Source organism: Ruditapes philippinarum, unplaced genomic scaffold, assembly GCF_026571515.1.
Source record: "Ruditapes philippinarum isolate M1 unplaced genomic scaffold, ASM2657151v2 ctg2922_1_1_1_1, whole genome shotgun sequence".
NCBI lineage: Eukaryota > Metazoa > Mollusca > Bivalvia > Venerida > Veneridae > Ruditapes > Ruditapes philippinarum.
The window spans coordinates 8,690-117,112 of record NW_026865831.1 but is presented as its reverse complement, the minus strand read 5'-3'; the positions used below and the strand labels follow the sequence as shown (position 1 = coordinate 117,112).

The 108,423-nt window shown below is 33.2% G+C and overlaps 4 protein-coding genes across 5 annotated transcripts; 2 read left to right on the top strand and 2 right to left on the bottom strand.

Moving 5' to 3' along the window:
* Nucleotides 1-10,153: 10,153 nt before the first annotated feature.
* On the top strand, nucleotides 10,154-12,585 carry LOC132730467 (uncharacterized). Its single transcript, XM_060716392.1, has 2 exons — nucleotides 10,154-10,672; nucleotides 11,773-12,585. The coding sequence occupies exons 1-2, from the start codon at nucleotides 10,612-10,614 to the stop codon at nucleotides 12,186-12,188; spliced, it is 477 nt and encodes a 158-aa protein (XP_060572375.1). The 5' UTR covers nucleotides 10,154-10,611; the 3' UTR covers nucleotides 12,189-12,585.
* Nucleotides 12,586-22,627: 10,042 nt separating this feature from the next.
* On the bottom strand, nucleotides 22,628-25,383 carry LOC132730466 (heparan-alpha-glucosaminide N-acetyltransferase-like). The gene has a single exon (XM_060716391.1). It carries the CDS (start codon nucleotides 25,330-25,332, stop codon nucleotides 23,506-23,508), a length of 1,827 nt encoding a protein of 608 aa, XP_060572374.1. The 5' UTR covers nucleotides 25,333-25,383; the 3' UTR covers nucleotides 22,628-23,505.
* A 16,992-nt stretch (nucleotides 25,384-42,375) lies between these two features.
* On the top strand, nucleotides 42,376-73,379 carry LOC132730465 (protein zer-1 homolog). The gene is made up of 17 exons (XM_060716390.1): nucleotides 42,376-42,477; nucleotides 44,999-46,127; nucleotides 46,454-46,624; nucleotides 47,655-47,766; nucleotides 48,199-48,348; nucleotides 49,448-49,539; nucleotides 49,887-49,952; nucleotides 53,979-54,066; nucleotides 56,166-56,219; nucleotides 56,574-56,738; nucleotides 60,799-60,892; nucleotides 61,769-61,839; nucleotides 62,054-62,101; nucleotides 63,879-63,946; nucleotides 66,370-66,567; nucleotides 67,169-67,266; nucleotides 67,711-73,379. Exons 2-17 carry the CDS (start codon nucleotides 45,061-45,063, stop codon nucleotides 67,872-67,874), a joined length of 2,706 nt encoding a protein of 901 aa, XP_060572373.1. The 5' UTR covers nucleotides 42,376-42,477; nucleotides 44,999-45,060; the 3' UTR covers nucleotides 67,875-73,379.
* A 4,227-nt stretch (nucleotides 73,380-77,606) lies between these two features.
* LOC132730464 (protein zer-1 homolog) lies at nucleotides 77,607-106,600 on the bottom strand. 2 transcript variants are annotated; one of them, XM_060716389.1, is made up of 17 exons: nucleotides 106,505-106,600; nucleotides 100,419-101,480; nucleotides 99,483-99,659; nucleotides 98,479-98,590; nucleotides 96,116-96,265; nucleotides 95,141-95,232; nucleotides 94,642-94,707; nucleotides 93,618-93,684; nucleotides 93,220-93,273; nucleotides 89,255-89,419; nucleotides 88,551-88,644; nucleotides 86,765-86,835; nucleotides 84,295-84,342; nucleotides 82,336-82,403; nucleotides 80,666-80,854; nucleotides 79,990-80,090; nucleotides 77,607-78,313 (listed from the first exon to the last, which is right to left on the bottom strand). In XM_060716389.1, the coding sequence occupies exons 2-17, from the start codon at nucleotides 101,399-101,401 to the stop codon at nucleotides 78,171-78,173; spliced, it is 2,580 nt and encodes an 859-aa protein (XP_060572372.1). In that variant the 5' UTR covers nucleotides 101,402-101,480; nucleotides 106,505-106,600; the 3' UTR covers nucleotides 77,607-78,170. The 2 variants fall into 2 exon arrangements, with proteins under 2 accessions (XP_060572372.1, XP_060572371.1); XM_060716388.1 differs by having other exon boundaries at nucleotides 106,473-106,546.
* Between the last annotated feature and the right edge of the window lie 1,823 nt (nucleotides 106,601-108,423).

Sequence of the window (108,423 nt, the reverse complement as noted above, 5' to 3'; positions counted from 1 at the left end):
TTGCCGTTATTTAAAAAGTGGGGACCATACTGTAATGAGATCGTCCGTACATATGTACGTCCAAATTAAGCTCTGTAAAAGGGAAGGGTAATGAACATGGCCAGTCGATGACCCCTATTGATTTTAAATTGATTGTGTTAAAAGGTCAAGGTTATAAGTGACATTAAATTAAAATATGTGTCCAATCAATAACTTGAGAAGAAATAGGCTGTCGTTTATGCTACTTGGTTAGGACATTGCCCACGACCAGAGGATGACCCATATTGATTTTTGAGATCATAAAGGTCAAGGCCATTGTTACACTTGATGTAAAACTTGGCCTTTAGTATGTTAAATGTAAAACTTGGGCTTCTAATACAGCACTCTGAAGGGCAAATAAAGTAGGGCATCAAGATCCTATAGACACATTTATATACTAGATACATGTAGTGTAAATGTATAGTTATTGTGTTGTGTAAATATATAGTTATTGTGTTGTGTAAATATATAGTTATTGTGTTGTGCAAATGAATTGTGTTGTGTAAATGTATAGTAATTGTGTTGTGTAAATATTGTGTTATACGTTTCAGACTGCTGACTCAGTTCTCATTTAACATGTCCCTCAACAGGGAGCTACCCAAGAAGACGCCACACCCTAAGGGCAAGGACCTACTTAAAGAAGGTGTTCAGGACATGCTTATAAAACACCATCTCTTCAGCTGGGATTTATAATCACTAACAAACTTTGAAAATTACTTGATACAAGTCGTTATTTAAAAAAAAGAAACAAGTTTACTGATTTAGATTTTTGAAAAATATGCTAAAATGAAAATCTGTTTGTCAAGGCTTGAATTACAATGTTTTATTATCACGTTTTTACACAGACATGACGTCATTTACATTATTAGTTATAAAGATTTTTGACAGATTATATGGCCCTTTATAAATGGTTGTTTGGAAATATAACCCGAGCTGATAGGCGAGGGTTATATTGAAATAACCGTTTATATACGGTCATATAACCTGTCATGAATATTTATAACGAATTTATACTACAGCAAGCCTAATTATTTAGAGAAAAAAAAGTAAGATTTTTTTATAAATCGACAGCAGCGTGTATACATGTATAAAACTATACAAACTTCACGATGATCCAGTGAAAAGCGACGTTACAAACACTGTATCGAGTTCTTTGTTTAATAAGAAAATGTCTGTAATAGTCTACAAGTTAAATATCACTTTGATCCGCTACTCAACCCTAATAAGTACATGTATATTTTAATCTTGTAAACAAGAGAATGTAAACCATAACTAGTAGTTTATTTCAGTCTATAGAGGATTTTATAATACGTCGCTTTCCATTGGATAAACAGGATAATGAAGAAATCTTAATTATTTTTTTCTCTAAAAATGAAGTTTTCTGTATTATAAATTTTCTGACAGGTTATATGGCCGTATATAAACGGTTGTTTGGAATATAACCATTTATATATGGCAATAGAACCTGTCAATTTCTTTATAACATGTATATTTTTTACTCATAACATCCTTGTTAAACTATTATATTAAACTTACACAAAATACACACCTCTAACTTCTACATCTTGTTGCAAATGGAGCTATATTATGATACAAAATGTATTACATTTGTATATATACATATTTATAGATAAAATTATGAACGAATTAATAGTATTCAGTAACTATTCTACATTTGTATTATGTCTCACGTTGTATTATTGGCATATGTTTTCAAATTGTCGTCGGAAGCCCATATATGCATTTTGTTATATACATTAATTTTCCATCAGTATTGCTTCACTTAGTAATCACATGTAAGATTCTGATATTTTATTGATATATACATTACAGTCATACATGTTAAAGATTAACCCCATTTGGTTAATAAATATTTCATATTACCAGAGATATGTCTATGTTTCGACTACTTAGCAGCAAGTAATTGTCTTTAAAACCGGTTTTAACATAATTCCGTACTAACGAAGATCAATTCTCCGTGGTTAACCATTAACACATTTGTTGATGTTATTTATGATACTTTTTGCATTTATTTGATATCATAAGCGATGTGCGGAAATTGTCCTCTGTAATTATTGTAACATACCTCATGTCAGCAGATACTTAGTTGAAGATTTGCAGATATATTTGTCGATTCTTTCAAGTGTACGGATTTTATAGATACGTCTAACTGTGAAGAAATATTTCAGGAATTATATCTGTTACCGTTATTTAAGAACGTAGTTAGACGTGATTTCCTTCTTTTATAAAACGGTGAAGGTCCTGGTAAATTAGCTAGCTCCTATAACATTAAGTTCATTTATGCTTAGTGTGGTAATTCATATTGACTTGGCCTTCACTTGAACTTGAACTTGGTATGATATTTCTTATCTTGTATGGTCATTCAAAATTAACGAGTGGCGTTTAAAAAGGACATCGGATGACCATAAGGGCGATTTAACGCTTTCGTAACACAAGGACATTAAGTACGTCGGTAAACCAAGGACACAAAACAACCATTATTTTTAATGTTTATTTAGGTCTGTAAATATATAAATATATCTCTGTTTCTGAGGTAATACTTAAATATGCCACAATCTATAAAATTTGTATTACAGGTTTACAAAATCTTCAGTAGTAGTAAGTTTCATACTTCATGGCAATGGTATGGCACAAACACATTTACTCTAACGTGCAGTTAAATAAAATGCGAAAAGCCGGTGAGATAATCGCAAATAATTATGAATGTGAAAATATATAAGGTGTATAATTAATCACAGTTTTAAGGTTGTATTTTCCTCTATTAAACGTTATAACAAACACTCCTGTCAGCATTTCAGCTAGTTAAATTTTGCATGAATGTTTATAATCATTGCTTTTAGACTGGTGACTGGTTTGCTTTCAGGTTGATTTCCCAATTTGCCTACAATCTTTCAATAGACTGGGAGCTGCCCAAGAAGACAGAACCCACAGCCCGTCCCCTAAAGGAAGGGGTGAAGGACATGCTTGTGAAACATCATCTTTTCAGTTGGGATTTATAGCGATTATATTGGTGATTGTGGTAGCTTGTATTATTTCACAGAAAATGTGTTCATTTATTCGATCAAATCAGTTATTTATCTGCAAAGACATTACTGCTTAAACATGTTCGTATGTAACCAACCAAGGTAAAATTAAAAGTTCAACGTTAAAATTTAAAATCAAATCAATGAATGGACACAGCAGCGGTACAATATATGCATATTATTTTTTAACTTATAGCGCTTTTTGGTCTGAAGTCTATTGTGGCATATTTCTGCCACCAGATAACCTGATAACTTACTAGTTAATTAAGAGGTTAACTAGTTATGTAACTAGTTAACCTGATACCTAACTAGTTAATTAAGAGATTAACTAGTTACGTAACTAGTTAACCTGATAACTAGCTAGTTAACTAAGAGGTTAATTAGTTACGTAACTAGTTAACCTGATACCTAACTAGTTAATTAAGAGGTTAACTAGTTACGTAACTAGTTAACCTGAAAACTAACTAGTTAATTGAGAGGTTAACTAGTTACGTAACTAGTTAACCTCTTAACTAACTAGTTAGTTATATGGTTATCTGGTGGCAGAAATATGCCACCATAGAAGTCAAATATATGAAAGGTACGGATATAACCAGATTTACGGCGGCGGTATCCACTCCAGTGTTTTATTTAACTACTCCTATGAAGATAAGTGTATCTAAATGATCAGTTTATCGTTCAATTGCCTCTAAATTTATCAAGTTCACGCCAGGGGAAGGGATGCCGGTAATATTTATTACATTAAAGGAGTTGCGATTGTCTTGACTTCAGTAGTTGTCAAGTATTTCCTTTCATTTTTTTTTCATTTTCATTTATTTAGTGGAAAAAGTAAAGTACCAAACAGATCGATCTGAAACATTTTCAGCATACTGTAAATTGTAAAATTCCATCGTAAAAAAATGACACTGCTTGGTGTGAAGTGTTAATATTTCAATTATATTTTATCATGGCTCTAAACTTAGTTTAATGTGACACATATATTATGCATGTCTTTGTCTAACAAAAATTCTGAAATATCATTGAGGGAATATTTTTTAATTCAGCCGATCACAAAATGTTCATTAAACAGATTTTGAGCACGCGAATGTTAGGTCAATGAGAACATATTTCATCAAAAATAAGTTACATGTATTTTATTGTTTATATTTGACTTCAGAAGCTATTGGGCTGATTGAAGTAGTAATAAAACCAGTATTAGATTTGAAACAAATATCTTTAATGATATAACATTTTATAAACAGATGTAGCGGCAGTTCACTTAGCACAAAACCACGTGCAAATAAATAAATATTCTATAGGCGCGGCAAATATATTCAAACATAGGCCTACGGACCCATTCATTCTCTGCTTTCCACAGTGAAGAGAAAGTTAAAACAATAGAGCAATATAGGACAAAAATCTGTAATCAAGAGACAGGCATTTTAATAAACATTTATTGTCATGTCCATTTGTTGATAACTATATTGCTATATAGGAGTATAGAGGAGAAGTCAATTATGGTATGCTTGTAATATGTGATAAATATATATAAATGACTGGAACTTATGCATTACATAATTTATATATGTTGTATATATGTGAGTTAAGAAAGTGCAAGATTTTCATGTGATAACTGTTCTAAAATGAATATTTTGCTGTTATAACTAGAATGTTGTTATGTATTGAATACAAGTTTGACAGAGTAAAAGTTTGGAGTGGAATCGTGTTTATAGTATTTCTTTTACAAACTGTAGATTAGTTCGCGTTTTTTACAATGATCAGCTCCTCATATTAAAGTGGTAGCCATTTTGAAGCTCATTATTCAGTATATTTATAATGACAGAATATGAAAAAAGTAAAGTTAATAGATGATTTCGTAATAATTAGTTTGACCTAACCTTTGAAACTTAAAACAAAAACCTAACCCTAGAATGCCCCCTCATTGGATGTACTAAGACAAAAAGTACACTGTTGATGGTGTAATAAATGACATTTTGAGCTGATACAATGTAGGATAGTTGGGAAAGTGAAACAAAATGAAAGCAATACAATACAATACAATACAATATCTTTATTGCTTCATAGGCCACCAGCCCAAAACAAAACATAGTTTACAAGTTTTTGTTTACATATGTACAAAACAGTGTTAAAGTATTATGGTAATAGTCAAATACAGTAATACATGTATATCATCAAAATTCACTGCTATTTTAATAGAAAAAAAATCTTTCTATAAAGTTTTGTCTGAAATAGAAATTGTAATTGAGAATTAAATTTATACATTTTCAACAGTTTAACCTTATCCGAAACAAAATGTAAGGCAAAACATGTTAAAACGTAGTTTATCGCAAACTCAAATGTATACATTGAAAATTTGAATCAACAATAATAGACTTAATGTAGAATTTAATCATATTGGCATTAATGATTTGCACACGTTTGCTAACAATGTATAAATAAAGCATAAATGTTCCTTCAAATGAAGAAACCGACACTTTAATTGTATCTATTTTAGTATGTGTTATGTGAGTTTAACTTCATTTACATTTAAAGTAAAATGTCATATAAATATTGGTTAGAAATTAATTTAACCAATATGTTCAGATCTATATTGTAGACCATAAAATATGAATTTAGCTAAAATTTAACAACAGCGATTTCTGAGTCAGTATTCATGAGTATGTTAAACTTGTTTAATTGATGGTGAAACCCAATATTTTCTAGGAATATATAGCTTCCTTAGAGAGCTATATGAATTGCAAACAAGAACAAAGTGATATTCTGTTTCAATACATTGGTCTTCTTGACAAAGTTCGCACACTCTTTCTTCTCTATTATGTTTTCTATATCTTCCTTTTTCTATATTTAAGGCATGATTTGAAATCTTTACTTTGGCTAATGCACTTCTAAATTTTCTTATTTTTTACAATTTCCAAATATTTTTCGTGTCCAAAGTTTGTTTTAAAGTTAGCATAACACTGTAGTTTTTGAACTAATGTGTATTTTTTGACGACCATTCTTGGAGAAATTGGTCTTTTAATCTTTGTGTGAACGTATGTATAAAAAAAATTTCATTTGAAACACACTGATTTTGCCATATGTATCCAAAGCCGTTTCTTAAAAGTAAGTTTTTAATTTCGGTGGCCCAGTTGTTTTGACCTTTTTCATCCAAATTCATAAGCATAAGATAACACTTTTTAACTAGCCGATTATCTTTCATTTTAACAATCTTTAACTAGCTTTGCTAGATATTAGTGGTTGTTGTATATACCAGTAGCTGGCAGGTCAATTGTCATGACGCATATTCTTTCCTTTCTGGTCTGCAACAAAATATCATATGGTTAAGTTAATGTGCAGTTTCCAATTACTGCGTGACATTATTGACGGAAATATTCGATACTTTAAGTGTTTTTCACCAAAGAAGAGATCTCAGCTGTCAAGTTGCACGTGCCCGGAAGCGGAAGCAAGGATCACGTGAAAACTAGCTACAATCATACCAGTCTGTAGACGCGCGAAGCTAGTCTGATAATGTGAGAAAAGATGTATTTCAAAACCTGTCGACATGGTAAATTTATAGGTTAAAGTTCATTATAAGGACTCTGGCTTTTTCGATTATGTCTTTTTATGAAGATGGTACATTATAACGCAAAATTCGTTATTGAAGATACCGTATCTAAACAGTCTTACTTTATCAATTTCTATATCTATTGAATGTATTTAAGCTAGATACTCGGACACAAAGACCTGATAGAGATGATGTTATACAAGCCTTTTATTAGGAGTGTTACTAAAATGTTGTCCATCCTCTTACAAGGATTGTCATCAAATGTGACCATGTATCAGTGTGTAACGATGTCTGTGATATGAATAAAATTTCAAAATTTTATGTAACAGACCATATGAAATGTTTATTTCATACAACATACCTCAAACAGAGTTTATTTCATACAACAGTCCTCAAGGAATGTTTATTTTATACAACAGACCTCATAAAATGTTTATTTTATACAACAGATCTCATCAAATGTTTATTTTATACAACAGACCTCATAAAATGTTTATTTCATACAACAGTCCTCAAGGAATGTTTATTTTATACAACAGACCTCATAAAATGTTTATTTTATACAACAGACCTCATAAAATGTTTATTTTATACAACAGACCTCATAAAATGTTTATTTTATACAACAGACCTCATCAAATGTTTATTTTATACAACAGACCTCATAAAATGTTTATTTTATACAACAGACCTCATGAAATGTTTATTTTATACAACAGACCTCATGAAATGTTTATTTCATACAACAGACCTCAAGGAATGTTTATTTTATACAACAGACCTCATAAAATGTTTATTTTATACAACAGATCTCATCAAATGTTTATTTTATACAACATACCTCATCAAATGTTTATTTTATACAACAGACCTCATAAAATGTTTATTTTATACAATAAAACTCATGAAATGTTTATTTTATACAATAAGTCTCATGAAATATTTATTTAATATAACTGACCTCATGAAATGTTTATTTTATACAACAAACTTCATGAAATGTGTATTTCATATAACAGATTTCATGAAATGTTTATTTCAAGAAACAGACACAATCGAATGGTAATTTTATATAACAGACACAACAAAAAATTATTGAATGAGTGCAGATACAAACGCTTCCCGCCTTTGTATGATTGTTTTGAAGAACGCTATTGTACGCAAATCAGCACAGCATTCAGCACAATTTAATGTTTCGATAAGATGAGAATCTGGCTCGACATTCAGCACCGAGTGCCAAGCTTACATGTCATTCAGTACAATAGTTAGCTTACAATTCAACATGTACAACATGGATTTCATCTCAACACTCTACATATAGTGAATATCCAACTGAGATGTAATACTGGCTCGACATTCAACACTAAAATTAAATGGCACAACATTACACAACTTAATGTCGAGCTGAGATGTGATGTCTCGATATATCAAGCTGGCAGGACGTTTATCACAATACTAAAATCCATCAATTATCTAGCTGGTTTGGCATATGTTGCAAATATTCAAGATGTACCGAATGTAAAGATACCAAGTCATTCAGCACAGCATTCATTTTAACTAAAAATCCCAAATGAGTAGCAGCTAGCATGTAGCGCAACCTCCAAAATTTTAAAAATGTCGAGGCGACAAGATGTTCTGCATAACATTCAAATTTTACTCAATGTCGAGCTGATGGACATACAATACACCATTCACATTTTACTAAATGTCGAGCTGACGGACATTCAGTACACAATTCAAATTTTACTAAATGTCGAGCTGACGGACATTCAGTACACATTCACATTTTACTAAATGTCGAGCTGACGGATATTCAGTACACATTCAAATTTTCTCAATGTCGAGCTGACGGACATACAGTACATCATTCACATTTAACTAAATGTCGAGCTGACGGACATTCGGTGCACCATTCACATTTAACTAAATGTCGAGCTGACGATCATTCAGTACACCATTCACATTTTACTCAATATCGAGCTGACGGACATTCAGTACACCATTCAAATTTTACCAAATATCGAGCTGACGGGCATACAGTACACCATTCAAATTTTACTCAATTTCGGGCTGACGGATATTCAGTGCACATTCACATTTTACTAAATGTCGAGCTGACGGACATACAGTACACCATTTAAATTCGTCTCAATGTCGAGCTAACGGACATTCAGTACACATTCACATTTTACTTAATGTCGAGCTTTCGGACATACAGTACACTTTTCACATTTTACTAAATGTCGAGCTGACGGACATACAGTGCACCATCTAAATTTTACTAAATGTCGAGCTGACGGACATACAGTGCACCATTCAAATTTTATTAGATATCGAGCTGACGGACATTCAGTACACCATTCAAATTTTACTAAATGTCGAGCTGACGGGCATACAGTACACCATTCAAATTTTACTAAATGTCGAGCTGACGGATATTCAGTACACATTCATATTTTACTAAATTTCGAGCTTACGGACATACAGTACACCATTTAAATTTTACTCAATGTCTCGCTGGCATTTTAAGCTCTTAGTTGGTATCAAAAGCATCTTAGTGACATCGCAAAGGCTTTTTCTGGTGAGAAGAAAAAAAAACACACGCTCCGGTGAAATTTAATTCAAGAGTGGCTTTTCGGTCATACTTGATATCTAATGGCCGTATTGTTATTCAAAGCTTTAATACTGAGGTACTGATATCTTAAGCTCTACATCATGAATGTAATTAAAATTAAAGCTTCGTAGTATTACATTTTAAAGCTCTGTAGCATTACATATTTAAAGCTCTGTAGCATTACATATTTAAAGGCTTAAGCTATGTAATGTTACATATTTTAAGCTATGTACGTGGCGATTATTATTATTATAAGATAGTGATATATTGTAAGCGATAATTAAAGCTTGTTAATTATTTGAAACTCTACGGTAAAAAATACATTGTATATAGAAGTTATCTTAAAAATATTTGCTAAAAAATACCTCAAAAAAGTTACGCTGGTTTACAATAGAACAAAAATGTCCGGCGAGGTGACAGTGATTATTAAAAGTAAGTTAATACCATACTTGGCAAATAGTAGAAGGTCACGTTGCTTGTTTAGAATAATGAAAACAAATATAAATATTTTGTAAAAGTAACGGAAGACATTTTTGTGGTTCGACCACACCTGCTAACTCTTAATGCGATCATGAGATTTTGAAATAGCATACAATGTTTTGCTTCCCTAAATTTAGCCGGATAGCAAATCAACAAAGGTATACAAAAGCGAGGGTGCAGCACATAATATTTATGCTACAGTAAGCTCTGCAAGCCAATCAAAATGAAGAGTTAACTCGCGTGGTAACTCGCCTGATTTTAATTTAATCATGCATGAATAGACCGCGCGTAGAGTCATTAAAAACATAAATATTTACAAAATTTAAAACAGTTAACTTTTCTTTTTTTTTTACTTGTATTGAAGACTTGATATCAGAGAAAGAATGTCAGTCAATAGATAGATAATATACCAATAGATAGATAATATATAATTAGTAATGTGGGTTACCAACTAACTTGACATTAAAACCTACTTAAAAGTTTGTTTACACCACAAAACAACCCGAGCTATCTAAATTGGTAGATTATATTCAGATTAAATATTGTATTATAGCTATCCGAGGCCTATATAAAGGGTAATTTAATGGAAAGGTGATAACAAACGTAGCTTAATTGAAAGGCCTATGATCGTACGATTTAGTCGGCTGACTAATGTAGTGTCATCTCGCGTATTTAAGGCAGGTTATTTAAACGGGTCCACAATTAGTATTGAAGTAATAAGCTGTAAATTCAGTTTCTGTTGGGATTGCTTAAATAAACTTACTATATAAAATAAGTTGACGGGAGAACCCCAATTCTCACTTGGAGGGATTATTTATAGATTTTTATTGTAACAAAACTTTTCAAGGCTACGAACATTTGAAGTAAAATAATTTTGGAATAAATAATTTATATCTATCAGGAAGAAGGATATGGACGTGAGAGCATGTATTTGGATAGCCTGTGTGGCAAGCATATTTTTTATTAATGCAGGTAAGTAACACGAAAGTTTTCGTAATTTTCTTTTATCATCTTTATACCAAGATTTTAATAATTAATATTAGTAAATCTTTAGTATAATACAATAATGCATAGATTACACTGACACAAGTAAAAGACACGTAAATTTTAATATCAAATATTTAGAGTGAAAATGCTAAATGTAAATGATGTAATTCTTTTTCTAAAAGACAAATAGATTTTTTTCGAACCCAGAATTAAGAAAATGAATTAAAATTAAAGATGTTCCCTGTTTGACTATATATTTGATAACTTGGCCTGCACTAGGGGTACGCTGCATATCTTTCATTAATTACGTTATCAAGAAATTTGCATGGATATATTCAGTAAAGAAATTGTATTGCAATGTAGTGAACCAAAATAGTGAGAATACCTTTTACTTTAAAAACGAATTTCTACCGCTTGACTTTAGTATTGTTGAAATGTCTCGTTAAAATGCCTTCAAAATTCAGATGAACGCTGCTGGGAAAAATTTACAAAAATATTCAGATAAATCTCTCATCTATAACATGTAATAAATTTTCTGGAAAATGTTCAGGAATGTCTGAAAAATATTCAAGATCACATAGAACGCAGAACTTCACGAGCTGAACACGTGCAATCAAAACAGCTGATATCTGACCTATATTACATCCCCATTATTTTGTTCTGGTTTAGATCAAATCTTTAAGGCGTAGAATAATTTTGCGCAGTTATTTAACAAAAGAATCAAATGCAGGTATAAATTCATAAAAAGCAATAATAATAATAATAATAATAATAATAATAATAATAATAATAATAATAATAATAATAATAATAATAATAATAATAATGATGATGATGATGATAATATTTTGCAAAAAAAATGTTTTGCTGTGTGCACAGTAACTTCGTGCAGTACTTTTTAAGCATTAAATATAATGAGTAAAATATTGAAACGCTATGATGTAAAAGATTGACTTACGCAAAAACGCGCTCGCGCAAATTTACCTGAAAATGCGCGCGTATAGGTAAACTGCATGTACTTGTAAACGTATACTTGTAGTTGCATGTTTTCATTAACTTAATGTCCTGTTATTTCTATTTTCCAGTTTATGCTGTAGATCCACATTATCTGGAAAAAGCGAAGATTCTAAACAAGCAAGAGGCTGATTTGGCATCAGAAAGCAATGAAAAGTTTGAAGCCTCTGCAAGATCGTGTAAAAGAGTTGGCGAAAGAGCTGCGAAAAAGCGCGTGTCATGCATTGCAGATACGGACTTCTTTGAGTCCTTATCAAACCGTGTACATATGTCTAGAATTGTTCCTAATGTAAATGATAAAGAATTATGGGACCTGGCATTCAAAATAAGTAAGTGCTCGATCATGTACTCTAAGTACTTTGAGAAGGCCTGCACACTAAGAACTGTATATTTGAACGACAGACGCCGGTGTAATCGATTAAGATCACGACAGTTGCGCGCTGAATGTAAAGGAGAAATCCAGAGAAAATACCACAGGAGAGGTTAGATGAAACATTCGTGTTCAAAGATACCAATATGTGCCTTCAATTTGTGTCTTCAATATGTGATATTAACACGAGAAATATGTTTTATCAAAAGAAATTGCAGCTAAATATTTATCATTTTGTAAGTTTGTGCCTCGGACGAACGGCCGCATATTCCCATTATAACCGATCAGTCACTGGACAGCGGTCAAGAAAAGGACAATACCCGCTTGTACGTAAACCATATGACACGGGAAACGTTGTCGCGATTTAATCCATTAATTAGTACTTACAATGTCATTTGTAAATAAATCGTATTTATTGTTTCTTTTCATTATTTTGTGTTCATCATTCTTTTTAAGTCATTATTTTCACTATGTATACGCATAACATTTATGCAATAAAACTGTTTTAACAATCTATTTATATTCCAGTTATTTTGCGCCACAAACTAAAATCGTTTGTATTTCTGTAAATACTATGACGTTTATCTTATAATATAATTAACATATTATCTTCTAGAATGTGTTACAAGATAACCGCATTTATGATACACAAATATGAAGGCAACATCTAACCAGTTTTAAGTACACGAGTCCTGGGTTTTGATATCCTGATAACAATAGAAACCAAGACCATTATTGGTAACAACAAAACCCAGGACCATAATGATATGGAAAAAAATCAGACTATTAAAGAACAGAACATATACTTTATTTCTGACTTGGGCTCAACACCCATCATCCATGTATAATTATTACAATGCATGCATCAAGAAATTATGTTGTAATAAATTCAATCAGTTTTATTCAAATATTTAAACATGACATAGTTAAACAAGGTGATTGAGAATGCCAAATTAAATTAGTAATGAATACAGTACGAGTTTTTCTTCGAAAGTGTCTTCTTACAGATTGCTAGGATAAACAACACATTGTCCGAGGCGAAGCCGAGGATAAATTGTTGTTGTCCTAGCGAACTGTCTTCTTTACGTCTGTAAGAAGACAAATTCGAAGAAAATACAAGTAACTGTATCCGACTTATTTGACGTTTAAGTGTAAAGAACAGATAAATTAATAAACCCATTTAATTATTGAAACTAAATGTATGTTCACGTTGAAAATATAAAACTATAGAAAATATTTGCATAGCCTTTAACAAAATTTTCAGCTGGATATGGCTGATGATTTTTTGTGAGTAAATGTCATGGTAATGTTGTTGCTTTTTATAACCAAAAAAAATATATGAAAGAGTTTTAACATCATTCAACGAACTATTGTTAGTTTCGTCAATGGTAGCCCTGTTACGATTTAAGATTGACTAAATCTCTTGTTTACGCTCGACTATTCGAAAAGTAGAAGAGCCATTGTAAATATGAATTTTGACAGAACTATGGCCCTTTGAACTTAAAAAAATTATACATTATTCAGGCTCTTGTTTTACTATCAAGCACTGAGAACAGTCGAGCGCATTGACTCTTGTTAATAGATAAGTAGCGAGATTTAACATTCTCTTTCTATAGACACTGGTACTGTAAATAGGTTTAAGTTCAGGCAAAAAACATGCGAAAATTAAGGTTAATTATCGCCAAGATTTTAACATTTTGATTCGCACGAGGATTTAAGTATGAGAAAATATAAGCATGAGACAATTTCAACGTTCAATGGCGCGAAAAGTTTCTTGCGAGAATGTAAAATCTTGCTACTTTTTCTATAGATGTACAGAGAGGCGGGGCAAGGCTATAGGAAAGAAATATAACATATCAAGAAGAGTCTTTAACTGGCCCAAGCAGGACACCATACAGTATTAAACCTACTAGGAAAGTAACGGTTGTTCAAAAGTGTCTTCTTACAGACGTAAGAAGACACTTTTTGAATAGCTCTGCTGGGGGTATAGTCGTATAACTACATTAATAATATCACATTGATATGCTAATCTACCAAATTGTCTCGTCTTTCAAATGCTTTAATACAAAATATTGCAAATTTTCTAATTGTATGAATTTGTAAATACTAGGATTTACAGTAAAGTATCTTGAAATATACATACTTCTAAAATCGCTATAAATTGGACATATTAATATAAAATGAAATTCATCCTCTATATCCCTGGACGTACATGATTTATAGACCTTTCAAATTTACCTTTAACTTTGGGATACAATTGCAAGGAAGAGCATAACGCCATGTCTACTCGCCATTGGGTTACATATATGTCCATGAGACGTGATCTGAATACTGTTATAAAACTTTTAATATTAACCGACATGCTTTAGCAAATCCAGCGTTTTGTAACATGTCTCGAACTTTTGACGACCAAATGATAACATTTGAGTTATTTGATACTAGTAGATCATTTCTTTGAGAACTTAAAATAGTTGATAAAATGCAGTTTTGACTTTTATCGCCGTGTAACTTTAACCAATACTTTGCTATCCTAACATATCTTTCAATATACAGAGGAAATCTACCTAGTTGTTCAGAAAACAAACAAAAGACAGGTTCGTTATGATCCAAACAAAAGTCAGGACCTTTATTTATACAAACAAAATGAAATCAAGAAAATCCACGACCGTTATGACATCAACAAAATTAATTTAGCTCTTGGAGACGACATTCTAATATCAAAGCATACTACGTAACATGATAGTTATTTTCGTACAGTCCATACTGTAAGACAAGTAATTGTTTGTTTGTTTGTTTCATTTTACGCCTTTTCACAGCAGTATTTCAGTCATATATTATTATTATTATTATTATTATTATTATTATTATTATTATTATTATATAACCACTATTTCTCGAAGATTAATTATTGCTAAAATTTCTACAAGGTTCGATCATGTTTGGAGAAATACAGTAACTGTTATTTCTTTCATAATGACACATTGTTATTTATAACTATGCATAAATTAGACAAAAAAAAGCAACAACTATATCTCGTTCCTATCGACAGTAGTGTTGTTTTATGAAAGCAAAGATTCCCCTCAAAATAAGTAAGTTTAGTTGACAAGTGTACATTACTCGAGGTCCTATAAATGGTAAGTTAACGCTTGTTAACTCCCTTATATAGAATGAATTTAGTGTTATTATTTTTCCTGTACAAGACATTAATCCTGTACGGTGATAATACTTAAGAGAATGGCTCACATACAAAAAAAAAAAAAAAAAAAATAACGGATAGGGGAAGGGAAAGGAGGGCCGTACACGACGACTTCATCAGATTCTAAATAAAAGTTCAAGCGGTCCGATTCGAGAATAGTGTACGCATATTACCTTCTTTTCAAAATGTGAATTTCTACTTCAATTAATAGCTCACATTAAATCCGCGTCTTGAGGTTTGATGAAAACTTATACACTTAAGATGGTAAATTCTACATATATCAACCTATTCTGTCATATAACTATATCATAAGATATGGTTTGTGCCAGCAGTGTCTTCATTCAATATTGTATTCAAAACTTAGGTATACATGTATATTATATCTCCCTTCCCCATCCCCAATCCCCTTTTCTTTTGTTACGTGAGCCATTCTCTTTAGTATTATCACCCGTTCCTGGACAGTGAGCACATTCTGCTAACTTTTTTTTATTAGTAGTGCTAATCTTGTATATGTTGTTGGGGTTGTGTCGTGTTTAGGTCTCGTGTACCTTTACTATTGTGATGTCATAAACTATTTCGTTTTTTTTTACATTATAGTATAGTACTTAAAGAGTAATTTGTAATTGTCCTGTTTTAACTTTTCCTGGTAAGTGCTTAAATTTAAATGTACATGATGTTCTTAAATGTTTTTCATACAGTAACACTATCACATACTTTATCCGTTGCCTAGTACACTTAGCTCATATAAGTCAGATTGAATTGTGAATTTATAGTGAATAAAGTTATCATTCCCGGGCAAACGGGCAAAACACTCAAGAGCTTCTGATATCCATATATAATATTTCATATACATATATGTCCTGCGGTGGTTACATTTTCTATGGTAATAAAGATGTTTCGAAATACCAGAAAAGCAACTCTTCATTAGAAGTTGTCGAGTCTTTATACCTTAAGTATAGTATCTTTTGAATGTTTTGATTTACTGTTTTATTGTCACAATCTCTGGTCGATGAATATTCCTGTTGTTGGCATTTTACTTTTCTAGAATGAAATCAACAATGATAAGAATAAGATCCAAACTGTTCAAATAGTATACTGTCATTTAGACATTTTAATATGGAACGCCATAGCTGCCTCATAATGTTACATTTCGTTTTATTTTCCCCTAAAAGCGTCTTATTGTGTATAATAGAAGTGTTGGCTTGCCAACGTTTTATGAGAACCTGTCTTAACGAAGTCTTATTAAGTCAAATATTCATTTTATCTTGTCAAAACGTAGTGCTGACTTGTCTAAACACTGTCTTATTATTTCAAAACGTCATACAATCATGTAAACATGCCGAATGGAAGTCTTAATATGTCTAACATGCACGCCATCTTTTCGAATTAAGATTTCAATATGTCTGAACACAGACTTGTTTAAATGTGGTGTTGAATTGTCTTAAAAATGTCTAATCATGTGAAACAGTAGTGTTATCTTGTCGGAAGTTGGTGTCATTTTGTCCAAATGTGATCCTGGTATGTTATGACACTGTTGTATTACGTTGAACTGTCGTTTTGTCTTGTCCAACTGTGGTGGTAATTTGTCTAGAAATTGGCTTATAATGTGAAACAGTACTAGTGTTATCTTATCGGAACTTGGTGCCAACTTGTCAAACTCATGTCTTATTATGTCGGCTAGTAGTGATATCTTGTTCAACCGTTATATTGACCTGGCTGAGTGCTGTCCTATTTTGTCAAACTGTTATGTTGCTTTGAATGAGGTGGTGTTATTCTGTCTTATTGTGCCAAAACACCATGCTTTCTTGTCTAAAACTGTTGTTATCCTGTCTACAAATATACTTATTATGTGAAATACTAATGTTGACTTGCCAATAAATTTTGTTTGTTTATGTAAACGTTATTTTATTATGTCAAACTGTATTGTTGACTTGTTGAAAGATTGTATTGACATGTCTAAACACTGCCTTATTTTCTCAGATCGCCATGCTGTTTTATCCGAACTTAATGTTAACAGGCCTAAACACCGTCTTATTATGTGAAATGATGGTGGTATCTTTACAAATTATGGTTATGAACTGTTAAACGCTATTTTGACTTGTGTGAAAAGATAGAGCAAAAATAACCGGACAGTTTAACAAAATCAGACAGCGCTTTCTCAAGACAGAACTAAATTTGAACAAATTTACACAATTATTAGACATAATAAGATTTTTTATTTTTACAAGAAAACATCGATTTTGGATAATATAACACTTCTGTTTTACATTATAAGAAAGAGTTTAGACAAGTCATTACCACATTTCGACAAGATACCGCAATTTTTTGACTTTATAAGACTGAGTTTTAACCAGTCAAAACCGCTTTTCACAGTTTATCATTATAAGGCATGATTTAGCCCAGTCAACATCCCATTTAGGCAAGATAATTCGAATATTTGTTATTCAGTAGTGTACGTTGGCAAATTAATACAGTTGTTTGACAATTAGACACTGTTAAGGCATTTAAACACCGTATTTTTACAAATAACATGGCAGTTTGATAAAATAAATAAGTCAACACCAAATTTTGACAGGAGAACACTACTGTGTCAAATAATCAGACAATCTTTTGACAAAACAGCTCCACAATTTGACCAAATAGTGCGACTAGTTGACATAATATGACACATTTCTGAGAAGCCAAAACGACATTTTGACATAACACTACTGTTGTCGGCGCCGCCCCTTTCAAAACAAAAAGATACATCAGGGGTGCCAGGGGGGGGGGATGTTCCCCCTTCTGCTAAGTTCTTGAAAAATGTTCCCCTTCGACTCTATCTCAATCCATTGAGAAGTTGCAGCACTTTGAAATCAACGCAAAATAGTGATTTTTGGCAATTTTGCCATGGCATAAGGAAAATTAATATTGAGCATGCCGTTATAAAGGCTGATTTGAATTGAATTTCTTTAGACCGGGCGGTCAATGGTAGCCTACGAAAGTGCAAAGCACTTATTTCCAGTAGGGTCCTTTCCACAGCTGACTCCAGACAGTTATGAGATACAAGCAGTCCCTGGCTCTTATCGAATAGACCCTTGGTTCTTTTGCATGTTCAGTGTATAGCACTGATACATGCAAGGATTACTTGGGTTTCATACCAGTATACCTCTAGGTAGGTGGGAAACAAAGTGTCTCTGAAAAATCTCAAGGGTGTTACCCATGATCGCACCCGGGACCTCAGGAGTGACAGTCAGTGGTCTAACCTACTGATCTATCGCGCCACCTAGGCTATAGTCCAGTCAACATTTGTGCAAAGTTTAATGAATATTGAAGCATCTTTTATAGTTTCATAGCAATTTGAACTTGTAACAGAATGCTTTTCAATGAAAACAACCATTTTTCACAAAATGCTCATGCAGCAATGGGTTAAACAATTTTCTAGCTGTCGGCCAGGAAATACACGGTCATGATTTATGTCATTATTGTAAAGGACCACAAAGCTATGCTACATGCTATAAATCAAAGTCCTGGGCATTATATTTTTACAAAAGAAACTTGTATCTATTTCCATATACAAGTGTAAATAAAGTGATCCTAGGGACACAGTAAAAATTTTGACCACCAAGGAAAATCTAGAAGAGTCTTAATATTTCGACTGCAAGACCGATCGAAGGGCGCCCATCGTCTATATTATAAAAAAGCCCTAAAGCGCACAATTTGTTGGGCTAGAAAAGGGGCGGCCCCTTGAGGTAGTGAGACTGCAAGTTAATGATAAAAGACAAATTTTAAACCTAGGTCACTTCAGTTTCAAGAATACTTTTAAATTATTCCTGTGAAGTTTGGTTTACGGGAATGGGATGTTTAAATTTGTGGGAAAATACACTGCCATCACAAATGCTGACCCTCGAAGGTAAACAAAACTGGTTCAGAAACCTACCAGCCATTTAGTCTATTTTTCTTATCAAAGTTACACTCCGGACAAACAAAATGCAAAAGACGGTTAATTGATTTGTAGGGGGTTTCATTGAAACATTTCTTGTTATTTTTAAGGCAGTGTGCTTCCCTTGTAATCAAAACTCACAACATCTACAAGTTGAACAACGGTTAAGGTCAAACTTGTTTTACAGTTGTTTCAAGTAAATTCAAAATACATATACTGCTTAATACAGTACCGATGTACTACTCTGGTTTAGGTTTAATGCTATCATTATTTTTATCTTTTTACTGATCTTTTATTATTTTAACTAACTAGTAACACCTTGATCTGTACAAGGGACTATTACTGTCTACAGGTTATAACACTGATGTTCAGATGGGGTCAAACAATTTTCACAAACACATGTCTGCTTTTTACATTTTTTTTATTTGTTAAAGACTTTTTTTACATTTACTTCAATTCTTTTACTGCAAGACCTGTAAAATATAAAAATAAATCTAAGTTAGGCTAAGGTAAGCACAGCATATAGTTACAATGTAGATATTTAAATATAGAACAGGAAATATACCACAAAATTCCTACACAAAAATGTATCATATAAACTTTTTAAACTTAAACACTTTTTAATGTTATTACTAATTTGGATTTAGGAAAAGCTGTGAATAAATAAACAGCCCCTCCCCCACAAAATATTTAAGGCCCCTATTCCTTTTACATAGGAAATTTACTAAACATTCTGATGATTCTGTACATCACATCATAAACATGTACTGAATATAGTATTATTCCCAACTTAATACAATAAAGAATTTTTTGTATATATAAATAAAGTCCTGTTGAGAAAAATGTCTAATTCATTAATGAAAATTACTGATTATTATAGTAGTAAAGAGATCTAGTTAAACTACACAATGTTTTTTTTTATACTTGTCACTTTATGTTTTGTGTTATTCTTAGAGTAAAAAGCAATGCAAAACTTTTCAATTTTGGGTCATTTACATTAATTATTCTTGAAAATTGGAGAGAGCAAATCTGAGATGTAAAAAAGCCTCAGTTGAGTCCCTTTAATGTAATATGCAAAATGTTCAACTTAAAACAAAGTTGCTAGAATAACAAACTTTGTCACAAATGATATGAAATAACTTTTAAAATAATCCCTTCAGCAATGAAGCAGAGTGAGTGAAAAATATTTTACTGAAACAGAAAATCTGCACGCAGAGGCAGGGGCGAGTAGGACAGCTCCCCATATACTGTAGAGCTCAAAAACTCTTTTTATTCCAAACTTAAAAGAACTTTGATGTAAAGTTTAAGTATCTGTACGATATATATACGTCAATACCATAATATCAGCATTATCCAGAATATCGAAAAATATCTGTGAAAGTGTTAAGCTATTGTCATTTTTAAATCTGCACTTTAATGCTTAAAAGCATGCTTATTTTTAGTTGTTGTTCATATAAAACTTTTTTGTTGTTATTTTAAAACAGTAGAAAACTATACCTGGAGGAAGAGATTGTCTAAGTTTTTCGGCCTTTTCTCTGTCCTGGATGACCAGTGTGTATAGGAATCGGCTGCATCGAACCTTGAACTTAACATTGTCCTTGTTCTTCTTTATCTTTACAGCTGTAACATGTTAACATTATTTTATGCTAAAAGTTCTAATGACAGTTCCTTAAAATTGAAACAATGTTTTTGTCAGAATGAAATATGATTTTCCTAGGAATTAAATTAATATTTTATTAACTCTGCATACTTGAGAGACTTTTTCAAAAATTTCATAGTCAAATTTCCTATAAAATTGCATAATACAATCTCTATTTCCCTATAACCAAATATGCCTAGACAAGAAATTTACTGAATTCACAACAGTTTCAAATGAAGTTATTTTACTAAGAGGTGTTTTGTTGTTATAAAGTAATAACTAAGTTTCAACTTACATTTAGCATCCTTCCTCCTAGCAGTGAGCAAGAAGTCTTTAATTTCTTGGATCTGTCTTGGCTAAAAAGGAATAAACTGATATTAAAATCAATGTCAGGATGAATCAAGGATAATGTGTTTTCTTGTATAAAACATGCATTACTAGTTAAATTTCTCTCCAGACATGACCATAGTATGGAAACAACATATATTAAATTTTCCTAGTTCTTTATATATTATATTTTACCAGTCATAGTTTTACATCCTTTAAACTTGCATGTTTTATGAGAATACTCATCAGTACTTGTCTGTTTCCTCAACAAATACTCTTTGTTACTGATTTCCCTAAAAAATTACTAATTGTACTAGGATTATTTAAATATTGCTGCTGAATTGTTTAAAGCAAAGTAAGTTTTTCAAATTTTCATGACATCCACTTTCATCAATAACAAACAAATATAACTTTTGTTTTGAAAGAATTAAATCAAAAAGCACTTACCATCCTGTTTGATGGTTAGTCACAAGACAGTCTCTGAAATAAACAAACAGTCTGTTTAGCATTTAAACAAACATTGTCATTGATTTTGTTAGCCGAGAACATGTATATATCTAGTACAAGCAACAGAAAAAAACTTTTCTTTATCTAAATAATTTAGTTGATGACTAGACCCAGTATGTCTTACAATTACCAAAAATTCATGCACTGGTTTATTATTCATGAACAGTTATAGTAAAAATAGCATAACATTTTGTACCTGCTTTGCAGATTGATATATTGTATCATTTTATTAACCTATCAATTGCATACTGATTATACGGTCAATGCACACAGTAAAATGTGGTTTACTTCAATTTGTTTCTATGAACTAGTTTTACTGATCGTTACAGCAAAATAAACTACAAGTTTATAATTTCTAATTGTCCTATGTGTTGTAAGAGCAAGACCGTGTATGTCCATATTTTCTTCTTATTCATAACTATTTTCAACATCACGATTATTTTTTTGTTGTTCTTTTGTTTTCAATATGTTCTGCACTTATTTTTGGAAAGTCTATACTTTTTTTTAAACAATATGGTTTAAGAATTAATATTTTAAATTCATGCGGATATCAATATATGTCATTTCATTTAAAAACAAATCAGTGTTTCTAAGTTGTTTTATATATCCGTGTAGACAATTTTGCAAGTATATGGTCATTTTCATTAAAATATACTTCAAATAAAAACAATGGCAAAAGTAGGGATCAAACCATAGACCTCTGTTTGGTCATCACCAAGTCTTGATTGACTGTGCGATTACCAAAGCAACGAGAGCCAATACATTAAGCTAAGTACCACTTTTCCAAACATAAGTTATATGCTCCATATAACTTCTCGTAAACTATACGGACAGAACTGAAGTAGGAGAGAATATTTGAATGAGTGCTATAATGTATTCATAATTGATGGGTCAATAAAATCAGGCTACACTAGATATTTTCCACTAAAAAGTTATTTTCAGTAAAGGAGGCATCTCCAAATGCTGAACACCAAGGAAGGAGACAATATCCTTAATTGATTCCTTTTATTTTTAAACATATATTGTACATTATACATGTATTTATCTACTTTTCTGAAGAAAAAAAAAACAAAACAAAAAACAAGAGACAAAAGAAAGCTTTCTGAAAACTGCATCTCTCGGTAATGTTTAGGAAGAAAGAAGCCAAAGGACAGTTCTTTCCCATATGTAAATTCTTATTTTTCTAAAATTCTGTAAAAAACTACTGATGTCACATTCATATATTTTTATTCCAGTTTTGATGGTATCCAAAAATGATAAAATCAAGTCTATAAAGTGATACATATATGATCAACATGCCAATATAATTGAGAATAAATGTTAATTCACATAAAAAAATGCAACAAACCTTATTTGAAGAAAAATACAGAGTTTAGTACAACATAATTAAGCAAACAGTAATGTTCCCATATAAAATTTACATAATCTAACAATTTTTTTCTAATCAAGACCTTATCAAAATTTAACCAATTCTCTCTTTATGCCAAGAAAAGAAATTGCAACCATGACTTAATACAGTCTCAAGTTAAAACACTTCAAAATATATCAGTTTGATTCAAAGTTGCCTGCAATGTTGGTGAACTGCTACAGGTGGGGAGGCCAGTTTCTCAACATAGCTTACTTAATAAACATGTCTGAAGCCCTGTGCACTTTTTATATTGATTTTGCATTTATTCATATACTGCCACAATACATTTTGCAAGTTTAATTAAAGATACAGGATTAATTTAACCAAGTATATGAATGTTAAATGTCTACACTAATATTCTATGTACACATCAAATCATGTGTCTGTATCAGTTTTTATCAATTTAATGATCCAGATAAATTCAATTTGATAAAATATCTAAACAGATATGAATATTTTCTTGTTATATAAATAAAACGATAATGACACCCAAAAGCTGACATCAACGACATTAATAAGCATAAAAATTGCATGTGAACTAGGGTGTAAATCCCAAAATGACTGAAATGGTGTGCTGAATACTTCATGACACACATACACCACAATAGAATTCATCCCAGGATAATAGAAAGGAGCACCATTCCATATCTGGTATACATCCACTGTTAGGTAGCAAAATGTAAGTAACACAAATGCCATAGATGCCATTGCCAAAACATATGAAATTGACCACAAGTTTTTGTTCACTGGAATCCAACCATCATTTTGACTTGCTTTACAAAGTATGGCAGAAATTACACCTGTCACTACAGCCCAGATTAAAAATCTCAGGACTCGTTCTTGAACACCCTTAAATGTAACAAGAATTTTTCCAGCTTGCAGACCCAGAAAGCACAGAAAACATGATGTCAGGACACCAAGAAGGCCCTCGGGATCATATGGTACAGTTGTCTCGTAGATTTCAGCACAAGTTGGACTTCCATAGACTTGTTTTTCTCCAAGAATATACCTATCCACATATCCTGCGGCCCCTCCAGTACATAGTTTAACATCAGCACCATTACCATCATTAGCAAGTCCCCCAGGTCCTAGATAACCAGTTGGACAACCTGGCACTTTAAGGAGAAATGTGACACAGGTATGTATCAATATAAACAATAACTGAACAATCCATTCCTTCCAATAATTCACAATGTCCCGAAATTCCTTCCATTTTTTGTTTGCACCAACATTAGACTCCTTCATTACAAACATGTGAACAGTAGCAGTTATAAAGTAGGTCAAAGAAAATCGCTGAAGAACACCCATTATACGCCATTTCTTAAAGTTTCTTATACCACCTGAGCTGACAAGAAACCCAAGTGCAAATAGGGTTATGGATCTTCTAAGAATTTTCAGAAAAATCTTTCCAGTTGATTCTTTTTTCTTGGCTAGAGAGAGATATGAATAAGCCATAGCTGTTCCCATTATCCATATAAACCAAGGAAACACAAGATCAGCAACAGTAAGTCCATTCCATTTAGAATGACTGAAGAACCAATAGCCTGCCCCTCCATAATTAACAAACATCATTATAACAAGTGATAAGCCTCGTAATGTGTCAAGAGATTTCAGTCTTTCTTTTTTCTCGATTCCATGATCCTTGGTGGAATTAGTCGGTATTCCAAGATCTTGCTCTGAGCATGTAACAGTGTCAACAGCACTTGGGTGAATTTCAAATAAAACTCTCATAAACCTACGCTTGCATTTACTAAATCCAATCCAAGCTAATGCTAGTCCTGTAAAAATTCCAAAACAAGCATAAATAGTAATGTTACTATCAGCTGGATCGCTACCAACACGTAGTGGAGGCTGACATGTGATGACATTGTTCTTTTTTGTAACATATATCACATAGTTTCCATTTTCCTCAAATCTAGCACCAAGGTCTAAGCAATTTGGGTTAATTTTGTCAGAAGAGTCATCACTGATAACCGCCATCCGTACTGGCCATCTTGTATCAACTATCACAGAGCAATTCTGTTTCGCTGCAGGTATTACCGAGACGTTCTGCAAAGCACATGTGTAACATTCTGATGAAATCAACTGTAAAACTATCGTGCTGTTCACCCCTTGTGTGTTCACATACAGTTCTGCTATGTTTATTCCACTTTTAACTGTCCGAGTTGATGGACACATCATGACAGGTGGTGCGTCACAGACACAAACAGTTACAAAAATACTAAGGATTATAACAAAAACCGAAATTTCAGAGAGATTTGCCATCTTTACAGATCAAACACATGAACTGCAGATGAAATGTTGGAAAGTGAGTATATAAACCTATTATCAGTCACATGCTTATTATCAGCAGATATCAGTCAACTACAGTATCAATGATAACAATGATAAGTACATGTAATTATGTATCTTTGTAAAGAGGCCCAAGTCCATTTCAGGAGTAGGTAAATAATAATTAAACCAAACTCCTCACCACTTTTGTAAATGTATCATGATGTCAAAGTTAACTAACTTGAATGGTTTCAACATTGTATTAGGAAGTGAGAAGTCTTTATAGTAACAGTGGTGTGTCACAATTAAACATAAAACAGACTGTCTTCTCATTTCTAAATTTTCCTCTCTATGATGCAAAAATTTCCAATCTCCATGGGCATTTAACTTAAGTAACCACCATTCTCCTAGAAGTGAAGAAAAGCACTAAGCTTCATTTGTTGATCAGATGCAAAAACTCAAAATTCACGAGACAGGTTAACATTTTAGTTTGTATGGGTGCTATTTCTGTATTGAATTAAACAATACACTGACTTGCTGAAATATACCTAGTCTGCAGTGATTTTAACAGTAAACTGGTGATGACCATAAGTGATTTGCCTTTACAAATATCAAATGACCAAACAGATTGCAGCTAAAAAGACAGAGGCCCATTGAAAACATACTAGCAACTGATTGAAATGAGTAACTGAATGAGACATGGCAAAGCCCATAAAGTTGATAAACACCCACGGACTTCCCAGGGCATGAATATTTACATTTTTTTCCATTTGCAAATATTCAGTGTTTTTTTCTTTATATAACTATTACCCCAAAAAGGCACTGTTCCAAATAAACATAGACATTTAATTCCCAATTTCAAATATTTAAATTCCCAAAATGACTGTTCAAAATTTTCACAAATCACGAGATTTCTCCGACATCATTTAAAATCCAACATGTTCATATAAATAACCACTCAATAGTTCTACCTGGACTGTGGAAGCTGTTAGCTGTCTTTATTCATGATAACTAATCTTATTTGTAGCCGAAAAAATGCATAATAAAAATTCCCAATAAGAGTAAAATATAACGCATTTTCCCAATCAGTCTGGTACCGTCACCATTCCCAAAGTGGAGAAAAAAACGCTTATATAAGTGCATTTTTTCTATATGATTATAGCATGCTTAGTCATACATGTACATACTACATTGCCTTTGAAAATATGTCATTTTCATTAAAATTTCATTTAATTTTCCAAACTTAAACTAATAATAAATATATCAATTTATCTTCATAACTGTCTGCTACTGGATGAGGACCATCAACCGAACACATTTTTGAACATTTTTCTATACAGATTTCATAATTTCAAACTCAGAGAATTAAATATTTGACACAGTACCGCTAGGTTCTTCCCCTAACTAACAAACTAGTTTGTTTATTTCTGATTGTATTGACCCTTACACCTGAGGTTCGTCAAATCAAAATTACTTAAACTGTCTACACTACAGTACCATGTGTTCGGACAGATATGAACACAACTTGATTTAATTCTGATAAAAGCTTGGGTGTTTCATTTTTTTAATTTTTAACATGATATACAATATTTCAGCAACAAATGCTGAAGTTTTGGATAGCCAATTTTTTACTCTGCAAATGATTATAGCTGGTATAATGGTCAGGCAGGCAATCTCCTGGATAAGACCCCTATGTATTTTTCAGAAGTAAAACTTGTATATAATACAGTAAAGAAAACGGAATGAACCTAATATATACTCCTGGTTTAGACCCCGGGGTCTAATCCAGGATATAGCCGTCAGGCAGTGCTTTCTTGACTCCCAAATTTCAACTTCAACATCCTTGAAATAGACATTTAAATATAACCATTTACGAGGTTGAAATAAATTTATTTAATTGGTGGTTGTCCGGTTTTGGTGGTCCCTTAGCAGTACCGTAGCAAAAGTTTGCGAGTACTAGCATTTGACTATCATTTTGCAAGTGCTCAATAATTCAGAGACGTTTAAATGAAAATGTCAGAAAAAGAAAAAATTGAAGTTGATTTTTCAGAACAAAACAATTGTTTTCGTCTTCGAGTACATTTAAGAGGTTGAATTTCAAAACTGCAAACATTAATTATCAGGTTTAATGGTGATATAAACTATATATAGTTTATTTAAGAAACATATTTTAATTCGTGCAGGAACTTAGTGGAAGTTGGGGTGGCTTTATCCCACAGACGCTTGGGGGTCAGATCCTGCCCCCCCCCCACGGGATATGCCTCTGTAAACACTCTATCAAAACTATTGTAATATTTAAACATGAATGGTCCATCTATTACAACAATCAAAAATGGTTTTCAAACAATTTTTACATATATGAAAAAAATACCGTATACCATCAAGTCTCAATAAAGTAAAGATTGCAGACTCCAAAATGTAAACACGATTACCCTTGTATAATAAAATCTTTATAAATCATTATTAAATAAACCTTACCGTTACTTTTCCGAAGTAAATCAATAGAAAATAGAATTATCTCCTTGATGCAATCAGAATAAACATTTATACATCTTTTTGTAATATTAAAGGAATAGGAATGGATGGATTGATGTCTGTCTAATATAAATATTCATCATTTAAAAAGAGGAACCATGACAGTTTTACTGTTGACATCAATCCTATAAGTGAGAAATTCGTGTTTTAAGACACTATTTTTTACTTGAGAAATAAGTTCATGGGCGCCGCCATTTTGGCGTTCTGTCATTCTCGCGAGACAGACGAGACCGAGATTGTGACGTGTTACACCCACTTCCGGTATAGGTGTACACGCTGGTACAACTGAAATATATCTTGATGAAGAACTTATTAACCTTATTGCGTACATTATATATTATTTATGAAAACATCATATGGAACTGAATTGCTTTAATTAATTAATTGAAGACGCCGCGACATTAATTATCATTTGTCCGATTTTCAAGCTTGCTGATGATCCCACCACATGATTTAAGCAATGACTGCTTAATTTTCAAAGATCAACCATCAATTTAATTTGGGTACTATGAGAAACTTCTTCAAATTGACGATTTATCCTTTTATTTGGTAGACAAGCTGTCCGAATAGGGTACATCGCCGGTCATGTATCTTTTTTTTCAGCGTAAAATATCAACTAAATCCAATATGCAGAGATTTGCTGAGGACGCGATTTTCAACCATTGACGCTAAAAATGAGAATGGCGCAGGAAAATCGGCAGCCAGACTAATATCGTATGAAAACAAAACTGTCTGTTAGGTTATTTAGGCACCCATTCAAAAGTGGTACCAACAGCAACAGGTTGCCCATTCCCCTGTAAAAACGCATATTCTCGGGTTTATCCAGTTCCCTATAGCTTTTTTCCACGTTATCTACTTACCCAATTCCTTTCCCACACAGATACGCATTTCTACTACCGTAAATTTAATCCAATAAAACAAAAAATCATAAATCTAATTAATATTTAAAATGATTATAAAATGATAAAAATGTGTTGCTATTTTATGACATGCTGTAATTTACAGTATAATTTGACTTAATTACCCTAAGGTCATTCAGTTCACTGATGAAGCGTAAAAAAATATATGTCTATTTCGTCATTAGAATATTTGACAAGGGTGATTAACCAATCAGGGCAACATTGTGCATGATCAAAAGGTCTGTCGGCACAGAGGCATACAAGGAGCAATAACAATCGTCAGTACACAGTGTGACATGAAAATTTGGTGCAAATTAGGAACAATTAAAATGGACAATGCACAGTATTAGACATAAGTAGTAAGAACCAGCAATTGTGTGAATAAATTATGCAAATTAGATTTTTGAGCAGCCAATAAAACTTTGTTAAATAATAACATGTGTATTTATTGAATCTCTGAAATATTGTTTAATTACATTAAGATGAGACTTTAATGAACATAGGGCATCACTGGCCTGAAGTGGTGCGATCGGTAGACGTTGATTTTTTTTTTGTTTCTTTATTTTTTATTATTTTTTGGATATTGTTACGTATTTTGAACCATAAAAAAATCTCCTCTACACCTCATGTGAAAATTAAATTGTCTGGTCAATACTTTTATTATATTAATATTTCCCTACGATTCAACTAGATTTATCATAAATCTAAAGATGTGTGGGGAAATGACATCACGCGCACCTGTTTTTATACGGCCAATACACAAACATGGCCGCGCTTACCGATTTGTAGAAATCGGTGATTTAGCGATTTAAATTTTGTTATCATTCGTTTAATATTATTATTTGGCGGCAGAAAATTTGCAGATTTATTATTCATATTCATTTTCTGAAATCAAGTTTTTATTCTAACCTTGTCTTTCCCTTTAAAATCAACATTTAATTAAAACGGAAAATAAATTTTGCGCTCTGTCCAACCAATACGCGAAGAGTTCCTGGCTCTGCGTGGAGCGCTTGTCAAGCCGGTACCCAAGCGGTGTACATGCTTTCCACTAGATATCTACTTAAGCATTTTATCCTCATGTCCTGCGTGTTAGCTGTCTGCAAGCACTCGTTTAAATGACATTTAGGCCAACATTTTTTTATTAAATGTTTTACGGGACATTTTTAAAAAAAATTGGGTCGGGGGGGATAAATAAAAATAAAAAAAAAATCAATTTTTTTATCAGTCGACCACAAAATAAAAATAAAATGAAAAAAGAGGTTAAAATTTTTTATTTTCAAACATTTTTTTAAGACTCCAAAAACAGATTTTTTGTTCATAAAATCAATGATTTTATAGTTTTGAAGTATTTTTGACATAATTTTAAACAAAATAATTGAAAAAAATGCTTTAAATCACTTTTGCTTTTGTTTTTAGTAGCTATTTAATGCTGATCTAGTTTCTATTAGTTTTGTCTTTTCATATTTAGGGCAAACATGCCACACAACTCCAAATTCATTGTTTAGTCCCTTCATTTAAAGAGTATCCAAACAAGGTCGTATTGCCACTCTCAAGCTTTACTGACACAAGCTTGCAACCAGGTAGAACCACCAACCTATTATAAGCTTACTGATAGTTTCCTCACGGGAATCCAAATTAACTTCCTGACAGGATTCTAATCCACAACACCACACAGGGAGAGTGATTCATTCACAGAGGTACAAACATAATAATGTACAATGTCAGTTTCACAAGGTAAATTGAATCAACAACTTCAAATTATCTTTAAGAGAGTAAGTTCTGTATGTGCAAAAAAATTTGCAATTTCTGAAAATTATTCGTATTTCAAATGATTAGTAAAATGAAAGCAATTGACAGTAAATAGAAAATCAAATGGCATACATTGTTACAAAATCAGAGTTTTCTGCTGAGAATTTATTATAGGCAGTTTTTACAGAAATGTCAAAGAGGACTTATGCTCATAATCTTACATTGAAAAAAGACCAATTTTCTCAATATTGATCTAATAAAAAAACTTCTATAAATACACATTACTACCTGTCATGATATAATATTAACTTAATAAATGTTATAGATGACTGTGTTCAATTGTAAAGAAACCTTGTATTTCAAAAAGACAACAACAAAAATATGTCCACCAAACAACTTTCATGAATTTATTTTCGTATAATAAATTAATCTATTGTTTTCAAAGATTCATAATAAAAAGTTTTCACTATCAATTTGCTTACAATAAATCTACAATGTAAGTAGAACTCATTTGTTACTCGTTTTTCTCAATCTGTCTAAGTAAATTTAACTTATATTTCTTTATAAAACCTATTTTATTGTGTGGAAGTAATCTCATGGTCCGTGGTAAATCGAGTTATATTTCATTTTGACACCAAAGTCGATCAACGGCTTTGATCCCGTGCCCATTTAATTGTTTACAACTGTTCGGACAGTGAAGGTAATTCAAATCAACTTATGCAATGGATGTTAATTACCAGTCGTGCTTTCTAACAGCTTTACAGGCTATCATGTTTGATTAAATGCTCTAATATTTATTACTCAAATTGCCTTAGTTGTACTTCCGTGACCCGGTGTCGCGTGATATTCACACGTGTAAATTTATTACAAGCTTGTAAAGTTATTGCCCTTCCCTTTTGTTACGCCTTTTGTAACATTCTTGTAAACATCAAAGGGCCTAACTTTTGTCAGTTGTTTTAAGCAAGTTCCGAGGTTCTACCGTTAAGTATCGTTAACAACTAAAGTGAAAAATGTGTTCCATACCAAGTAACTTTTATTTTGACAGAAGTGGGTAAGATAGGTCCGCGGGCATAATGAAAATAAAAGTTCTTAAATTAACTTTTATTTTTATTTGATTTTCTCTTAAAATACGGTCGGCGGTCCCGTAAAACATTTTATAAAAAAATGTTGGCCTTATTTGTAATAAAACTATTACCAAGATGCACAGTGTGTTGTTTCCCATGTTCATTTTTATTCTTATAATATACAATTTAAATATTTGAATTTGGACATGAGGATAGAATGCTCAAGTAGATATGATTGAGACTTGGTGGTATGCCTTGTCCTCATATTTTCGGGGGTTCTCATATTTTCGTGGCGTCATTTCCGGTCGTGAATGACAGCTCGCGCGATGGATTGGACTCTCCAAAAAGCATCAAGATTTCGCCAACACTTATTTCTGTTAATTACTACCGTTATTAAGATATTACACACATAAATATAAATCTGTCAATGTCATTTCAATTATAACTATTTCTTTTCTCATTTTTATACATTATTTTCAACTACACAGCAACAAAAAAGAACAAAAAACGTATCTTTGCCTAAAAATTCATCACCGGGACTTATGCCAAACTTAAACCAATGTCCCGAAATATATTGAGTGCAGTATAGAATTTGAACGTGTGCAACGTAACTACCAAAATGAGGCCATCCAATCACAAGGAACATCGCAATGCGATGCAACCAGGTTTTCAGCAAAATATTTCACAGAAGCTTTGTCATGAAGGGGCATTTGTTTTTAATTGAACTTTTAGGAGGAATTATGGCTTTTTTAATATTCCTCAAACAAAAATGATTGAGAAATTTTATGTTGTCTTATTCGCCTTTTTTTCCCAAATGTTTTAGAAAGGTAAACAGTACTTTATTTTTGCTTAATTTTTGCATTTTTGCGTCTCTTGTCATTTTCTTTTGTCAACAATATTGGCGTGTGGTGTTTTGTGCGATATCAAGAAAAGTATGTTCACAATTTTAAAAAAATACTTGAATGATGTCTTGGAAGAAACATGGGAATTTAGTGAGCGCCAGGGCACTTTGATGACAAAGCTTCTGTGAAAGTTTGGTCAAAATCCATTGAGAAATGTAGGAGAAGTTGCGCACTGTAGAAATTGTTCACTATATATTCTGTATAAGGAAAAAATATACAAAGGGCCATAATTCGGTCAAATATTATCCAATCACAAAACCCCGACAATATGTGCCAGGCACTTGAAAACAAAGCTTCTAAGAAAGTTTGGTCAAAATCCGTTGAGAAATGTAGGAGGAGTTGAGCACAGAAGAAATTGTTCTCTATATATTCTGTATAAGGAAAAAATATACAAAGGGCCATAATTCGGTCAAATATTATCCAATCACAAAACCCCGACAATATGTGCCAGGCACTTGATAACAAAGCTTCTAAGAAAGTTTGGTCAAAATCCGTTGAGAAATGTAGGAGGAGTTGCGCACAGAAGAAATTGTTCACTATATATTCTATATAAGGAAAAAAAAACAAAGGGCCATAATTAGGTCAAATATATACCAATTGCAAAACCCTGGCAATATGTGTCAGGGCACTTGATGACAAAGCTTCTGAGAAAGTTTGGTCAAAATCCGTTGAGAAATGTAGGAGGAGTTGCGCACAGAATAAATTGTTCACTATATATTTTATATAAGGAAAAAAAAAACAAAGGGCCATAATTAGGTAAAATATTATCTAATCGCAAAACCCCGACAATATGCGCCAGGGCACTTGATGACAAAGCTTCTGTGAAAGTTTGGTCAAAATCTGTTGAGAAATGTAGGAGGAGTTGCGCACAGAAGAAATTGTTTACGCCCGCCCGCCGCCCGCCCGACGCCGACATACCTCAATCTAATAACCAGTTTTTTCTATATAAGGAAAAAAAAAACAAAGGGCCATAATTAGGTCAAATATATACCAATTGCAAAACCCTGGCAATATGTTGTCAGGGCACTTGATGACAAAGCTTCTGAGAAAGTTTGGTCAAAATCCGTTGAGAATGTAGGAGGAGTTGCGCACAGAATAAATTGTTCACTATATATTTTATATAAGGAAAAAAAAACAAAAGGGCCATAATTAGGTAAAATATATCTAATCGGCAAAACCCCGACAATATGCCGCCAGGGCACTTGATGACAAAGCTTCTGTGAAAGTTTGGTCAAAATCTGTTGAGAAATGTAGGAGGAGTTGCGCACAGAAGAAATTGTTTACGCCCCCGCCCGCGCCCGCCCGACCGCGCCCGCCCGCCGACATACCTCAATCTAATAACCAGTTTTTTCCTTCGGAAAACTGGTTAAAAATCCCCGAAAAATGAGACAGCTTCCGAGCATCACAGACTACCAAATAGGAAAGTAGAAATATTAGGATTTTTACTGAAATCGTTATTTTCGTATTTTTAAATACGCTTCATTTTTGTTTGTCATAGTTTTTTTTCACTGTTGAATTGTTTTTTTTTGCCTTCCATTTACTATTCTAAACGGCGTGGCTTAAGTTTTTAAAACGTTAAAACCCCGAAAATACGGGTCAACGGCATATATACGTTTCTTTTTCATATATGTAAAAAAATTGTTTGAAAACCATTTTTATCGTTGTTATAGATGTCCCATTCGTGTTTAAATAATATAAAAAAAGGCAAAGCCTCAAAGCGAGCTCGGTATGAAAATAATCGCTTTTTTGCAGTAACGAGTGCGTGTGCGTCCCACGTACTGATTAAATATGGCTCCGCCCGTGTCGTGAAATGAATAACGAGTTTTTTTGAAAAACGGTTGATAAACTTTTTTTTTTTATTTACTCTATATTTTTTTCAAGCGAAATAAAAGATTATTTAAAGGGAAAGACAAGGTTAGAATTAAAACTTGATTTCAGAAAAAGAATACTATAAATAATAAATCTGCAAATTTTCTCTGCCGCCAAAATAATAATATTAAACGAATGATAAAAAAATTTAAATCGCTAAATCACCGATTTCTACAAATCAGTAGGCGCGGCCATTGTTTTGTTAGTGGCCGTATAAAAACAGGTGCGCGTGATGTCATTTCCCCACATCTGTAGATTTATGATAAATCTTGTTAATCGTAGCGAAATATTAATATAATAAAATATTGACCAGACAATTAAATTTTCACAGGAGGTGTAGATGAGATTTTTTATGGTTCAAAATACGAAACAATATCCAAAAAAAATAAATAAATAAAATAAAGAAACATATAAAAAATCAACGTCTACCGGTCGCACCACTTTCAGGCCAGACTGTGATGCCCGTTACTCCAAACAATGCTATGTTCATTAAAGTCTCATCCTTAATGTAAATTAAACAATATTTTCACAGATTTAATGCATACACATGTTTTATTTAACAAAGTTTTTCACAATCAAATAATGCAATTAAATAAACAAACGCACCAAACGGAATAATTTTGACCCGTTAATTTTATTGAACGGCGATAATTATCATTATTATAAAAATCCTACTAAACGTGTTTTAATATATTACATGTAATTAAATTTTTGCATGTTTGATTTTGACTTTCAATTAAAATGTTGTGAAACATATGTTATAATAATTGATGTAAACATTTTTCAAAAATATAAGCAACTCTTTTGAAAAAGTAAATTGTTAAACATATCTGTCAACGTATTGATGATGCTGCGTGGTATTTATTTACATCGTAATCGTAGCCTATATAATATTAACTGAGGGCAAAAACATTTTATATGGCTGCCCAAAAAATCTTAATTTGCATAATTTATTCACACAATTGCTGGTTCTTATTACTTATGTCTAATACTGTGCATTATCATTTTAATTGTTCCTAATTTTGCACCAAATGTTTCCTGTCACACTGTGTACTGACGATTTTTATTGCTCCTTGTATGCCTCTGTGCCGACAGACCTTTTGATCATGCACAATGTTGCCCTGATTGGTTTAATTACCCTTGTCAAATATATTCTAATGACGAAAAAGACATCTATTTTTTTACGCTTCATCAGTGAACTGAATAACCTTAGGGGAAATTAAGTTCCGCACCTGTTAAATTATACTGTAAATTACAGCATTTCATAAAATAGCAACACATTTTTTTTTTCAGTTACCAATAATCATTTTAAATATTAAGTAGATTTATGATTTTTTTTGTTTTATGGATTAAATTTACGGTAGTAGAAATATGTATATGTTAGGGAAAGGGATTGGGTAAGTAGATAACGTGGGAAAAAAGCTATAAGGGAACTGGATAAACCCAGGTACGTATATTAACCTGATAAACCCGAGAATATGCGTAATTACAGGGGGAATGGACAACCTGTTGCTGTTTTTTGGTACCAGTTTTGACTTGGTGCCTAAATAACCTAACAGTGTGTTGTTTTCATAACGATATTTAGTCCGACTGCCGATTTTTCCTGCGCCATTCTCATTTTTAGCGTCAAAGGGGAATATCGCGTCCCTCAGCAGATCTCTGCATGATATTGGATTTAGTTGATATTTTACGCTGAAACCCGGCGATGTACCCTATTTCGGACAGCTTATCTAGCGAAAATTGAGTTACAAAATAAAAAGGATATATCGTCAATTTGAAGAAGTTTCTCATAGTACCCAAATTAAATTGATGGTTTATCTTTGAAAATTAAGCAGTCCCATTGCTTAATCATGTGGGATATCATCAGCAAGCTTGAAATCGGACAAAATGATAATTAATGTCGCGGCGTCTTCAATATAATTTTAATTACAAGCAAATTCAGTTTTCCCATATGATGTTTTCATCAAATAAATATATAATGTACGCAATAAGATTAATAAGATCTTCATCAAGATATATTTCAGTTGTACCAGCATGACACCTATACCGGAAGTGGGTGGTAACACGTCACATTCTCGGTCTCGTCTGTTCTCGGAAAATGACAGAAACGCCAAAATGGCGGCGCCCATGAACTTATTTTCTCAAGTAAAAAAATAGTGTATTAAAACCACGAAATTTCCTCACTTATTAGGGTTGATGTCAAAAAAAAAACTGTCAATGGTACCTCTTTTAAATGATGAATATTTTATATTAGACGGAAAACAACCCCGCCATTTTCCCATTCCTTTTTAAATGAAATAAAAGTAAAAAATTAAAAAAGTTTGCGGGCTTAAAATAGGTCTTTTATTTTCTTTTTTTGCACGTTCTGTTTTTTTGGGGCTACATTGTGGGCGGGGCACGTAAACAATACTTTTAAACCGGGCTGTACGCCTTAAAGACTGAAAAAAAAGATATTTTGGGGGTTCGGATTTTATTTTTCCTTTGTTAAAACCCTTTTCTTTCTTTTAGAAAAGTTTTTTTAAAAACAAAAATTACAAAAAAAATTTTTTTTTATTTATCAAAATTTCAACAAAAATGGCGTTCGATTTTTTAAATTTTTTATCCACGCTTCCTTATTCTGGTTCCTGTTTTCCCAAATTTTGGTTTTTCCCTAACGTGCGGGGGTGACCATCTACACTTGTTTTCAATAAATTCCCAGTTTTTTTCGTTATTTCCCTTTAAAATTGAAAGGTTGCGAAAGTGTCCAATTCGGTACTTTGGACGAATGTTTTCAAAACCATCACTTAGCAGGTACTCGCGTAGTCCAATATATTAGACGTTACAGGCTTGTTATAGTTTGTGTCGGTCAAGCCTGACGTCTAATAGTTATTGCTCAAAAACGCATAGCATCTTAAAAAATTCAAAAAATGTCTATTGTCTTGCCTTTCAAGCTTTATTCAAAAGCTTATCTTCTTTTCTTTCAATTTCCAGGGCTCTAGCTAGACCAAAATTTTAGGGAGAAGTGACTTCTCCCTCAGCTCCTATCAGGGAGAAGTTTGACGACATAAGGAGAAGTGAAAAAAGGGCTTGCCCACATTGATTTGATCTATAAAAAGGAGTTTTACATATTTTCATTGATAGTGATATTTGAAGTATAAAATTCTAAAACCCCTCCTATCATCAGACCATTATAATGTTTTCTTTCTGATTAACTCCACACACCCCCTCCCTTAAGAAAATTTTCATTGTACAACACATACTGGCAAAATTCTCAATCAAAATTAATGTAAACAATATCTTAAGGAATTTTCATTAATAAAACTACATTTTAAGTGCTATTGGACACATTTTAACTAAACAATTTTCCTTTTTGGTAACTTTATTTTTTCATCGTAAAATCGGCAATCGCGTAAAATATGTGACAATGAATATTTGTCTGTTTCTCAAGCAGAAACACTTATAAATTCTAGTTGTTGTCGATTTTTTGATTATATTAAATTAAATATTGCAATCTGATGATTTTTAGACTTGGTTATTCATCCTCTATTGCAACAGGCTTGTAAAACAAAATTTTCTAATTTGTAGTACTACCGCCATAATTTACCGACCTAACTTTTTTGAAGACAAAGTTTTACTGCTGTTTTCGACTTGTCCAACAATGTGGGTCTGAATGTGGGGTTCAATAAGTTTTCTTATAACAATTTCATTTTTACCTAAATAAGCAATTCCGGGTGTAAATCTTTTTTACACTCGGTGATAAAAAAGTGACAGGTGTCGTAAAAATTATGCCTCTTAAAAATGGTGATGTTTCATCGGCGGATTTAAATGGCAAATAATGTCCGATGCATCTGCATAATCATGTCACTTAAATGTGTTAATTTTGATGTCAATTATCGGCAGTAAGGTCTGTGCGTCACCAATTCAGTTTGATTTATGCCTGGAGGCGAGGATTAACTTTATTAACATGCGCTGTATGATAGCTATATGTACATGTGCCGATGTGGTCAGTAAAAAAGCGCGGTGAAGTCGTTTTCGCTTTGATGTTCAAAACTCGGCGAAGTTCTGAAAACTTTAGGCGACTAAGTCGCCCAAATCGCCCAGTTTGCTAGAGCCCTGATTTCATGCTCAATCATACACAAAAACTCTCAAAACAGTGTACTTATCAATTTAAAATAAAAATATAAACATCAATCTATTTTTGTCTATCAGCCATACTGGTTTAGCAAGGTGCTTTACAGATTGATTCCAAATTTTTGAACGGAAAATATATTTCGAACACACTGACATTGCATGGGCAATTATTTCGTAAAAAAAATATTCCGTTAGATTGTTCTGATTCAGTTAAACGCTTGCATTTGAATTAGCCAATCAGATTTCGCGCACTTTATGGCCGCCATTTGTTTATCGGCTGTAAAAAGAATTGAAATACATGAGAGGATATAATCATGATTTTTCGGATGTGACAGTTTAATTATTTTGACAAAAGGTATTTATTTTTTAGTTTTGTTCATAAATAGGTCAAAACTAATGTAAATACACGCTGTCTTCATTGTTTTTCGTTCCGCCCGATTTTCTGGCGGAACATGCTATGGGTTTTTGAGCAATTTCGATATGACGTTGCTTTGCCCAGAAGCAAAAATATCTCAAAGCGACGTCATATTTATAGGACTAGTACTCGCGTTACCGTAAAGCTCGCTTTGCGTGCAGGCCCTTTGGGCTAGTCCAACTAATTAGACTTGTCAAAGAGACACCGAGATAATTTTGGACGGGCGCTGTCTTTTTCCAAGTCCAACCACGAACTGCATTTTTATGCACGGACGCTTCCCAATTAGAAAGTTGTTGGGAGCGAAAACTAGAAAAGTTTCGAAAAAAACGGTCTACATTACCTGAAAGAGAATCGTTTTTTATGCAAGGTTCAAATTATCATACTTCAAAGTCGAACAGAAGTCTAAATATTCCACTTTAATTTTTTTAATCGTTGAAAATTATTGAAAGCGGCCATATTGGAAAACGGTGTCATGGTTAAATTGTAAACACTGGTAAAAATCCATGGTGTAACACAGGTATCGGCGGCAATCGATTGTATTTGCCAAGCTTTATTATACAATTTGTTTTATGTTATTTATATGAATTATTGCAGGAATAACTCTTTTATTCACACACAAATATTTCAGCATTAAAAAGAGAGGGTGTGTAAAGGAAATTATGATAACCTTACTTAGAAATTAAATAGTTTATGATGTCCGATGTCAGATCATACTGCATTTAAGTCCGTTTAAATTGTCAAATTAGATATTATTAAGTTGGAATTTTTAACATCTGTGATCATTAGGTGAAATTTCTGAACTACCTTTTTATTTTATAACCCTGCCATGATTTCCCACATACGAAAATACAATGTAATTGTAGGTACATCTTAATTAATGAATTATAATTATACTATACATGATGAAGCAAAGACAGTCCTCAGTAAAATATAATTGTCGCACAGATTTGACGGGGTTTATGATAAAAACACAGCAAGCGGAAATTTAGTGACCGTTATTTAGATGTTGAATAGCTTAACAATGTAAGACAGATGGGAGAAATGTTGGAACGACTGTCGCAAAAGGCACCAAAACCTCTGATACCCATTAAAAATTCCATGTTATCTAGTTCCCGTTGAACGGCACCTCGAATGTGTCACATTGAAAGTTCCATGATTACCGCCGTATTATGTACACATCTGTGGATGTTGATTAAAAATTTCAACATTATTATGTTTAAGTGATCAATTCTGTTTAAACCGGCGAAAGGGAGCACTTGAACCTACCAGAGCCGTCTTTGGCACTCCTGTGTATTTATGTTTCGATTTTGCAGTTTCAGGCGTTTTTGGTGGTTTTTTTTTTGAGGGTGGATACATGAATGTGGATAAGTTTTTTTCTGTTTCTTTACATTTCTTTGCTCGTTTGCCGAACCTTGTATTGATAATCATTATCTGTTTGTTACGGTTCGGTATACATGTATACAATATGATAAACAAGATGAACAAGGAAAGGCGGCGTTCAATGAAACGCAAACCCCACATGACCCAGGAACATGAACCATTTGGCAAGGAGCCCAGGAGGATCCTAAATTAAAACGGGAAAGGGCGCAAGGGAGAGCACGGTCAGGCTTATCACTAAAATGTAACTGAGAAGGAAATCAAAGAAAATAAATAAATGAATGATTAATAGGACCACAAAGTTAACGAGCACAGGGGAAGGGATAGGAAATTCGGGGAGGGGCGAAATAAACAAATAAAACTAGGGGCAAAGGGTAGATACTTACCAAAGACGAAAAAACAACAAGGGACACAAACAAAAGTGTCACCAAAACAGTATGAAACAGGACCACTAAGTTAACGGGCACAGGAGAAGGGGATAGGAAATTCGGGGAGGGGGCGAAATTAAAGAAATAAAACTAGGGGCAAAGGGAAGAAACTTACCATAGACGAGAAAACAACAAGGACACAAACAAAAGTGTCACCAAAACAGTATGAAACAACAAGACATACACCTTATACATTTATAAGTCTCTTAATCTGTTCATTTGAAAATTCTGATCTTCTCAATGACTTTTTTTTAATATCCTCCACTTAAAATTTATTTCAATTAAAATATGTGACCCTTCCTTTATAGTTACACAGCATATGGCTGGATCACAATAAAGTTCCATTTTAGTAAATTAATAAAGTATGTCAAGAAGACATTTAACTTTATCAATAGTTTAATATGGTATTATATATCGGCAATCGGTGAAAAAAGAGCTCTTGAAATATTATTTGTACAAATACTGAATAATTTGAAGTGTATTTCAAATAGTTTCCTTCAATATTTCTTTTTACGTTCTTAATTGTCATATAAAATATGCATGTATAAATGAAGTCAGTATTTTATCCGAGTGACATTTGGCAGTCATTAGCAGTAAACAAGAAGGCAAACCACCAAATTGATAGATGTTGAGTATATGTATTAAAATATTTAAAAAAATATTAAACAACAGTACTTGTACAGAGCCTATTTGCGACCATTGCATTTTAGGTTAAATACAATGATACTTTTCAATAGTATTTAATAATGCACACATTTTTAAAAAATAATGAATAGATTTATTTCCCCGATATTTCGTTTAAGTTAATCTTCATGCGTAACCCACACTTACCTGCTAGACACACTGGTAGCTACTACCAGCTTTCACGGAATCGATTTTTTACGATGACGTCATAACATGTCCGCCGAAGATAGAGTAGACAGTACAAATTTGAAATAAATCGCATGTATGCGTTAAGACAGGTACAATCTAATATTTTTTCTAGGAGAAGTTAGTACTAAAATTTATATTCTATTGATCTTTAGAGGTGATTGAAGTTACTTTCAGGTTTAAGCAGTAAAAATCAGTCCAAACTATCGATAGTGTTGCCGGTAGATTTTCCGTGCGTAAAAATGACAGTTAAAATTAGGCGTAACGGTTTGACAGTAAGAAAAAAAAAGTCTGTAAAATGGGTCAAACCGTTCACGCCAAATTAATTAGGCTACCTTTGGGCCAGCTCGTCGAGCTCGCTATTAAAATAGAGTGTTTACAGAGGCGTATCATGTTGGGGGGTCAGGATCTGACCTCAAGCATCTGTGGCATTATCCTAGTCGGACCCTAGGGTCTGCAGCATTTGGCTCATTCTGTGTTTGTTGTATATTTAGGATGAATATAAGGAGACACTTAGTTCTGCAATCAGACAGTTGCCTGTTAACGATTTCATTCAAAAAGTGCTGAATTATAGTAACAATTGAACGGGCCTTACTGTCTCATCACTACTGCCATCTCAAATTTTAGGAATCTGAAACGCTCCAAAAACAAATGAAATCAATATTTCTATATCTAACATTTTAAAGGAAATAAAAAACAAATTTAAAGCTATTTCAATGATTTGTTTAAACGATGACAGTCGATTAAAGTATACATAATATTTCTCTCACTTACATCAACAACAAATTACCGGAAAAGGAAGTTCATGCAACCGGTGCCGTAGTAAATAATAACGGTGTAAATAGGTCCCAAACTCCAATTTATTTGTTTATGTATTCATCTGATTATGATCGAAAGGAAGTTTGTCTGATGTTATTACAGGTTATATTATTTTAATTTAAACTGTTAAAGAGGTCCTTTTAATCTGTCTTTTATTTTGACTCTATAAAACTGCTGTCATTCTTTCTATGAAGAAAAATAATCACTATAAATAGAAATGGAAGATAAACAATGATAAACTGATACAGTAAAGGTAACATTCTATCCCCATCTGATGATGTTGTACTGGCGTTGAGGTTGTAAAACTTTTATCTGAGTTCTGTCTGGAATCTCAGGAGTTTCATTGGTTACTTATTTTGATTTTGATTAGGGCCCCTTTGTTTCCTTCTATATATCAACAAGCTACCATCTTCTGTCCCAAGTCAGATTATTTGCAGACGACACTGCTGTATACTTAACCATCAACTCCTCCTCAGACCCCCCAACTCTCCAACATGATCTAGACAATATGGTTCTGTGGGAGAAGCAGTGGGACATGGAGTTTAATCCTTCAAAATGCCAAGTCATCCATATCACCAAAAATAAAACCATAATTAAACACAAATATGTGCTCCATGGCCAAGTCCTAGAGCCTGTTACAAATGCTAAATATCTCGGACTAGATCTATCTGCTGACCTTAAATTTAATACACATATATCTCGAATAACTTCCAATGCAAACAGATCCCTTGGCTTTTTTAAAAGAAATGTCATTACTAAAAATGAGAAAGTGAAAGAACTAGCATACAAGTCCCTGGTCCGCCCACAGGTTGAATATGCCTCAACTATTTGGTCTCCTTACACTAAAACCAATATTGACAAAGTTGAGATGATCCAGAGACGCGCAATAAGATGGGTTAAAAGGGATTACTCCCCTCACTCTAGTGTCATAGCCATGCAGGAAGAACTGGGCTGGCGATCCCTTGAACATCGCAGATTGGATTGTAGACTGATAATGTTTTATAAGATATACCATAACCTAGTTGCAATAAATCTCCCAACTTATGTTCAAACCCCACATAGATTAACCAGACATATGCATCCCTTATCCCTACGCCAAATACAGGTATCCTCTGACTACCATAAGTACTCTTTCTTCCCTCATAGCATTATACTATGGAATGAACTTCCTAGTAACATTGCCACCCTGCCCAACCTGAGTCAGTTCAAACAGGCAGTGGTGGGTTTGCAGTACTAGTCTTACTCCCAGTGTTTTTTTTAACTATTTTATCTCTTATCATCTTGTTTCACTATTAACATTTTAACCATGACTAGAATACATTTTCAGTCTCACCTTTCAAGCATGTCAATGTTTGGACTTTTCTTTTTTAGCTTTTCTTTTCACCTTTTACTAACAATCCGACGTGCACTAAATTCCTGCCTTTAACACTCGTAAGAGGGGTTGGCAGTATCCAGAGATAGATAGATAGATCAAGTGGGAGATTTTTCTTCAAAAAGAGGGAGATTTTAGAATTTGCAATATTAAAACAGAGAAGGAAGTTTGACATCAAAAGTCTATATAGGGAGATTTCTTTAATACCCCTTATTTTAAGAAAAATCTTTGAAAATATGGCTGCAGAAAATGGGAGTCTCCCGCTAAAAGTGGGAGAGTTCACATGTATGCAGTTGGGGTGTCACAGTTACTAAAAATGTTTTTTGAATGGCATCTTAATAAACGTGAAAAACATTTAACCAACCATACTATTAGAATGCTTCGACTTTGAACATTAACTAAATGTCTTGTATTGATAATATACATAAAATAGCACATTTTGTGTGACTATTTTGTTGTAAGTCTACTTAAAAAAAAACAATTACAAAAGTTTTCAAAACATTATATTCTATTATGGAGTTACTGTTTTCCTTAAAAAGACCGTATGGTACAAGATAAGATAGGATGCAATCGGAAAAAATGAAATTAAAAACAAAATTTCAAATCTTGACATAAAAAAAAACAAATGTTATGTTTAAAATCAAAAATACAAATTTAAATTGTAAGCTTTATTCAATTTCTCTCTTTTCATGCCAATTGCCATACAACAACAGACAGTTTGTTGAAAACCACTGTCATGTTAGAATTTCATGCCCTGAGGTATCAATCATTTTCTGGCACCCCAGGCCATGATATTTCCAAATGACAGTCTTGTCAATATGCTATAACAACAACTTATAAAATGGAAAAAAGACAGTCATAGACAAACTTTAATGATATATTTTCTCATATGTGTTGTTAATAATGTCTTAATGTGTAAGATTCAGTATCTCAAGTTTAAACTAAGTGAAAGGATACCAGTATGTGTTTTAATGTAAGGAATAAACATTGACTTAGCTATCCTACCTGTAACCTATTTGTGAACCCAAAGTGTGACACTAGTTATCTTGCCTGACAGCATTTTCATTCACAGAATTAGTACATTAAAAATTAAAACAACATTTTGTAAGTAAGATTATTGGTTTTTGCCAGTGTCTGTGTTTTGCTTATGAATAGTTTGACATATCTTTTAATAAACTAAAAAAAAAAAAAAATAAAGTCAAGTGTATGACTATTCTGAATTTGAATAAACTTACAGATTTTATCTTCCAGCTGAAGGGCTTTATAAGTCATATTTGTGCAGAGGGTCTTTGAGGATTACATTTACCAAAGTAATGGCTTCATTAGGCAACAGTATGCAGGATGGAGGTAGACCAGTTCAAGACACCCCTGATAAGCTTCAAGATCTTTGTATATTTTATTGCATGAACAATCTAGACATTCTTGTTGCATCATTGAATAATGTTAGTGAATCAAATGATGATATTTCATCCACATTCTCTTTGTTGCTTGGCAACAGATTGATGGAGTATTTCCTAAGTAACAGTTTACCAAGTGAAGATAAACAGCAATTTGTTGATCAATTGACACAGAACAATCAATTATGCAATGAAGTGATATTGACAAGGAGAGATGTAGTAAGCTCTGAAAATATTCAAGAGTTGGCTAATAATTCAATCCGAAGATTGCATCTCTCCATATTTGATGATAGTACAAGTGAAGTTACTGTTTCATACGAGGAATTATTAGAAAACAATCTTCCTTATTTAACAAAAGTATCTCTTTCTCAGAAATGTGAAGAAAGCCAGATGACAGGTTTTCTTAATTTGCTATGTGGACAGGAGGTTGATGCGGATATTGAAACTGTCGGAGGAAATGCGGATGATTTAGATAACTCTATAAATGCTAGTGGTGATCAGAACAGAGGAAAATATGATAATCCAAGCTTTTATGAGATGGTTGTTTCTAATACCAAGTTCCATGGATTCCAGATCAGAAATCTGGATGGACAAAATGAGGGAAGTGGGGAAACTGTTCAAGGAGCAGAGAAAAATACAGAAGACCAGTCTGATATTGCTCCAAACTTAAAATCTTTCAGCTATGAGTGTGTCTATATGGGAATGCGCCCACCCATTTCTGCACATCACTGCTATGGATGGTTTTATCATTTACTGACTGAGATATTGTTGAGGAACAAACAAATACAGTCTTTCTGTCTTGTAACAGTAATTTCAAACCCAGTAAAATGGTTCTTATCGCAACCAAAGATTCATTCAATGAAAAATATCCAGTCACTATGTTTGTCTTTCAATTGTCCTGAACAGGTAGCTGAGCTTGAGGAACGGGGCATTCCATATACAAAAGAATTCTTCTCCAACTTACCTCTTCTTGAAAACTTGAGGTAACAATACAGTTCAGTTTAACATTACATACATGTAGTTGTATTGCCTACTCCTGCATTTAAGCCTCTTATTAATGAACAGAGATTTCTAAAAAAAATGTGATGATAAAAGTAATTGAAAAAATATTTTTTTGATTTTAAAGATTGTTCATCATATTCTGTATGGATTTCTAAAGTGGCATGCAAAGTGCAAGTACATTTGAAATTAGTTGAGATCTACTTTAAACATAGTATGTTATAAATACCATGGTTTTCTTTTTTTTCTTTGTTCAAATGAAGAACATGAACCAGAATAATTAATAAATATATGCTTTATTTTTATGCAGACATTTAGATGTTTCCTGCAACTACGAAGGGGGAAACAGCGGAGGCATTTACTGTTATAGTGATAGAATGGTAGCGCTATTCACGCAGTCAGTCAAGAAAATGACACAACTCAAATCCATAGATATCTCAGGAACTAATCTTGCTTCAATCATTTCTCACAGTAATTCTAGGTAAATGTCTGATAATATAAAATCATGTAATTTTCTTATGATTGCACTTGATTCCCATTTGAAACTTATATTTCTTAAAACATCCTTAGATGGACCGTGACCTTAAAAAGTCTCCATTGCAGTGGGCTTTTTTTACATGACCCCCGAATCGCAAAAAGTAGAAAAAAGTGCCACAATGATGCATGCCAGCATGATTTTATCCGATAATGCATGTTTTCTTCTCTTTAAATGTATAACTGTGTGCAGTTTTATGCAAGAATTAGAAAAATAGATTGTGAAATTGGATACAAAAGCAGCTTGAGGACCTCTCGATGGAACTGTGCTGTAATCATTATTTTGTCTACAATACTTGTAATTCCATCTTATAAATCAGTAGAAAAAGCGATAAAGAATTGATTTATTTGTAAAAATTATAATAATATATCCATTTTGAATTTTAGATCAGCAAACATTATTGAAAAGATTTTCTGAAATTAAAATCAAATCAAGTCTACAGAATATAGCAGGTTAAATGTCATGTGAATGCCAGACGAAGTTACTTTTATATGCACATGGGTTTTTAATTCTCCAAATATCATACACGCTATGATGTCCTTGAGTTTTTGTCAACAGTTTTTGTGGCTATCTTTTCTATTATTCTTTTTGTCTAACTCTACAGACATCACCTCCTATTATAATTATTTTTTTCTCTTCATTTTCCAAAATAAATTTATCTAACTGTTCAAAAATTGAGATATCATCATTATTTGGTCCATAAATATTTGTAACTATATATGTGTTCATTTAACTATCTACCACAAACTATTTCTGTATATATGTTATGTTTTTGCAATAAAATTTGCTGTTAATTAAGAAGCATAGGCCACACTATTGTAAGTATTTCCACTGAAAAAGGCTGGTCCATCATAATAGCTTCTTGTAAAAGACATAAATTATCATACTTTTGTAAATTAAGTCAATTGAACACTTGCTTTCTTTTTAAATTAAATTAAATTTTGAAATTTATTATGTTATATTTGGCCATTTACAGTGATACAAAATGTACAGGTCATTGTATGCCTGGGTTTGAGGGTAGACAGTTTGATTTTCTTGGATTGTATGGCAATGAAGAATGTAGGCACAGTTTTATTCCAGCTCGAAGGGTTTGTATCAAATACTTGCTTTCATATTGTAGTCATATTCTTTTTTTGATAAAATTAGAGTAATTTTCATTTTAGGATTTATTATAAACTATATTTAGGGCCTCAAAAGTCTTCCCCGATCAATAGAGCAAGAAGGTCTGACTTTAAAACTGTATCAAGAAAAAAGTCATTTTCAGTGACATTTGGATCAGTGGACAGAGCTGAAGATCATTTAGCGGATTTTGTGATTAAATTTTTCTTAATCACTGTGTGATAAATAAGTTTTTCTTGTAATTAAAGCTGTTAAAATGATCTGATTATGAAAATATCTGTGAAAAGTTGTAGAACTGTAAAAATATACCTGAAGTTAGGTAGCTTTAAGTTGGTTGTTTAGAATACTTAAGTACAGTTGATGTAGGAAAAAAATGATATATGATATATAACATTGTACAGGTTAGTGGTGATGCTAACTTGGATCAGTTATTGGTGGCACTGTGGTCACTACAACACAACAAGGCTATCATGTTATCTGTACTGAACGAGCTACAGTTGTGGGTACAAGCACACTTTGTCACAGCAAAACAAGGACTACCAATGATAGATGTGAGAGTGTTTTCTTCTTCGTTTTTGCATATTTGAGCCGTGCCATGACAAAACCAACATAATGGGTTTGCGACCAGCATGGATCCAGACCAGCCTGCGCATCCGGGCAGTCTGATAAGGATCCATGCTGTTCGCTATTAGTTTCTCTACTTGTAATAGGGTTTGTAAGCGAACAGAATGGATCCTGATCAGACTGCGCGGATGCGCAGGCTGGTCTGGAGCCATGCTGGTCGCAAACCTATTATGTTGGTTTTGTCATGGCACTGCTCATTTCATATTTTAAATGACTTCTTTCTTGTATTAACTAAATTTTAGGGATGTTGTAATGTATACATGTAGTTCTCATTAATTATGGTTCTTATTAATTAAATAATGTTTATAGACAACACCTAAATTGATAAATGTTAATTTGTGTATTGTCTATAACATTTATTAATGAGAACCATTTAAATGACCAGGATTTAAACTTATCACTCTCTCTTTTAAACTTTTCATATTGTATTCCCAAAATTGATAATGAACAGTGTATTTAAGAAAGTTAGCAGTTTATGCTTAATTTAGCCTTAAAGTTTGATTTATGTGGAAATTTTAGGATTTAAGAGAAGCTCTATATTGATATATGAAAATTTGTTACAGTAACTGCCTGTTGATATATGAAAGTTGCTGTCAAAAACTTTCTTCCAAACGCAAACTTTAGCTACAGTTTTAGTATTTTCTCTATATTTGAGAGAGATACATAAAGTAGTAGAAAATATTTTTAAGTTTTACACAACAAATAAGCTGGTTTTTAGATTTTTATGCCATTTTTTATGTGTTTAATTTAAATCATATTGATTTGAGATTAAATTGTTTAACTCAAATTAAAACAGAGCAAATTCTGTAGTCTTAAAATTTGGAGAAAACTTAGTACTGAAAACTTAGTATTGAAAGTTAAGAAGTTGCAGACTTATTGTGATTACAATACTCATATTAAACTTTGTACACATTATAATTTACATATATAAATATATATATATATATATATATATATATATATATATATATATATATATATATATATATATATATATATATATATATATATATATACATTATATAGGGATTAGTAGAGTACATGGCTAAGATTGGAGATTGGGATAGCAGCTATGTGGAAAGAGTATATTATGAGGAAAAAAGTGTATGTGTTACACTGTAAGTAGCCTTAGGTTGTATGTGTATCTATATCGCTATATTAGCTTGTTTTTTATTCATTCTTAATATGGTTTAACATATTCAGTTGTTGTATTAGCTTGAAAGTTAATCTTAAATATAACCGTATCATAGATGTCTAGTAAATGAAAAAAACAAACATATTTTGTCCCATGCTAAAAGGCAATGTATTTGAGATACATTTGCACTTCTGATTATAGCTTACATTTTGATCACCTTTTTCTATCTTTGATACAATAATGTACTAAGTTGCAAAGTATGCTTGTTATATATGATGCATAAAATATGTTTATAAAATAGAAAGAATAAAGAATATTTTTATATTTTAGACATTGCTTGTACTTCTTGTTGAGGAGTAATGAGGTGAAAAATCACATCACCATTATACAAAAAAGGTAAGCCATTGTAATACAGACAAACCTTCCATCTAGTTTAGAACCTTTCTACAACCAAGCAAGTGCCCTCCAATTCTGTGAAATTAATTTCACAAACATTTATCATGTTAATAAGTTCTTATAAATATTCAGCCATCAAAAGTAATAAGGTTGGGTGTAGACTTTTTTAAAATTGCTCAAAATACGAGAATGATGAGAATTAAGAATATTTGAGCCGCGCCATGACAAAACCAACATAATGGGTGTGCGATCAGCATAGATCCAGACCAGCCTGCGCATCCTCGCAGTCTGATCAGGATCCATGCTGTTCGCTATCGGTTTCTCTACTTGTTATAGGGTTTGTAAGCGAACAGCATGGATCCTGATCAGACTGCTCGGATGCGCAGGCTGGTCTGGATCCATGCTGGTCGCAAACCCATTATGTTAGTTTTGTCATGACATGGCTCATTTGAATACGACTATTATTTTTATATGCCCGAAAGAATTTCGGGCATATTATGTTATACCCCCTGGCGTCCGTCCGTACGTCCGTCCGTCCGTTAGCAATTTGGTTTCCGGAGCATAACTTAAGTTCCATTTGGCCCACAGTGTTCAAACTTCATAGAATGATTGTCCATATTGGTTAGAAGACCCCTATTGATTTTGGGGTCACTAGGTCAAAGGTCAAGGTCACTATGACCTTAAAACTGAAAACAGTTTCCGGAGCATAACTATAGTTCCATTTGTCCCACAGTGTTCAAACTTCACAGGATGATTGTCCATATTGGGTAGAAGACCCCTATTGATTTTGGGGTCACAAGGTCAAAGGTCAAGGTCACTATTACCTTAAAACTGAAAACAGTTTCCGGAGCATAACTTAAGTTCCATTTGGCCCACAGTGTTCAAACTTCATAGGATGATTGTCCATATTGGGTAGAAGACCCCTATTGATTTTGGGGTCACAAGGTCAAAGGTTAAGGTCACTATGACCTTAAAACTGAAAAACAGTTTCCGGAGCATAACTTAAGTTCCATTTGGCCCACAGTGTTCAAACTTCACAGGATGATTGTCCATATTGGGTAGAAGACCCCTATTGATTTTGGGTCACAAGGTCAAAGGTCAAGGTCACTATGACCTTAAAACTGAAAACAGTTTTTTTAGCATAACTTAAGTTCCATTTGGCCCACAGTGTTCAAACGTCATAGGATGATTGTCCATATTGGGTAGAAGACCCCTATAGTTTTGGGGTCACAAGGTCAAAAGTCAAGGTCACTATGACCTTAAAACAGTTTTCGGAGCATAACTAAGGTCCCATTTGGCCCACAGTGTTCAAATTTCAAAGGGTGAGTGTCCATATTGGGTAGAAGACCCCTATTGATTTTAGGGTCACAAGGTCAAAGGTCAAAGCCAGTATTACTTTAAAACTGAAAACAGTTTCCGGGGCATAACTTAAGTTCCATTTGGCCCACAGTGGACAAACTTTATAGGATGATTGTCCATATTGGGTTGAAGACCCCTATTGATTTTGGGGTCACAAGGTCGAAGGTCAAGGTCACTATTACTTAGAAATTGAAAACAGTTTTTTTAGCATAACTTAAGTTCAATTTGGCCCACAGTTTTCAAACTTCATAGGATGATTGTCCATATTGGGTAGAAGACCCCTATTGATTTTGGGGTCACAAGGTGAAAAGTCAAGGTCACTATGACCTTGAAACTGAAAACAGTTGTTGGAACATAACTTAAGTTTGATTTGGCCAACTGTGTTTAAACTTCACAGGATGATTGTCCATATTGGGTAGAAGACCCGTATTGATTTTGGGGTCACAAGGTCAAAGGTCAAGGTCACTATTACCTTAGAAATGAAAACAGTTTCCGGGGCATAACTTAAGTTAGATTTGGACCACAATATTGAAACTTCAAAGGATGATTGTTTTGTGAAGGAGTTAATACTTTATTTAATTTCCATGTCTTACAAATTCTTCATCTTTACTAAAAAAAAAAAAAAATCACTTTCGGGCATATAATGCTCCGCCTAGCGGTGCTCTTGTTCTACATTCAAGTACAAATTAAGAGCAAGATACAATAAACATGTTCACAATCTATAATAAGTCACTATAACTGCACATACACTAACTAGAAAATAGTCATATTTGTCTCCATTCTTGTTCTAAATATGAAGGAAAAAATCTATACCAGCTTTAAAAATATCTTTGTTTTCACTCTCACACTCTCACAACCCATACTAGTTTTGTTAGGTAGGTTGGTAATTATTTTTATTGAACATTATTTATATGTGAATTATATGTATTTAAAAAAGAGAAATAAGCCGCGTCATGACAAAACCAACGTAATGCGTTTGCGACCAGCATGGATCCAGACCAGCCTGCGCATCCCCGCAGTCTGATCAGGATCCATGCTGTTCGCTAGCAGTTTCTTTACATGTTATAGGGTCTGTAAGGGAACAGCATGGATCCTGATCAGACTGCGCAGATGCGCAGGCTGGTCTGGATCCATGCTGGTCGCAAACCCATTATGTTGGTTTTGTCATTACGCGGCTCAAATTGTGAATGCTAAGCGACTGTTCAAAGATAAGAACCAAAGTTTCAAAGTTTTATTGATTCAATTAAAATACCAGTTTGTATATTTAAGATTCAGAAACATCAGAGAAATATAAACATGATATTTTCATGTGACTGAGACTTTGCTCCTATGTTTTATCCAAATTAATTAGGAAATAAATTTTATGGGTAGGTAACTTGAGAAGAAACACCACATATATGTTACATTATACATTACATATACATTACATTTTACCTTACCTAAACGTTACATTTTACCTCTGCTGAATAGAAAAGAGAATATGTTATATAAATTGAACTATGTAAGTATGTGTTTAGATTAAATTAAAGTTAATAATAAGTCTTGATATTTGTGTATAATAAAGCTTACTATAATGTATATTATATTTCACTTTAACCACACAAGAGTGTTTTGAATTAAGAGTGTTTTGAATTAGTTATTTGACAGTTAATCTACTACTTGTTTCCAACTTTGTACAGCTACTCAAGTCATGTTCGTTTACCTTGTCTTTCTGTTTCATTGCAATTTTCATGTATTTTGTTGTGAGCAATGCTTCCGAAAGACAACCCTTTTTTCAGATTTTTACATACCTTTCTGTTATATTCTGCTTAATTCCTAAACAAAATTTAATTGTAAATTTAAAAGCTTATGGGCTAAGATAAATTGTTTGTAGGGTAAACTTAACATAGAAACAGGGGGATAAATTAAGGAATGTTTTGCATAATTTGCGACAATTGCGTCCTAAAAGATGTACCGATAATTATACAGGCTATAAAAACAACTGATGAAGCATTTGTCATTTCGAAACAAAAGCTAAATATTTGATCATAAATTAAACCAAGGTTCTTATTAACTCTTTACAAATACAGATATATTTCCTTTCAATGTATATGTAAATATTAGAAATGTGAAACTTACTATTTTGTTTTAGTGTGACTTTCTAGTTTTACTTACTATACATCTGCAAAGAACTTTTTTACTCGATAGATCTTTCAGCAAGATTTAATATGGACTTCTACGATAAAAGATGTCAATATTATGCTTGTTTTTGTGTTTTTAGTGAAGGAAGAAAGCTTATTTTCATTCATTTTGGTACAAAATTTTACTGTCTTGTGTGACTCACTAAAGCTGCATTTGCAATTTTCACACAATTCAAACAAATTTCTGAGGCCCACATGGAAGATCGGGAAACCGAATGTGTAAGCCTCATTAAATAAAGTTGTTACTTACTTACTTACTTACAATGTTTTCAGAAACCATAAAATGTAGGACAATGCACTTAGTATTTATATTTAAAGAAAGTTGCAGTGCATATGATACATATGATACATATGATAAAAATAAGAATTTTACCAAGGCTCAGAAGTCGTTATTACTCGTTTGCATCACTATAGAAAGTCACATGATTCACCCCCATGACTATTTTTAGACAGTTGCACTTGAAATTGGTAAATTTATATTTTGTAGACAATTGATGGAGCGGCTGTTTGTTATATGTCACAATCTCAGTTTGAAACTTGACTGGAAGAGTTCAAATCAAGAAGTTAGAAACAAGGTATCTTATGTTAACTTTTACCCTAGGCTGTAGACTGAATTTTTGTTAGGGACATTGCCCTATTTTGTATTTAAAATTGTCCATTGATAATTGGAAAAATATTAACACAGTAGAGAATCTGGTCAAATTACTAACTGACCTTACTGTTTGTGGTTAATAGAGTAGACTGACCTGGCTGTTTATGGTCAAAGCACTTATGCATGTCACTTAATTTTGTGGGCTTGAAATTTTGTGGTTTTGTCACAAAGAACATTTTCATGGATTATTAAATTCATAGAATGTTTATTTTTTACAAAAGGCAAATTGTAAATGAGGTGATGCAAAATAATATTACAGCAAATGAAATGAAATTTCGTCAGATTTGAATTTTGTGGATTGACCTATCCATGAAAACCACGAAAATAAGTTCCCTATGAATAATAATGTTTTTGCCGTCAGAGATCAGGCTGACCTTACTGTATATGGTTAGACAACTTAACAGTTGTCAGGCTGTCCTGATTTATACCAGTCATCACCACTGGCATTCATTTAGTGATTAGTGTAAGATAGATCTTTTAATTTTTTAATATTTCAATTACAAGATGTGAATAAAAGTTTAGTATAAGAAAATATATATATATATTTGTAATTAAAAACTGTTTGAACCACATGAAAATGCAGTTTTGTAGAATTGCAATATTTTAAGATATACTATGCTCATCCTTGAGCACAGAAATTTATTGAAATCTGTTAGATTCTTACTATATATGTCTAATTTTAATAATAGAATGAATATACTATGTATGGGAAGCTGCATTCCCTATTGCAAGTCATGTAAAGTTGGTCTTATCTTAAAGAAAAACTTGCCAATTTTTTGTGTCGCCTCTACGGAGTAGTGGCGACATATAGGGATCACTTCTCCGTCGTCTGTCTGTACGTCTGTCCGTCCGTCCGTCACAAAACTTGTCCGGACTACTCCTCATAAACTACTGGTGCAATTTCATCCAAACTTTACAGGAATGATCAGTACCAAGTCTAGTTGTGCATATTGTCAGCATTTTCCGGTTCAATGATTTTTGTCAGAGTTATGGCCCTTTAATAATTTTTATTTTTAAAGTTTGTCCGGACTACTTCTCTTATACCACTAATGAAATTTCAATGAAACTTTACAGGATTGATCTGTAGCTCAAGTCCTTGCGCATATTGCACGGGTTGTCTGGTTGAATGATTTTTAGCCGAGTTATGGCCCTTTGATAAAAAGGTGTTTTCTTCTGTGTGTTGCCAGATACACAAAAGCTTGTCCGGACTACTCCTCATAAACTACTGGTGCAATTTTATCCAAACTTTATAGGAATGATCAGTACCAAGTCCAGTTGTGCACTGTCCGTCTGTCACAAAATTTGTCCAAACATGAAATTGGCCATCATGAGGCGACACATGTTATCACTGATCGCTCTTGTTTTAATTACACTATAATATTCACCACCTATAGTGTGCAGAATTTTAAACATAACATATTTACTTTGTGTGAAGACAAAACATGTTTATTTTATATTTACAAAGAGACTGTGTAGCAATTATCAATATTTTCTAATATCAAATCTGAGCATAGTATATCTTTAACAACTTTGTATTATTTGTCTTGAACACATTTATATTTAGCAACATCAATTTTTTTCTCTTGTAAAAGTAAGTCTTTTTTTATGTAACAACTGATTATGTATATAATTGCTAGATAAAAGGCAGTCCACACCTTCCCTATATAATTGCTAGATAAAAGGCAGTCCACACCTTCCCTCAAAAAGAGCAAAACAAACAAAAAATGCAAAGGGTGGGGGGGACAATAAAATCATAAGTACAAAACTCATCATTGTTAACAATACATAGTGATCATATTTATGAATCGTTGCGGACTTGATCTGAAATACTTTTTTTGTGTTCCTCAGGAAGTTATTACAAGACAAGTAACAAATATTTGAAATATGAATTATGTTCATTCTATATCATTTTAGGCTTAAACAATTTGTAAATGTTTTTTTTTTCTTTTATATAATGAAATTGTAATGTTTTTGAGAATAAATAAGGCTTTAATATTAGATAATGTTCTTTATTATTGCTAGATTCTGAGGGTTGCAATGTTGCTAGTCCTGATTTTAGATCTGGAAGTTACAGTTGTAAGTATGATTATCACGATATCAACACTGTACTCCACCCTGTACATATAAAACATTGATGGTCATATGGTATTTTTAATTTATCATCCATTATTGTGTTCTAAGTGAGCCATATTTTGCTAAAATGTAGGAAAAAATCATCAACTTTGTTCCTTCAATTACCATCTTTTGACTAGACATATACATGTATGTGTGAATATTTGGCAGTTTTTAAGCCTATTATTATTTTAACTGTATAAAGTATATAGGTTGCTGACTAGCAAAGTGCTTTTTTTCCTCCCCTTGGACCTGTCTTTTGAATAATATAATGAATTAAAAACATTTATTGCATTATTGTTTATATATTATATACAGGTTTATAGCTACAGATTTGAGCAATATATACAACTTCTGTTGGAGATTTTTCATGGTCCAGCCAAACCAGCACAGAAATTATTGTCCCTACGTCTATTACATTCTGCATGCAGGATCAGCCAAGAGTATAAAGCTGTTGCTGGTGGCAAAGTGCAACTTGTAAAGGTAAATTTAAAATTCTATATTATTAAAAACAATATTATTATTATGCCCCCGCCATGTAATGGCCGGGGCATATAGTGTTACCCTGTTCCGTCATTCCGTCCTTCCGTCCTTCCGTCCTTCCGTCATTCTGTCATTCCGTCATCATCAGTTTCCGTTCATTATCTTAAGAACGGTTGCACACATTCAACTCAAATTTGACATATGAATATGTCATGACAAAATACAGGTCAAGTTCGAATTTGGTCATGGTTCGATGATTTTTGACAGAGTTATGCCCCTTTTACTTTGAAAATAATATGAAATTTCAGTTTCCGTTCATTATCTCCCCAACGGTACAACACATTCAACTCAAACTTGACATATGGATATGCCATGACAAAATACAGGTCAAGTTCGAATTTGGTCATGGTTCGATGATTTTTGGCAGAGTTATGCCCCTTTTACTTTGAAAATAATATGAAATTTTCAGTTTCCGTTCATTATCTCCCCAACGGTACAACACATTCAACTCAAACTTGACATATAGATATGTCATTAGAAAATACAGGCCAAGTTGGAATTTGGTCATGGTTCGATGATTTTTGGCAGAGTTATGCCCCTTTTACTTTGAAAATAATGTGAAATTTTCAGTTTCCGTTCATTATCTTCCCAACGGTACAACACATTCAACTCAAACTTGACATATGGATGCGTCAAAAGAATGCGCAGGTCATGTTCAAATTTGGTCATGGTTCAATGATTTTTGGCAGAGTTATGCCCCCTTTACTTTGAAAATAATGTGAAATTTTCAGTTTCCGTTCATTATCTCCCCAACGGTACAACACATTCAACTCAAACTTGACATATGGATATGTCATGAGAAAATACAGGTAAAGTTCGAATTTGGTCATGGTTCGATGATTTTTGGCAGAGTTATGCCCCTTTTACTTTGAAAATAATATGAAATTTTCAGTTTCCGTTCATTATCTCCCCAACGGTACAACACATTCAACTCAAACTTGACATATGGATATGTCATTAGAAAATACAGGCCAAGAACGAATTTGGTCATGGTTCGATGATTTTTGGCAGAGTTATGCCCCTTTTACTTTGAAAATAATGTGAATTTTCAGTTTCCGTTCATTATCTCCCCAACGGTACAACACATTCAACTCAAACTTGACATATGGATATGTCATGACAAAATACAGGTCAAGTTCGAATTTGGTCATGGTTCGATGATTTTTGGCAGAGTTATGCCCCTTTTACTTTGAAAATAATATGAAATTTTCAGTTTCCGTTTATTATCTTCCCAACGGTACAACACATTCAACTCAAACTTGACATATGGATATGTTATTAGAAAATACAGGCCAAGTTCGAATTTGGTCATGGTTCGTTGATTTTTGGCAGAGTTATGCCCCTTTTACTTTGAAAATAATGTGAAATTTTCAGTTTCCGTTCATTATCTTCACAACGGTACAACACATTCAACTCAAACTTGACATATGGATGCGTCAAAAGAATGCGCAGGTCATGTTCAAATTTGGTCATGGTTCAATGATTTTTGGCTGAGTTATGCCCCTTTCACTTTGAAAGTAATATGAAATTTTCAGTTTCCGTTTATTATCTCCCCAACAGTACAACACATTCAACTCAAATTTGACATATGGATGCGTCAAAAGAATGCGCAGGTCATGTTCAAATTTGGTCATGGTTCAATGATTTTTGGCTGAGTTATGCCCCTTTCACTTTGAAAGTAATATGAAATTTTCAGTTTCCGTTTATTATCTCCCCAATGGTACAACACATTCAACTCAAATTTGACATATGGATATGTTTTTGGAATGCCCAGGCCAAGTTGGAATTTGGTCATGGTTCAATGATTTTTGGCAGAGTTATGCCCCTTTCACTTTGAAAATAATATGAAATTTACAGTTTCTGTTCATTATCTACCCAACAGTGTTACATATTCAACTTAAATTTGACATATGGATATGTCAAAGGAATGGGCAGGTCAAGTTGAAATTTGGTCAGGGTTTGATGATTTTTTTTGCAGAGTTATGTCCCTTTCACTTTGAAAATAATATAGATACATCTTAGGAATAAGCAGTTTAAGTATGAATTTGGTTGTGGTTCAATGATTTTAGACAAACTTATCTTTCCTGAATGTTGGAAAAATTTTGTACTTTCAGTTTCAGCACTCATACTTTTAGCCATTATTTTGGCTACAAATATGAAATATGTTATTTTTAAAAGGTTAAGACTGAATAATTTCAGTGTCTTGAACATTGTATGAAAATGGTTTGTGTTAACATTTTAAAGTTTTAAGGGCTTTGAACTTAAAATGAAAAAAATAATTAATGCACCATCTGAAATTTTGGCTGCATGCGGGGGCATCCGTGGCATGATGACACATTTCTAGTTCTATTTGTTTTGAGATAGACTTTAAACAAGTTTTTGTAGTACATGTGTTTTTTTTTCAGTATTTAAGTTCATTAATGAATATTAGGAGTGTCACGGTTAGAAAAAATGCTAACTGTTTAAACGGCGATCTAATAACTTTGTTAAATATTTAACCAGCTGTACTAATAAAATCCTCAGATATTTCAACATTAGATTTGTTTTCTGAATGATAAATGCGTCAAATACTAACCTTGGTTACTGGATGTTGGATTTTCCGACCGTACCCATTTAAACAGATAAACGTGAAACCCCTAATGAATATTATGCATACTGCAGACTCATTAGAACATGTTTGTTGAATTTTATACCAGAGATGAGAGGGAAATGATTGTTTGAAAACAATAAACCAGGATATTGCTTGTCACATACACAATAATTCATGTTGAAAAATGGAAAATTGTTGCTTAATGATTTTGTAAAAGAGCACTCTCTTAAAAGATAAGGTACATATGAAATTTGATTCGAGTGATGGAGCTATGCATGTATAGTGATACCTATGTAAAATATTGACCTAAGAAAGATAGAATGCTTTTTATATTAAATACATGTGTCCAATGTTGATAAAATTGATTGCCAATCTTTCATTAAGCAGTGAAGTAGTAGTTATTTACAATTTCAAACTATTAAATTTATCAAACAGTAGTTTATAATCTGGCCAGGATAGATATGCTGGGTAACGTTACTCAGTACTGTACAAATATGATAGGTAACCTTGTTCAGTATTGCACAAATGTGCTGGGTAACCTTGTTCAGTATTGCACAAATGTGCTGGGTAACCTGGCTCAGTATTGCCAAATATGTTGGGTATCCTGGCTCTATCGCACATATATGCTGGGTAACCTTGTTCAGTATTGCACAAATGTGCTGGGTAACCTGGCTCTATTGCACAAATATGCTGGGTAACCAGGTTCAGTATTGCACAAATATGCTGTGTAACCTGGCTCAGTGTTGCACAAATATGATAGGTAATCTGGTTCAGTATTGCACAAATGTGCTTGGTAACCTGGCTCAGTATTGCCAAATATGTTGGGTGACCTGGCTCTATTGCACAGATATGCTGGGTAACCTTGCTCAGTATTGCACAAATATGCTGGGTAACCTTGCTCAGTATTGCACAAATATGCTGGGTAACCTGGCTCAGTATTGCACAAATGTGCTGGATAACCTCGCTCAGTATTGCACAGATATGTTAGGTAACCTGGTTCAGTATTATACAAATGTGCTGGATAACCTCGCTCAGTATTATACAAATGTGATAGGTAAACTAGTTCAGTATTGCACAGATATGTTGGGTAACTAGGCTTAGTACTGCACAAATATGCTGGGTAGCCTTACTCAGTACTGCACAGATATGCTGGGTACCAGACTTAAGACTGCACAGATATGCTGAGTAACCAGGCTTAATGTTAAGTCATTATTGAATCAAGTGTAAAAATCTCCAAATGAAGAAGTCACTAATTGAAGAAGTCAGTTGAAAAATGACATGTTGGTTAACAGATAAGATGAATCACAATAATTGCAGCACTGTACTATTTACAAGATGATATGATATAAATCAAAGATGAAATAATATGTGATATACTGTATGGTTATATATTTTATATTTTATTGTCAGAGATTGTTGATGATTGTGATGGAAAGAGTGACAAGAGTTGAGCAGGTAGATGAAATCATGGAAAAAGTATGGAGTATACTTTGGTCTCTTACAGGTAGTCTTTTATTTTCCTGTAATTTTAAAGAGATAAGGAGACATTTAGCAATATAAAGAATCTTAAGCAGATTGATTGTTTTTATGCCAGTATAAAAACACATTTTGGTCATCTCTTGATAGTTGGTCTACCTAACAGGTTTTCCTAGTTAACTAACCAGTATTTACTAATTTCTCCCCACGTGGCCCACTGTTAATCCCTTGTGATTTCTTAATCAGGGGTGAGACACAAATGCCCATTAGATTCAATGTAAGAGAATAATTGTCATGGATCCAAGGATCAACCCAGGATAACAAACCTGATGCTGTACCTATTCAGTATTGAGCTAAGCAGGCAAAATTTTCAGTAGATATAATGGAAAAATATTTATTAATCATTGACCAACTAAATCAATACTATAATATCATTAGGTAATGGTCATATAGGGTTTGGTTCTTCATGTATTTTGAATCCACAAATATATCACACATCCACATCCATGTCTGTCCAAGCATTGCTTCTTGTTTATTATCAGTTATACATTCTTTTCAATGTATTTTAGAAAATAAAAAGGTGCTAAGTACCTTTATTTATGAATTATTTCAAGATTACACATTAATTGAAAATACCGTTTTTGCATAATTATAAGAGGTGTATAGGAACTCAATTAACTTAACATTACTTGCCATTTGAACTCATTTTGTTTGTGGAAAAGCTCAAGTTTGCAATAAGCTTTAACAGGAAACTTGCTAGAATAAGCTCAAAATTGGTTTGAAATTTCTAGTTAAACATTTTGACAGCTTGGTGTCAATGGGTTGTAACTCCTTTTTTATTAAATACAACCAATTAGCACCAAACCCTCAATTTATGCCCTATATATGATATTATCTTATACAGATGAGGTACCATCCAACTGTGAATTATTTGTCAACCATGCTGGGTGTCAGATGGCCAAAACTTGTATAGAGGTAATCATTTTTGAGTTGTTTATTGAAAATCAAACTGGTTTTACAGTATCTAAATTTCCTGCGAGTACAAAAATATAATTTACAATGTAACTGGCAAATATTACAGAATTGATCTAAGCATTTTGCTTGCTGATTATTTAATACAATAAATAATAGTATTTTGATAGCATTTTGTAGGTGTTAGACTTAATTTAGCTAATGATTTATGTTGTAGAAATACAAAGATGCAAAGCCATTGCACAGAAAGATCACTGGTGCCGTGGTAAGTTTTTTGTAAGACTTCTTTTTAGTGTTTTTATTTAACAAATAATATATCCCAAACAGTGATTTTATCGCCCAATAACATCACTGTTTGGAGTTCGGATGCGAGGAATTATATCACGAGAGCGTAGCCCGAGTGATATAATGATGCGTATCCGAAAGACAAACAGTGATGTTATCAAGCGATAAAATCACCGATTTGGATATATTATTTCGATTCTAACACGACATCAACAAATAAATGCTGCCGAAACTGATATTAAGCAAAATTGTTCCTGATTTGTTTCCTTACTTATTTTCAGCCCGTCGCATTTTTTTAGTGGTTATGTCACATGTTTAATGATTACGTCACATATCTAAATATAGAACGTCAACAGTGACTTTGTTGCATAATAACACACACTTTCGGTTTCTATGTTCAATGGGGGAAAAGTGCGGGTCATGTTAGAATTGTCCTTTAAACATGACATAATATGGTGACCCAAGCAAACAGGTATACAGGTAGGCAGACAGAAAAGCTGACGGGTGGTTAGGGTTAGGTATTGGGCTAGCACTCTTAGGCAAGCAGGCATTTGGGTGGATGGGCAGTCACAGTTTTGTCCAGTGCATATTTTTACATGCATGAAAAGATTTAAGTAATGCTTAATACAAATGTTTACCATTATTAAGCATTTTTTTGCAGTGAAACTGCTACATACACTTGCACAAAATTAACGTTTGTGTTGTGTCACACACAAAATTAAGGTCTCTCCTATCAAGGTCACACATGTCAGATAAAGATATGAAAATTTTGTATGGACAATTAATTCTGATAGTCTTGAATGAAGGGATTATATCACAATTATACTCAGCAAGGGATATGCTCATGGTTAGCAAGGTCAAGGTCACCAAAGCTTATTTAATGTAGAGATTTTGTCAGGTCCATGTTCTGTAAATGTATGAAGGGGTCTTAGTACACAAATGTTAATCTCTATGTTGCACACATTAAACAGGTGTCTAGGTCAAAGTATAGTCACACTTAGAGACACGATGAAAACAATTTGTCCATTGATGTACATCGTCAGATTGTTACATAACTTGGAATTGTGCACAAAATTCATCATTTATTTGAAAGTTCACACTAACGAGAATAAGCATTTGTGATAGGAGAACTTTTTGACAGTAATGGTCTTTTAACTGAAATTATATCATTGAGGGTTGCATAGATGATAGTGGTTGAAGTAATGTTGTTATATATTTTTACTACATTTGTTGATATCTATTACACTAAAACTATATTAAGCTTTTATGCATATTAAAATCAAGTATTTATATTATCAGGTTCTATCATTTAGTTTATTATTCCAGAAATATATGAACATTTTGTCTTAAATTACATGAATATCAATTCTATACTGTCTTATAAAGAAGTCTTTCATAATCAAATAACATAACCTTGTCATTTTAAATTCAAGCAGTTTAAAAGTCAAGAATCTTACCATATGCAAGTGCTGGACTTAATATATGACCACATATACTGAGGAGAATATGCTTACTACTTTATGTAAATGGAAATAAGATATAAAGATATAATACAGTTGAACTTGTTTCATGTTGAATTTTGAACTATTCATATTAGATTCAAGGGTATTAAAGTTATAACACTGAAACAGGGCACCATACTATAAAAGGTTTGACCATTCTTCATGAAAAACATTTTGGTCACACTCTGGCAGCAAATGCAGGTTATTCCTTCCTTTACTTTCATATAACAGATTTCTTATGTGGTATATTTTCAGAGCAATGTATCAGAAAACTCGAATTTATTGTCGTCACTCATGACAACAGATTTAGTGATCTTGTTCAAGTAAGTACATCTTATATATACCAATACATGAAAAGCAAACTTTTAAACAATTCTTCATGTTGATTTGATTTCTTATGATTTACTTTTATTACACTGAATAAAGATACAATGGGATCGATGGATTACAGGTTGCATTGTATCTGCCTTTCAAGCCGTAGATCATGGGTTTCTGTCCTAATTGTGGCATTAATTTATTTCCTTATATAACACAATTACTAGTACTAGGAAATAAACATGAAAATGATTTTTTTAACTTTTCTCAAATAGATGACTTTTATCATTAATTTCACCTAAACATTGAAGAAATGGTCTGAATCATAAGCTCCTTTTCTGTGACACTATATCAAAAGAGCAGATAATCTTTAATAATATTTTGCAAAGTTGAAATTCTTTTTGACTTGCAGTCTTTTTGCACTGATTTATCTTTCTGTTGAGGTTCATTTCTCAGAAACTTAAAATGATATTCACTTTAAACTTGTTCACTATCAAGTTGGAATGCATTTACATTTCTAAGAAGCAGATATCCCCGGATGTCTTTTTTGCTTAATTATCTCCCTTTTGTAAAATTCTGTTCTCCTATTTTCTTTCAAAAACAACTATAGATATTCATTTCAAACTTGAAACACCTGTTCACTGGCAAGTGCAGGCAATTCTGCATGCATTTTTTTAGAATTATGCCCCTTTTCTACTTTACTTTTTTCATGAGAAAAGATGAAGGTGCAACTCTTTTTATAGTATATTGTTAAAGTAATCTTGTGATATCGAAAAATGCTCAGGAAAACATGTTTTCTAAACCTTAACTTGGAATAATCTAACATTAATGTACTATCATTCATGTGTAAGCTATGATACTTTAGTGCACTAGTAAAAGTACCCATGTTTGAAATAATGAATGGAGAAGCACTTTTGATCTTCCTTCAAAAGTAAAATGTGACGTTTCCATCAAACTCCTTTTTTTAACCAGGTTTTCCGAAGGAAAAAACTGGTTATTAGATTGAGGTATGTCGGCGGGCGGGCGGGCGGACGGGCGGGCGGGCGGGCGTAAACAATTTCTTCTGTGCGCAACTCCTCCTACATTTCTCAACGGATTTTGACCAAACTTTCACAGAAGCTTTGTCATCAAGTGCCCTGGCGCATATTGTCGGGGTTTTGCGATTAGATAATATTTGACCTAATTATGGCCCTTTGTTTTTTTCCTTATATAAAATATATAGTGAACAATTTCTTCTGTGCTCAACTCCTCCTACATTTCTCAACAGATTTTGACCAAACTTTCTCAGAAGCTTTGTCATCAAGTGCCCTGACACATATTGCCAGGGTTTTGCAATTGGTATATATTTGACCTAATTATGGCCCTTTGTTTTTTTTCCTTATATAGAATATATAGTGAACAATTTCTTCTGTGCGCAACTCCTCCTACATTTCTCAACGGATTTTGACCAAACTTTCTTAGAAGCTTTGTTATCAAGTGCCTGGCACATATTGTCAGGGTTTTGTGATTGGATAATATTTGACCGAATTATGGCCCTTTGTATATTTTTTCCTTATACAGAATATATAGAGAACAATTTCTTCTGTGCTCAACTCCTCCTACATTTCTCAACGGATTTTGACCAAACTTTCTTAGAAGCTTTGTTTTCAAGTGCCTGGCACATATTGTCGGGGTTTTGTGATTGGATAATATTTGACCGAATTATGGCCCTTTGTATATTTTTTCCTTATACAGAATATATAGTGAACAATTTCTACAGTGCGCAACTTCTACATTTCTCAATGGATTTTGACCAAACTTTCACAGAAGCTTTGTCATCAAGTGCCCTGGCGCTCACTAAATTCCCATGTTTCTTCCAAGACATCATTCAAGTATTTTTTTAAAATTGTGAACATACTTTTCTTGATATCGCACAAAACACCACACGCCAATATTGTTGACAAAAGAAAATGACAAGAGACGCAAAAATGCAAAAATTAAGCAAAAATAAAGTACTGTTTACCTTTCTAAAACATTTGGGAAAAAAAGGTGAATAGACAACATAAAATTTCTCAATCATTTTTGTTTGAGGAATATTAAAAAAGCCATAATTCCTCCTAAAAGTTCAATTAAAAACAAATGCCCCTTCATGACAAAGCTTCTGTGAAATATTTTGCTGAAAACCTGGTTGCATCGCATTGCGATGTTCCTTGTTATTCAATTACATGCATTTGTCTATTCCAGAATACACTTTTGGCAACAAATCAATCAGATTAATAAACATAAACATCTTTTCCATATACATTGTTTTTGTAAGGGGAAATTTATTTATAGTTTGTCTTTCTTTATGGAAATATACCAGTATTTCAATTGTTTCATGTACCTTTTACGTACTAATAATTTAGACTAATGAGATAGAGCTATCGGTATATGCTGTGTTATTAACATTTAGGAATTTACTGGCATATGAAGATGAGGAAGATTTTGATGTAAGTTCTCATGCAGCTGGTTTCCTAATCATGCTGGCATCACATGGACCTGATGCATGGACAATAGTAGAACCTACATGTACCAGAGAAATTGTTCTAGAGGAAGTAGACAAAGTTATGATAAGATGGGATATCAATAAACCAAAAGGGGTGAAATTCAGGTATTTATAAACAGTTGGTATCACAATGCATACAATGGTTACAAACCAACAGGTTGAAACAAAAGGAGATAAATATTAATTTTGAGTTTGTGTAGAATAAACCGCATTAAGTAGTATGAATATTGAAAAGTTATTAAACATTGAACTTTTTAAAGAGAATTCACTTGCAAGTAAGGTGAATTCAGTTTTCACAAAACATGCATTTTTTTCATGTTCTTTTATGCAGAGCAGCCATATTTCATGGTGAATTATATACATGATTATAGATATGCAGTACAATAACTTGCCCCTGAAAGGATTGGGATCAGAGTCTGCTAGAGATCTTGAGTTTTTTCACATGAGGAAATTTGTCCATTAGCTAACTGAAAATTTTAGCTTGAAACTGGTGCATGTTACTGTTAGTGTGAGATATAATTATTTGAAGTTCACCTGAAGTTATCTTTCTTCAATGAACCAAATATTTTATCAATAGATAGGAAAGAAAAACAGTAAATATGATAAAGGTTTTAGCTTATCTAGAGCAGATAACTTTAGTAACAGTACAAGATTATAAGTGTATAACATGTTTGAACATAATTATAACAAGCCCTTTTTTCTGCAGGTCTCTTACCCCAATGTTGACACAGCTAGACAATTACAGTACCCCAGTAGCTCAGGTATGGGGAGCTTGGTTAATATGTAACCTAGTGATTGTTAAAGGTATGTAGGCAAGATGTTATTGTTATCCTAGTACAAGAATAAGACAAAAAGTTAATTGTATAAGTGTGCCAGGTACTCTGTTGTGTAAGTTATTTCATGCATGAATGTATGGATCATCATGAAACTTGGTATTTGATCTTAGTTTAAAATGTTCAAATATATTTTCCTTTAGTCCCCTCGTTTTTATATCAACGAAACAGAAAATAGAAAAATTTGAATGCCATTGTACTATGTAACAATGTATTATTTATTCTGATGAATGCTGCAAAGATTTGCTTGTTATTATATTTCTCACGATATATTTACATAATTGATTCATTCCAGTAAAAAAAAAGCTATTTACCAGCCCACTTTATTATACATTTTTGTATTGACAAATCCATCATTTAAGTTGTCTCAAATAAATGAACATTAAAAGCAAATTGTTACCTGATTTGATTACAGCACGGACCTACTGTGATATGTTAGAATCTGAGGATGGTTTAACAAGGATTGACAGTGTGTTAGAACATGAAGGATTGAGAGAGGATCTTGTGACATTACTACACAAGATCAAATCAGTAACAGCAGAATACAAGTCACGTGGGGAGGAGAACTATCATCTGTGATATTGTCATACTTGATGTGTTATTTATATGATGTTAGGAATGTTCTCATTATTTTGATAATAACCAATTATTACTTGTCACATTTAAACATGGAAATGGAAGCTTTACAATTTAATTTTAGCTTGTCCATTCAAAGAAAAATGGGGCTGTCATATTTGCTTGTACTAACAGGGCAACACACTTGGTACTTCATGTGTAACTTCATGTCCAATTAACCATTGAAAGAATTTGCTTAAAACTTAAGATGCATTGTGGATACCGGTAATTATTTGAGTTCACTGTGCAAGGTGCATAACTTGAGCATGGATTATGAGTGAATGATGAACTGTTTTATGGAATCTTCATTTTTGTGAATTCATTCTTTAATTAGGTTCTTGTTATACTGTTAACAACTAACAATAGTGGAGCACACTGTCCTACTGGCACCTCTTGTTATCTTAATAAATAAATGTTGAACAATATTGTTATGGTTTATATGTATTTAACCTATACCTTTCCAGTGTTTTCTATGTAAAATAGTTCCAAATATAATTATCAATAACCATAAATTATACCATTCTCAAAGTATGCAGAATATTATACCATAGGAAAATTAACAATGTAACCTTCACAATAAACAAGGTTAAGAAATTTAATTTTGGTCTTAATACAGACAAGTAAGTGTCAATAAGACAAAAAAGAAACATTTTTACTCATATATATTGAAGAAAACACTTGGTTTAAACATATTTATGTAAGCTCGATTGCGAAACAAGTTTTTGCAACTTATAGTAATCACTTTCGAGTCTGCTTCCTTTAACCAACCAGTACAGGAGTCATTAAAGAAACATGGTTGTGACCCGATTAGGGCTCAAACCCATGATCTCTGGGTTGAGAGGCAGACACCTTGTTTCTAACACATTGCACAGTATTTAGATATATAGAGGATATTTAATGAATGTAGGGTCAATAATGAATTTATTCTGGCGAGCATAATATTTTGTTCAACTCATTTAATAAATTTTGTAATGAAGCTACACATACATAATACTCTATTTATCATTTGCATAAAATAAGAACTGTTCAGGCGCTTTAGTGAAAATGCAAACTTAAAGCACATCTTTACGCTTTGTTTATATTATGTAAATGATGTCACATCAAATTAACATGCATGGGGGTGCAAACCATTTTTAAGGTTTTGCAAAAGTGACATAGGTATGTGATATAATGTTTTATGAGATTTTGTTGTTTATTTATTTACATATTTATTTATTTAACTACCAAGCTAGTGTTACATTAACAGTTTATTGATTATGTTAATTGTATATGTCTTCTTAAATATTTGCTCTCAAATTAATTTGTTTGATAAGAACAGTTACAAAAAATGCTGTGTAAAGTTATATCCAAATGATATCAGTTAGTCATCATTTTGTAGTAAAATTAGTTTTTGTAATAATCTAAAACTTGTCCCCTTCACTTGTTTATACAGGTTTTAAATTAAGCTGATATCATTTTACTTAATATCTATTCTAGGATTCGAAAAACAGGGGGGATTTTTATCGAAAAGAGAGAATTTATTACTTTTGTTGATCTTTTTCCTTCTTTATCTATGTAAAATTTCCCATAGCCTCTGAAAAAAAGGGGAATTTTCAAAAATATGAGTGAATCCCCCCTCCTAGAATAGACACTGATTTTACTCTCAAAATGTCTCAAATATATTCTTTCTGTGTACACTCATTGTTTTCATACATGCTACTTCATCAATCATGTATTTCTATTTAAATGATTTTGAGTATCTTTAATTTTATTCCCAAACATTTTTTTAAAGATTTTATTTGAAATATTCTGATTTCGGCTCTCACATTATTTATGCTGTGTCACTGTCTTCTATTTACATTGCAAGCATTTTTTCCAACATTTAAGGAATGCCATTATTACCGTAGGATTTGAGGGGAAAAAAGGGGATCATAAAAAGTCAAAATTGGAATTTTAGTGTAACATAATGAATTACAGAATAGCTTCTACTGATAGCCTTTATATTCACATGTCTTTGTACATTAGTAAATTGAAAAGATTCCTGTTTTATTTAAAATACTTTTTCAATGACAATGAACAACACCCTTAATGCAGACAGATGGTTGGGAATTTTATGCTTCTTAGTTTGGAATAAACGTTTATTTTGTCACTGGAAATACTTCAGCTTAACAGCAGTAGTTAAAAGGAAAAGAATCTGTGCTTACATTGATTATTCTCTTCCACTGTTCTCTGTTTATATTGATTATTCTCTTCCACTGTTCTCTGTTTACATTGATTATTCTCTTCCACTGTTCTCTGTTTATATTGATTATTCTCTTCCACTGTGTTCTCTGTTTACATTATTCTCTTCCACTGTTCCACTGTTCTCTGTTTTCATTGATTTTTCTCTTCCACTGTTCTCTGTTTACATTGATTATTCTCTTCCACTATGCTCTGTTTACATTGATTATTCTCTTCCACTTTTCCCTGTTTACATTGATTATTCTCTTCCACTGTTCTCTGTTTACATTATTCTCTTCCACTTTTCTCTGTTTACATTGATTATTCTCTTCTGCTGTTCTCTGTTTTCATTCATTTATTCTCATCAACTATTCTCGGTTTTCATTGATTTATGCTCATCAACTATTCTCTGTTTACATTGCTTACAGTATTGTATGTATAACAGACCCAAAACAGGATGTTTTTTTATATAGCTTTATTGCCTCACAATCACAGACAGACTCAACAGTAATTGAAATATAAACTTACATGCAGAGGCTGGCTTATCAGTACACAAAGGCAGGGTTTTTAGATACTAGGCTCTGATTGGCCACTACATGCGCTTCCACTGTTCTCTGTTTACATTGATTATTCTCTTCCACTGTGCTCTGTTTACTAGTATATTGTTTATTCTCTTCCACTGTTCTCTGTTTATATTGATTATTCTCTTCCACTGTGCTCTGTTTACTAGTATATTGTTTATTCTCTTCCACTGTTCTCTGTTTACATTGATTATCCTCTTCCACTGTGCTCTATTTACATTGATTATTCTCTTCCACTGTTCTCTGTTTACATTGATTATTCTCTTCCACTGTTTATATTGATTATTCTCTTCCACTGTGCTCTGTTTATATTGATTATACTCTTCCACTGTTTCTATTGATTATTCTCTTCCACTGTTCTCTGTTTACATTATTCTCTTCCATTGTGCTCTGTTTATATTGATTATTCTCTTCCACTGTTCTCTGTTTATATTGATTCTTCTCTTCTACTGTGCTCTGTTTACATTATTCTCTTCCATTGTGCTCTGTTTATATTGATTATTCTCTTCCACTGTTCTCTGTTTATATTGATTTTTCTCTTCCACTCTGCTCTGTTTACATTGATTATTCTCTTCCGCTGTGCTCTATTTGCATTGATTATTCTCTTCCACTGCTCTCTGCTTACATTGATTATTCTCTTCCATTGTGCTCTGTTTACAATGATTATTCTTTTCTACTGCTCTCTTTTACATTGATTTTTGCTGTTCCCAAATCTCCTAATCAGCAACAGAAATGTGTGAAAATGAACTTGATTATTTACATTTTCAATATTTATTTACATTTTCAATACATACTTTCTTCATCTTTACAAAATTAATTTTTACGTTTTATGAGGCATTCTATAAAATAACAGGAAATAAAAAAAGGTTTAACTATTTAAAGAATTGCAATTCTGTAGTCCTGTGATATTCGTGTTAGTATTTGACCATTAGCAGTTTCTTTGAACTTGCAAATGTCTTAAATATGCATTATAACATTCTCTATTGTTTATTATCCCCCGCCTATGGAATCAGGAGGGGGATATAGTATTGGCGTTGTCCGTCTGTCCTTCCTTCCGTCCGTCCGAATTTCGTTTCCAGACTAGTTCTCTGCAACTACTGGCTGGAATTCAACGAAACTTTTTGGGAAATATCAAGAGGAGATGCGCATATCGTCGGCTTGTTCCGGTCCGACACTTTAACTCAGAGTTATGGCCCTTGATTAGTTATGCAGTATGCATATAGAGTAAAAATCGTTTCCGCGCTACTTCTCTGCAACTACTGGCTGGAATTCAACGAAACTTTATGGGAATCTTCAATACCAAGAGGAGATGCGCATATCGTGGGCTTGTTCTGGTCCAGCACTTTAACTCAGAGTTATGGCCCTTGATTAGTTATGCAGTATGCATATAGAGTAAAAATCGTTTCCGCGCTACTTCTCTGCAATTATTGGCTGGAATTCAACGAAACTTTATGGGAACCTTCAATATCAATAGGGGATGGGCATATTGTCGGCTTGTTCCGGTCCGACACTTTAACTCAGAGTTATGGCCCTTGATGCAGTATGCATATAGAGTAAAAATTGTTTCTGTGCTACTTCTCTCCAACTACTGGCTGGAATTCAACAAAACTTTATGGGAACCTTCAATACCAAGAGAAGATGCGCATATCATTTGCCTTGTTGGGGTCAGACATTTTAACTCAGAGTTATGGCCCTTGATTAGTTATGCAGTATGCATATAGAAAAATATTCGTTTCTGCGCTACTTCTCTGCAACTACTGGCTGGAATTCAATGAAACTTTATTGGAACCTTCAATACCAAGAGGAGATGGGCATATCGTCGCCTTGTTCGGGTCAGACATTTTAACTTAGAGTTATGGCCCTTGATAACTTATGCAGTATACAACCAGAGCAATAATCGTTTCTGTGCTACTTCTCTGTAACTACTGGCTGGAATTCAATGAAACTTTATGGGATACGAAGAGGAGATGAGCATATAGTCACCTTGTTCCGGTCAGACACTTATAACTCAGATTTATGGCCCTTGATTAGTTATGCAGTGTGCATACATCTCATTGGCATTTCATGATATTACTATTTAACACAGAGCTATGGCTCTGTTATTGCCATGAATATTTATCAAGTTCAAAGAATATTACTGTTTATGCCATGATAAATATATAAATAAAGCCTTATGTCTTCAGTTAGTAATAACCAGTACTCGGCGGGGGATATAAATTCAACGAATTTGCTTGTTGGGTATTTCTTCAATTATATACTATTACATATTATATAAGTGTGTAGACACCAGAAAGCCATAGCTGAATACATGGTTTTTATTGATAACAAAAAATCAAAAAAAAATCAACTTTTCCACAGATTAAATAAATAACTTGTTCCAATATATTTGCAAGGTTTTGAAAGAATTCAGTAAAAATCTGTTGTCATTTCCAAGGCTAAAGTTGATGTATGCTTGATGTATCAGACATATATTATAATGATTTCCCTGTAACAATGAATAGAGAGAGATCATAAAACAATAATTATGATAAGCTGAGAGGGTAAGGCATTTGCACAATTGTTCTTTATTTTCTTATATCTTTTATTTTTGTTGTGTTTTTGTTGAGTCTAAAAACCAAGAAAAGTTTTTTTTGTTTTCAGGTCTGTTCATTGCTTTGATAAAATTGTTGAATAAATCAAACTAATTGAGCTTTTTCTTGTTTATATTTTTAGCTCACCTGGGCACAAATTGCTCAAGGGTGAGCTTTTGTGATCACTCTGCTTCCGTCATGCATCCTTCAAAAAAACGGTGTTAAACTCTTAAAACAACAACTCTTACTATAGGCCAATATTGTTGAAACTAAGCAGGAATGTTCTTTGCATGAGGCCCTTTAAAAATTGTTCAAAGAATTCCATTCCATGCTAAATTCTGGTTGCCATGGTAACCAAAAGAAAAAACTTAAAAAATCTTCTTGTGACAAAGCTTAGATATTTGGCATGAAACATCTTTTAGTGGATGTCTACCAAGTTTGTTCAAATAAAGGCCCTAGGGTCAAAATTGGCCCTGTCCCAGGGGGTCATTGATTTTCCTTTTATGTACATGTAGTAAAAACTTAAAAATATACTTGTGAAAATCCAAAAGTGCAAAAGCTTAGCTATTTGACTTAAAACATCATCTAGTGGATGTATAGCAAGTTTGTACAAATAAAAGCCTGGAGTCCCGCCCCAGGGGGTCAGTGATTTTCCTTACACGTTTATAGTAAAACTCCAAAAAGCGCTAGGGCTTAGATATATGGCATGAAACATCTTCTAGTGGATGTCTACTAAGTTTGTTCAAATAAAAGCCCTAGGGTCAAAATTTGCCCTGCCCTAGGGGGTCATTGATTCCTAGGGTCATTGATTTTCCTTATATGTATATATATTTAAAAGAAATATAATGTAATGCCTTTATGTGTAACTGTTTAAAACTTTACATATACTTTACAATAAAAATAAATGTTTGCTAGTTTATCAATATAATACATATACAGTAATATATAATGTAATGACTATTCTAGTGTGTGTATAATAATTGTCTTGTAGTTTGGGGGCCTTTCTGATGAAAAAGTGTCAAGAGTTAAATAGTATACATATACATGCACAGTGTGTTAACTGGAGTGCAGGTATTTCAGTTACCCACACTCCAGGGCATCAGATCATCAGTAATTACATGTCCTCTGGGGTTAGATCATTTATATCTGTACATAAATATTGGGTGATGTTATTTTTAGTGGTTAACAGGAGAAAAGAATGCAGCAAATTTGGATTTTTACATGAGAGGAAGTGACAGAGATAGCTTACAAAAGGGCAGTGGAATTTGCACGGTGATTGGTTTTGTGCAACAATACTACATATTGGTGGTTCTCTGTCAGTGGTAAAGCTGAATATAAGCTGTATAATTTTTCAGTGTAAATTAAAAAACAACAACATAGAAATTGAATCCAACAAACAAAGCTATTGTTTCAAACACTTTATTTCAAATATATTTAGTGTTGTTACCAATTAATTAATACAATTATGGTATATATGTTGATAGCAGCAATGGTTATAATAGTAAATGAAAATAATAATTATATTATTTTATACATTAAAAAAACTCCTTTTCACATAAAGTTAGCACTAAGATACAGACCCTTTGTTCAAACTTTAGAAGGACCACTCTCATTGTTTCCCCATTACCAACTCCATCATACCAACTTGCCCATGGGAAAAAAGGCAAAAAAAGGCAAGTAAAAGGAGTAAGAAAAATATCACCAGTACAGTTTCAGTTAAACAATAAAGCAAGTTTATTATATACTAATAAATGAAATATTGAGAAATATTGATAAAATAAAATGCGTATTTTCATTTTCCGTATTTTCACTGTAAAAATTTATTTTTCACTGCAGTGAAACATATTTTCCGTATTTTCACTGGTGTCTTGCCGGACTACATTCTTTTAAATTCTGTCTGTACACAAAATTGAAGGGGAAAGTCTTTCAAATTTTAATGTCAAAAAAGTGAAAAATGTATATAATAAACAGAAAATTCAAGTTTTTTCTATAAATACATGATTTATTTTGAATTTCATCTTGTGGCATGAAAATTACCATATTTCACTCGTGGCTACCGTCACTCATGAAATATTTATTTTCATACCACTCGATGAAAATAAATCATGTATTTATAGAAAAAACTTGAATATCCTCTATACATTGTATCAAAATTGTATGGACTTATTGTGATGTATATATTAAGTATAAAAAAATCTGATATTTACCATTAACTACTGAAAGTATTAAAATCTGAAAGAGTTTAACTGTTGAACACAAAAAGGGGTAAGGGTACTTAAAATTTTGACAAAATGCTCTAACATTTAGTATATTTACAACTAAAAAGCAAGGAAACATTGATCTTGGTCACACTTAATATAGTGATATTGATAACACTTTTATGTACATGAGTAAAAATCAGCATAGAAAGTGAAGCAAAATGTTTGACATTGACAGGTTATATGATATGCAATGTGGGTTTTCTTCAAAGTTAAGGTAATATAAAGAATTTACATTCTGTGACTGACTCAATAGCTATTGAGAATTGTGTCCTCCCTTACCAATATAGCACTCACCAAGGTAGCTTAATTTTAGAAACCACTGTAAAAATAGGAATTTACAGAAAACCAAATAGCACATCAGTAGAGTAAACTGATGGCACATTTGTTGGCAATACTAGCATAACAGTTGTTTAACAAGAGCACCGCTAGGCGGAGCATTATATGCCCGAAAGTGTTTTTTTTTTAGTAAGGATGAAGCATTTGTAAGACATGGGAATTCGCTGTTCATCCTATAAAATTTTACAGCTGTAGGTTGATTAATACTTAAGTTATTAATAATGACCTTAACCTTTGACTTTGTGACCCCAAAATCAATAGGGGTCTTCTACCTTATATGGACAATCATCCCAAGAAGTTTGAATATTGTGGGCCAATTGGAACTTTAATTATGCTCTAGAAACTGTTTTCAGTATTAAGGTAAAAGTGACTTTGACCTTGTGACCCTTAAATCAATAGGGGTCTTCTACCCAATATGGACAATCATCCTATGAAGTTTGAATATTGTGGGCAAAATGGAACTTATGTTATGCTCCGGAAACTGTTTTTGGTTTTAAGGTAATTGTGACCTTGACCTTTGACCTAGTGACCCCAAAATCAATAGGGGTCTTTTGCCCAATATGGACAATCATCCTATGAAGTTTGAATATTGTGGGCCAAATGGAACTTAAGTTATGCTCCAGAAACTGTTTTCAGTTTTAAGGATATAGTGACCTTGACCCCTGACCTTTTGACCCCAAATCAATAGGGGTCTGCTACCCAATATGGACAATCATCCTATGAAGTTTGAAAACTGTGGGCCGAATGGAACTTAAGTTATGCTCCGGAAACTGTTTCCAGTATCAAGGTAATAGTGACCTTGACCTTTGACCTTTTGACCCCAAAATCAATAGGGGTCTTCTACCCAATATGGACAATCATCCTATGAAATTTGAACATTGTGGGTCAATTGGAACTTAAGTTATGCTCCAGAAACTGTTTTCAGTATCCAGGTAATAGTGACTTTGACCTTGTGACCCCAAAATCAATAGGGGTATTTTACCCAATATGGACAATCATCCTATGAAGTTTGAACATTGTGGGTCGAATGGAACTTAAGTTATGCTCCGGAAACTGTTTTCAGTTTTAAGGTCATAGTGACCTTGACCTTTGACCTTGTGACCCCAAAATCAATAGGGGTCTTCTACCTAATATGGACAATCATCCTATGAAGTTTGAACATTGTGGGTCAATTGGAACTTAAGTTATGCTCCGGAAACTGTTTTCAGTTTTAAGGTCATAGTGACCTTGACCTTTGACCTTGTAACCCCAAAATCAATAGGGGTCTTCTACCTAATATGGACAATCATCCTATGAAGTTTGAACATTGTGGGTCACTTGGAACTTAAGTTATGCTCCGGAAACTGTTTTCAGTTTTAAGGTCATAGTGACCTTGACCTTTGACCTTTTGACCCCAAAATCAATAGGGGTCTTCTACCCAATATGGGCAATCATCCTATGAAGTTTGAACATTGTTGGCCAAATGGAACTTAAGTTATGCTCCGGAAACCAAATTGCTAACGGACGGACGGACGTACGGACGGACGGACGGACGGACAGACAGACAGACGGACGCCAGGGGGTATAACATAATATGCCCTTTCGGGCATATAAAAACATAGGCACAACCGTATACAAAACAGTAGGGAAAAATAGTACAACAAAAACTACAAATAATTATCTGTACTAAAAGCAAATCCTACACCAACAGCTAGATCCTTATAGCACTAGCTAAGGCTTTGTTTGAATAGGTATTCTCTCATCTATATGTACTGTAGTGAAAGTCACACACTTTTTTAATTTTATAACTTTCCAAAAACTTTGCTCTATATGTTTATTCTTTATAGTTTTAAAGATACACATCAACAAAATGGTGCAGGTGAGCATTCACATTTCTTTTTATTTGCTAATATAAGTTCATAATCCTACCATTGTAAACAATTCCAAAGCTTAAAGAGTTAGAAGAGATCCCCAGAAAATGTGTTGATGAGTCATCATTTGCTTTACAATAACATACATGTATCTATCTATCAAAGACGGAAGTTAGTTTTAGTGACCCTAAATAAAGTGTAACCATAATTATGAACCTAACTGCAAAACAACTGACAATTACAAAATATGAACACATAATTGCTAGCTAGTATGAACACATATTTCTTCCAAAGATCTCTGGAAAGAGCCTATTTATGAACCTATAAAAACTATTTGCTAAAATTTGAGAAGGTTCACAAATATATGATTTATGCATCACTGATGTATAACCATGCTAAAATGTAGGTACAAGAAGGTTCACAAATATATGATTTATACATCACTGATATATAACCAATCTGCTCATTGATGTCTATATTCACAGGTTAGTGTTTTGATCTTCTGCAGTAGACTAACAATGTCGTCTTTAACTCCTCCATGTTGCAACACAATCTCAATCCTTGACAACCCATCTTCAGCCTCCAGTTTATCCCAGAACGTTTCCGCTGTTAGTTAAAAACAAACAAAAACAGTAAATTTCATTCAATTTCAATGTAAAAATATTAAATTTGTTTGTTTATAATTTAATTCTTTGTGTTTGCACTTACAAATTATACATTTATCGTTTATAAGCCATTTATCACCAAACACTTATCATGCAATTTTGAAACATCATTAAAACAAGAGCACTGTATGCATTTTTTACGCTCATCAGTAATAATAACCACTTTTGACAAAATTTCTGAGTTACAAAAGGGGCATAACTAAAACAAATACTGCCTTCTGAATTATGCCCCTTGTCTAACACCTTCACCTTCCTAAGATCAGCAAGTATTAAAAGTTTCATACATGTATTGATTACTTTTAAAATGTTTGAATAATGGGCTTCATTAAAGTTTTTGCACAACAACGCAGCAAACACAATAGCTCAACTATTTCTTCAAAACAGACAAGCTAAAAATGCAAGAGAGCAGGGAAGACAATAAAACTCTGTTTTTCTGTGAATGACACTATAAAACATAAGTCAATAATGAGTGCACTAATCAACTGCGCAGTAAGATAACTGTTACCTCTTCATATTTATAATCATCTGTAAAGGTTTTCAAAGAAGCAATGTGAATTACAAAGTTCTTTATCATACAAAAAACAATCCAACAATTCAATTGACTAAGAAATTCTAACTGCAGCATTATAAGGTTTTATTTTCAGTTACATGAGTCATAACTGTATAGGTGGGTGTTTCGATAGGTTGGTAGGTAGATTAGATAGATAGGTAAAATCTTAGTTATACATGTCAATTCTAGACCTTATTATACAATTGTCTCCCTTTCTCCCCATCCATACCTTTTTTCAGGCCAAAAACATAATAGTGAACCCATTATTCTCCCAATCAAATTTGCTCTAAACAATTTGCTAATTAATTAGGTCTTAAATAAAGGGTTCAAAGTAGCTCAACTAAGGATCTGTAATCTATTGAGGCCTGTTTACATCCAAAGTTAACTACATTCTCCTGTGAAAAGATTCACAATGATTGGCCATGTGTCACATATGCAACAGCAAAGAATTTTTTAAGTATCCCCTAAATAAATCTGTGTATTGATGAGTGAGCAAGGGCCATAACTTGATCAATGTTGGTAGAGGTTCACTAGACGATGTTGCATTACAAATATCTAAGCTATAGCCCTTATAGTTTCTGTGACTATGATATTTGAAGTTTCGACTATTTACACATATTAAGGCAAAACCTGTGATGCTCAGGACCATGATTTAAAATATCTCTGTAGAGGTCCACTAAGCACTGTTACATGACAAATATTTAAGCTCTAGCTTTTGGTGTTTCAAAAGTAACATTTATAAGCATTTTTAAACAATAATTTTAACAAAACAAACACAATTTTTGGAATATTTCACTTGATACAATCTGGAAAACTCATGACCAATCCTAGGGGCATCATTTGAACAAAGTTGGTAGTAGAAACTCTAGTTTCAGACAATTTTCATTCTCATACCCACGGTCTTGGTTCTATGACCTACTGATGCATTCCAAGGGAGGCATTTGCACAATTTTGATGGGGAACCATTTAAGGATCATTCCACTGAAGTTTAGTCAAAATACAGTCAAGAGTTTCACTATTGAACCAACACAACAAAATGAAATAAACATATTTAACAAATGACTTACGTGTTGCAGAAATGAGGTTAGCAAGGAGCCAAGCTGCCCAATGTTGTTGGACAGGTAGGCTGTAGTTCTCTATCTGTGACAACACTATACTCAATGACTTGCTGTAAAACATACAAAATACATGACATTGGAAAGCTTACAGAATGTCCAAACTTTTAACATTGTTAATCAAAATCAGTTAGATTGAGTCTGTTAATTGACAGAGTTAGGTAGCACTAGCTACTGTCCACACACCATAGCAGCCACTTAAGCAGAGATCAACCATTAAACATGAAAATGATCAAATTTATAATTTAGAAATATCTGCAGATATGTTCATATGGCAGAGATCATGAAACATCAAATGTGACATTTTCATGACAGCAGACTATTGTCCCCAAGAAAAAGACTGATTTCACCCTTTATGAGAAAACTATCATTATTGGCATCACTCATTATTCAAATCTGATTAAGTATTAAACTTAATACTTATATACACATTATCAAGTCTGTTCCTGGAACTAACCAGTAAAAAGCAATAAGTTCCATGCTCAAGGCAACGATGACTTTCCCCAGAAAAGTTGCAACATAAAATTTATCTTACAAAAGGTTTTTTAGTCATTTATTTTTAAATATTATTATAGTATCTAAAACATGCCTGAAAACATACTGTAGTTTAACATAAAAATAGCAATACCTGAACTTATTGTCAGTGATAAGTTCATTGACATCCAATGTTTCAATTGTCTTGTCTATCTCCATAATTATACTATCTCTAGTAGGTTCAGACAACGTCCATATCTCCGCACCATATGATACAAGTCTGAGCAGAAGTCCAGCTGCGAGAAATCTTACATTTGTATCTTTCCCATCTAACAATAGTTGTCTGTAGAAATTTAGAAACATCACTATAAACAATAAAAGCAATTTATTCCAACTTTTTATTCATCATGGTAGAAATGAAATATATGACATCATTAAGACATTGTTTATGTACATTACCAGGTAAAAAGAAAAGCAAATGAATGATTAGATTCTATCCCCACATCCAAGGTCATACAACTAATAATTATAACTTATTCTTATTCAAGTTTAGCCTTAAACTGTTAACATAATTGTAACAACGTAATAAAATTACATGCAAAAAAAAAATCAAAGAAAGCTGTCATCAAACAGTGTCACTAATATCAAAAGTTAAACCCTTACTCTGCTGAAACAGGCCATGATTAACTTTCGAAACCAATAGTGATTAACTTTTGCTATCAGTAGTGATTAACCTATGCCACCAGTAGTGATTCACCTTTGCCACCAGAAGTGATTAATCTTTGCCACAAGTAGTGATTAACCTATGCCACCAGTAGTGATTAATCTTTGCCATCAGTAGTGATTAATCTTTGCCACAAGTAGTGATTAACCTATGCCACCAGTAGTGATTCACCTTTGCCACCAGTAGTGATTAATCTTTGCCACAAGTAGTGATTCACCTTTGCCACCAGAAGTGATTAATCTTTGCCACAAGTAGTGATTCACCTATGCCACCAGTAGTGATTAATCTTTGCCATCAGTAGTGATTAATCTTTGCCACAAGTAGTGATTAACCTATGCCAACAGTAGTGATTAACCTTTGCCACCAGTAGTTATTAACCTATGCCACCAGTAGTGATTCACCTTTGCCACCAGTAGTGATTCATCTTTGCCACAAGTAGTGATTAACCTATGTCACCAGTAGTGATTAACCTTTGTCACAAGTATTGATAAACCTTTGCCACCAGTAGTGATTAACCTTTGCCACTAATAGTGAATAACCTTTGCCACCAGTAGTGATAAACATTTGCCACCAGTAGTGATTAACATTTGCCACCAGTAGTGATAAATCTTTGCCACCAGTAGTGATTAACCATTGCCACCAGTAGAGAGCAAGGACAACATGCATATCAATTTAGTCTTACCATGGCACACTACACTGTTGGCAGACTTATTTTAAATTTTCATCTTTACACTCTTACATTAACAAGAGCTGTTAGTAGGACAGTGTACTTGACTATTACTCAGTGCTCGACAGTAAAATCAGAGGCTGAATAATGTAGAATTTTCAAAGTTTAAAAAGGGCCGTAAGAGTTGGGACAGTCACCTCTTTTTATGCTCTCAAATAAGTGTGTGGTGTTAAAACCTATTCCTTACAATAGTTTTGGAGATATCAACACTTGCATGCAAAAACTTAACAACAATGTGATGCTGACACCAACTTCGGTGCCTGAGTGAGTACAATAGCTCTTCCTATTCTTCTAATAGACAAGCTTAACATGGACATCTGAGGCATGCGCTTCTAAGAAATTCAGCGAATTAATGTGTAACAGGAATATTTACCTGAATACTGTCATCATGTCAGACACCATCAACCATGAAGACATGCTGGAGTTTTCTGACACATCAACCTGGAATAATCCAAATTTCTAAAAAATTTAAAAAATGCCAATAATTGATTTGTGTCACACTCCCTACAATTAAATTGAAAAAACTTGAGCACAGTTGGCAATATATGCCCCAATGTTAATTTGTTTGAGTAAATGAATTTTTTATACATTAAAGTCTATTGAAAGCTACTGACCCCTGGGTTTAAAAGTATTTACTGTCAGACATAAAAAGACAAATAAAAAATTAGTATACACAAATGAAATTATAACAACATATATTTGTAAAACATGTATGCCGCCTATCGACATCAAATTAGTCATGTGGCCAGATTACAATGTATTGTGACTGACTTATGACCTAGTGACCAAAACATCAATAAAGGTTATCTTGAAATGTGTATCACCAACACATTTTTAGTTATCAAGAATATTAACCATGGCAACTTGAGTTGTTGAGTTATTGGTCAGAAACCTTTTTGATGTACAAGGTCAATGTTACTTTGACCTTCGACCTTTAATCAATATGGGTTATCTACTGGCCAAGACAAATGCACCTGTGAAGTTTGAAAGTAAAGGGCCCATGAGTTGTCTAGATATTGATCAGAAACTGTTTTACCTATTAGGTCAATGTGATCTTGACCTTTAACCTCTTGACCCAAAAATCCATGACCAAAAGCACTGTATTTGTGAAGTTTGAAGGTCAAGAGTCCATGAATTGTCGAGTTATTGAAAGGAAACTGTTTTGACATAAAAGGCCAATGTGACCTTAACCTTTGACCCCCTGATCCTAAAATGAATAGATGTCATCTACTGGCCAAGACCAATACACCTATGCAGTTTGAGGGCCAAGGGCCTAGGGTTGACAAGTTATTGATTGAAAACCCTTTTTACCTACAAGGTAAATATGACCTTGACCCCTTAACCCCAAAATCAATAGGGGTAATCTTCTTGACAAATCTAATGCACCTACCATGTTTGACGGCTAACAGCCTTAGGAATGTCAAATAATTGATTGGAAGCCGTTTTTTTACCTACAACACAAGTTATTGAAGGGAAACTGTTTTGACATAAAAGGCCAATGTGACCTTAACCTTTGACCCCCTGATCCTAAAATCAATAGTGGTCATCTACTTGCCAAGACCAATGCACCTACAAAGTTTGAGGGTCAACAGCCCATCGGTTTCAAGTTATTGATCAGAAACCCTTTTTACCTACAAGGTCAATGTAACCTTGACCCCTTAATCAAAAGGGGTCATCTTCTAGTCATGAACAATCCCCATACCAAGTTTGTAGTTCCTGGGCCTCAGTATTCTTTAGTTATTGATCGGAAACCATTTGGTCTACGGACCCACCAACCAACAGACAAATGCAAAGCAATATACCCCCCCCCACTTCTTTAAGGGGGGCATAATTACTGAGAAAAATTGCATGTTTTCTTTGATAAAAAAAAGTATTTTCCTAAAACATCCACAAAGACTTTACAACAATGTCAAACTAATCAAAATATTGTTCACTGAATATTATCCATAGATATTTTTTAATTATAAAACAGTTTCTAATATCACTCACTCATGTATTTTTTTATTTATGTTTTGACCTGATGAACTTTATCATAATAATGAATTCGTAGTAAGATAAAGTTGTTATTACTTGTTGTTTTTATAAACATAATAACAATATGAAGTTTACGCAGAACTGATGAAATGAAATAGTGTTAACATTAAAAGTCCATCTTTATTGCATGTAGAATATATAGAAGGTCTATCCTTGAGGATTAATGTGTCCAATTCATTTATAATAACTAAGCAATAGCCAATATGGGATATTTTTCAAGTTAGATAATTGAGCAACAGAAAACATCCTGGGCACTGCAGTGTATAAAATACTTGATGAATCTTAGGAAGAAACCTACCAGTATTCCAAGGATCATTTTGTGTAGACCTTTATCATGTGGATATTTCTGAAAAATAAATGCAACATACTACCTTCATAAAACTGAACCAAATTAATTTACTTCCATATTGTAAAAATGATGCACAAGTTGCTTGATAAAAATTGACATTCCTTAAAGAGTATAGCACCTTAACTTACTCACCCAGCCAAAATACACTTTTCACATAATTCTAAGCTTAATGACGCATAATCCAAAAGGTAGTTTTCCCTTTTAAGTATGGATCCTGACCATGTCACTGTCATGCTCTTCCAAGCAGTAAGTGGTGATAATTAACCTCCGCACAATTTTGACAGAAAAGTAGCTAAAAAGTTTCATTTTGGGCCTGGAAGTTGGGTCACTGCACTGGAATCAAAGAGACCTACATACAACATACAGTAACATGTGACAACAATGGAAAGGTAGACAGCCCTAATAGCAGCTGTTATGCCAGTTAAGAGTCTGCTTTACAAGCTGTCTATGGTCTCACAAACTCCAGCACCCTTCCTTGTCATCCTACCAACATATGTTAGTGCCATCTATGCATTCTACTGGGTCATGCACCCTACTACCTGTCTTTATTTTGCATGCCACTTTGTATACATGTTATCTTTAGTAACAGTCTGTTTGTTTTGTTTAATTACATTTATGGCACACCAACACAGTTTAGGTCATGTGACGTCGAAACAGAAGATGAGTTTGCCTAACCCAGAGTGTTACAATTTTCAAAGCAACACCAGGGGTCAAAACCACCCCACCTACTGGAGCTCAAAGATGCATAGACTCAAGTTATTCAAACCCATTTAGTCCCCTCTTTTAATTACACAGGAATAAACTGTGGATGCAATTCTGATGCCTCAGCCACAAGGGATAGCAGTCTATACCACTGGAAACCTCTTATATACTGATTACCAATTTACACCACTAACCATAGAGACCCTTTATCTATTAACTAGCAATATTATGTATATTTATCTATCATACTTAGAACAACATCACTTGTTAACTGGTAGTCTATTTACATCATGGAGGTCACCCATTTGTTAACTAGCGATCAAAATGAACTAGTCATCTATTTACATCAGCCACAAAGCAACATCATTTATTATGCCCCCGCTATGTAATAGCCGGGGCATATAGTGTTACCCTGTTCCGTCCTTCCGTCATCCGTCCTTCCGTCATCATCAGTTTCCGTTCATTATCTTAGTAACGGTTGCACACATTCAACTCAAATTTGACATATGGATATGTCATGAGAAAATACAGATCAAGTTCGAATTTGGTCATGGTTCGATGATTTTTGGCAGAGTAATGCCCCTTTTTCTTTGAAAATAATATGAAATTTTCAGTTTCCGTTCATTATCTCCCCAACGGTACAACACATTCAACTCAAATTTGACATATGGATATGTCATGATAAAATACAGGTCAAGTTCGAATTTGGTCATGGTTCGATGATTTTTGGCAGAGTTATGCCCCTTTTACTTTAAAATAATATGAAATTTTCAGTTTCCGTTCATTATCTCCCCAACGGTACAACACATTCAACTCAAACTTGACATATGGATATGTCATGATAAAGTACAGGTCAAGTTCGAATTTGGTCATGGTTTGATGATTTTTGGCAGAGTTATGCCCCTTTCACTTTGAAAATAATATGAAATTTTCAGTTTCTGTTCATTATCTCCCCTACGGTACAACACATTCAACTCAAATTTGACATATGGATACGTCATGATAAAATACAAGTCAAGTTCGAATTTGGTCATGGTTCGATGATTTTTGGCAGAGTTATGCCCCTTTCACTTTGAAAATAATATGAAATTTTCAGTTTCTGTTCATTATCTCCCCTACGGTACAACACATTCAACTCAAATTTGACATATGGATACGTCATAATAAAATACAGGTCAAGTTCAAATTTGGTCATGGTTCAATGATTTTTTGGCAGAGTTATGTCCCTTTCACTTTGAAAATAATATAGATACATCTGAGGAATAAGCAGTTTAAGTTTGAATTTGGTCATGGTTCAATGATTTTGGACAAACTTATCTTTCTTGAATGTTGGAAAAATTTTTTCAGTTTCAGCACTCATACTTTTGTGGAAATGTATGTAGCCATTATTTTGGCTACAAATATGAAATATGCTATTTTCAAAAGGTTAAGACTGAATAATTTCAGTGCCTTGAACATTGTATGGAAATGGTTTGTGTTAACATTGAAAAGTTTTAAGGGCTTTGAACTTAAAATGAAAAAAATAATTTGTGCAAACAAATTTGGAACTAAATATTATAACATCTGAAATTTTGACTGCATGCGGGGGCATCCGTGGCATGATGACACATTTCTAGTTAAATATGCATCTTTTTACATAGATAAGTAACATATATCACATCATCTTAAATATAACAACAACTAACATTTCCTAGAGATACTAAAAACAAATTCTTACATCAATACACAGCTTTGAAAACTGGCAGCCTTTGTTCTGGACAAACAATTCACAATTACATGGAATTTCATCTGCAAACAAATAAATTTTAGCTGATCTTAAACATTGAGTAAAAAAATGGTTACATACTAATTATAGAAATTGTATGTTAGTTAAGATGAAATTCAAACAAGAAGTGCCGCAATGCGACGATTACCAGGTTTTCAACGACCAAGTTTTGATGTGACAGCAATCAATAGGTCAAAGTGCACTGAAGTAATTGAGTAGAAGCTGAAAATTCTATTGTAAGCAAATGACCTTGAACTTGCTCCCAGATATCTAAGTGGCAATCCAAAGCTGCCACTCAGCAAGTTTGGTGTCAAAAGGTCAAAGCAAACTCAAGTTATAACATGAAAACTTTATACATTAACCTTGATCACAGACACCTGGGTAGCAATCCCAAGCTGCCTCTTGATATAAGCTACCCATTCATCAAGTTTGATGTCAATAGGCCAAAGCAAACTCAAGTTATTGAGCAGAAACTGAATTTCTATTTTTAGTAACAGTGACCTTGACCTTGATAACAGACACCTGGGTAGCAATCCCAAGCTGCCTCTTGATATCAGCTATCCATACACCAAGTTTGGTGTCAATAGGCCAAAGCAAACTCAAGTTATTGAGCAGAAACTGAATTTCTATTTTTAGTTACAGTGACCTTGACCTTGATAACAGACACCTGGGTAGCAATCCCAAGCTGCCTCTTGATATAAGCTATCCATACACCAAGTTTGGTGTCAATAGGCCAAAGCAAACTCAAGTTATTGAGCAGAAACTGAATTTCTATTTTTAGTAACAGTGACATTGACCTTGATCACAGACATCTGGGTAGCAATCCCAAGCAGCCTCTTGATATAGGCTATCCATACACCAAGTTTGGTGTCAATAGGCCAAAGCATACTATAGTTATTGAGCAGAAACCAAAAGTTGACACCCGCCTGCCCGCCGCAGACTTCGGCATTACAATAACCTGGTTTTCGTTGAAAACCTGGTTAATAAGTTACTGATGTAGGCTTACATGTATTTTATTCTGCTGAAGACATACTGACTTGTTTCTGTATATTGTATAATTTATTTTGTAATTGACTTTTATCCTGACGGAACCAACAGTGATTTGCCTTAGCCATCATTTTACTGCAAGTTAAGGTGGTACAAGCACAAATTTTGTAGCAGTCCACTAGAAAATGTTTCGAACTAAATATCTAAGCTCTAGCCTTTATGGGGTCAGAGGTTTTATTTTACAAGATATGTATCAGAAAAAAAATCATGACCCAAATTTGACCCCAAGAGCTATAATCAGAACAAACTTGGTGCACGTCTACTAGACAATATTTCACACCAAATCTCTAAGCTCTAGCCATTTTTTGGTATGGTATGGATAACCTATTTCCCTACAAGGCCAGGCCAATTTTAACCCAATTATTATTTGTACAAACTGGGTTGAGAAAATGAATCATAAGTAGTTGATATACACCAAATATTAAGCCCCAGGCCCTTGGCATGATTTCTAAAGGCTGCAATTAAAATTCTACTCTTTATTTTCTGTGATCAATATATCGGACCCATTGGAACAAACCTGATAGAGCTTCATGCAAGGAATATTTCTGCAAGGTTTCATGAACTTTGGCAGTGTGGTATAAGAAATGTCATTTAAATGAATTGCAGATAAAAACATCCATATATTCTTAAGGCTCATGCGATAAATGTATGACAAACGAGCTAAAAATCTAAGAATATGTCAATATAATACCTGTAAGTGTTCCTAAAACTTTCCATACTCTAAGTAAGTTTAAACTCTCATTTGTTTCCTCAATCAACAGCCCTTCTACAGTTTTTAACAAATTCTGAAATAAGAACAATAAATAATGGTCTTGAAAAAAAAAATAAAGAAAAACTCCACAACATGATAAATTAGAACTATCACTGAAAGTGAAAAATACCTCGTGTAAAAAGCTTCTATTACTGAAACAAGAGTCACAACAAGAAGGGGCTACACTTAGCAAATGTAAGAACATTGATAAGGCTTTTATTGGTGAAGGTCTTTCCAATATCAAGATCACATAAGAATTACTCAGAATTACAGATTTTAAATAAATTTTCAAATTTGTCCTTGAGGGTCAAAGACAAACGTCAAGATCATACTTGAGTTACATCACATGAATGTTTGTATAAAAATGAAATATTTGGCCAATATGGTGATAATTCAATAAGTCATGGTCATTTAAAGGTCGAGATAATACTTAAATTGCTCAACTCAACCATTTTATCCTAGGTGACGGTTAATCCATTATTGATGAATCAAAATTAAGGTAATTTTAGCAAATTTCAATGACCAAGTCTTCTCTCTCAAGGTCATTTTAAGGTCAAGTGTTGGTTTGCCCAAGTATCAATAAAATCCACCTATTACCGGGTAAGTTATGGCAAGTTTAAGAAAAATACATAAACTATACTTACCTGAACAAGATTAAGTTTGGTACCAGCAATGATCTTGTATTCCTGATTGGTACTACATACTGTATACAGTTCATTGATGGCATGAGCTTTCTTATCATTGCCAACTTTACTAAGAAAGATGACCTGCAAAACTGGTACAAACTGCTTAAATCTGTAGCTGTACAACTGTAAAATAAGCAAAATAATTTATTTCAATATGAATGTACATTTCCATTATATTTCAATACATATGTAGTAAGGCAAAATCATATTTCACTTAACTTCAAATATTTTAAAATAAACATATTTTGTTTCTTTGCTTAAACCGCCTTTAATGTTGATTTTAACAAATTTTTAGTCAGTCCACCTAACCAGCTTTCCCAGATCATTTAACAATAATCACCAATTTGTCTGTAAGTGACTGACTACTAATCCCACATGATTTTTTGAATCACTAGTGAAAGACATATCAGACACAATGTGAAAATTTAATTATCAAAAAGAACTTTCACAGCAAAAATTTTATTTTCAAAAAATTAGATTTAAAATCACTTTTAAATCATCCCTTTTAAAATTTTAAGATGAAGTGGGCAGCACAAAATTAATTTAAACATCTTTAGTCTGAAATGTTACATTTTTTTTAGGTTTTACATTTTGTTTCAATGAGATAGGTATTTGCCCAAAGTATAATGAATGCTCTCATTTGGTTAAAATATAAATCAGACAAATACTTGCTTATGATTGACAGAACTAGAAATGTGTCCATAGGACACGGTTGCCCCCATCGCGCCACTGTTCTGTCAAACTTTTTACTAAGTCAAGGGAAATAACTCTACAAATACTGGATAAATCCACAAGCAAAACCCCAGGTGCAAATCTAAATATGCTGAGAAACCTGCCCATAAGGTTTAATGACTCTATGTCAAATCATTTTTGAGTAACTTGCGACACAAGTTGAAAATTGCAAAAAATTTCTAAGTCAAGGGCAATAACTCTAAAAATACTTAATAAATCCAGACGAAAATACCTGGTGCACAACTACACATGCTGATCAATATTCCTGTAAAGTTTCATGACTCTAGGTCAAATACTTTTTGAGTTACGTGTGACACAAGTTGAAAATTGCAAAGTTTTACTAAGTCAAGGGCAATAACTCTAAAAATACTAAATAAATCCAGACGAAAATACTTGGTGCACAACTACACATGCTGATCAATATTCCTGTGAAGTTTCATGACTCTAGGTCAAATACTTTTTGAGTTACGTGCGACACAAGTTGAAAATTGCCAAATTTTACTAAGTCAAGGGCAATAACTCTGAAAATACTAATAATATCCAGACGAAAATACCCAGGTGCACAACTACACATGCTGATCAACATTCCTGTAAAGTATCATGACTCTAGGTCAAATACTTTTTGAGTTACATGCGACACAAGTTGAAAACTGCAAAATTTTACTAAGTCAAGGGCAATAACTCTGAAAATACTATAAATATCCAGACGAAAATACCCAGGTGCACAACTACACATGCTGATCAACATTTCTGTAAAGTTTCATGACTCTAGGTCAAATACTTTTTGAGTTACATGCGACACAAGTTGAAAATTGCAAAATTTTACGAAGTAAAGGGCAATAACTCTGAAAATACTATGAATATCCAAGGTGCACAACTACACATGCTGATCAACATTCCTGTAAAGTTTCATGACTCTAGGTCAAATACTTTTTGAGTTACGTGCGACACAAAAGTGAACGGACGGACGGACGAAAGGACGGACATCCGGCCGAAATGGAATAAAGGGCCATTTCTTTTGTTATTTTCTATTGTTTAACAGAGGGCCAATGGCCCCTTACTCTATTGTTACGGAATGAACTCTATTGTTCTCTTTTGTTCTGTTTACAGTTAGATGGCCCTCTATCCCTATTCGGTAGTGTGGACAGACAGACGGACGGACAAGGGTAAATCTAAATGCCCGCCACTAAAGTGGGGGCACAAAAATGCACATACTAATTTATAAATATCTAAGTTGGTACCTTGAAGTGACATTATGTGCACACACGGCTATAAAGTGAGTTAACAGGTGAAAAGTCAAAATAAGTTTACATTTAACCATAATTCTGTTTATTTAAATAATTTACTTTGCATGAACGATTAATAACTTAAGTGACCCTGGGAGAGTTATATAAAAAGCTGATAGAATCTTCATGTAACACTCAATTTAATAAAATGGGTCAAAGACAGAAAAGGTCGGGTTGCATTTGTATACCAAATATCATGAAGCTGTGATGTTACAAAAAATGTTAACCTTTGACCATTAATGTTGAAAATTTAACTTAGTCAGTAAACAGGAAGTGGACAAGTGACAGATCTGAAATCGCATCCCACAGTATGGGACCATGTGTCAATGCTGTATGCCAAATATCAAGAGGCTGTGATTAGTAGTTGCTGAGAAAACTGTTACGAAAAGTTCCTATCATTAACAATTAATGTCCAAAATTTAACTCAGTTGCTAAACAGGAAGTGGATAAGTGACAGATCTGAAATCGAATCCCACAGTATGGGACCATGTGTTAATGCTGTATGCCAAATATCAAGAGGCTGTGATAAGTAGTTGCTGAGAAAACTGTTACGAAATATTCCTATAATTTACAATTAATATCCAAAATTTAACTAAGTGGGTAAACAGGAAGAGGATATTATTTTTAGTGACAGATCTGAAATCGAAACCCACAGTATGGGACCATGTGTTAATGCTGTATGCCAAATATCAAGAGGCTGTGATAAGTAGTTCCTGAGAAAACTGTTACGAAAATTTCCTACCATTCACTGTTAATGTTGAAAATTTAACTAAGTCGGTAAACAGGAAGTGGATGAGTGACAGACCAGAAATTGAATCCCACAGTATGGGACCATGTGTCAATGCTGTATGCTAAATATCAAGAGGCTGTGATAAGTAGTTGCTGAGAAAACTGTTACGAAATATTCCTATAATTTACAGTTAATATCAAAAATTTAACTAAGTGGGTAAACAGGAAGAGGATATTTTTAGTGACAGATCTGAAATCAAAACCCACAGAATGGGACCATGTGTTAATGCTGTATGCCAAATATCAAGAGGCTGTGACAAGTAGTTGCTGAGAAAACTGTTACGAAAATTTCCTACCATTCACTGTTAATGTTGAAAATTTAACTAAGTTGGTAAACAGGAAGTGGATGAGCGACAGACCAGAAATTGAATCCCACAGTATGAGACCATGTGTCAATGCTGTATGCTAAATATCAAGAGGCTGTGATAAGTAGTTGCTGAGAAAACTGTTACGAAAATTTTTTCCTGCCCGCCCGCCGCCCATCATTCATCATACTATAACCTGGGTTTGCACATGAGCAACCCGGCCAAAAAAAGTGTTGGGCAGTCTTTTTTTATATACTAGGCAGATTCATTTTTATCGTTAACATTTTCTAATATCTAATGTTGGTCAATCACCATTACAACAATCAATACTTTGAAATATAAAGTCAATTCAGCTCAACATGACAATGAAGTGCATTAAGTCACTATAATATTGTTCTTCCAATTTATGTCAATGTCCGGTTAGCTCAATATGTAGAGGGTTGGGTTGTAAAACAGGCGCCCCAGGTTTGATTCCTGGTGCAGGTCACCACAGTCATGAAATTCTTTTTATAGTCATTCGCACTGTACCTCTGCTCTGACATGTACGGATGTTCCTTCCGAAAATGAAGCCTGCCCAGGAATATTGAAGAGGCTGGTAAATTCAATGCAGCTTACTGAAGTTATCCAGAGGGTAAACTACCAACACCATCACTTTTCAAAGATATACTTTTATCTTTTAGTTCCAATAACCATATAATTATCCACAATATCACACAGACACAAAAATAAGAGCTGAACAATACATCATCTGATTTTAACACTATCAAGTTAGGTGAACATACAAATAAATGATTAACAGCATAATACTTACAGCAGTATTCCCTAACTTCAGTTGAACAATCAGCAAAATACAATACTCCATAAGCTGTAAAATTGATATATGTAACACAGATTAGTATTACACAGAAGTCTTCATTCATTTCATTATGAGAAACACTAGATTTACTTTTTTATAAAAAGAAGTAAAGATTTCTTTCTTGTGTTCGCTAATGATAAAGAAATTCTTGGTGACTAATCATTTTGATAACATAATACACATATAAACATTATTTTGTAAACTACTTGTTGAACACATTATAAATGAGTTGAAAACATTGTAAATGTATATATCTAAAGTTGCAGCTACTGATCTAACTTGACAGACATTCTGGCCTGCCATCATGCCTGGACATATACCTGTATATTAGCAAACAATGACACAATATTTACCTGTGTTTTTGATTTCCTTCTCCAGCCTTCTGCATCACAAAATGTCATTAGATGATCAAGCAACAATCTGCAATAAAGACCAAATGCCTTTAAAAACAGTTAAGTTATTGATGAAGTATTTAAATTTGCCTTCAGCTAGTACCTAAATTACTTTTAAACTCTTTGATATATATGTATAAAATACGGAACCGTAAGTAAATTTTTAACCAATATGCATTTATAAATCATCTCTTTATTTTATGATTTATGTTAACCATTACCAGGGATTTTCCCTTCTAGAGTGGGACCATTTATAGGACTCTTCCCCTCTTGATAACTCTTTTAAAATCATACAGTTTTTCCCTATAAATCAGTTATAATGTTCCACTACCGTTCACTTTCTTACCAGAAATGTATTCAGATAGCGTAATAAGTATGACATGAAAGTTCCATAAAAAGATTAGTATTTAACACTGTTGAAAGTAGATATTTTCAGTGAAATATTGAAACATGAACTGTAAGTTTTGTTCATAAATGCATATGAAACCTCCTTTCTTTTTTTTTTAAAGATTTATCTTTCAGAGATTGACTAGAATTAAGAATTTAAAACCTTAGCTTACATCAGGGTTTTTCAAATCTCTATTTGAAAGACCCTACTTAAATGTGTTTAAGTCTGAAATTTTGTGAAAAATAGACCCTTCTATTTTAAAATATGCATCTAAAAGGCACCAGAAGCCACCATTTAACATGTAGTATTCATCTTTTTCCTGAGTGAAAACCCCCAGAGCCCCCATAAATAGGGAGGTTACAAACTTAAGCCCACTGCCCAGCCCACCCCCAACCAGCAGAAAATATCTTGATCAAGCCCTGGTACATAAGAACATAAGTAGGCGGTACAATCAGATGGTGAATCACCCTCTAAATATTCTTGTTTCTGACAAGTTAAATAGTGATACACTGCAGACATTGTAATATTTATATTTGCATATTATATATTTTTAAGCTTTCTTTTTACTGTATCCCCTTGTTGAAAATATTACCATACCTTTTCCTTCTAACTGTGAAACATTCTTCCAACCCATTGTCCACAACAAGTTTATATGTCACTTCCCTAAAAACAAAAACATAAATACAATTTACATTATGATAAAGAAATACAATTGCAGAATCAACAAGTTTCAACAAAGTGTTTATATGCAAAGTATTTATATAATTAATAACTGCCCTTTTTATACACTAATAATTTTTTCCTACAAGTTTTTAAAATGATTATGCAATATTCCAAAGGCTAGGTTTATAGCCATTCTGACTTGTTGTTTCAAAGGAGAATGTATTTCAGTATGTTACTGATAAAAGTTAGTGAGTTAGCTAGAGTTGACACTCCAAAGAAAAACTCAAAACTAAACCTCAGACATGCTAAAATGATGGTTGAACATCACATGTTCTGGTTAATATTTTACACCTAGGTATCATAGACTTTTTGCATGAAAATTAATCTATTGACCATCCTATCATAATAACACCTCAGTATCAAGAACACTAACAATGCAGTCACAATAGTTTTTTCTTCAAATTCCTCAGACTCAGACCTACATGCATCCATATCTCCAATTTTGGTCATCAGCATGATAAAACCCTGAAATACAAACTTAACATGAGTTTTAGTTTACAACAAAAGGCAAATTTCCAGCTTTGCTGTAGTAGAAAGATAAAGATCTGAGGCAGCACTGTATATTATCAAAGACACACAGATAAACACAGGTGAACCACAAACAATCTAGAAGATAGCTTTCTCCAATGTTATAATTGATTATGTCCCTGGTAAGAATTAAATAGAAGACACGCGTAAAGCAACCCAACCTTATCAACTCAGTTTCTATGAAATAATGTTGGCACAAACAAAATATCTTGACAAAAATCATAATTATGTACCTGTTGTCACAATGCATACATACATTTAAATAACCACTATTTAATCTAAATAACATTAATATGTAATTAGTATACCAGTATTTTGTTGTATCATCTAAAGTGACTTTCGTGTAAAATGAGCTGCGTCATGACAAAACCAACATAGTGCGTTTGCGACCAGCATGGATCCAGACCAGCCTGCGCATCTGCACAGTCTGATCAGGATCCGTGCTGTTCGCTTTCAGTTTCTCTACTTGTAATAGGGTTCGTAGGCGAGCAGCACGGATCCTGATTAGACTGCGTGGATGCGCAGGCTCGTCTGGATCCATGCTGGTCGCAAACGCACTTATTTGGTTTTGTCATGACACCGCTCAAATATCATTGAACCTACGTCCAGAGTTTGTTTCTGTACATCCTCGAGTGCAAGAAATATTTGACTCTGTGACATACTGTACACATTGTACATACATGTTTTTGACTGAGTTTTTAAATACAGGATAGGTGATAGTCAGTCATTATTTGTTAAAATCTAATAGGTAGATAAGGACATACTACTGTTAGATCTTAAAGAAACTAATAATAGTTAGAAACAAGGAGAAACCACTTACATCTATAATAGCCAAACAGTTATCTCGGCTGACAGTGTGCTCCTGTATCCAGCTACTGATGTCTTTCAATACCAAAGAACTTATTATACTGTTGTGCTGTAGAGTCATCAGGGCCTCGATTAGCTGATGAATACTTGCATTGCCACTCACCTTAAAAAACATTTACTATAACATTAGGACTGTCATTGAAAATCCCAATATTGTTATACAATGTAATACGATATTCAAAAATTCACTTTCATATCTTTTCACAATTTAGAATAACGATAAAATTTTAAACTTATTTTTCCCTGTCATGTGCAAATATCAAGAGGATATTTTTTCATTTTTTGTGAAATATGGAATATATTTTCAAGAAACATGATAAAATGCCACATATTTTCACGAGCTGGGATGGCAAGTGAAAATATGTGGCATTTTATCATGTTTCGTGAAAATATATACCATATTTCACAAAAAAAACAACACCCAAAATAACCTTTTTATTTAATTTCATTATCAAAGAAAAATGTTTACGAGTCCCCTTGCTTGCTCTGCAACTGCAATTGTACAGTAATATATTGATTATTATTGTGTCTTAAATTGTTTTGCCTGAATTTGCATGCGCTGTTTGGCGCTACATTGTGATGTCTCCTAAACAACTCTTTAAACGTCTGTACAGCCTTATTGACTGAATTAAAGATATTGGTGTTTGGATTTATTTTTTAGTTAGACCATTTTCTATCATTCTAGACAGTTTTCAAAACAAAATTCAACAAAAAGTTGTTTTTTATTCATCAGATTTTTTAAACCAAATGGCAAAAGAAGTCCCTTGACTCCGCCCACTTTCATATTTATATTTCATGTTTATTTTTTACAAATATGAAATATATTTGACTGATATAGCACCATATTTTATGGGTAAAATCAAAAAATTCTTTTTTTTCCATAAAAAGAATTCATTTCTCTCCCTTTTTCTTGGCTAGCTTTAACCCTAAATTTAATTTTTGGCGGTCAGTGAGAAATAATAACAAGTAAAACATGCATACTCTGAGTATGTTGAAAACAAGCAGGCATTAGGTAGGAAGGAATCCACATACACACTTTAAATGGAGATTTTCACTGGTTTCTGTGCTAAATGCTACATACATATCAAGGGAAAAATTATCATAGTGGTTTTCAGTTTCAAATTATGACAAAATGACTTCACACTTTTTGATAGTTCCATAGTTATACTTTAATGCTACTTTGCTTGACATTTTTCAATATTATGAGGTTTGAATCATTACAAGCAGAGATATTTCCCTCCTAATTTTCCTCCTATTATCTACCTCAGATCAGTAAAGATATGTATCTTACAGTGAAGGATATCAATTCAACAAAATCATGTTATCATGTCACATGGTAAACAACAGGAAAATATTACAATGACCCTGGTTACAAGAAAAAAATGCCCATACCTAGCAATTAAGAAAATACAAAGATGACTCTGATGTCAGACTTTTACAAAAATTTAAGAATACCAATTCTCAAAAATCAAATGATAGATGTTGTGAAACATGAGAGTGTTAAGCATTGCCCTATCTGTAGAAATGCAGAATTTGATAACACTTACTCACATGGACACAACTTCCTTGTTAAAATTTAAATAACACATAAAATTTGTAAAACTTCAATCATAATGTTCATATATTTATCAACAAAAGTTGACGTCTTGCTTTATTACAAGCTATTTTTTCTTATGTTTATTTTTTTCTCTAGAAGTAACTGTTGACTAATGTTTATAATTCAGAAAGTTGATCTTAAAATTGAGCAAAGTCAAGTAATTCTATATAAATTTAATTAATGTATATCAATAGATAATCATGTTAAAAGTGTAATGCTGGAGATACCAAGTAATCACAGTAGATGGTCAAATAATAATCTTAGAAGACGAAGACACGAAAAGGGATGACCAATGCCATTCATAAGTTTGTTTGATATAATTACAATATTATATGTACATATATTTATAATAAAGTTTACAAATAAACAGTAGGACAATCAACAGTGTTATTAACTGTGTTAAAGTTGTAAGATGTACATGTAGCCATGAATATTGAAATAACATGCACACAGGATGGTCTTCCTACCTAACTTGTGTAGAGATAACATTTCTCTCTAAATTTTAAATCCCTTCCTCCAAAAGAATCATCCTTGGTTTATAATTTTATATGTGACCAATATATATTTGTTTGGTTTGGTTTAACAGTGCACCAACACAGTTTAAAAAAAGGTGATGATAGATGCACGGAAGCACCGATGGACGCCGGACAAATTGTGATCATAAAAAGCTCAACTTGACACTTTGTACTCAGGTGAGCTAAAAATAACATTGTGCTTACTCTATCTGCTGGTATAAAACGATGTGTACATGCTTCAGTTCCATACAGACCCAGGAACTCAAATCTTCTCCCTTCAAATCCTGGCATACAATGATCTCTACATTTCTTGTCTCTGGAAGATATTACAATATATATCTTATGACTTAGACTAAGATGATGGGTAAAAAATTTAATGACTTTTTGAGCTTTTTCCATAAAAGTTAATTAAAAGCCTTTTCACATTTCCAAATTCCAAGAAATGCCACTTTTGCAAAAGAAAATTTCTGTGATTGCTGCTTAGAAACAGATTAATAAATATTTTTTAAAAACATATTTACTATACTGAGTAGTGTCATCTTTAAATACCCAAAATATTCTTAGTTATTTACAGCTCAATAAAACCAGAGGTATTTAAACACTTCCAAGTAAATGTTTTTTTCATCAAACAAAGAAAATTGTGGGTTGTAAATTGGCTTTGATAATTGTGTCAATATCGCACTTCCTCTGATGTCAAGAAAAATTGAACACTGATTTTCACAAATCAGGGCCTTTCACAATTAAGGGGGAAAAGCCATGTGTCGTCTCTAAATGTTTTTGAGATCCATATTTAAAATCAAAATCACATAAAATATATTCTAGTTAAAGAGACATAAATGTATCAAAATAAATTTTATGAAATACTTCCCCTCTTGAAATGGTTTCCATTTTGATAATGATCATGTATAACAAGTTAGAATCTGACATTAATTATGGCCTGTCAATCTTTAAAAGCTTATCATTGGTCAAAGTATTTATGTCCTTATTGAATGTTAGGGATAACTCTGTCAGACCAAAATTTGAATGACTGAAGATTAGAATTAATGTAAGATTCTAATTTCTCTTAATTGACCAACAAAGCAAACTCTGGTATCAAAATGCAAAAAAGGTGCATGAATGTGAGAAAGTGAAACTCTATGTTATACATAAACCAAAACAGTGGCATAAATGTGAGAAGATAATATTCATGTCATATAGTTGGCTATTACCTGTCATCACTATGTCGAATGATTGTAGCAAGGTTAGTGCCTGAAATATCTAGTGACTTCAACTGAGGCATCTCTTTTACTGCTTCTACAAACATTTCAACCTGATTTTCTGCATATAAAAATGGTTCAAATTCGGAAAAGTCTTCTAGAGGTAGATTGCAGGAGATATCCAAATGTCTGTAAATCATATTTATTAATTTTATATATTATTACAGTATCAGCATCACATACACATTGTAATAATATTCTTAACATTTATTATGACACTTATAAATTAGAACCTTCTATAAAAACAATTTAAGCTATCACTGAAGGTGATTAATACCCCCACCAGCAATTCTGACTTTCTGAAAAATAAGTAGTCTGAAGAAAAATTTGAACTCAACCTATAGTAAAAGAAGTATCAATTGTGTACAAAGAATTATTTGATAATTTCAATAAATTATAATCCCAACCAGGATCTTCATACAAACTTGCAATACACCAAATTAGATTACAATATCTCATTTCGTAACTCTAGTTATTGTCCGGAAACCATTTTTCTACTTTTAGTAGACCTTGACCTTGACCCCAGGGGTCTAAATGCAATATCAACTGGGGCCTTCATGAAAGCTTGTTATACACCACAATTGATTACAATTTCTCATTCCTGACTCTAGTTATTTTCCGGACACCATTTTTCTATTTCAAGTAAGTGACCTTGACCTTGCCCAAGGTCTTTTCTATTTTTTGCTCTGGCAGCCATCTTGTTTGGCAGAGATCCATTTGAGCAATTTTTGGAGGTGACCATCCTAATCATTTCTGTACAGTTTAATCACTATTGGAGTTTGGGTTTAAGTCAAAATGTTAATGACGGACAACAGATATTGGACCCAGCATGTTGTGCTCAGGTGAGCTAAAAAATCATTATTTGCAAGTAAGCTTAGAACAATTTACCTGAGGTTCCTAAGAGTAGGTAGTTTTGTGAAGAAACTGATCGTAAATGGAATCTTCATATCCTCCGTGATAGCAGCATACATCTCAAAATATTCAAAGGACAATGATAGTGATTGGAGATGCTGAAGCTTTGCTACATCTGGCCGAGATAGAAACCACTCAATTGGATTTGAGAGCATTGTTACTAATCTAAATGACTGTAGATTAGGATTTCTGCTAATCACTCCTGACAACAGACTATAAAACCAACCAAAATATCGACATGGCCGAATATTTGGATGAATACCGCTGTAAACTTGGTAATAGCTGAAAGACTTCATATCTATAACAGTATTATCTAAAGATTTGCTTGCTAATTTTTCATCGGTATCCATCTCTGCTTCATTATGAGTGTTTTCTTGTGCATCTGTTCCATCTGTACTTTTACTTTCTGCTTTTCCATCATTTTTACTTGCTGCTTTATTGTCATCATCACTGTCATCATCAGAACCACTCGAGTATGGTAGATCAGAATCAAAGTCCTTCCCACCAAGCAGGTTTAAACAACCAATAGTGTCATCCTCTTCACATTTCTGTGTAATCACAACAGTTGATAAATTAGAGAGATTATTTTTACACAAGACACTTAGAGCTTCCAATCGATAGGAAGAATCAAAACATGTCATATATAAATTTTTTACAGATTTAAAGCACATAGCTAGTGTCATCAAATTTTCATGTGTATAAGATCTTTGATTGTTTAAGCTTAGATCTGTACAGCAGTTAAATTTCTTCACAAGCTCATCAACAAATGGCTGCTCATGGTCACATGGTGTACCCCGAAGATTGTAATACTCTAGCATCCTGTTGCCAAGCAATGTGGTTAAGGAAGACTCAAACCCTTCATTTGTGTCATTGATTTTATTCAAACATGGTAGAAGTATATCTAAATTGTTCATCAGGTAAAATATAGATAAATCTTGAAGTGTATCAGGGCCATCCATCTTTAAGTTTGTATCTGCTGCCTTGTTGTTAGGATTTTAACTGGTGTGTGACAGTGCTGCAGTTCTATAGACTTCCATCCTGGAAAACAAAACTGCATTTGTGAAAAGCAATATCACCACATACTAAAAATAGAAGAAATAAAAGTTGTTGATTTGCTTGTTTATATATTATAATATTTAAAACATGTATATTTACTTTACATGTAAGGCTCCCACGTTTACAATTTTTTGTAAACGTTTACACGATTGCCCAGAACCGAAACGATACCTTTTAAACGGTGGTACTTCTACACCATGTATTCAAGTCTCAAATGATGACTTATTTTTTATTTACAAATAATTTAATGTTCAGGGCTCATCACGATTGAGTCCACACATATTTTCTGCATTGTATCCTCATTTCGCTCTTTTGAAAGATCAAATGATAATCATTTTTACCAATGTATTATGTCACGATTAGTGCACGGTAATGCTGTGTGAAGGGTTGTAAATACCTGTTTTCCGTATTTTACTTTGGAATAAACCAATTACAATTGATAGAATTCATGATTACTGGCAATGATTAAGATATTTTGTAAGACAATTTGGTCATTTCGATTAAACGGTAAAAATTATCGTAAACATTTTCGACTGAAAATCGAAACGAATCCGTTTAAACGCGTAACCGTGGGGGCCTTATTTACATGTATATTAAAAAAAAACTAACACATTTAATTACACAAAAAAAATAACCTTAAATAACCCTAACTTTAAACAAGAGGGCCATGATGGCCCTGAGGTCGCTCACCTGTATATAGGCCCCCCACCCCCGGGCCAATTTTTACCCAAGGGCTTTTATTTGTTTATTTGAACAGACTTGGTAGACACCCATAAGAAGATGTTTCATGCTAAACATCTAAGTTCTAGCTCATTGGCATTTTTGAAAGAAGATTTTTAAAGTTTTTACTATACACATATAGTTAAAAACAATGTCACCCCTGGGGCAGGGCCAGTTTCAGGGCGTTTATTTTAACAAACTTTGTAGATATTTACTTAAAGATGTTTCATGCTTAATATCTAAACTCTAGCTATTTGGGTTTTTCCAAAGAAGATTTTTAAGTTTTTGCTATACACATATAAGGAAAATCAATGACCCCCCCCCCCACCCCCAGGGCTTTTATTTGAACATACTTGGTAGACACCCATTAGAACATGTTTCATGCTAAATATCTTAGCTCTAGCTCTTTGAGTTCTTTAAAAGAAGATTTTTTAAGTTTTTACTATATGCATATAGGGAAAATCAATGACCCCCTGGGGCGGGGCCAATTTTGACCCCAGAGCTTTTATTTGAACAAACTTGGTAGACACTCATTAGAAGAAGTTTCATGCTAAATATCTTAGCTCTAGCTCTTTGGGTACTTTAAAAGAAGATTTTTAAGTTTTTACTATATGCATATAGGGAAAATCAAAGACCCCTTGGGGCAGGGTCAATTTTGACCCAAGGGCTTTTATTTGAACAAACTTGGTAGACCCCAATAGAAGATGCTTCATGCTAAATATCTTAGCTCTAGCTCTTTGGGTTCTTTAAAAGAAGATATTTTAAGTTTTTACTATATGCATATAGGGAAAATCAATGACCCGCTGGGGCGGGGCCAATTTTGACCCCAGGGCTTTTATTTGAACAAACTTGGTAGACACTCATTAGAAGATGTTTCATGCCAAATATCTAAGCTCTAGCTCTTGGGGTTTTTTAAGAGAAGATATTTAAAGTTTTTTCTTTCGGTTGCCATGGCAACCAGAGTTCTGCATGGAATTAAATTCTTTGAACAATTTTTAAAGGTGACCACCAAAGGAACATTCCTGTGAAGTTTGGATGAAATTGGCTTAGTGGTCTATGAGGAGATGTCATTTAAAGTAAAAGTTTACGGACGGACGCCGGACGGACGGACGCCGGACGAAAAGCGATCACAAAAGCTCACCCTGTCACTTTGTGACAGGTCAGGTGAGCTAAAAACATAACTAAATGCTTAAAAAACATAATTATATAACTGTTAAAACTAAAACTAAACAAGGTTAACAAAAAAAAAATAGAAAAAAATAGCAAAACCCTTAAAAAAATAACACTATTTAAGAAAGGAGATAATTTTATATAGTAAGTACTAACATTAATAGAGTAAAAGATTATGCATTGTGCTGGAACAAGATATTTTTGTGTATTGAACGTTATCTTCGGACTTGCGAACTAAACCATTTGTACAGCATTGACAGAAACATATTTTGTTTTTGTTAAATGCAGTTTAAAACTTCCAAATTTGAATAAATTAGGAGAAAAACCGGCCAGAACAGTCATATGCCAAATTTCAAAATATCTACATGATCAGTTTATATCTTCAATAACTTCGTCAAAACAGAATCTAGGATGCTGAAACCTTTAACCGATTGTGGCATATATATTGCATTATGGAATAGACATACTAATGAACTTCAAAATAACAAAGAAACCCACTTGCCTGGCAAAAACTCGTTCACCCGTTTCAAAAAATCACGCCGTTTTCGCCATTTTGTCAAGTTTGCAACCAATTCGCTCACTTGAACCAAGTGTGCAACCACTTCACGTCCTGCCCCTTGTTTATATCTGCTGGTACTGTTCTGTTAGGTACAGGGTCTAGCTCTATACTAAATTGGCACCGGTCAAGTCAGTCCTATAATAAAAAGCTATTAGGATATTGATTGATCAGTTAATAAACTTTTTAAGGAGTAAATTACAATTATCCTGTTTTCTCGTATTATCGTGGGGCTGAGGACTAAACTTGGTTGGATATTTTGAATAAAACATCTTTGTATATATTTTTTTTAGCCTGATACCCAGAAAAATACTTCTGTAAGAAAATATAATGGAAGAAAGATTGGAACCGTAAGCAAAACAAAAAATATTTCTGCTTGTATATACTGACCTTCACCCTCTATGTGAAGCAGGTGCTTTCTCATATTATTGTAGAATTTGATTGGTTGTTAAGGCTGATCGCTATGTGATGATTTTATTCTAAACACCAGTTCAAATCATTGGTGCAACTCTTAAGTAAGTGTTAAATGGCTTGGCCATGTAATTATTAGAGTTTAAATAACATCTTGGTAGGCCATAATCAAACTTTTTAGGATCATATTGACGCCGTTTGTTACCAATTGATTTGGTTTGTTCTAAAATAGTTTGAACTCAGTTAAGTGTTGTTGTTTACATAATCCCTCTAAAATATATTAAGTTTATGTTTACTTATTAGTTATATGACCATTTAGCAATGAATACTACAGTTTTCCATCGCAGTGGCACCTGTTTTTGTTGTTTTGATGTCAAAAATAAAAATGATAAGGTCAAACAATGTTTCATTATTGGTTTTTAATTTAGGGTTAACGCACGTTTTTCCGTGTTATAACGTCTGCAGAGTCCCGAGGAACGGTTGGTGCCCGAGCCCGGTAGGGCGAGGGCTCCAACAGTTCCGAGGGACTCTGCAGACTTTATAACACGAAATAAACGTGCGTTGACGCTATTATAGCATAAAATTTTTAAAACAGATTCATGATGTATATTATATACAAAACACAAACATAAAATCCTTGTGCTTGAACGGTATTTATCCAACTCTACATGTTTTACGTATGCGTTTTATTTTTTCCGGGGCCAACAACTTGAGAACCGAACGAAATTTCGAATTTTAATTGATTTAACAAAGTTTAACTTTGGGGATATATTAAGTTAAGAAAAACATAACATTACTCTCCCCAAGACAAAACAGACGCCTCAGAAATTCCTAGAATGGTTACAGATTGGCGGTAGGAAAAAGATCAGTGACATCAGATTCAAATTCAGAATCGTTTTTTTAAGCACGCAAGTTTAAAAAAAATCAGGCATAAAACATTATTCTCTCAAAGAAACATACAGGACATTAAACAATATAAAGGTCAATAAAACAACGTTTTCTTATATTCATTTTGTGCTTTCCATTTTTGTAAGTTAATTTGGGGATTAAACTGAATGACAGATTCTATTTGTTTACATTGACAACTGTCCGTTTCTAAGAAAGGGCGACAACCAAGATAAGCGGCGATGTCTATACGCCGTATTGCCGGCATAATTACTTGAATGCTGCTCGCTGTTATGCGACTGAGGCCCTCGAATTAATAATTCCAATATAACAAGAGCGCATGACTCTGGCATCCAGGCCAAATCGTCATTTTTTGTTTGTTTACTGGGCCCTGTATGTATTGCGCATAGGTAAAACCGGGCTATAACAAGAGCGCGTGACTATGTTAACGCATGGTTTTGGCCCCGTTATAACATGGGCAAAAGAGGGAAAAATAGCCGATTTTATGCTATAATTGGAGTTCATATGTTTTGTATATTATCTATTTGTGGAACAAATATTTTAAGCTGTATTGTACACATAGTAGTGTGAGTCTGTCATTTGAAGCACAGATTTATAAATCCGTGTTTGAAGCGCCTGTGTCAGAGACCCACTACAGTACAGGCTTCTGCAACATGGAAAAAACTAGAAAATTGATGATTTTGGGGAAAAAAATAATAAATTTAATGTTTTTCTCTGGATTTTACGATAATTTCCACAGTTATTTTGTTTTTTATCTGTTTTTGTCCCATTTCTTTCGTTATTTTTGCTGGAAATAATACAGCTCTGCTAAATAGACAAGTTTTCGGATATCGACGGAAGTCGCAAGGGTCGCTTCCATCCGTTTTAATTATTCCACGATAATACGAGAAACCACGATAATACGAGAAACAGGGATATGGACGAGACACAGGAACTTGAAATTCTATCAAATAACCAATATTAATGATAATATCCAAATATACCCCCTATATACATTTATTTATAGTATATAGGGGGTATATTTGGATATTATCATTAATATTGGTTATTTGATAGAATTTCAAGTTCCTGTGGACGAGATGACTCAGGGCCGAGTTAGTGATTAGTCTCATTAGACCTCAGCCCTACAGTACGGATATAACAGCAGTAAATTTTGTGTATAATACAATAAAAAAACATTTAAAAAATTTAAAAGAAGCAGCCAGACTTACACCAGATGGCCATACAGTAAAGACATAAATACCTGCGATTCCTATTCGACAAACATTATTACAAATGTCGTCAATATCTAAAGGGGAGATAACAAAGACACTATCAAGATATAAGGCTACAAATCAACGGGGACGTACGTCAGGGCGGACCGTCGGACAGAGCGGACCGTACCAGGCGAACCGGGTAAGATATACAGTACATCATATACACATCATTTAATGATAAATTACAACGTTATGTTCGGTCATGAAACCAATTATATGAAGTATTCAGAAGTTTCAGCCAGCATTACAAAAGCAAACGATTGGATTGTAAAATTAAAATTTCTATGAAAATACAATTACATATCTGATGAAACAATTTATATAAAATTGTCTTTTTTCTTTCTAAAACATGTCTCTGTAATTTAGAATGAATGGTTTTCTAAATACCGTAAGAGTTATTTTTTTAGTAATTGATGTTGAATAACAAAATGAACACTGAAAATCGTCATATTGTGGAGTTGTAATACATGTAAAAGCTAAATGATTGTTGAAAATCTATTATTCATGTCACTGCTCAGCTATTTCTGCGCCACTGCTACTGCTGTGCTATTTCTAACTGCTGTGCTACTGTTACTGCCAATTTCACGTTTTATAATTTTGCTACTGTTACTGCTGTGCTACTGCTACTGCTAACTTCACGTTTCCTACTGCTGCTGCTGCTACTGCCTCTTCCCATGCATCAAATCCAAATATTGTGATACCAAATACTGTGAAAACGTCACAAGAAACAGTGTCATGTCTACTGCATATTGCTTAATGTCTATTGCAATGACATTGGTCAAAGAACTATAAGTTTCAGTGTTTGTGTATTTACTCATAGGTGGTAGTCACATAATCAATGTGACGCACGCATCCAGGCTATCTCAAAACTGTGTTCACTGCGACTATATTAAAACCTGGTTTTGATAAACGATCGATCTTTTATTCTTGATTTTACTACTTCTGGACCGAATATAACTTGTTTGATTTTGAAATATTCACTGTATATGCCTTACTGGGGCTTGAACGGTCAGAGAATCCTAGCGTATAAGGCGTATACGTTCCACCGAGTACCTCACGATCGATTGGTGGCTGGTATCCAGGATAATGAGTATGCCCTAAACATTAAGTAGACCATCCTGGCATGTATACCCTCCACTCGGATCCTGGAAATTGGCCTGTTTGCATGGAGGACGGTGAACCGGCTTTTGCTTGTGGCTTGAGCCTTCAATAATCCTCACACCATATCCCCGGCCTAGCTAGAATATACCATAGGGACTCGTGTGGGCGCTTGAAAAGTAGAGATCAACCTTTTGACTATCCTTAGCCATAAATCATATATGATGTTCAATAATTGATTGTGCTCTGTCATATGGCTTAAACAGGGGCATTCGTGGCCGAATGGTAAATGTCTTCGACTCGCAAGCACTTACCCCTTACCGCTGTGTTTGAATACCGGAATTTCGTATTGCTTAAGTGGGAAAGCGGGTGGTTCTAACCAAGTGCCCGTTCGGGTATGAAAATGACCAGAGTGGCACCTGGGGTCTTACTCTACCAAGAAAGCTGAACGTCTAGATGGTCATATGGGAAACATTTTCCAACATAAAACAAACATTAGATAGTGACTGTGTATTGTGTAATACTTACTGTGAAAATCTTATAATACAAGACGTTAACACATTACGAATATTTTGCTGACATCGCAAACGACTGTGTCTAGCTTCTGTCTTCTGTTTACTGCCCACGGCACATTGCTTACTACTTACAGCTAAATTTACTGTCCACTGCCGTTTGCTTAAAGCGACACCACTGAGGTTTAAAAGCCTAAGAACATAAAATTTGAATTTTCGTACATAAATGAGATTGGGCACTTTAAACTGAAATATATGCAAAGATAGTCAAGAAATATACTTCGAAATAAATTGAA

Coding starts and splice junctions, on each gene's coding strand:
- LOC132730467 (XM_060716392.1), top strand. CDS start 10,612: ATGGACGTGAGAGCATGTATTTGGATAGCCTGTGTGGCAAGCATATTT. Junction 10,673..11,772: donor CATATTTTTTATTAATGCAG/GTAAGTAACACG, acceptor TCTATTTTCCAG/TTTATGCTGTAGATCCACAT.
- LOC132730464 (XM_060716389.1), bottom strand. CDS start 101,401: ATGGATGGCCCTGATACACTTCAAGATTTATCTATATTTTACCTGATG. Junction 93,274..93,617: donor GAAGGAAATCAAAAACACAG/GTAAATATTGTG, acceptor TCAATTTTACAG/CTTATGGAGTATTGTATTTT. Junction 78,314..79,989: donor TAACCTCATTTCTGCAACAC/GTAAGTCATTTG, acceptor TTTAACTAACAG/CGGAAACGTTCTGGGATAAA.
- LOC132730465 (XM_060716390.1), top strand. CDS start 45,061: ATGGCTTCATTAGGCAACAGTATGCAGGATGGAGGTAGACCAGTTCAA. Junction 56,220..56,573: donor TAGATCTGGAAGTTACAGTT/GTAAGTATGATT, acceptor TATTATATACAG/GTTTATAGCTACAGATTTGA. Junction 60,893..61,768: donor TATACTTTGGTCTCTTACAG/GTAGTCTTTTAT, acceptor TATCTTATACAG/ATGAGGTACCATCCAACTGT.
- LOC132730466 (XM_060716391.1), bottom strand. CDS start 25,332: ATGGCAAATCTCTCTGAAATTTCGGTTTTTGTTATAATCCTTAGTATT.